This window comes from Schistocerca americana, chromosome X, assembly GCF_021461395.2.
Source record: "Schistocerca americana isolate TAMUIC-IGC-003095 chromosome X, iqSchAmer2.1, whole genome shotgun sequence".
Classification (NCBI taxonomy): domain Eukaryota; kingdom Metazoa; phylum Arthropoda; class Insecta; order Orthoptera; family Acrididae; genus Schistocerca; species Schistocerca americana.
In genome coordinates this window covers 1,002,754,785-1,002,898,963 of record NC_060130.1, presented here as the reverse complement: position 1 = coordinate 1,002,898,963, position 144,179 = coordinate 1,002,754,785, and the positions used below count along the sequence as shown (strand labels likewise).

The 144,179-nt window shown below is 40.5% G+C and overlaps 1 protein-coding gene across 7 annotated transcripts; it reads left to right on the top strand.

The window, feature by feature from the left end:
- The first annotated feature begins 51,467 nt into the window (after window positions 1-51,467).
- Window positions 51,468-142,385, top strand: LOC124556802 (mucin-19-like). Of its 7 annotated transcripts, none has more exons than XR_006968695.1 (5): window positions 51,468-51,578; window positions 51,651-51,747; window positions 65,212-65,346; window positions 71,309-71,439; window positions 113,208-115,748. XR_006968695.1 is itself a non-coding variant. In XM_047130820.1 (4 exons), exon 4 carries the CDS (start codon window positions 135,976-135,978, stop codon window positions 138,289-138,291), a length of 2,316 nt encoding a protein of 771 aa, XP_046986776.1. In that variant the 5' UTR covers window positions 51,468-51,578; window positions 51,651-51,747; window positions 65,212-65,346; window positions 135,864-135,975; the 3' UTR covers window positions 138,292-142,385. The 7 variants fall into 7 exon arrangements, 3 of the variants coding, with proteins under 3 accessions (XP_046986776.1, XP_046986777.1, XP_046986778.1); XR_006968694.1 differs by lacking the exon at window positions 113,208-115,748 and adding an exon at window positions 88,755-90,107; XR_006968697.1 differs by lacking the exon at window positions 71,309-71,439.
- Window positions 142,386-144,179: the final 1,794 nt, after the last annotated feature.

The window sequence follows — 144,179 nt, the reverse complement described above, 5'->3', positions numbered from 1 at the left end:
GTCACTTCAATAACCAATATTCAGTTTTCTTAAACATATCTTTTCAAATTAATGTGCCTATTTGGGCTGGCAACTGTTCTATTATTCATTCGTATATGAATTTTACTACTTTCATTAACCTCAAAGTTAAAACCTGTTTAGTTTTTCTGTTAATTGCACTCTATTCAAAATTATATTCTGATACCTTCGTCCATTAGACACAGTCACGGTCAAAACTCAGAATGCTCCCATAGCATTAGATTTTGTCACGGTGGGTTATTGTTATAACGTCCTTGACGTAACGTCTTCACTGGCACATAAGGTGTGATCTAAGGACAAGTGGAAGACCTTCTTCCAACGACACTTTGAGGATCGACTAGTAGGAATCACACACATTGCACAATTTCGTCACAGTGAGAAGGAGCACAGCTTAGTCATAATCTTTTCCTATTCTGCTGTTAATGAATGAGTTCTCTTACATACGCTAAGTTCCTACACATTCGTCATTAGCCCCTAATTTCTGTCATCAATGTCATTTCTTGCCCAAGATCTGATAAACACCCACTTGCTGTATCTCATAACATGTCGTTTATTAATTCCGATCGCTCACTACTGCACGAATCCGTTAGCTCTTATTTTTAACAGAGACTTTTTTCACCTTTAATGTCTTCCTTGATTCACAACACTATTCATCCAAATGCCTTCAAAGCTTCTCTTTTCCTACCATCCTACCCAGAGTTCTCTTATTATCAACACTTTCTCATTTAACCACGAGTACTGTCCATATCACTGTATCTTGACGCAGTTCCTTCCCACCACCTACTAATTCTTTAAATTCTAGAGAAGCACCAGCATCATGTTGCAAAACTAACGAAGAATTTAGTCAGTTCTGTCCCCTGTTACCATGTCTGCGTCTCTATCGCTTCCTCATCTACTAGTCTCATCTTACTACAGTTCCAGAAATCATCACCCACCTACTGTCCCAAGCATTGTCCCCATTTCTGCAAATCGTGACCAGTGGTTAACCTTCTTGCTAGGCTAAAACTTCGGAGCCGCCCCGACCCGCTGCTAGTGTGTGGACAGCTGCGTGCCGGCGGTCTGCCTGATTTAGTGACACAAACCGCGACATACCGCTACTGGCTGGAGCACCGCACCCCCACTCTGCCCTTCCCGTTCAGACAGACGCAGACGCACGTGCCGCAGGGCAGAAGGCAGCTACGTTGCCTCGTCGGACGCTTTCACAGCACTGATTGTCATACGAACAACGTCTTGCTGGTACCCGACACGATTCATTCTTCCTTGCTCCAACACGCGCGCGCCTTACAACAGTTACAAACAGAGAGAATTGGTATAACATCTAGGTAACAGTTCCTTTTTTCTTCCTTACTAGATTCTCTGGTTAACTTAGGAATGAAGAAACCTGTCTTAGACGGCCTTTACTTTTGTGCATTTTTCATTGAGTCATACATTTATTCCTAACATAATATTCTCTTACGAGTGTATAATATACTTTACATTCAATGACAGCAGTAATACGTAATTTGTTCCAGCTGATCTTTTGCAACCTGACAATTGGACATTTAAAAACAACTACCTTCAACACGTTTACTAAAATTTAGGCTTACACTATTAACAAATCGTAAATTTAGCGACTCTGTGTTTGCTTTTACATTAAGGAGTTATATTTACAACCGTTACACTAAAACTAACAGACTAACCTACCAAAAACATTTAAACACCTTCTGATTATCACAGCCTGACAATCGAGCATAGCAGATACATAACCCTCGTTTGTATATTTTCTGTCTAATTACCTATTGATTAAGAACAAATAGGACACACACAAAACAAAATTCAAGAGCTTGTTTACTTCTAATTTCATGAACACATAATTCTAGCAGTTGCAGAGAGATGACGCACAACACGTTTGTTCTGTACGGTGCAATGCGCAGCAGCGACCGGGCGCTCGCTGCAGGTATCACCGCCCACACAATGCACGCCGGGACAAGGGCAGTGATCGCCAAGCAGCGCACACGCTTCTCTGTGTTTCTCAATGTAGTCTACAAATACAGTCCACTTTTACCAATCGTGTATGTACTTAATTTTTACCGCCCTTCCTTTGCAACGAGTCATATGCATTCGTTTGGACTGTGGAAGGAGCGAGGCAGCACAGAATTTACCCCGCGTTTTGCGGCTGCCTACATTTTGGTCCTTTGGGCGCGGATATAACTAGTAGAACGTTTTCCAGTACAAAAGTTATGTGCTTTGATTTGCACGTACCACGAATTACGAGTATCCGGTTATTGTGGCTTTTTGTGTGAATACCATACACTACGCATGTCTCTCGAGCATCAGCAGTGATCGACGTCTGTGCTAGAGCTCTCCACGGTACAAACGCCGCAAGAATCGTGTTGTAAAGTGCACGTCGTAACACAGCCGAGCAGTCCGACAGCACGGCACCAGTGCACCGCACCAGCTGGCGCCGCCTCCGCCAGCAGCTGCAGCCCGGCCACGTACCGTCACCCTGCCCTGTGACCAGCCTCGCTCTGTTGTCCTCTGTGCTAATCTCCTCAAACGTGGATCCTGTGGAGAAACGAAATTTAGTTAAGAAAAGAGCAGTTATCGAATCACGAGTGACTAGGCTCTCCACATTTATTAATAGCTTTCGAGAAGGATCCAATCTGAACGACATTAGAGTAAGGCAGTCACTGCTAAATACAAGCGAGGATGAATACAACGACATCCAAACTCAGTTAGAGATGAACGATGTAGAAGAATCTCGTGATGCAGACAGGGAGTCGTTTGAAGACTTGTGCTTAGATACAGAATCGAGGATAGCGACACTACTCCAGTCAAATGTTGTGTTACCACCTAAGTTTGCAAGTTCGTGCAGTGCACGTGAAATAAAGCTCCCAGCAATTTCATTACCAAAATTCAACGGTAACGCAGCAGAATTCGTTCACTACTTCCATACTTTTAAGGCATTAGTTATTAGCAATGAAGCCTTAACTGATGTCCAGCGATATTATTATTTATTGTCATGTGTGTCTGGTGAACCTCGTAAGCTGGTTGAAAACGTGCCAGTTACAGAAAGTAACTTTAACATTGCATGGGACTTGATCGTTCAAAGGTCTAACAATCCCAAGTTAATTGTCGATTTGCATGTAAAAGAACTTCTGAATCTGCCCACCGTCAAAGTTGAATCTGCTAAGGACTTAAGGATGTTAATTAATCGGCTAATGAGAAATCTGTACGCGACTGAGGTAATGCAGGTCGGCATTTCATTTCGTGAAATACTGCTCTCGCACATTTTGTTGGATCGTGTTAGTGGGACTCTGACGAAACAGTGGGAATGTAAAACAGCTGACACCACGTTTCCGCGTCTGAAGGATCTGGTGGCATTTCTAGAAACCAGCTGTTAGACCTTAGAGCTCATTCATCCAGACAAAATGCTGCCGCAATCCCAGCAGCCGGCCGCGAAGCATACTAAGCCAGAAGGGTACATACAGTTCTCGACGTACATTTATCGCGACTGCTCCAACTGTGCATTCTGCAACTCAACACATAAGCTAAGTAGGTGTCCTAAGTTCAAAGAGAACGACACTGCTGGCAGAATAGACTTCGTGAGCAGACAAAAACTTTGTTTCAACTGTCTGGGCGCGAAGCATAGGCAGAAGGAATGCCGTGCCGGCAACCGCCGCATTTGTAACAAACACCACAACACATTATTGCACAAGGTACAAGCCAGTAGTAGTGACAGTACAAACCAAGAAACGGATGTACAATAACAGCAAACATATTGCACAGTGAAAGGAGACCACAACATGCAGAAGTATTATTATCTACTGCACTTGAAAACATCGTCGACAAAAATGAGAAGTTGTACAAATGCGGGGCACTTTTTGACAGTGCCTCACAAATGAACTTTATGTCTAGGAGCTTAGCAGATCGGATGGGACTACAGCTCAGTCAGCATACCAATAAGTGGCATCAACGACGTTCGAACGGTAGAATCGTCCCACGTCTGCAGTGTATACATTTCCTCAAGAGTTTCTGACTATAGCGCACATGCTGTCTGTGCATTACTACCGCGTATAACAGGGCCACTCCCAGCAGGAGCCCTTGAAACCTCCACCCGGCAACTTCCCAAGCACGTAAGGTTAGCAGACCCATCATTTAACACACTTGGTGAGATTGATCTTGTGCTTGCAGCATCGATCATTTTTGATATAGTACAGCGTGGACACCTCAAAAGGGATAACCACTATAATGGTCGCCCAGTCGTCGATATTGCTATAATCGCACTATTTCACTCCCATTTACGGAGCTTGTTAGCACTTGATGTTAGGTTGGCGCCAGTAAAATGCATTGTGGTAATCGCTGCTGTTTGCTGCATCGCTGCTGTGTCTCGATGCTAATGCTAGCTCTAAACCTGGTTGTCTAGGGGTAAAAAGATGATGTCCAGTGTTTTTGATGTGCTTTTGATGATAAATAATGAGCGAAACCAACAAATATTTAAACTTCAAATATTTATTACTCTGGTGGCCATCTTAATTCCACTGTCCACCAAAGATAATGACACAACACAAATTAGCACTTCTTTTACATGTTCTTTGCAATGTTTATCCACCTCGAACAATAACACACATACACTTTACCAAAGTGACATTCAGACTCCGCTCCTGACCCTTCATGCTATTGTATTTATAACCTTGTCAAAAAACTACTAAAAAGAGATATAGTTTATAAGTCACATGTACATCTGTTATCATGATTTGTGCAGAAAAGTTATTAATTTACATCGAGAGACAAAATTTAACAGGTTATTAAAACGACAGACAGATTTGTTGACTTGACAGAATAATTCTTTGTTACAAAAAGGCCGTTTTTTAGAAGTTAGTCAATTGACTTCTCTAACTTGCATAAATAAGTAAATAACATGAATTATTAAGAATTACATTGGTTTTCGTCTAAAATAGGAGTGTTTATGTGAATACTGAGTGAAAACCGTCGTAGTGAACAAATAGGTTTCAGTGGGTGATTTTTATTTAAGGAGATCCAAAATCCGTAAGTTGGCCACTATTTTTCTTACTTCATATTAATTATTTAAGATGAACTTAGTGTTTTTACATGATGACATCTGCTGTATCAGTGATCAAGTGATATTAACTTTTGTATGGGTCAGTTATTCAGTATAATTTAATGGGTTGACTGTTTATGGAGACATGTTATGCAATCATTGTTAACATACACAATAACTTTTCTATAATCATAAATACTCATTAAACTGGTTGAATTTGGAGGGTATCGCATACTTCAGTAAAGTAAAGCCTTTAATAGGTTCCATTACAATACCCCCCTCGGGTAATATCATTTACAGAATGTTAATGATATTAGCCGACTAGGACAAATGTGTCAAATGGCTAAAATCTGGAAAAGTTCTACTTTAATAAATTTTTTGTTTTACTAGGCATAATGTGTATGTATACAATGACTGTTACACCGTTTCAAAATGACTTTTTCCTGCAAATATTTTAGTTGTGTTGTTTCAAATGTACCTTGTTGTATGACTCTCATTATGACAGCATAATAAAAATATTTAGTAATATATGAAAGTAAAAAAAATTGTATAATTTTTGCTCCCAGTGAGCCACATGAAAATAATCAAAAACAGACACAAATATATCACGTACAATGTTAAGATATATAAAAAATATATATGTAAATTATTTCAAAGTCAGCTCTCATTGAGTCACAGAATAGTCAAGATAATAGAAGGAACATAAATGTATTACATAGATGGACAGGTCATATGTCCATAAGAAAATATTGCTCTTTTTGAGCCACATAATGTAAATGAAAACTAAGAACATAATTATAAGTATGGACATGATATATACACACAAACACTAGACAAGTCACATGTGTGAATATAATATACATTTGAAAAAAAAGTTTTTTAAATATTGTTTCCCATTGAGACACATAGTCAAGATAGTACAAGAACATATTAATACCAAAATTGCACACTTAAATTGGTCACAACATAACACAAACATCAAACTTGGTGAATGTCTGATTAGCTGTAGAAAATTGTACACAAATCTTATGCCTAAGAAAACAATAGTAACAAAATGATGGGTCTTGCACAACAATTTTTACATTGTCTTTTATATTTGGTGCAAGTATGTCCTGTATTCAACAATACAAAAAAAACGTAAAAAATGTTTGTCACCTCTTAGGATGCATCGTTAAATTTGCCCATTGCAAGTAAAGAAGATGTCTCAAAATTTAATATTCAATAGTGACAATAAAAATATAAAAACATTCTCTCAGAGATCTGGAACTTTTCCAGGGTCTGTAGGATGAGTGGTAGTTTGCTATTTGACACACCCAGTAAAAATCTTTGCTGGTAAAATCCTTTACGGAAAATGGGTAAGTGACTGTATTCAAAAAGGGAAATGTGCTTAGTCATGTTTAAATGGTTTCAATTCATTGATGTTTCTTAATCCAAATAACCTTCTTGATCTGGGAAAGATAAGTCTATATGCATTAGGATGTGGGCTTTCTTTTATTTCAAATGGACCAATGTAAATATCAAAAAACTTCTTAAGTTCGGCTGACAATAATTTTGATTTCTCTTGTGTCTTGACGAGTACAAGGTCCCCTGGTTTGAACTGTGTAGCTTTTCCTTTAGCTGCATGTCTCCTTTTTCTTGATTCCCCTTGATTTTTCATGGTGTCCCATACACAGTCTTCTCTTTCTTGAGGTGACATAATTTTGCAAGGTGGGCACTCTATGTTTGTTTTCAGTGAAGAAACTAGCGAGGTATTGGTTGTACATTATTTCATGTGGGGAAAATCCAATGGAAGAGTGCTGTAAGCTGTTCATTATTTCTTCAAAACTATTTATGTACTCTAACCAATTAGTGTGGTTCTGGCTACAGTAGGTTCTGCGAAGTCTTTCAACCTCTCTCATGTATCTCTCAGCTGGGTTGCTTGACAAGTGGTAAGCAGATATTAAAATGTGTTTAGTTCCTGTGTCTTCAATAAAAGTTTTCCAGTATTTAGAGGTGAACTGAGACCCATTGCCTGAAAGTATTGCCTTTGGTTTTCCCACAGTGTTGAAATAATTACTTGTAATTTTTTGAAACTATCTGTTTGCTGGTAGCTTTCCTTAAGGGATAAAGCTTTATAAATTTGGAGAAGATGTCTACCATGACATAATTATAACTGTAAACCCCCCCCTTGTCTTGGGTAATGGTCCGTAGATGTTGGTTGCAACGAGATCGAGTGTATTTGGGGGAAATATGTTCTGCGTTATTCCCCTGGTTTTTGTTTAGTCGCTTTTACCCTCTGACATCTGTCACATGTTGATAACTTTTTCTTTGCTAATGTTGTAAAAATAAATGTTCTCCTGTATTTTCTGAATACATTTAGTGGTGCCACAGCTTTCATGTACATAAGTAATGAGTGTATCTATTTGTTGCTCAGGCCAACACAGTTTCCAATAGTCAAAATCCGGTTTAGGTCTTCTAAATAGTATCCCCTTGTGTACTTTATAGTATGCTTCTACCTTTTCTCCCCCAGTTTTTCCTATGTAACTTTTGACCAGTTTCCAGTTTTCGTCATGGATCTGAAACCTCCTAATGTCGTTACAGATTTTTTTGTATTTCCTTTTCCTCTTTAATGTCCTTTAGAGACATAATTTTGAAAATTCTCTGCTCTTCCCCACTACTTCCTTCCAAATCACTTCCCAAGGTTAGTCTTGATAAAGCGTCTGCTACCACATTTTGTTTTCCCGGAATGTACCTCACTTCGTAATCAAACTGCTGGAGAAACATGGCCCATCTGGTGAGTCTGTTATGGTATAACCTGCACTCTTGGAGATACCTTAATGCTTTGTGGTCTAGCTGTACTATTACTTTATGTCCCAAGAGGTAATTTCTAAATTTTGTACAACCCCAATGTATAGCTAGTAATTCCTTTTCTGTCACTGCGTAGTGTTTTTCATGTTTTTGCAGAATTCTGCTGGCAAATGTGATTGTTCGGTATTCCATTTTTCCATTTACTTCCTTTTCTTGAAATAAATGTACTCCTAACCCTGCATTGCTGCTGTCAGTAGCTAGCCAGAAAGGACTTGACATGTCTGGTCTATGTAGAAGTTGGCTCTTACATAGTTGCGTTTTGATTGTGTTAAAACCATCTTCACAGTCTGGTGTCCAATTCCACACTACATTTTTCTTAAGCAAGTTATACAAACAAACTGCATTTAATGCTTGATTACTGACGAATTTTCTGTAAAATCCTGTGAAGCCGAAAAATGATTTGAGTTGTTTCTTGTTTCTAGGTGTTGGAAAATTTTCTATGGCTTTTATTTTGTCTTTGTCTGGCAAAATCCCTTGTTCTGTAATGATGTGTCCCACAAATTTTAACTCCTCTAGCCCAAATTTACATTTTTCTAATTTTAATGTCATTCCTCCCTTTCTGAGTTTCATAAATACCTCCCTTAATAATTCAAGGTGTTCTTCGCAAGTTTTCCCAGTGATTAAAATGTCATCTACATAAATGGTTAATTTTGAACTAGTTTCATGACCAAGTACAAAATCTAATGCTCTGATGAATTCTGCAACTGATACATTGAGACCAAATGGTACGACTGTATACTGATAACATTCACCATTATGCAGAAAGGCTGTATATTTTCTCGTATCAGGACTAAGTTCAACTTGATGAAAACCAGCGTTGAGATATAGGCTTGTCATATGTTTGACACACTCAAATTTACATGACACCTCATCTATACTTTCTGGGTGGTCGTTTTCTCTGATGAGATACTTGTTCAGATGAGTCTAATACATGTTATTGTCTCCCTTTTTTACAATGACCAGCGGGTTGTTATAGGCACTGCAACTTCTTCCTATAACTTCCCAATTTTCCATTTTTTGTATTTCTCTTTTCCACAGTATCTCTTTTTGCAAATGGTATTCCATACGGCTTTATAAAGAAAGGTTCATGAGGTTTTAACTGTAATTTACATTGATAATATTTCACTCTACCAGGTCTGTCATCGAACACATCTTGGAATTCCCATAATAACTCTTTAAATTTTTCCTTCTCTATACTGTTTAGGCTTCCAGCTTCCCCCAGTTTTTTCTCTACTAACTTATCAAACTCTTGACCCTCTGCATTTCCCTCTAAGTTCTCATCCGGGTAATAAACACCCTCATTTTCATGATACACTGATTGAATGTGGTTACAGCTGTCACCACAGTTTAAAATTAACCAATTCACTACACAGCTTTGTTGCATAACAGGTTCTATAATACATATTTGTTTTGCTGCAAAATTAAACCCAGCATTCACTTTTAATATCCAATCCATACCTAAAATGAAATTTTCATTCAGGTCATCTACTACTAAGCATCTATGTTCAAAATTTAGGTTATCAATTTTAAAAGTAAGTAACACTTGTTTCTTAACTACCTTACTGGCTCTGCCTGTAGCTCCTTTCACTTTTAATCTAACAACTGGCATCTCAGGAAAATGTTGAGAATTTCTGAGCTTATCTCTAAGTCTAGAAGTGATGGCAGAAACAGGACTTCCTGTGTCTACTAACACTCTTCCTTCCCACTTGTCAACGTTTACTTTAACATATGGACAACCTAGCTCAACATCTTTGTCTATTTCTGTATTTTCAAACAATAGATCATTTTCAATTTCTTTAGTTCCTAAGTCTAATGTCTCTTTCCTACACTTAGACACATCCCTCTCTGTTTGCAAAGCATTGACATTTAAATATAAACCTTTGCTTTCATGTGTTCCTCTTAACACTGTGTTGCCACTTAACAACACTTAACAACTTTTTTATGAAGTCCACTACGGATTCTTATCCACCATGTAGGATACAAGGCTGCACTTACCTTTGCTAATTCTTTCCAAAAGCCATCTTTGTTTATACAGTTTCCATAGTTGTTCCACAAAACTTCTAAAATCTTTTCCCCTTTTTCTTGAAAACACACATTTACATTCCATCCCTTTATATTTGCTTTAATCTTATTATTATTACCATTCTCACAGATTACTGTTTCATAGTTCCCAATAGGCAACAGCTTGTCAACAGATACACATTTCCTAGCCTGCATTTCACCTAAATTAACCCCATTATTACCCATATTTCTCACATCACTTACCTTTACCTCATCATCACTTTTCAATTCTACAAATACTTTTATTTCTTCCTCCACACTCTGATCAATAACATCACTTGACTTAGGATCATTATTTAAATGTCCCTCTATTACTTCTTCCTCCTTCTCCACAACAACCCCATCTTCAGTCCCCCCCCCCCCCACGTATCTAAATCTCAGCAATTGAGTCTTTGGCTCCATTAAACACTTCATCATCCCCCTTCTTATCAAATAAACCCCCCAAAATAGATTCTATTTGTGGTGTGTCTGACTTGTTATTAACACCAGTATCTTTTTCAGCCCAACTATGGAACTCTGCAATACCTTCAACTTCTGCACTTTCACTAACTACCTGTGCTTGAACACTGTTTTTATTAACTGTATCACTTTTATTCATAGTATCCCAAAACCTTTCATTAAATTCTAATTTATTCATTCTAACAACATCAGTATTTTCATGGTACTTATTCTTTACATTGTATCCTCTCCTTTTCCAGTTTCAGTTATGTGTTGTCCTGTCATAATATTGTCTAGCCCCAAAACTACGGACATCTAGTGGGGCTGTCCACCATTTCCCGGCTGGTTCCCTCGGTGTGTCTGTTTGTTGTTGTCGTTTTGTTCACTAGCTTCAACAAGCCCCGTTCTATCTTGTTCTCTTCCCCAGTACCTATTTATATCATTCCTGTTATCTCTCCTCCATCCTCCCTCATGTGTATTGTTTCTGAAATCATTTTCATATCTCCTGTCTCCCCTATTTGGAGCATTATTTCTAGAATTTTCAAAGCCTCTCCTCCCATAATAATCTCTATTTACATTTCTGTTCCACCCCCCCATACTGGTTGTTGCCAGAACCAAAACTTTGGTTATTTTCTCTTTCCAGGGCCCTATCTAATCTATCTACAAATTTCAGGAACTCTTTCACTGAATTGTCTGCTCCATGCACCAATTCCCACTGCATTCTCTCTGGTAACCTTCTTTTTAAAACATCAATTTGTGTCATAATATCAAAAGAGTTATTCAAGTGAGCAAGTTTTTTCAATTGATCTCTGCAAAATTTTTGCATTCTCACTACTTTCGCTCTATACACTGGTCCATTTAGAAATTCTGACTTTAATCTGACTTGTATGGATGGTGACCAAAATTTACAAATAAATTTAGCTTCAAACTCTTCAAAAGTATTTCAAGAATCATTATTCTCGTTTACCCAGGATAGGGTTTCCCCTTCTAGAAACCTTTTTACTAACTTAATTTTTATGTTATCTGACATTCCTACTACAAACATATCCTTACATTGGTGAATAAAGTCAATAGCATGCAGATTTTCACCAGAAAAGCATTTCACTTGGATGTGCCCATACATTGTATTTTGATTGTAAAACATTTGTTTGGGCATCACAGCGTCTTCCAATTGTGTATATTTAGTGTGTATATTTTCTACTTTTGTATCTAATTTGTGGTATACAGGTTGTATTCTTGTTTAAGGTTTTCTGATGTTTTGTCTATTCTCTGATCTAATCTTTCTACTTCAGTATCTACTCTGTTGTTGATGACAGCACTGCTGTCTGTGTTAGCTTGTATGTTTTCATTTAAACTTTCAACTTTAACTTGAAATTCTTTTCTGAAGTGTATCAACTGTTCTCTAGTGTCATTACTGAGGGTAGTTATAATTTCCTCACACTTCTCATTGAGATGAGAACTTAATAGATCAAAATTCAAACTTAACTTATCCAGTCTATCTCTGTTTTCTTTAAGTTTCAAATCTAATAGATCAAACCTGTCTGTGTTTTCTTTAAGTTTCAAATTTCTTCTTTACTCGATTGTTTAAGTTGCGAGCTTATTTGAGTTACATACCCTGTTAGCCACTCTGTTAAGATTAATTGTTCACCCTCCCCTGGTTCAATTTTTACATTTCCTACGATCTCATCACTCTCAGGTAGAGACATGTTAACTAAAAAACGACAACAACAACAACAAGATACCTTGCTTTTTTTCTGTAGCTCTGCTATGATGTCGTGGTCGGTGTTCCTTGTTGGCTTTCTTCTTTTTTATTCGGTTTTATCGAAGTTGAAGTCTTGTTTCATGAATTTCATTGACATAATCCAGATGTTAATCTTCTGAGTGGTCGCACTTAGACGCGTTTTGTCACTTTGAAATATTTTCACTGTTGCCACACTGCACAAATAAACTTTTTTGTAGTGCTAAGCACCATCGATGCAGTGAAAGATCCCAGACGAGCCCTCACTTTTATAATGGTCGCCTAGTCATAGATATTGCTATAATCGCACTATTTCACTCCCATTTACGGAGCTTGTTAGCACTTGACGTTAGGTTGGCGCCATTAAAATGCATTGTGGTAATCGCTGCTGTTTGCTGCATCGCTGCTGTCTCTCGATGCTAATGCTGGCTCTAAATCTGGTTGTCTAGGGGTAAAAGATGAGGTCCCATGTTTTTGATGTGCTTTTGATGATAAATAATGAGCGAAACCAACAAATATTTAAGCTTCAAATATTTATTACTCTGGTGGCCATCTTAATTCCACTGTCCACCAAAGACAATGACACAACACAAAGTAGCACTTATTTTACATGTTCTTTGCAATGTTTATCCACCTCGAACAATAACACACATACACTTTACCAAAGTGACATTCAGACTCCGCTCCTTACCCTTCTTGCTGCTTGTATTTATAACCTTGTCAAAGAACTACTAAAAAGAGATATAGTTGATAAGTCACATGTACATCTGTTATCGTAATTTGTGCAGAAAAGTTATTAATTTACATCGAGTGACATAATTTAACAGGTTATTAAAATGCAGACAGATTTGTTGACTTGACATAATAATTCTTTGTTACAAAAAGGTCGTTTTTTAGACGTTTGTCAATTGACTTCTCTAATTTGCATAAATAAGTAAATAACATGAATTATTAAGAATTACATTGGTTTTCGTCTAAAATATACTGTGAATACTGAGTGAAAATGGTCCTAGTGAACAAATAGGTTTCAGTGGGTGATTTTTATTTAAGGAGATCCAAAATCCGTAAGTTGGCCACTATTTTTCTTACTTCATATTAATTATTTAAGATGAACTTAGTTACATGATGACATTTGCTGTATCAGTAATCAAGTGATATTAACTTTTGTGTGGGTCAGTTATTCAGTATAATTTAATAGGTTGACTGTTTATGGAGACATGTTATGTAATCATTGTTAACATACACAATAACTTTTCTACAATCATAAATACTCGTTACACTGGTTGAATTTGGAGGGTATCGCATACTTCAGTAAAGTAAAGCCTTTAATAGGTTCCGTTACACCACCCAACCTTACAGGAAACATCATTTGGTTGGATTGCGTCAGGAATGATACCTCCTCATTCAGTTAAGACTAATGCTCGACGAGTACTGTCATGCCTTGCATGCAATACCAGTCTTAACATTCTTGTCGAAAGGTTCTGGCAGCAAGAAGTGAAGTCTGTTTCTGTGCACACAAAAGAAGAGCGATTGTGTGAGGAGAATTTTGCGAAAACTATTCAGAGGAATGCAAATGGTAGATCTCGGTGAAACTACCAGTGAAAGATAATCATGCATTAGATTAGATTAGATTAGATTAGATTAATACTAGTTCCATGGATCATGAATACGATATTTCGTAATGATGTGGAACGAGTCGAATTTTCCAATACATGACATAATTGGGTTAATTTAACAACATACTTAAGTTAATATAACAACTTAATTTTTTGTGTTTTTTTATTTTTTATTTTTTTTATTTTTTTAATATTTTTTTCTTAATTTATATCTAAAAATTCCTCTATGGAGTAGAAGGAGTTGTCATTCAGAAATTCTTTTAATTTATTCTTAAATACTTGTTGGTTATCTGTCAGACTTTTGATACTATTTGGTAAGTGACCAAAGACTTTAGTGCCAGTATAATTCACCCCTTTCTGTGCCAAAGTTAGATTTAATCTTGAATAGTGAAGATCGTCCTTTCTCCTAGTATTGTAGTCATGCACACTGCTATTACTTTTGAATTGGGTTTGGTTGTTAATAACAAATTTCATAAGAGAGTATATATACTGAGAAGCTACTGTGAATATCCCTAGATCCTTAAATAAATGTCTGCAGGATGATCTTGGGTGGACTCCAGCTATTATTCTGATTACACGCTTCTGTGCAATAAATACTTTATTCCTCAGTGATGAATTACCCCAAAATATGATGCCATATGAAAGCAATGAGTGAAAATAGGCGTAGTAAGCTAATTTACTAAGATGTTTATCACCAAAATTTGCAATGACCCTTATTGCATAAGTAGCTGAACTCAAACGTTTCAGCAGATCATCAATGTGTTTCTTCCAATTTCATCTCTCATCAATGGACATACCTAAAAATTTGGAATATTCTACCTTAGCTATATGCTTCTGATTAAGGTCTATATTTATTAATGGCGTCATACCATTCACTGTACGGAACTGTATGGACTGTGTCTTATCAAAATTCAGTGAGAGTCCGTTTACAAGGAACCACTTAGTAATTTTCTGAAAGACAGTATTGACAATTTCATCAGTTAATTCTTGTTTCTCAGGTGTGATTACTATACTTGTATCATCAGCAAAGAGAACTAACTTTGCCTCTTCATGAATATAGAATGGCAAGTCATTAATATATAATAAGAACAACAAAGGACCCAAGACTGACCCTTGTGGAACCCCATTCTCGATAGTTCCCCAGTTTGAGGAATGTGCTGATCTTTGCATGTTACGAGAACTACTTATTTCAACTTTCTGCACTCTTCCAGTTAGGCACAAATTAAACCATTTGTGCACTGTCCCACTCATGCCACAATACTTGAGCTTGTCTAGCAGAATTTCATGATTTACACAATCAAAAGCCTTTGAGAGATCACAAAAAATCCCAATGGGAGGTGTTCGGGTATTCAGATCATTCAAAATTTGACTGGTGAAAGCATATATGGCATTTTCTGTTGAAAAACCTTTCTGGAAACCAAACTGACATTTTGTTAGTACTTCATTTTTACAGATATGTGAAGCTACTCTTGAATACATTACTTTCTCAAAAATTTTGGATAAAGCTGTTAGAAGGGAGATTGGACGGTAATTGTTGACATCAGATCTATCCCCCTTTTTATGCAAAGGTATAACAATAGCATATTTCAGTCTATCAGGGAAAATTCCCTGTTCCAGAGAGCTATTACACAGGTGGCTGAGAATCTTACTTATCTGTTGAGAACAAGCTTTTAGTATTTTGCTGGAAATGCCATCAATTCCATGTGAGTTTTTGCTTTTAAGCAAGTTTATTATTTTCCTAATTTCAGAGGGAGAAGTGGGTGAGATTTCAATTGTATCAAATTGCATAGGTATGGCCTCTTCCATTAACAGCCTAGCATCTTCTAATGAACACCTGGATCCTACTATATCCACAACATTTAGAAAATGATTATTAAAAATATTTTCAACTTATGACTTTTTGTTCGTAAAGTTTTCATTCAATTTGATGGTAATACTGTCTTCCTCTGCTCTTGGTTGACCTGTTTCTCTTTTAATAATATTCCAAATTGTTTTAATTTTATTATCAGAGTTGCTGATTTCAGATATGATACACATACTCCTGGATTTTTTGATAACTTTTCTTAATATAACACAGTAGTTTTTGTAATTTTTGATAGTTTCTGGGTCACTACTCTTTCTTGCTGTCAGATACATTTCCCTTTTCCGGTTACAAGATATTTTTATACCCTTAGTAAGCCATGGTTTGTTACAAGGTTTCTTACGAGTATATTTAACTATTTTCTTGGGGAAGCAGTTTTCAAATGCATTTACAAAATTGTCATGAAATAAATTATATTTTAAATTGGCATCAGGTTCACGATACACCTCATCCCAGTCCAACTGCTGTAGGCTTTCCCTGAAATTTGCAATTGTCAAATCGTTGACTGAACATACTACTTTGGAGGACTGTTTAGTATTGCTGAATGGAGCTATGTCATATATTGTAACTAGCTGTGCACCATGGTCAGAAAGACCATTCTCAACAGGCTGAGCATTTATCTGGTTAAACTTATCTTGGTCTATAAAGAAGTTATCTATCAGTGAGCTGCTATCCTTTACCACCCGAGTAGGAAAATCAATAACGGGTGTCATATTGAAAGAACCGAGTAATACTTCAAGGTCATTTTTCCTATTACCCTCTTTCAGAGAATCTACATTGAAGTCCCCACAAATAATAATTTGCTTCCCCCTGTCTGACAGATAGCACACCAAGGAGTCCAAATTTTTCAGAAATAGATGAAAATTTCCTGATGGGGACCTGTATATAAATGTGACTTTATTTAATTTAAGCTCACAGGCACATGCTTCTATATGTTTCTCTACACAAAACTTTTTTGTTTCTATACTTTTTGCACAATGATAACTTTTGACATATATGGCAACTCCTCCTTTCTCCATATTTTCTCTCATTACATGTGCAGAGAGCTTATAACCACTTACATTTACCTTATCCATATCAGTAACAATGTGATGCTCAGACAGGCATAGTATATCTGTTTCATTCTCAGCTTCTAAATCTTCTAAACAAACCAGAAGCTCATCTACTTTATTCTTTAGACTCCCAATATTTTGATGAAATATACTTACATTATTTTTAATTATACTTTTATGAGAACCTTTCCTTATTCTAACATTTGCAGTACTCTCCTGTCTGACTTTCTCATTGTGCTTAGGCCTAGTTCCTATACCAGTGGTCACATGGTGTTCAGAGAGGCAGATTATGTCAACTGGGTTGGGTGACTTTAATTCACCAATGGAATTACCTAGGACTGAGATACAACTTGGTGGAGATAAAATTTCTGGTGATTGGTGAAAATTTATAATTGATAGCTGTGATTGGTGATCCAATGTGCTAGAATTGTGCTGTTTAATTTCTTTCCTAAACTGAAGATTTGTTTCAATCCTGACCTCTCGTAGAACTTGACATCTTTCTGTCTTACCTATCCTAAAAAAGGTGCTGCTCCAACACCTGTAACCACTGGTATTTTACCATTCATGGCAGTGCCTCCCCCCCTTAAATTTCCTGCTATTACCCCAGCCAGTTTCCCCTTCCCTTTCCTGTTGAGATGTAGGCCGTGCCTGGTATAGTCCCACCTACTGAGATAATCAACAGGAACCACACCAATATGAGCCCCCGCACCCGATCCAAGCAGCCGTTCCAACTCCAAATTAACTCTCCCAACAGAAGAGTTCAAATGAGGCCGGTCATGGCGTCTCAGGACAGATACAAATTCAACATTGGTGTGTCTCGATGCTGACGCAATCTTTACCAGGTCACACTCTATACTGTACCCAGGATCTCTGTCGATGCTGTTCCCTGGCCCTCCCACAATAACCATGGTGTCTTCCCTGGTAAATCCTTACAGAGTGAACCTAAATCCTCTGTCACCTGATCCAGACTAGCACTTGGTTTGAAAAAATTTGTGACCTGGTATTCTGGTCCTAATTCCTCCTGCAGAAGTTGGCCTACACCTCTGGCATGAGAACTGCCTAACAACAAAACATTCTTCCTTTTCGATGACTTTCCTACATTCTTTTTCAATTTCCTATTGAAAGTTTGTTGTGTCCTGTCTACACCTACCTCTGCTTGAGGCTCACCAGTTTCTAACTGAAGCAACAGGTCAAACTTATTTTTGACATTCACCACAAAACTGTCAGACTTAGTTCTAGGCCTATTCCTTCTGCTACCTGTTGCCACTTCTCACCTCTCTTTGCCCTTCTCCCTCCGTAACCTGTCCAGATCTTCCCTAGCCTGATCTAGCTCAGCCTGAAGGGCAGCAATTTTCCCCTCCTGTTCCACTATCTTCCTATCTCTGCTGCAAATCCTACATAACCACTGATGAGCCTGATCCACTTTCCCAACACCCACGCCACTGCAGTCCCCCCAGTGAAAAAAACTACTGCATCCATCACACCAAACCCCGGAACTAACAATTCTACGGCAAGTCAGGCACTTCTCACTCATGGCAAAAATAATACTTTAGCTAGAATAAATCAATTAAATTACCGAAAATCAAAAAAGACGTTACAAGAATTAAGCCTATTCACAAATGTATATAAGCAAGTTTCTGATTTAAAATTCCGCTGTTTTTCTGAGATCTGTATTAAAACAACGAAGGTATACGCTATTTATTATATATTTCACTCGATGGAATGCAAAAAGGACAATTAAACGAGATACTTTAACTTTGATTCTCCAAAAACGTTACGAGAATTAGGCCTATAAACAAATGTATATAGGCAAGTTTCTGATATAAAGTTACGCTGTTTTTCTGAAATCTGTATTAAAACAATGAAGTTATACGCTATTTACGGTAGTTTACTTATTTGTTACCGAGAAACTAGTTAAATTACCGTGAAACAAGAAACAAACACGTTTACAAAAATTTAAGCCTAAGCGCGACTTCGCGAAGTTACGATCTTTTCGTGTTTTCTGAAAAAATACGCAAAGAAAAGTCAAACCTTTAACGGCAAGACTAAACGATACACTAATGCACGTATTTAATTTGATGTCGGCGTTAAACTAAATTATATTCCTGTCTAAATCACTTAACTTTCTGGAAATGGTTTCTAGCGTCACTTACTCGGCGGCCATCTTGGAACGACGACATGACTAGGAGAGTCCGTAAAGAATGCTACATGCTGTTTACAACGCTTAGAGTGAAGGCTATAGCGACAGCCAGAATTAAGGGCACAGTATGTCAGTTTCATGAGAGAATATGAAGACTTGGGTCATATGGAACTGGTGACCATAGATGGGGAGAATTGCATGTATTACATGCCACATCATGCAGTGCTTAAAGAATCAAGCAGTACTACTAAACTTAGAGTACCGTTTAACGCCTCAGCAAAGAGGTCATCGAACACTTCCCTCAATGACATCTTGATGGTTGGACCAACAGTCAAAGATGACTTATATTCAGTTGTCCTGCAGTTCCGAACACATAGATATGCTTTCACTGCTGACATTACAAAAATGTACAGACAGATTGAAGTTGGAAAAGAAGATCAAGGCCTACAAAGAATTCTATGGCGTGAGTCTCCCAACGAACCAATCAAGGCTTATCGTTTAACTACAGTCACTTGTGGTACAGCAGCAGCGCCCTTTTTAGCAACAAGATGTCTATTAAAACTAGCAGAAGATGAGAGAACAACATATCCAAGAGCTGCAACCATGTTAGAAAGGGATTTCTATGTAGATGATGTTTTGAGAGGAGCTGACACCATGGAGGAGACACACAGTCTGCAGGATGAGCTTATTAGATTACTTCACAGTGGAGGGTTTCCTCTTCGTAATCAATCTCGCGTCAGGCCATCCTGATTTAGGTTTTCCGTTCAAAAATGGTTCAAATGGCTCTGAGCACTATGGGACTCAACTGCTGAGGTCATTAGTCCCCTAGAACTTAGAACTAGTTAAACCTAACTAACCTAAGGACATCACAAACATCCATGCCCGAGGCAGGATTCGAACCTGCGACCGTAGCGGTCTCGCGGTTCCAGACTGCAGCGCCTTTAACCGCACGGCCACTTCAGCTGGCTAGGTTTTCCGTGATTTCCCTAAATCGCTCCAGACAAATGCTGGGATGGTTCCTTTGAAAGGGCATGGCCGACTTCCTTCCCTTTCCTTCCCTAATCCGATGAGACCGATGACCTCGCTCTTTGGTCTCTTCCCCCAAACAACCCAACCCAACCTCTTCGTAAATGGTGTGCAAACGATTCAACATCGCTGGAAAACATCCCACCTGAACGTCGTGCAGCTCAAACACCGTGGAGTCTGGGCAATGAGCAGCAATAAACAGTGAAGACTTTGGGTCTGTTGTGGCATCCTTATAGCGATACCTTCCAATTCCTAGCCAGTGATGCAGAAAACAGTAATGCAAGATGGACTAAAAGACATATACTTTCTCGTGTTGCCTCTATATTCGATCCTTCGGGACTTCTAAGACGAGTGATAGTGACTTGCAAGGCGTTTGTACAACATCTCTGGCAAAGACAAACAGAATGGCACACACTGTTACCAGATGACCTGAAGACACAGTGGGAACAAGTGAATAATCATCTACCATCACTGAATAGCATTCATATCGAACGAACGGAGGGTGATCAGCAACAGAGCTAAGTGGTTGGAGCTACATATATTCTCAGATGTCTCCGAGCAAGCATATGGAGCCTGCATTTACCTTAGAAGTGTCTGTGAAGAAAATAAATTCCCCATCAAACTTTTCACTTCTAAATCCAGAGTAGCACCGATCAAGCAAATATCACTGACAAGACTTGAATCGTGTGCAGCCCTACTATTAGCTAGATTAATGGAGAAGGTCAAATCTGGGCTACACTCAAACATCACCAAAACTTACTTTTGGACAGAAGCATACTAGTGTTGAGTTTGTATCTGTTCTTGGGCGCCATGGCCAAACTCATATGAACTCTTCTGTCAAGGGAGTTAATTTGGAGTTGGAACAGCTGCTTATGTCGGCTGCAGGGTCACACATTGGTGTGGTTCCTGTTGATTCTCTCAATAGGTGGGATTATACTAGGTATGACCTTCACCTCAACAGGAAGGGGAAGGGTAAACTGGATGGGAAAATAGCAGGAAAGTTAAAGGGGGGAGGCACTGTCATGAGTGATAAAATAACAGTGGTTATAAGGCTCAGAAAAGACCCTTTTTTAGGGTAGCAAGGACAGAAAGAAACCAAATTTTAAGAGAGGTTAGGACTGAGACAAACCTTCAGTTTGAGAAAGAAACCAAAAAACATAGTTCTAGCTTATTACATCAGCATAAACAGCTATTGGTTAAGAATTTTCAACAGTCAGCAGATATTTTAACTCTACCCAGTTTTAACTCAGTCCATGTGAAATGTCAGCTATCTTTATTGCATCAAAATATTCGAGGACTGAGAAATAAAATTAATGAATTAATTATCTGCATAGATGAATTAGTCTTCAAACCCAGCTCATAGACATTCACAAATTTTGCATAGAACAGCATATGGAAGCATGTGCAACAGAAGTACAATTTCACAAAAAATCCTTCATAATATTAAGTGTATATCGAGCACCTGCAGGTAACTTTAATCTGTTCATAAACCACCTTGAAGCTGTACTGGCGCATTTAACAACCAAAACAAGGAAATAGTGGATGCTGGTGATTTCAATGTAGATTTCCTTAAAGACTCTCCCAATAAGAACTTATTTGAGTTAGTAACACTATCATTCAACTTAATTCCCACTGTAAGGGTTCCCCACCAGGGTAAACAATTGCTCACAAATTGCCATTGATAATATCTTTATAGAAAAGTCCAATGAACAAAATTATATTACAGAACCAATAGTCAATGGCCTCTCAGACCATGACATACAGTTCCTTCTGTTAAATGTTAATACTGAACAGGATATAAAATCTGTTAAATCTGAGTTCAAGAGGGTAACCAATTAGCCAAAAATTGATTATTTTAGGACACTCCTCAGAGACATTCACTGGACTGATGTTTACAGTGCTCATGGCTTGAATTAAAAATATAACACTCCTGCTAATAAAGTGCTTACCTTATTCGAACACTGTTTGCCCCCAAAACTTACCAAGGTTAGAGCAAAGTCTACAAGAAGCCATGAATTACTCAAGGAATAGGGATATCTTGTAAAACAAAAAGAAAACTGTATCTGTCAATCCTAAACAGTTCCGATGCTGATGCTATAGCACATTACAAGAAATACTGCAAAATATTAAAGACTGTAATACAGACATCAAAGCAAATATATTACAAGGAAAAGATAGTCATATCAGATAACAAAATAAAGACTATATGGGATATAGTTAAGGAGGAGACCGGTAGAACCAGACATGAAGAGTGACAAATAGCATTAAGAGTAAATGATTCATTGGTGACAGACGTGTATAGTGTTGCAGAACTTTTTAACAAACATTTTATAACTGTTACTGACAAGATGGGATTGTCAGGTTCTGTAGATGCGGCTATGGAATACCTCAGACCAGACATCTCAAGTAACTTCCATAATATGAATTTGACCCTCACTACCCCAGCAGAAATAATATCTATCATAAAATCTTTAAAATCAAAAACATCTGGTGGGTATGATGAAATATCAACAAAGTTAATTAAAGAATGTGATTCTGAGTTAAGTAATATATTAAGCTATCTGTGTAACCAGTCATTTATCAGTGGAACATTTCCTGAATGGTTGAAATATGCTGAAGTTAAGCGACTGTTTAAGAAGGGAGATAAAGAAATAGCATCACATTTCTGTCCAATTTCACTTTTGCCAGCGTTCTCAAAAATTTTAGTAAAAGTAATGTACAATCAGCTTTATAACAATCTTATCTCAAATAACATACTGTCAAAGTCACAGTTCGGATTTCTAAACGGTTCTGATATTGAGAAGGCTATCTACACTTACAGTGAAAATGTGCTTAATTCATTAGACAAAAAATTGCGGGCAACTGGTATGTTTTGTGATCTGTCAAAGGCATTTGACTGTATAAATCACAATATCCTTTTAAGTAAATTAGAATACTATAATGTAACAGGAAATGCTGCAAAATGGTTCAAATCTTATATCCTTGGCAGGAAACAAAAGGTGTTATTAGGAAAGAGACATGTATCAAGCTATCAGGCATCATCCAACTGGGAACTAATTACATGTGGGGTCCCACAAGGTTCCATTTTAGGGCCCTTACTTTCTCTTGTGTATATCAATGACCTTTCATCAGTAACATTACTAGAAGCCAAGTTCATTTTGTTTGCCGATGATACAAAGATTGCAATAAATAGCAAATCAAGTGTAATCTTAGAAAGGTCAGCTAATAAAATATTTGTGGACATTAATCACTGGTTCCTAGCCAATTCTTTGTCACTAAACTTTGAAAAAACAACTACATGCAGTTTAGAACGTGTAAGGGGTGTCCCACGAGTATATGCCTAACATACGATCACAAGCAGATAGAAGAAGTGGACAGTGTTAAATTCTTGGAATTACAGCTTGATAACAAATTTAACTGGGAGGAGCAAACCACAGAACTGCTGAATCATCTTAACAGTTTTCTATTTGCAATGCGAATTGTGTCAGACATAGGGGATATAAAAATGAAAAAGCTGGCATACTCTGCTTACTTTCATTCCATAATATCTATTATATGGGATTATTTTTTGGGGAAATTCATCAAGCCAAGCTAAAGTTTTCTGGGCAAAAAAATTTGCAGTATGTGGTGTGAACTCAAGAACATCCTGCAGAAGCCTGTTTAGGGAACTAGGGATACTAACTACTGCTTCCCAATATATTTATTCCTTAATGAAATTTGTCATTAAAAATATATCACTTTTGCAAACCAACAGCTCAATTCATGGAATCAATACTAGAAATAAGAGTAATCTTCACAAGGATTTAAAGTCACTTAGTCTTGTACAAAAAGGTGTGCATTATTCAGGAACACACATTTTCAATAACATGCCAGCGGCCATAAAAAGCTTAACAGCCAATGAAATTCAGTTTAAGAGAAGCCTAAAGGATTTATTGGTGGCCAGCTCCATCTACTCCATTGATGAATTTCTCAGTAGAACCAACTGATTTGTGCGTATATATGTATACCTACAATATAACTTCTCTACAATATCAGTGCACTAATGTGTTCATTGTAAATATGTGTGTGTGTGTGTGTGTGTGTGTGTGTGTGTGTGTGTAAGTACAATCTAACTTCTGCACCAGTTCAGTGCAGTAACTTGTTCATTTTAAATAAGTATTTAGTAATTGAATTACACGTTTATTACCTTATAAATAAATAAAAAACTTTTTTTACTTTAAATTCAGTGCATTAGTATTTGTAAAATGATTCTTTCATAAAATATTCATTAAAAAATGATGACCATACCACTTGGGACCTGTGGAATGGTACATCAGCGTATTTGTTTGAGTTGTAAATATTTGTCATGTATTGTTGTTTTTCTGACATGGTCTACATCCTAGAGGACCTCCTCACTATGGATCAATAGGAATGAAAGTAAATCTAATCTAATCTATACTGCTGTCTTAGCATTGTTGGTGAAGGAACCAACATCATGGAAAACGTTTGTTGGACATCGTGTCTCTGATATCCAGCAACTCTCTGCAGTAGAAGACCGGAACCACGTATCCTCTAAGAGTAACCCTGCTGACATCATTCTGAGAGGAACTGCACCACAACAGCTAGGTGACAGCAAGCTGTGGTGGACAGATCCTTGCTGGCTCCATCAGCCACCATCACCATGGACTGTTAAAACCATGAAGTATGCATACGAATCAGCTGACGCACCAGAGAAACGTGTTCAACTTGTTTGCTTACTCGCAACTACTTTCATTGTGAATGAGATAGTCCAACATCATTCTTCATGGTCAAAACTGCAAAGAGCTACGGCGTATGTGCTGAGATATATAAACAATCTTAGGCGGCAACCCACTGAGTGGCTTAGTGGAAACCTAACAGCAGGAAAACTTCACACAGCTTCGAAGGCAGTCATTAGCATGATGCAACAGCAAGACTATTACAAGGAAATTGAAGAACTACAACATGACCAACCAATCGCCAAGAAAAGCAAACTGAACTCACTTCACCCCTTTCTGGACGAGGAATGGTTGTTAAGGGTGGGTGGCAGATTGGAACAATCAAAGGTTTCTTACAGTCAGAAGCACCCCATGATTCGTCCACCTCAGCATCGTGTCACTAAATTAATAGTCATGAGCGAGCATCTTCGTTTGTTGCATGCTAGATCTCAGCTGCTGTTAGCAAGCCTCAGACAAAGGTACTGGATACCCAATGGAAAATCTGTAATCAGGCAAATAATCCACAACTGCCTTCCTTGCTACTACTTGAAGGCAACCACTGCAACACAGCTCATGGGACAACTTCCGTCCGTGCATGTAGAGCAGAGCAGACCTTTCCTTAATTATGGGGTTGCCTATGGAGGGCCACTACACGTAAGGAATGGGGGAAAGAAGGGCAAAACTAGGACAAAGGTCTACATTGCCTTGTTCGCTTGCATGGCAACAAAGGCAGTACACATCGATCTAGTCACTGATTTTGTCCTCCCAAGCTTTCATTGCTGCTCTTCGAAAATTCATTTCAAGACTAGGTGTTTGCATAAACATGTATAGTGACAATGGGAAGACGTTTGTGGGTGCAAGGAATGAGCTGAGTGAACTGCATGAACTGTTCAGCTGTCAGTTTCACACAACCTAAATCCAGAACTATGCATCGCAGAATGGTATCCACTGGCATTTTATCCCACCTCATGCCCCGCATTTTGGTGGTCTGTGGGAAGTAGGCATAAAAGTCATCAAGACACATTTGAAGAGAGTCATGGGAAACCAAGTGCTGACGTTTGAAGAATTATACACACTTCTAACACAAATTGAAGCATGTTTGAATTCCCAACCCATTACACAACTTACCTACAACCCAGATGAATTCTCATACCTTACTCCAGGCCATTTTCTTATTGGTGAACCCTTAACAACTACCCCAGAGCCAGGCTTTCTTGCAGTGCCATCATCCAGGTTGTCAAGATGGCAGCTCATCCAGCAGTGCAAGCAGCACATGTGGAAACGGTGGTCAAGGGATTATCTGTCACAACTACAACAGAGAACTAAGTGGTCATTAACAAAGGTCAATCTACAGCCAGGTACATTGGATCTACTGAAGGAAGACAATTTACAACCCCTCGTGTGGTGGTCTGGGGTCATTGTTGGTACACATCCTGATCCTGATGGTACGGTACGAGTTGTTTCAGTGTACACAGCAACGGGAACTTATAAACGACCACTGTCGAAGATCTGTGTTGTTCCACAGGAAACATAGACTCTAGTACACATCACTATCAACTAACTGAAGTGTTTCTTTTGTTTACACTGGACAGTTTCTTCAATCATTTTATTTCCTTGTTTGTTTGTGTAATTTGTGCTATATGTGATTATTTGTTTTTAGTGTAATTTAGTCCGCAGCTCGTGGTCGTGCGGTAGCGTTCTCGCTTCCCGCGCCCGGGTTCCCGGGTTCGATTCCCGGCGGGGTCAGGGATTTTCTCTGCCTCGTGATGACTGGGTGTTGTGTGATGTCCTTAGGTTAGTTAGGTTTAAGTAGTTCTAAGTTCTAGGGGACTGATGACCATAGATGTTAAGTCCTATGGTGCTCAGAGCCATTTGAACCATTTAGTGTAATTTATATAAATTAGGTGGGCAGAATGTTCTGCATTGGTGCAACGTGACACAAGGGTGCAGCAGCGACCGGACGCTTGCTGCAGGTAAGGATTTTTTCTGCCCGCCCGTCCACACAATGTACGGCCGAACTGGCCGGGACAAGGGGGACCAGACGGGCCATGACCGCCAAGCAGCGCGCACGCTTCTGTAACTGTGTTTCTCAATGCAGTCTACAAATACAGTCCACTTTTACCAATCGTATATGTACTTAATTTTTACTGCCTTTCCTTTGCAACGAGTGATATGCATTCGTTTGGAGTGTGGAAGGAGCGAGGCAGCACAATATTTACAGCGCGTTTTGCGGCTGCCTACAATGTTGGAAAAGGGAAAATCATGTTGTTGACATCCTCCTATGGATTATATCATGCAATAGGTTCAGGTAAAGGTAAAATTTAGGACTGGTTCTTTATCGAAAAGGAAACCCCCTTTTAGTAGCTGTCACCACACCTCTTCTTTACAGGCCATTAGACCTTCTCTCCTGACATGGCCATACTAGGTTATATTAGAACAATTATAATTCCAAGCACTAGACCCTTCAAAGACTGATTACTCCCTTCTCTCTAGGACTTACAATTACACTTATTTAAACACTGACAATGGCATCTTTCGAATTTCCCAAATCTTTTACATTCAAAAGTCCACTAAGGACTCCCTTTGATGACACATCTTAATGCACCAAAGAGGCAAATCTGTCAAATTACAACTTAACAATGAAGAGATTCATTAGAACGATTTCGTTACTATCATTATCCACCTTTACTCACGCACTGAGACTACTCCTTCTGAATATTCTTCTTGGGATACTGATTAACATTGAAATCCATTGTATATCTATTTTACAGTCACTTCACTAGCAGTTATTGTCATCCTGTTAGATCAAGGTTATTTTCAACTTGCCGTCGCCTCCATCACCTGTTATTAAAAGTTTACGAGAACCTGATAACAAAGAGTGCACATATACATTCACACACCACATACAAATAATCAAGAACGCCTTAGCACATCTGACGTAAATCTCACTTATAGGGCATTAGAAACTAGTTTTTACGGTACCAATTCAGGTTATCTGATCACTTTGGCATAATGCTAGGATCTTACCATTCCTTTTACCATGTTTTATCATCTGTTCACTTTTTCTTCGCTCCTGTCGTTCTTCTCTTATCCATGTTTTTGCTGCATCTGACACACACTCTTACTTCCTCTGGAACACATTACAAAGCATACTCTATTCCTGGAACTCCCTAATGAATCTCACAAAAACCTCTCATCTCCACTAGATGCTCTGGGATCCTTGAGCCATTAATATGTGCTCCTATTGGCGCAATCACCATCCTCTCTAACTCCCTGCTTCCTGAGCAGTAGCCAAGGGCAAAAAAAATTTAAAAAAAACACACCCGCACACTTACGGCGCTACTAGGACAAATCCTCATCAATAAACTCTCCTTCATTCACATACTTTAGATATCCTCAAAGAAAAGTGTGTCTATCTCCCATATCAACAGCACTCAAAATTTGACCACTACCCCTCAATTAATCTCTCTACACCCACTGAACACTCATGTGACTAGAAATTGCCCAATAAGAAATTTTTCCTTCATTCATGGAATTCTTTTATGTTTGAAACATGGTGCACACCTCATGACTTTCCTCCGCAAATAGTTTCGACTTCGACAGCATTCTCGTGGACCACTCTCCCCGCACGTAACGGCCCCACATACACATTAAAAAACTTGCTAGCAAGAAACCTGGGTTTCTTAGATAAACGATTACCTTTAACTAACACTTTGTCTTCAGTTTTCAATATTAAGAGGCGTATCTTTCCCTTATGTCTCTTCTGCCGACTTTGAGCCTCTTTCTGAATCGCTTTAATTGCTAAGTTGACAATTTCACTATGCCTTAGCTTCCCTCTTGGAAGAAAATCCACCAACTCTCTCATTCCATCAGGTGGTGCCCGATTCGGCAGCACCATGATGGGACAGAGGCCTGTACTTCCATGTGGCAACTCATTAATGATGTCCTGGAAATCACCCAAAAAGACATCCCAGGTTCTGTGATGTTGATTGCAGTAAATCCGACAGAGTTTACCCAATTCCTTAACAACCATCGTGGTCGAGTTCGAGGCCAGGTTGAATTTGCATATAAATACGTCCTAATACGTTTTCTCTTCAATGTGGAATAGCACAGTTTAGACCTGTCCATTATCAGCAATCATTTTCTATACATGTCCTACTTCTTTCAGGAATTGTTTAATAAAAGAGGTGGCTATGTTCCTCGCCTCCTTAGGGGTACAAAGGTCACATACTTCGACACTAGTTCTACCGCAACAAAAACGTACTGATATCCGTTTATTGTTCGCGGCAAAGGCTCGAACAGATCCGTGGCCTCAAATTCCCTTAACCTGGCCGGCATAATCGCAAAGAGTGGAGCCATACACGAGACTGTAGACGACTTCACTTTCTCACACACTGCACACGTGCATAATACCTTTTCTACTCTCCACTCCATACTAATAAAGTACACCGATTCCCCCAATTTCCTACTACACTTTCGGGCTCCAAGGTGATCATAGCCTAGGTGATAGTACCAAATCAATTTGTTTACCATATCTTCTGCTATACAGCTGGCCATTGTGACCAAGCGGTTGTAGGCGCTTCAGTCTGGAACCGCGCGACCGCTATGGTCGCAGGTTCGAATCCTGCCGCGGGCATGGATGTGTGTGCTGTCCTTAGGTTAGTTAGGTTTAAGTAGTTCTAAGTTCTAGGGGACTGATGACCTCAGATGTTAAGTCCCATAGTGCTCAGAGCCATTTGAACAATTTTTTCTGCTATACATACCACCCAGTCTACTTATCCAGATGTTTTCTGTAGAACTGGATTCCATCCTTCATTCTATAGAATTTTTGGAGGCCTCTCTCCTATTGATCATTTAGCTTTCCTTTAATTATTCGACAATTGGGATCTTTGTCCTGTTCGCCTCCTACCTTAGTCATGGCATTCCCTACAAAATTTCGAGGGCCACACCTCGCATATACAGTAGTTCATAAATATTCTCGTCAGGTTCAGCATCACCTTTCTGTGTAACTCCAACGGGACCTCTGGATAGAGTGTCTGCCACCACGTTTTGGGGGCCTGGTACATAGATAATCTGAAATTTAAATTCCTGAAGGAACATGACCAACCTCATTAATCTCTTGTGGGTTAACTTAGCTGTCATAAGGAATTGTAATGCCTTGTGGTCCATATATGTTTTTGTAACTCTTCCAAACAGATAGTACTGGAATTTATCGAAACCCCATACGATCGCTAATGCTTCCAGTTCAGTGACTGTATAATTTTGTTTGGCTTTATTAAGCACCCTACTCGCGAAAGCTATCGGTTTAGGCACTAATTCGCCATTTTCATCCCATTCTTGGAACAAGGCCACACCCAGACCGCTCTGGTAACTGTCTGAAGACATGCAAAAAGGCTTACTAAGATTTGAGTGTGCAAGTAAAGGTGCAGACAATAATGCCTCCTTCAAACTTTCAAACTCCCTTTGTACAACCTTATCCCATTTTCACAAACTCTTCTTTCCGGTTAGGCTACACAAACATGGGGTGGCAATCTTCTTAATCTTAACGAACCGCTCTTAAAAGTTAATTAACGCCAGATAGGCTCACAGCCATTTCTTCATCTTTGGCACTGGATATTCTCTAACTGCACTTAACTTCTCAGGATCAGGGTGTATACCTTCCGGTGTCACTATATGTCCTAGAAATTTTATCTCTCCCCTGCTGAGTTCGGACTTTTGGAGATTGAGTGTAAAACTGTACCTGCCAAATGCTTGTAGTACCGGATTCACGACTTTGTTGTGTTCTTGCCATGTCTGTTCAGCAATCAATATGTCTTCGACATAAAGTGTTATCTTCTTCCGCAATGATTTGGGAGTGACAGAGCTCAACGCTCGAATAAAAGCGGCTGAAGACTCACTAAGGCCGAATGGCTATTTGCGAAAGACATAACAATGCCCACACCAAAGGAATGCCGTATATTTTCGGCAAGATTTATCGCTCTCCACCTGCCAGTAGCTGGCCCTCATATCCAGTGAACTGAGAACAGTCACCCCACGGAACATTTGCAGTTGTTCATCAATTGTTTCAGGCCAATCGGATCGATGTCCCTGTTGATAATAGTCTTCAGTTGCCTCGAATCCAGTACAAGTCTCACTGATCCATCTTTCTTGGGAACAGATATAATGGGGTTATTATAAGAACTTACACTACGTTCAATTACTCCTTGTTCTAACATGGAATCGAACTCTCTAGATACTTTCTCTCTGTTGGCAAGTGGTGCTGTCCATGTCCACCGTTTATTCTTGTTTTCAATCTATACAATTATTCACATGCACACCCTATTATTTACCAATTAGTTAGGATGTGGAGCATTGTCTAGGTTGCTGCTTGCAACTGGGGGTTAGTCATGAACCAAGAGATCTGTGCACAAAATTTATGAATTTGCTAAAAAATTACATCACACACTTAGAGCCTGAAGTAACTCATACAAAATACCTGTATATTCTAGTAGGTTTCACACAGAATCATCATCTAAATTTCTCACCAGCATTTATGACCACGTGTTGAGCTAAGCAGTTGGGGTGAGGCCCCATGTTACCTTAGCAAGACCAGTAAGAAATTTAAAGCTGCAGAATGCTACTGCTAAAAGTGGAACTATATGATTTTTGATGGTAGTGCTGCTCTCGTGTGCTGAAGGCACTAACTGATTGCATTACTACAAATGGATAACGTGAGCCCTCCATGCTCACCTCTGGAAAAGAAACCCTAACTAAAATTCTAATTTTTTTACAGGCAAATTTCTAAAAAAGAACAATGGTCGGAACGACATGCTAACTATTTTCATCCTGAGAAGAAGCGGATTAATAACAATATAATAACTTATACCTCATCCCAAAAATACTTTGGTGGCAAAGATGGAGATCGCCCTCGATTCCAACCACTCAGTTCAACAGCTTCCCCCAGAGTGATCCTGTCATGGCGGCCATCTCCATCCGTTCTCCTCCACCCTGGAGGGGAGGGGAACGTGTTACCAACCCTCAACTACCCCTGGCAAAAAGGTACATGAAATGGTTTAAATGTCTCTAAGCACTATGGCACTTAACATCTGAGGTCATCAGTTCCCTAGACTCAGAACTACTTAAACCTAACTAACCTAAGGATGTCACACGCATCCATGCGCGAGGCAGGATTCTAACCTGTGACCATAGCACCAGAGTCGTTCCAGACTGAAGCGCTTAGAACTGCTCGGCCACAGTGGCTAGCTAGCAGGTGCATCATCGCTGCCTTTACCCCAAATTTATGTTGGCACTAACCAACCTACAGAGTGACCATATCTCTGCCTTGCTGCTACTAGCAGATGAACGCGTAATACAAACTCGAAGTCAATTAACCCAAGGCAACATAGAGGGGTTAAGGAAAAGAACACATGCAACAAATGTGTCGCCACAGTTAGTGGCACACTGCAGTTGCAAGTGCAGTTTCATGTGCAAACACCAAGTATTTAGTGGCGCAACCTAAGAGACACCATTTCTGTCAAGCTACAAAAATTTTGTCTTAGTTGTACTTTGTTGCACCACTTTCCTTCCACCACTGCTCCCCGGTGGCTGCATTTGGAAACATGAGCGTTCTGTCGCAGCTACCGTAGAATAGTCGCTGCTGTAAGCCATTCAGTTTCAGTGTGTTTTCATTTAATTACTGAAAAAAAGTGAAAACAGATACACTTAGCTTCTGGAACTACAAGTTGATTTTCTTTATCAGCGTGTGTGTGTGTGTGTGTGTGTGTGTGTGTGTGTGTGTGTGTGTGTGTGTGTGTTGCAAACCAACTATGTATCTCACAATCTAGAACACTTTCGGATGAATAGATAAATAAACTTAATATGTAACCAAAACAATAAGTCTTATAAACTTTGTAGTCAGCGAGACCAAGTACTGTATAGATTGTGAATTATATGTGGGAAATAGACTCCACGTATGATGTGGCAGCCTTTAAATTGATAATTAGTTATTCAAAATGCTTACATCATCGAATAAAACAAATTCTAATATCTTGCAAGTGTGGTGTGTCTGCAAATGATGTTTACATACCATCTGTTGCTCATTTTGCCATAGCAGACAGCATTTTCATCTCCAATACAGTAGTACAAGTTTATATGCCAACTAGCTCTGCAGATGACGAAGAAATTGAAGAAATGTATGATGAAATAAAAGAAATTATTCAGATAGTGAAGGGAGACAAAAATTTAATAGTCATGGGTGACTGGAATTCGAGTGTAGGAAAAGGGAGAGAAGGAAACGTAGTAGGTGAATATGGATTGGGGCTAAGAAATGAAAGAGGACGCTGCCTGGTAGAATTTTGCACAGAGCACAACATAATCGTAGCTAACACTTGGTTTAACAACCATGAAAGAAGGTTGTATACATGGATGAACCCTGGAGATACTAAAAGGTATCAGATAGATTATATAATGGTAAGACAGAGATTTAGGAAACAGGTTTTAAATTGTAAGACATTTCCAGGGGCAGATGTGGACTCTGACCACAATCTATTGGTTATGACCTGTAGATTAAAACTGAAAAAACTGCAAAAAGGTGGGAATTTAAGGAGATGGGACCTGGATAAACTGAAAGAACCAGAGGTTGTACAGAGTTTCAGGGAGAGCATAAGGGAACAATTGACAGGAATGGGGGAAAGAAATACAGTAGAAGAAGAATGGGTAGCTTTGAGGGATGAAGTAGTGAAGGCAGCAGAGGATCAAGTAGGTAAAAAGACGAGGACTAGTAGAAATCCTTGGGTAACAGAAGAAATATTGAATTTAATTGATGAAAGGAGAAAATATAAAAATGCAGTAAAAAGCAGGCCAAAAGGAATACAAACGTCTCAAAAATGAGATCGACAGGAAGTGCAAAATGGCTAAGCAGGGATGGCTAGCGGACAAATGTAAGGATGTAGAGACTTATCTCACTAGGGGTAAGATAGATACTGCCTACAGGAAAATTAAAGAGGCCTTTGGAGATAAGAGAACGACTTGTATGAATATCAAGAGCTCAGATGGAAACCCAGTTCTAAGCAAAGAAGGGAAAGCAGAAAGGTAGAAGGAGTATATAGAGGGTCTATACAAGGGCGATGTACTTGAGGACAATATTATGGAAATGGAAGAGGATGTAGATGAAGATGAAATGGGAGATACGATACTGCGTGAAGAGTTTGACAGAGCTCTGAAAGACATGAGTCGAAACAAGGCCCCGGGAGTAGACAACATTCCATTGGAACTACTGACGTCCTTGGGAGAGCCAGTCCTGACAAAACTCTACCATCTGGTGAGCAAGATGTATGAAACAGGCGAAATACCCTCAGACTTCAAGAAGAATATAATAATTCCAATCACAAAGAAAGCAGGTGTTGATGATGATGATGATGTTTGGTTTTTTGGGGCGCTCAACTGCGTGGTTATCAGCGCCCGTACAATTATCCAATCTTTGCTCAGTCCAATTTCGCCACTTTCCTGGATGATGATGAAATGATGAGGACAACACAAACACCCAGTCATCTCGAGGCAGGTGAAAATCCCTGACCCCGCCGGGAATCGAACCCGGGACCCCGTGCTCGGGAAGCGAGAACGCTACCGCGAGACCACGAGCGGCGGACAAAGCAGGTGTTGACAGATGTGAAAATTACCGAACAATTAGTTTAATAAGCCGCAGCTGCAAAATGCTAACACGAATTCTTTACAGACGAATGGAAAAACTAGTAGAAGCCGACCTCGGGGAAGATCAGTTTGGATTCCGTAGAAACACTGGAACACGTGAGGCAATACTGACCTTACGACTTATCTTAGAAGAAAGATTAAGGAAAGGCAAACCTACGTTTCTAGCATTTGTAGACTTAGAGAAATCTTTTGACAATGTTGACTGGAATACTCTCTTTCAAACTCTAAAGGTGGCAGGGGTAAAATACAGGGAGCGGCAGGCTATTTACAATTTGTACAGAAACCAGATGGCAGTTATAAGAGGCGAGGGACATGAAAGGGAAGCTGTGGTTGGGAAGCGAGTAAGACAGGGTTGTAGTCTCTCCCCGATGTTATTCAATCTGTATATTGAGCAAGCAGTAAAGGAAACAAAAGAAAAATTCGGAGTAGGTATTAAAATCCATGGAGAAGAAATAAAAACTTTGAGGTTCGCCGATGACATTGTAATTCTGTCAGAGACAGCAAAGGACTTGGAAGAGCAGTTGAATGGAATGGACAGTGTCTTGAAAGGAGGATATAAGATGAACATCAACAAAAGCAAAACGAGGATAATGGAATTTAGTCGAATTAAGTCGGGTGATGCTGAGGGAATTAGATTAGGAAATGAGACACTTAAAGTAGTAAAGGAGTTTTGCTATTTGGGGAGCAAAATAACTGATGATGGTCGAAGTAGAGAGGATATAAAATGTAGACTGGCAATGGCAAGGAAAGTGTTTCTGAAGAAGAGAAATTTGTTAACATCGAGTATAGATTTAAGTGTCAGGAAGTCGTTTCTGAAAGTATTTGTATGGAGTGTAGGCATGTATGGATGTGAACATAGACGATAAATAGACTGGACAAGAAGAGAATAGAAGCTTTCGAAATGTGGTGCTACAGAAGAATGCTGAAGATTAGATGGGTAGATCACATAACTAATGAGGAAGTATTGAATAGGATTGGGGAGAAGAGAAGTTTGTGGCACAACTTGACCATAAGAAGGGATCGGTTGGTAGGACATGTTCTGAGGCATCAAGGGATCATCGATTTAGTATTGGAGGGCAGCGTGGAGGGTAAAAATCGTAGAGGGAGACCAAGAGATGAATACACTAAGCAGATTCAGAAGGATGTAGGTTGCATTAGGTACTGGGAGATGAAGAGGCTTGCACAGGATAGAGTAGCATGGAGAGCTGCATCAAACCAGTCTCAGGACTGAAGACCACAACAACAACAACATAAATGTGTATGTGGACCCTGATTTATCCCAGTGTGAAACCTACTTTTGAAGCCAGTATTTCGGTTTAGTCTTACCTGCATCTAACTCATGTCACAGTTCTAATGCCATGACCTACCCTATAACAATGATTCCAACCCATATGATGTCAACTGACATCATATTGAAAGGTGTGGTACTACGCAGAATTTGTGGCATCCTGTGTCAATGGTAGCTAACGGTGCCACTACAGAAGGCCACATTAGTTGCTCTTTGAACCTGGCTTAAGCATAGCTCACAATCAGCAAACAACTTCCTGTCGATCTGAAGTTCAGAAAAAAATACGAATATCTAAAAAGGGGTACCAGAAGATATTATACCCACCAGGGGCAACAGAGACTGATGACTGTGGTGGTGTTACATGGAGCAGGAGTTTCATTTAATATTTAGTACAATATTAGAAATGATAAACTTACCAGTGAAACATCAGAGTCGATTTCATTCTGATGCAACTTTCCAAGGTAATCTAACATTATACAAATACAATGTGTGTATTAAATGTATTTTATTGCTTCTCTGTTATAATTCGAAAAGAGGCAGAAGCGATTTGTAAATATGAAGTACAGGGTGACACACGGGAGACGGACGATTTTTAATGAAATAACACTCAGCCACCTTTAAAATTAATGCATGTTTATTTACACAAAATCAAAGCTCATTATTTGCCATTTTAGCTAAAAAAGTTATTTGTGAAAAATAATGTCGTCGAGGTGGTGTCCATCATTTCAAATGCAGGACTCAAGTCTCTTCTCAAAATCCTCCATCACACGGACTAAAATCTCTGTTGGGATGGCAGCAATTTCTTGAATGATTGCATTCTTCAACTTGTCCAAATTTCGTGGTTTGTGGCTATAGACACAGTTCTTAAGGTACCCCTACAGAAAAAAGTCACATACTGACAATCCGGGAGACAAGGGAGGTCAAGGAACATTGCCAAAACGTGAGATAATCTGGCCAGGAAACATGCGTCTAAGAACTGTCATTGAAGTGTTTGCGGTGTTCGATGTTGCCCCATCCTGCTCGAACCAAACCCGTTTTAAAGGGATTCGTTGTCTTCTTAGTTCTGGTTTCAAGAATGTTTCAGGCACACAGATGTAACGAACTGAATTACCAGTAACAGTAACTGTGACCCCGTTCTCTTAAAAAAAATAAGGTCCAATAATGTCAACAGAGCCAAGAGCACACCAGACTGTTACTTTTTCTGAGTGTAGAGGACACTGGTGGATAAGGTGTGGATGCCCTGGAGCCCAGTAACGTAGGTTTTGCTTATTCACGATCCCGTTTAAATGAAAATGAGCTTCATCGTTCATCAATTAAATTTCATTTTCATTCGATCCCAAAATCACTTGCATTCTGTAAGCGAAGTCTTCTCGTACAGCAAAATCAGTTTCCTTAAGTTGTTGGACAATGAGCATTTTGTAGGGATGTAATTTTAATTCTTTATGCAAAATTTGTCTAACCGATTCACGATTGATTCGTAACTCATTAGCATGACGTGTAGCTGACCGTCCTGGGCTTCTGACTGCTCTTGCCTTACCCTTTCAACATTTTCTGGTGTCGTTACTCTGCGTCTCGGGCCAGGATGCTTCTTATCCAGTATGTTTACAGTTGGTCTGAAGTTTTCCACCCATCTGAGGATTGTGTTACGGCTCGGAACAGCTCCATGTCGACCGACATTAAAGCGTGCACGAAACAATCGCTGCATACCAATAATAGACGCCACTTTTCACGAAACTGTCATAGACAAACACTCGATGTTGCTAGTCCCACTGCTCCATAGTGACTGAGAAAATAAAATGGCGTCTTGTGTGGATCAGAACTATCCCAACCACAACCACCTCCCACCACCACGCCCTCAGTACTATGCAGTTCAAAACCATCCGTCTCCCATGTGTCACCCTGTACTTTTTGAAACATTAATGTTTGTTATTCTTTATTCCTATCCCTTTATTTTCAGCGTTTACAGCAAATTCAAATAAGTAAGCTACAGATGTCACATTGTGTAGTTTGGTTGACAGTTCTCAGGTTTGTTATTCACAGGCTAGTTTGCTGTTGTTCTGGATCATTAATTCACAGAAGTAGAACTGGGCAGTCAGAATGTTTATGATGTTCACCACCGTTTGTACATACTTTTGAAGTTATTTGCATATACAAATCCAATTTCTGCAATGTATTGGTTGTTAATAATTGAATGGCAACTGGAAACTAAAGTTTTAATGTTGACAATATTGTTTATTAACTATTTTGGTGTGTGTGTGTATGTGTGTGTGTGTGTGTGTGTGTGTGTGTGTGTGTGTGTGTGCGTGTGTGTGATTACTAGTGTACAATCATTTCAGCTTCAAACTGCCAATTTTTATTTTCAGATTCAGTTTAGTGATCCTGAAACTTGTGGAGTGAGTATACCATTAAGCACACCCATTTACTCTACAGGTAATACATAAGAACTGCTTCATAAATATTAGATTATTAACTTACAGCACTTTATGTATTTAATTTACCCAGAAAAATCTCCTAATTGTGAACATTGTAAATGTACCGGCCTCAGATTATTGCAAAGTCGTTAAAACAGAATGATAGATTTTCGAGTAATCTGATACAATTACACAGACATTCACCAGGAAACCCTGGCTGTTTCAATAAAAGAAAATAAGAGGAAAGTTGTGTTGTTAGTTAGTAGCCAGGAAAGAGGTGTGGGCTAGATCTTGTAGGAAAAATTAGGTGAGAGGTGCTAAATCACAAGTGTTTTCAAGCTCAGTGCATGTCTTAGCCAAGTGATAGAAGATGTAGGATCATTGTGTTAGGGTTTTACAAGGAGTGGAAACCAGTTGGCTCAAATGGCTCTGAGCACTATGGGACTCAACTGCTGTGGTCATCAGTCCCCTAGAACTTAGAACTACTTAAACCTAACTAACCTAAGGACATCACACACACCCATGCCCGAGGCAGGATTCGAACCTGCGACCGTAGCAGCAGCGCGGCTCCGGACTGGAGCGCCTAGAACCGCACGGCCACCGGGAAAACACTATTTACAGGGATCAGAACTATTATATTGAGTGTGACCTGTTAAAAATAGCAACTGCAATGAACCATACAAATGTTGGCTTGGTTGTTGGTTTAATGCGGTACAATCAGCTCCAATTTAACAGCTCTGTTACGAGGATCAATATGGAGTTACATAAGCTGCTTTGGGGTGTCTACTTTGTCAGGCATAGATTTGGTTCCTGTTCATACTATGATCAACTGTGATGATGGGATATTACACTATGATGATGAGACATCGAAAGGCATGACCTGCATCTCAATAGGAAAAGGAATAAAACTGGCTGGGATGATAGCAAAATCTTTAGAGGGGGGGGGGGGTACTGAAACTCATGGGAGTACCTCATTTTTAGGCTAAGATCAGTGTTCAGTGATTCAACATCGAATGAAATTAAGCTTAATGAGAAGCTCAGACAGACCAGTATAGATGTTAAAATATCACAATACTCATAAAAGTACAGTGAAAAAGAATGTTAGTGTATTGCATCAGAATATCAGGGTATTAAAAAACAAAGTAGATGAGCTACTTGTTTGTTCAGAAGATTTAGAAACGGTGGGTGGAACAGATGTACTACACCTGTCTGAACATCATATAGTCACAGATATGGAAAAAGTAAATGTAGGTGGATATAAGATTTGAGCACATGTACGTAGAGACACTATGGAGAGAGGAGGAGTTGCCATATATATATTAAAATTTATCATACTGTGAAAAATTTTGAAAACTAAAAAAATTTTGTAACATATAGAAGCATGTGTGTATGAGCTTAAACTGAATGACTGTACTTTTATAATTGTAGATGTTTATAGGTCCCCATTGGGAAATTTTCAGCTAATTTGGAAAAACTTGGATTCTTTGTTGCTTTATCTGTCAGACAGAGGTAGCCAATCATTGGTTGTGGGGATTTCAGTGTAGATTTTCTGAGAAAGTTCGATTGTAAGCGTAACCCTGAAGCATTTTTGGTTCTTTCAATTTGTTGTCAGTAACTGATTTTCCTACATGGTCAGTACAGGAAAACAGCACACAGATAATGATTTTATAGACCACAATAAATTTAATCAAATAAAAACTTTTCCTGTTAAGAATGGACTGTCTTACCACAATGCACAACTAGTTACAGTACATGACATAGATTCATGCAGAAATGAAAAACAGTCCTCCAAAGTAGTGCAAAGTCCTGCAATTAACGATTTAACAACTGGAAATTTTAGGGAAAGCCTTCAATAGTTAGACTGGGATGAGGTGTACAAGGAACCTGGTTCTAATTTAATTTTAACCTATTTCATGATACCTTTGTGAATATATTAGAAAACAATTTCCCTCAGTAAACAGTGAAACATACTTGTAAGATAAAAAGCTATGGCTTGCTAAAGGGATGAAAATATCTTCTAAAAAGAAAAGAGAAATGTAGCTTATAGTTAGAAGGAGTAATGATCCAGAATCCATCAAATATTATAAAAACTACTGCACTGTACTAAAAAAAAGTTATTAAAGAGTTCAGAAGTATGTGCATTACGTTTGAGATTAGCCCCTATGATAACAAATTCAAAAAGAATTTCGAATATTGTTAAAAGGCAAACAGGGCAGCCGAGAGCACAGGAAGGTTGAATTTCTATCACACTAAATGAAAAGTTTGCTAACAGAAAGTCAGAAATAGAAAATATTCTTAATAATCATTTTTAAGTGTTGTGGCATATAAAGTTTATTTTACAGTGATTCAATATTGAGAAAATATAGCCATAAGTGTGTAAAAGTAATGTAGATAGTATATTGATGACCACTTGGAATCCAATGACATATGAAATTGCTTTATTTCAATGAAAGCGACTTTATGTATAGCGATGCATGATAGGATTTTAGAAAGCATTCTGGAGCACAGTGTTCGGTATAAATGCTAAAAATCAAATGAAATGAGTCTCGGTCACGTTTTCAGATTTTTTTAATTTGTTTGTAGCCGGTTTCGGCCCTTTCCTCAAGCCATCTTCATCTCGCTCCATCTACCGCCATCATCAGCCAGACTTTCGGCCAAAACGCTGAAGATGGCCTGACGAAAGGGCCAAAATCGGTTGCAAACAAATTTAAAAATCAAGACTTTTTTTATCTGATTTTTAATGCATAATAGGCTTCAACAACAGACTTAATGATGAAATTAAATTATGCCTAGGTACAAAAATTGTTAAAAAGGATATAGTGAAATTCCATGATGATCAAACAATCGTAAATGGAACTTACTGTTTACTCCTTGTCATGCAGCCTGTCTAATGGTGTTCTGCAGTAAAAGTGGAGATACTGTTATTCTAATGGTTGCATACCATCATTTGTTTTCCTTGCCCTTGACAACAGAAATGAAATCTAGTGTGTCAAGACTAGAGAAAATTGCTGTAAACTATTGATTCTTTAGAAACGAGCCATTTGTGGACCCATATCTAAGGCATCACTTCATTTAATTGGAAAAACTGAAGTATTAACCACAGTAAATATGTACATTTTAAAAGAACCACTATTCATTAAAAGATAGCACTTCAACATATATTTTGATTTGCATCAGTACAACACAAGAAATACAAATATTACATCTGCAAACTTCTGTATTAAGAAGGTACACAGTATGGAGGATTAATAACTGGTCAACACACTGCCTATACCAGCTCTGATTCTTCCTGCAGTAAAGACAAAGAACTTTCCTTCGCAAAACCTGTTTTACATGCAGTCTGACAATTATTGAACTATATGAAAAAAGACATGAATTGATTACAAATTACAGTGTGCTTACACATTATTCAATATGTAAACATAACTATAGCTAATTAGATTTAGGTTATGACAAGTTCGATATGCCTGCCATCATTGGCGATGATGTGGCGCAGACGAATAGCGAAATTCTGCATGGACTGCTAAAGTGTCGGGACATCGATGGTGTCGATGACCTCCGGAAAGGCTGTTTACAGCTCAGCAGTGGTTTTGAGGTTATTGCTGTACACCTTGTCTTTAATATAGCCCCACAAAAGGGGTCGCATGTGTTCAGATTGTAATGGAACCTAATAAAAGCTTTACTTTATCGAAGTATGCGATACCCTCCAAATTCAACCAGTTTAACGAGTATCTATGATTATAGAAAAGTTATTGTGTATGTTAACAATGAGTGCATAACATGTCTCCATAAACAGTCAACCCATTAAATTATACTGAATAACTGACCCACACAAAAGTTAATATCACTTGACCACTGATACAGCAAATGTCATCATGTAAAAACACTAAATTCATCTTAAATAATTAATTTGAGGTACGAAAAATAGTGGCCAACTTACGTATTTTGGATCTCTTTAAATAAAAATCGCCCAGTGAAACCTATTTGTTCACTAGGACCATTCACGTAAACACTCCTATTTTAGATGAAAACCAATGTAATTCTTAATACTTCATGTTATTTACTTATTTATGCAAATTAGAGAAGTCAATTGACAAACTTCTAAAAAACGACCTTTTTGTAACAAAGAATTATTCTGTCAAATCAACAAATCTGTCTGTCATTTTAATAACCTGTTAAATTATGTCAGTGATATAAGTTAATAACTTTTCTGCACAAATTACGATAACAGATGTACATGTGACTTATAAACTATATCTCTTTTTGGTAGTTCTTTGACAAGGTTATAAATACAACCAGCAAGAAGGGTCGGAGTGGAGTCTGAATGTCACTTTGGTAAAGTGTATGTGTGTTATTGTTCGAGGTGGATAAACGTTGCAAAGAACATGTAATATAAGTGCTACTTTGTGTTGTGTCATTGTCTTTGGTGGGCAGTGGAATTAAGATGGCCACCAGAGTAATAAATATTTGTAGATTAAATATTTGTTGGTTTCGCTCATTATTTATCATCAAAAGCACATCAAAAACACTGGACATCATCTTTTTACCCCCAGACAACCAGATTTAGAGCCAGCATTAACATCGAGACACAGAAGTGATCCAGCAAGCAGCAGCGATTACCACAATGCATTTTAATGGCGCCAACCTAACATCAAGTGCTAACAAGCTCCACAAATGGGAGTGAAATAGTGCGATTATAGCAATATCTACGACTAGGCGACCATTATAAGATCCAGAGAATATGGCGGCCAATTGAGGCCTATGCCAGTAGTCTCTCAGTATCTCAGAGCCAGAATGTGGTCCTCAAAGTGCTCCTCTAGAACATCAAACTCTCACCTGCTTCGATGGGGTCCAGCTCAGTCTTGCATGAACCACATCTTGTCGAAATCAGGGTCACTTTGAATAATAGGAATGAAATCATCTTCTAAAACCTTTACATGTCATTCGGTAGTCACCATGCCATCAAGAAATATTGTATTGATTATTCAATGATTGGACATTACACACTACAGTCACTCGTTGAGGGTGAAGAGATTTCTCGATCGCGAAACGCGGATTCTGAATCCCCCAAATGCGCCAATTTTACTTATTGGCAAACCCATCCATTTGGAAGTGGGCTTTGTTGCTAAAGCAAACCGTACAGAGCGTACTAATTCCCATTACACCTCATGGCCAACCATGCAGTTTGAACATCATAACGCAAACCATTGAGAAGTTATGACGATTTTATTTGATACAGTTCAATAATTGCCACCGTGTATCTGAATGGTGAAATACCATTTATGCATACTTCTTGTCTAATATTACTCGCTGACAATTCTTGAGGAAGGTAGGCCGTGTTAATCTATTGCACAAGGATTGAAATTTTCTGTTTTTTCTGTATGCAGTGAATATTTGTATGTCGAATAAACGTTTACTATTATTCATAAGTCAGTGACTGAATGTTGATTAGAGGGACCTCTAAATTACAAAATAGACCTACACTAATATTTCGCATACAACGATTAAAAGTTATTATTTTGTTGCAACTGGAAGTGTTGCTAAGTCATATTTTCTGCTTGTGATATAACATGGCTGTGGGAATATTTAAAAAAAAACTACTTTTAGTTTGAGGGGAAGGGGGGGGAGGAGGAAGAGAAAAATTTGGCACCCTCTTTTTGCTACTACTAAACTCTAAATGTTCTCTAACAACTGGCAAAAATATTAACAGGAGTGCCGCCTATAATATCTGAGAGAACAGTGAGGCTTTTACTTTGATTGGGCGTATTTTCCCACAGGACAAGGATACATTGCTTTCTGATGCTGCGATAACACCACAGCAATAAATATGAGATACCTTCATGGGCATATTTTTCCAGTTTATTGTAATGAATAATAGAATTATGGAATGAGACACATTTGCAGACTTTCCTGTCAATCAGATGCTGCAGTTTCTGTTTCATAAACTCACAGTCATCATATTCTTCAAATTAATTAGGACGACGTCGCATATTCTTTTGTTTTCTCATTGTGATAAACATTTCTGCTAAAATCTCTTCATCAATAGTCTGATTCAATAATTCTTGGCTATACTCTCAAAGTGCCATCGGCTATTCTCCAAATAACATCGCTAACAAGACCAAAATCTTAGTTTATTGCAGGCTAGGCGCTGTTCCGTACTTGTGCAACATGCTTTCTGTGCTAATTCGAGAATAGAGCTGTGGTGTGCGTACTGTAAGACCTTCGGTACACACACCATCAGATTACACTGTTCTACAAAAAAAACTTTTTTTCTATTTCTGATGAAAAATATTGTGATTCTAGTTGTATTTTGAGTGCTGAATTGAAAACTGTTTTTGGTTTTTTTCTCTCAGGGATAGTTTATGAGTAATCGCAATTTTATTTCTCTTTTCAGTTTCTGATATAGTGCAGCAAACGTGAGGTGAAATTCGACAAACAAATGCACATCTTTATGATGTTATAAGTTCATCACATTAATGGAGGGTTGGATCTAACATATAACACAGTAACCTTTGTGTATACACTTTGAAACATTTATTTGACATGAGAAATTACAGAAAATTGACAAACAATGAGCATCTGCCTTGTAATGCACATCACTTTTTTCTCTTGTATTGTGAATCTTTCTTCTCTCAAATGATATTCCAGCAATAATCTGCTAACATAGAAGGTACCCACTTCCCTTCATAGCGCCTTTCTATGGTAGAAATGTCTTTATGGAATCTTTCCCCATGTTCATCCGATATGTCACTACAACTATCTGTGAAGTAGTCCAGATGAGAGTCCATCATATGTACCTTCAAAGACATATTGCATCCCAAATCCTGATATGCTTTGATAATATCCTTCACCATTGCTTTGTAGTTAGTATCTCTTCTTCTTCCGAGGAAGTTTTCTGACACCGTCTTGAAACAGTCCCATGCGGTTTTTTCTTTATCAGTTAAACATGCTTCAAAATTTGCATCTTTCTGCAGCTCCCTGATTTGTGGGCCCACAAATACACCTTCCTTTATTTTTGCAGCTGAAAGACGGGGGAATTTGGTAGCTAGATATGCAAACCCACAGCCTGTTGGATCCATGGGCTTCACAAATTGTTTCATCAGGCCAAGTTTGATGTGAAGCAGTGGAAGTAGTATATATTCAGGAGCTACCAGACTTTCACATTGTACATTCTTTTCGCCAACTTTCCATCTTCGCCTAGGCCATTTATTTTTCACGTAGTGAGAATTTCTGTCTCGACTATCCCACTCGCAAAGAAAACAGGCTTACTTTGTGTAGCCTTGTTGCATTCCCAGTACCATAGCAATTACCCTGAAATCTGCACATATTTTCCATTTGTGTTCATTGTATTTTAATGAATTTAGTTAGCATCCTTTGTACGAATTCGTAATTCTCTTTTGTCAAACTAGCGTAAGCTACTGGAATAGAGGGTATTTTATTTCTGTTATGGAGCAAAACACCCTTCTGACTTGTTTTCGATGCATCTATGAAATGTCTCCACTCCTGTGAAATATAAGTGAAGTTCAGCACTTTCATCAGGCCAGCAACGTCATTGCAAAATGCCAGTGCTTCGTCAGTTGAAAAATAAGAAATAAAGGCATGTTCTCTGTGCCTGAACACACTGATTTTAGTACTTTGGTGCAGTAGATTATACTCTTGTAACCTTGAACCAAGCAGCTGCGCCTTTTGTTTACTTAGTCCTAGATCACGTACTAAATCATTTAAATCCGCCTGTGTTAACAAATGTGGCGATGACTCACTTGTGCAGTGATATAAAGAATCATCATCTGTGATTTCTTCAGTACTACTTATTTCACTGTCACTCGGAATTTGACCTCGAGCTCTTGAAGGTAGTGGAAGGTTGTCGGAATGCTGCACTGGCATTCTCGCTGAAGGCAGATCTGGGTAAATAATGTGCCTCTTCGACTTTTTGTTTGTAAAACCTTGAATTTTTGTTAGACAGAAATAACAATCAGTAACATGGTCCTTAGGCTCCCTCCACACCATGGGAACAGCAAATAACGCCACATTATCTTTACCTTTCCACCACTGAGTTAGTTTGCAGTAACATGTAGCACAACAGAAATGTGGTGCCCATTCTTTATCTTGGTCTCCTACCTCTACTCCAAAGTAATGTTTGTATGCTTTCTTTATGACTGAAGAAATTTTCTTCCTATTTCTGGCAAAAGTGAACTTCCCACAGATGTAGCAGAAGTTGTCCGGCTTATATCGACATCCACGACGACGTGGCATTTCTGCAAATTTAAAAATACCACTTTGGTAATACACCTGTATTAAATTAATAGTAGGGAACTAGAGGAACGCTGATGTGTAAAAACAAGCAGTCGTTTTACCTTCAGCACCAGGCTCAATCAGTTTACACACAGGAACTAAAAAATTCAACCGTGCTCGGAAATATGACAGACAGTTACTTGTCAGCCAAAACACCCACTCGTTAAGACTGACACAAATTGCGGCTAACACCACTGTAAACTCGATGCACCTGCCCCTAGGAGGCGTGAAGCTTTACTGTCGAGGCAGCGATTGGCTGTCGCCGTTCGAGTTAATGAAATGTTTCAGGTGGTCTTAATGACATAGGTGTGGCGGGGGATAACCTAATGATGTCTGATTCTTCCACCTGCTGCTGCACAAGAAATTATCACGTTCTATCACTACTGGATGCGGCAACATACCCGTATTTCTCTATAACGTCTCTGTGTTTGCCATGAATTGTGAATATACATATATATATACATATTACATAAAAAGTATCCCTGACAACGATATTTTGTTTACATATTTGAATTTCCCACGGTAAAATGGTCTAGAAGCACATACTTTAATATCAGAAATAGAACCCATGTCGAACAGTGTTATTTGACTTGTCGCTCTAACGAAGTAGGCGAGTGTTAGGAATATGTCTTGTGGCCTTATTGTGGTGTGTTTATCTTCTGCCGTTAGGTCAGACAATAGAAATGCCACTTGCACGCTTAGAATAGCAGATTGACGGTGACCAACTTTAAATGGAACTTGATTAATTTTCACACACATTTATTAAAATAATAACAAGCATAAAATTTACTTGACTTGGTTCTGGATGCTATTTACAATTGACAATCTGAAGTTCCTTTGGTATTGGTACATTAATCTTATTCTCACATATATCTCTGATACTTGACAAAAGTGTCTATTCATTTATCTTCATGGCTATGTACAGGAATATGGTAATCTCATTAGGCCCAGACGTAAACTTGACTATAGACTGGTAAAGACAAATGTAGAACTCGTACAGACTGGTACAGACTGGTGCAGACAAATGCAGACTAATGCAGACTGACTAATCGGAGGTCTGTACATGCGTTATAATACCTCGCATGTTTAGGTATCACTGCGCGAGTGTGATCAGCGAGGAGAAAAGATTCTACGTTAGCAGCAGTCTCATTGGCTGCATGACATATTAATATGCGGATCGGCGGAAGCAGAATTTGGTCCGTCTCTAAGGCAGCGCCATCTCGTATTGGGGAGACGGACGAGCGCTGCGCCTGCGCTGTTGTGCTTAGCGGGGCGCGCTCTGGTGCGAAAGTTGTGTACGCGCTGACTATCCGGAACTATGTACACAACAAGACCCTAATCGGGATTTATTCGGTGTTCATTCAGTCGGCCCTAACCATGCAAATCTCCAACTTACTGAACAGCTACAGATCCAAACCCACATGGTTCACAGAAATTGACAAAGAAGTGAAAAACAGTGGAATTAGAACGGACATGATAGACAGAATACATTTTAGAGAAGCAACACAAAAGACAAGATTTCAGGAAAGAAAGAGGTCTGCAAAAGGAAGAAAATGGACCCATAAAGAAAAGGATTGACACCCTCGAAAGATGAAGGAAGTCTGGGAGCAACAAAAATTAAACATAAAGATACAAAACCAATGTTGATATTTGGTATCCTCCAAAAGGGTTATTCAAATAAATAAATAAATAAAATGAAATATTTATATCTCAAATAAAAGTGGATATTTCCACAATCCAGACGAGGTACAACACAGCAATCTTCCCCAGCCACTGTAGCCAAAACACTAGCTCTAAGCAAAGGAGTCAATCACTTTGAAATAAAACCGCGTTCACATACGCAACAAATATGTCACCACAGATGGTAGCATACTACAGTTGCATCGCAGTTCCAATGCAGTTGAATACGTGAACTCCCAGTTTTTAGTAGCGCAACTCAGGAGACGCATCATTTTCCACGCCACAAAAAGCTCAACTTGGTTGTACTTCGTTGCGCCACTTTCCTCTCCCACTGCTCCCTGGTGGCAGTATTTCCAAGCACCAGTATTCTGTCACAGTTATCGTGGCGTAATTGCTGCTGTAATCGATTCGATTTCAATGTGTTTTAGTATAAACCTCGTGATTTGTGACACAAAGCATTATATAAATTGTGGGTTACATGCAGGAAATAGTTCCCTACTATGATGTGGCAGCTGTTACACTAAAAATTAGTACTCGAAATGCCTATATCAACGAATACAATAACATTCTCAAATCTTGGAAGAGTGGCATGTCTGCAGATGTTATTTTGATGCCAGCTACTGGTTATTGCCACTCCAGACAGCATTTTCGTCTCCGAGTGTTACTTCTGTTATAAATGTGTTTGTGCCCCCTGATTTATCCCTGTGTGAAATCTATTTTCAGGTCCAATATTTGGGTTTCGGTTAGGTCTTTCGGATCACAATACACTATTAACATACATAAATTACTCTATCCCCAAGGCAGTAAATTATAAGTGGGGATACAAAAGGCACTTCTATACAGAAAAAGTAAATAGTTTCATCCAGTTGTTAGCTAATGAAACCTGGGAAGATGTCTTTGCACAAACAACAACCGAGGAATCTTTCAATGCTTTTTCTAGTACATTCATGTCCCTATTTGAGATGTGTTTCCCAAAAAAGCTCACAAAGATCAATGTCATGCCTAGGAACACAAGCCAGTGGATAACACCTGCTATTAGAGTATCTAGTCAAACACTAAAACATATCAGTCAACTCAAAAAAGGTAACAAAGATGAACACTTCACAGATTATGTTAAGACATACAAGAAAATTTACAGGAAGGTGATCAAAAAAGCCAAGACAATGCACAATGACAGTGTAATTGCTGGGTCAGCAAACAAATCAAAAGCTATATGGAATGTAGCAAAAAAAGAAATAGGCACAAGCAAAAATATTAGAAATCCAGAGGACTTTGTTTTAAAAGATGATCAAGGTGTGCTAGTCAGAAATCGTACTTTAGCAAATTACATTAATGACTACTTCATAAATAGTCCAATCAATCTGCATAAAAATTGTTCTAAGATTAGTAGAACATCAATCCCAGAAGAACAAAGTGTTAATTCATTATTGTTACCTCCCACAAACAAATTGGAAGTTAATCGAATAATAAAAACAATGAAGAATAAAATGTCCTCAGGGATTGACGAGTTACCTTGCTCAGTCATGATGAGATGTGCTAGTGTCATATCAGACCCACTCTCACACATCATAAACATATCATTTTCAGAAAGTGTCTTTCCACAACGATTAAAAATTGCAAAAGTAAAACCATTGTATAAAAAGGGCAATATACATGAAGTGGGAAACTATAGACCAATAGCTTTATTATCGGTATTTTCAAAAGTAATAGAGACAGTCATGAAAAACAGAATTACAAATTACCTCGAGAAATTCAATCTATTGTCTGTAAACCAACACGGCTTTCGCAGAGGAATGAGTACAGAGTCAGCCATCACCCAATTCATTGAAAATATTGTGACGGGGGTAGATAAGAACAACAGTACAATAGGAATAAATTTGGACCTCTCAAAGGCATTCGATACTGTCCAACATCATATCCTGCTAGACAAATTAGAATATGTCAGTATACGAGGAGTAGCTAAAAAGTGGTTTCAGTCATATCTCCATAATAGGAAACAGGTAGTAGAAATTGCAACAACAAACAGTAAAAACCAAAGTATTGTTTACAGATCGGATATTCAGACTGTGCCAATAGGGGTACCACAGGGGAGTGTTCTAGGACCTCTCCTATTTCTTCTTTACATAAATGATATCAAGATTCCAGTAAATGGTACTCATATAACCCTGTTTGCAGATGACACAAACATTGTAGTAACTGACATAAACCGGGTATTGCCAACATCTGCAACCAGAGTTATAGAATATTTGCAAAATTGGTTTGAAGTGAACAAATTAACCATAAATATCTCTAAAACTAATTATATCCATTATAGGAAAGCAAAGTCACACTCTGATCTAGATCTTAGAATACAAAATAAGGAAATTGTGAGAGTTGCTACCACAAAATTCTTAGGTGTACATATAGATGAAAATTTAGACTGGAAATCCCATATCCTGTATCTCTCGCATAAGTTAAGCTCTGCTTGCTTTGCTTTACGCGTTATTAGCTTTGTATGTAGTAGGGAATGTAGCAGAGCTGTTTACTTTGCTTATATACATTCTGCTATTACCTATGGCCTCATCTTCTGGGGTCATAGTAAGAAAAATCTCAAAACCATCTTCACTCTACAAAATCGAGCTGTTAGAATAATTACCAACAGTTCAAGGCTAACTCCTTCAAAGCAATTATTTAAACAGCTGAATATTCTACCCCTACCATGCCTCTATATACAGAAAAGCGTAATTAATGTAAAACGAAATATTAACAATTTCCAATCCAACTCGGATCTACATACTTACAACACAAGAAAGTGCAATGACATTCATATAAAAAGAGTTAACAAGGCTTTGGCGCAGAAACAAACAAACATACAAGGAAGCAGATTGTATAACAAACTACTGGTAAAGATAAAAGAAATAAAAAAATTGTCTTCATTTAAAGAAGCAGTATTCATATTTTTAATGACCAACTGCTATTATAGTGTAAAAGAATACCTGGAATAGCTTCATACTAAACAATTATATTGATGTACTCTGTGCCAATAGTAATTTTTATCTGACTGTTGCTATGATCTAAATAAATAATATGTACAAAAGTGCTAGAATTGTATGTGTTATATCTAAATGTCAACTGTGTAGTCCATGTAAAAAGTCTTTCTCATACATCAATGTAAATAATCAAAGTTGTACATGCTATTTCAATGTGGTCTGATGTTATGTAGTCCACTATGCACATATGTATTTTGTATAGTATTGTTCACCCTATATGTGTGTATATATATATATACTATGTATTTTTTGACGAAATCCATGCAATGTAAATTGTCTCTGGATGAATAAACTACTACTACTACTTGTATTTAACTCTTGTCACAGCTGTAATGCCATAGACTCCACATAACACTCGTACCCAGCCATATGATTTCAGTTGACACCATACTGAAAGGTGTGCAACTGCGTAGAATTTGTGTGAACGGTAGCTCACGATGCCGTTGCAGAATGCCACGAGCTCTGGTGGCACATTAGTTGCGTGAGTTGGGTGTGTGTACCCTTATCCGACGACCATTGGAATGTCTGTGCGTAGAAGTGCTTTGCAGATCGATTGAGTGTGGGAAGGAAGCTAGCCGGGCGTAGTTTCTGGAGAAGATCTGGAATCTGACAGTAGTGGCGAGGCGTTAGCTATTTTGGTAGTGTGATGTATTTCAGTTGTTTATATTTCGTATGTGTATTGCAATTGTTGTATATACATTGTTTTTCAGGATGCTCCATTCCAACAGGCTGGAATTTCGAGTGGTAGCAGTTTGCAGGGCATAATAGTCGCAGGAGAAGCGCCCGAGTCGGACGAGGAACGCGCGGGTAATATTCTTTGGTAAACTCATTCGCAATTTTATGCAGCTTATTGAATGTGCAATACTTTAAAGACGATGCTGTGTTGCGCCTTGTATCGATCGCACTTCATCATGTAATGGTATCTACCGTAAATTGTTTTTCCGTGTAATATGAAATATGTCAATAGCCCATTAATAAATATTGAAGTAATTGTGGAGAAATTATTTTCGAAATAAATTTATTTTATGACGAGCAATTTAAGAACTAGATTACAAACTACAATGATAAGTGTTTTCGCACAGAAATAGCGCCTAGCACTTGGGTCAAACGTAGTTACTTTCCATTCTACACAACCTAAAACTACATAGGGAGATAAAAGAAAATTGGTCTACCCTATGTTAAATTAGCAGTACACAAGCCCCAATTCATGTTTTGTGCTGTGTGTACTGAACAGCTTGTACCCATTTTATAAGTGATAGATTGGTGCACAACCAAATAGTTTTTCAGCATTGTTTAGTTTGAACAAAGAAATTGTTTGAAGTACAAAATAATATCTTAAGTGTGATTGTGTTCTGGCTACTCTTTCCATATGGGGAGATACTGTCATTTCATCTCTAAACTTCTTTGATGGGGATAAATAACATAGTGCCTTACAGTATGGACACTCTTCAGTGGGTGTCAGAATAATTGACTGCAGGCCAGATGCTTTTACAAATAGTTGAAAAGAGATGAACGGTGATTAAGTATATATTGAAGCAAATGTTAACAAAATCAATTCCATGGTAAATTTATATCATCATTTGAAAATAGCTTTCCATATAAGCTAAGCAGAAAGAACATTAAACAGTCATGTTAAAAAAAATGGATCACTAGGGGGGATTAAAGTGTCAGGTGAAAGGAAAAGGGGAATGAATGTGTTGGCAAGAACAAGTAGAGATCATGCAGTAGTTGCACACTATAGAAACTATTCGAAATTACTAAGAAAGATTATTTTAAAAAAAGTAACATGCACATAATTCAGAAATCGGTTATTACGACAATATGCATAAGGGTATGTGGAATGTAGGGGAACTAGACACGCAACGCCAGCCACAGAACAGGGTGACATCACCATTGGATTGAATGGAAGGGCTGTAAATAATGTCACAGGCAGCAAATATATTTAATAAGTTTCTTAAATATAGTATGAAGCCCAGAGAGACACAGTTAAAGAGAAAAATTGCAGCAATGTGTGGAAAAAGTAACACTTGTAAAATTCAGTTCTATGAATCTCTAAAATAAATTCTCATCTGTTTTTGATGGTGTTTCAAATTGGGTAATATAAATTTGTTACTATGTAATAAACCGTCTTATCTGGGATATGTGATGCATGAGTAACTCAAAGCATTTTTCCAGACTGAAATATGGCATTGTTTTACCCCTCTTTAAGAAAGATAAGATATGTTGATAACTACTGACCTGTTTCACTGCTGACATCAATTTCCAAAATCTTTGAGAAGGTGATTATTATATACTAGTATCTCATCTTAGCAACAATAATATCCTCAGCAAATCACACTTAGCATTTCAGAAGAGTTGCTCTACTGAGAATGCCATTCGCATGTTCACTCTCCAAATGTTACAAGTATTAAAAAAGAAAATAGTGCTGGTTGTTATTTTCTATGGAAGTTTCATGGGCTTCATGATATCCACAACCAATGTGTGATGTCATATACAACCAAAAGAATGCAGTTACTTGTTTTTAACCAACATAGTCTTTTGATGTAATTCTGGCTGGGTAGAAATCGCATAAGGGGTTTCACAATAGGTCCACAATTGTTCCTCATATATGTAAACAATCTTCTGATACTCAAGAAGCAGAATTTTTTTCTTCAGGTGAGACTAATATTGTAGTCAATCCAAGCACATCTACAGAAACAGAAGAAATGGTGAGCAACATTCTTCAAAGTGCCATTGACTGGTTTTCTGCAAACAGTCTCACCCTCAAGAGAAAAAAAAAAAAAAAAAAAAAAAAAAAAAAAAAAAAAAAAAAAAAACACAACATATTCACTTCTACACATCAAGGGGTACGTAGCCAAATAACAAGTGTAACGAATGGTGAGGAATTAGAGTAATAAACAGGGTGGAAACTTCAAAATTCTTTGGTGTCCACAATAATGAGAATTTCAACAGGAAAAGGCACATTTTGGAACTACTAAAACAACTTAATTAGCCACATTTGCACTTGGAATCATTGCAAATCTTGGGAGAGAGAAATCACTATGTTGTCATATTTTGCATATTTTCATTTACTAATGCCATAGGGAATAATGTTCTTGGATAACTCATCTTTAAGGAAGACTGTCTTTGTTGCTCAAAAACATAGTGCATTAATATGTGTTGCTCACCCACATTCATCTTGTAGACATTTGTTCAAGGACTAGGGCCTCTGCTACTTCACAGTATATATATTCTCTCATGAAGTTTGTTGTAAATAACCCTCTACAGTTCATAAGAACAATGATGTATGTAATAACCATTCCAGAAGGAAAATTGACATTCATTACTCCACATTAAGGTTGTCATTAGCACAGAAAGTGGTGCAGAATGATTCAACAAAAGTTCACTCATCCAGTGATACAAAGTGTCTGAGAGACAACAAAGTAAAATTCATTAACAAACTGAAAAAGTTTCTCCATGACAATTACTCCTAATCTGTAGAAGAATTTCTGTTATGTAAAAGTTGGTGGATAAGAATTACATCTGCATATTTCTTTAAAAAACTAAACTTCAAAATGTTCAGCATGTAGCCATATTTGCAGGCTCACTATATTCACATTTATGAATAGAAAATGTTTGTCCACGGACCATTTTAACAATAATGAGACAAATCATGAGCTGCATTACAAAAAATGCAGTTGCATAGAGATGTAGAGAAAATTATAGTTCATAAAGAAAAATGTCTATCGCCAGTCACACACTACATGTCTGTGGAAATAGTCTCTTCAAAGAAATCACCTACCTTTGCTCCAGCGATTAGGGAAAGCCATGAAAAAGCATAATTGGGTGATCAGGTACCGAAAATACAGTTTTAATAAGTGTAGATTAGAGGAAGAAAATGTCAGGAGTGCTGGATTTTTAAGAGCAAATATAACTACCAAGAAGAAAGTAAGGTTTACAAAAATAATGTGAACAATATTACTTATGGTATTACATACTACAGAATACCTAAGTAAAGCAGAAAAAGAAAGGAAACCTTGCTGTAATCACTGCCAGCTTTAAAAGCTCTACATTATGCAAAGAACTTATCTTCACATTTCTTTGATTGTTAAGTCACTTTTTACAAACAGTTTTTCTCCATGCTTTTTCTGTGAACAGCTAATTCTGTCATTTACTAGATACTCCGTTTATTACCTACACTGCGTTCATACTTTGTAGGCCATAATGTTGAAAGTAGTGTATTATTTCCTTTTCCATATTGTTCATGTGTGCACTTTATTAGGTGTGGTGAGAAGATAGATTATGTAGTTCTAGAACCATGTGTGAAATTTTATTCTGAAGTCTAGTTCGCAAAGTAATTCTTTCCTTGTAATCTCCCCCATTGGTTTTTGTTGTTCACCTGCTTGGCTATGTGACGGCATTGAACTGTCATTTCAGAGAAGTCAAATTTCCATGTGGCCATTGCAGTCTTGTTTCATCTGTAATTAGCTCATTATTGACATTACTGTGAGTAATCTTCGTGTGTTCCTATGAACATCTGTGAAATGTGCTTGTACAAATTCCTAGGTAACATTCTGTGGTTAGACCCACCTCCCCAAAATCCTCCAGGGAACAAAACTGGCTTATGCCTCTCCTGCAATAACTTTTTTCGTGTTATATTGCCTTAGATAGTCACACCTAGGTATATCTTTGCTGCAAAGAAGGTAGTAAGAGGAGTACCTTGAGGAAGTGCAATTGGTCTGTTCAATCAGAATGTTCATGAATGTTCGAAGGACAATGGAATTATGTATGGAAGTATCGCATACTTTAAGAATTGTTCAGAAAGATGGTACCTGTAGCTGATAATCTCTTGCTGTTGAAACTGACAGGTAACTGTGGAAATGAACAAAGCATTCCAAAATACTCAAAATATCCACGGGTGTACTGCCGGTCTACAGTGTCCAACACTGAAGACCGGCAGTACACCCGTGGATATTTTGATTATCAAATACGCTGGGAGAAACTCAATAACACTCCAAAATACGTTTAAAAGGTTGCTATTATTTGACCACACTATCATAAACCAATCACTAGAACAGTTAGCAAATTATCCGTTTGGAGGAATTTGGAGAACACTCACCAGCACCAATGTTTTTTCATCTAGTTTTATATCCCGATCCAACGCTCTCCCAAGTTTTATATCCTTACTTCATAATCCATGACAATGTTTACAATGAAATGTTTTTTGACAAGGCAGTGTTATTGCTGGCTGACATGCAGAATTCTTGCAGCTGGCAGTTATGCTGTTGCTGTTAAAAACAAAAAAGTGAAACTGATACGTACAACAAGTGTCATGTATTGGTGATTGCTGCAGCGTAAGTGATAGAAATGAATATGTAAATGGTAATAACATATTTGAAGGTGAAAAATGAAGTATGCTAGGGAGCAGTGAAAGTGGCAGCTGGAGGGGCAGGTGTAGAAGGCACCCCACTCCACCTTTCCTGCATAGTTTTCTCACTTGTGATCTCACTGCACACCTCAGTTGCGACAGGTCAGAAGCCTCTGCCCAGCATGTGTCTAGCCAATCCCAACAAACTGTCAGCAGGCAATGCTGTCTGCCACATGTGCGCTCAGTATGTTATGTGGTGCTGACTTGAGAATGATAGTACCTGCAATCTGCAGATAGCCCATTGTAGTATTGAATTTAGGATAAGAAGCAGACTGACTTCATTTAAACAATTTATTATTGTCATGAAGCATGTGTCAGGAAAATACTTCCGAAAATACTGTAGTGAAACATCAGCCTCTATGTGAATATATTCTCTTGCTTTTTAGAAGGTATATTGCTGCCAAATACATTATTATTGCTGATTGGTTAAATTTTAAACCTGTTTTAGATTAAGTGAACTTTTAAGTGTCTAATTTTAAATGTTGGTACAAAGCAGAAAATACTCTGCTCTCCGGAACTAACACTGACCAGCGGTATATGCTGGCAGTTATTCTTCCTTGTACTGATAATTTCTTGGGAAGGTGAGGAAAGGGATCTGAGAGAGGGAACAGAGTTCACAGCTTTCGGGATGGTAAGGAAGAAAAAGCAAAACATTTATTGCTGTTACATGCGATGCTTAAGTAACACTGTTCATTTATTCATGAAATATTCCTGCTGGATTTGCAAGGTACAAATATTAGCTTTGGTCTGTTGGTAAAGCATATTCAGATGATCCTGCATGACAATGTCTGTTTAGTTTGCCAGTCAGTTCTTACAACCTGCAATTGCCTTTTGATTGAGCTAAGTCTCATCGAGAGAGATATTCTCTTCTTTCCTACAATGTTGGATATCTCCATCAGAATGAGTCTTCCATCGTTGCACTTTCTGTACCTAAATCCCAAAGATTTTGGAATTTTACCACTCAAATGATGGCCCTTTGTGACAGCGATCATGTTGTGTGAAACATGTGCTACCTTTTGCATTGTAGAATACTTTCCACAGTGACAGAATTTGAATATAAAACAACTTCTTTCTGGAAGTCTTCCAAATTGTTGAGTTGTTCTTCCACTTATCTTTTCATGAAGACTGAAACTTCATTTCTTCACCACAGGTTTACATTGCTTGTACTTCTACAAATATTCTCTGTAAAGTTCATAGTGAAACACCACATGCCCTTGTTGTTGCTTTCTGCAGTGCCCAGAAGATTTTGTTTCTTCTGGCAGCATGAATGAAGTGCAGCATTACCACATAAATTATGTAAATGATAGGTAAGCACTGGGTAGCTGTTGCTTCTTAAGATGCTGCCTGGACAGTATCCATGATAGAAAGTATCCGTGATCGAAATGGCACAGTGGCAGAAGTGAGAGCTTAGTCACAGACTAAGCCGGACTAGGCCAAAGGTGTCCAATTGTCACTTACAAATGGAGGGAAGATGCGGGATGGGAGGAGCTGACGTACTCCCTTCAGCTGCCACTTTCACTGCTCCCTAGTGTATAGTACAAAACACCCTCACCTCCTTACAGCCCCAAATCTTTGTTAAAGTGCTACAGTTTGCTGCTGCTGCTGCTACTACTACTACTACTACTACTACTACTACTTCTTCACAGTTCCTGAAACACTTTCACTATTGATAATATTGTGATTGTGGTTAAAATAAAAATAAAAAACAGCCCATAGTCACATTGTGATGTCTGTGGTGTGTTGTATTATGCCATTTAACTGACAAAGCTACATTTATGGTGCCCCTTGCCATCATATGGGTTAACTGAAGTGTAAAATACCACTACACAAACTCTGTCAAATGGCCATCTTCCAGCCTAATCCAGACCATAGGCTGCGCTACCGATCAGTCTGTCACCACAGCCTACATTCTGAAGATGTAGATGCTAGAGAAATATTATCAGTTTTCTGTTCTCTTTTTGTTTGCAAATTGTGACGTCGCACGCTACATCGCCATTACATTATGGAACAAAGTTGAGGTCCGGTATTGGTAGGCTGAGTTGACCCAGCCATTCTGTCAACGTACCATTTTTCATTCTGTGAAGCACAATTCTTACAGGTTAGATGTGCTCTATGTTACTAAAATGACAGTGATCTAGGATGTGGGCATAAAACAGTAATTAGATCCTTCTGTCACCCACCAGACTCATCTCCCAATGTAACTGAAAATTTTTAGAGAAAACCTCAGTTTGATTGTACATAAGTTTCACAATCAATAGGGAAAATTACAGTTTTGCAATGGTGGGTGTGATAAGACATCCTGTGACGCATTTATAAATGCTGTTCTGAAAACTGCCTAGAACAGATAGTTCAGAACCCACTCATGATGGAAATATTTTGGATCGAGTGGCAGCAAATAGACCTGAGCTCTGAGGATGTCTGCATCGAAAATAGATGAGTGAAACGGGTTTAGCTGTCAAGAGAGCAATGCTTGAAGCCTTCAGTGACTACTATAGCAGAATATTGTCAAATTATCTTTCACAACAGCCAAAGAAATTCTGGTTGGATGTAAAGGCTATTGTGGCACCAAAGTTAGTATCCAGTCCCTAGCGAATGATACTAGAACTGAAGCTGAGGGAGTAAAAAGTGAAATGCCTATCTTTGTTTTCAAATATTTATTCCTTGTACCACTGTAAAGAGGAGTGAAATAAGTATTAGTGTCAGTGGTGTTCAAAAACAGCTGAAATTGTTAAAGTTGAACAAAGCTTCAGGGCACGATGGAATCCCTGTCAGGGTCTGTACTGAATTTGTAGCTGAGTTAGTACCTCTTCTAACTTTAATCTGTCGTACATTCCTCGAACAAAAAACCATGACCAGTTCTTGGACGAAAGCGCATGTCACACCAATCTACAAGAAGGATAGTAGATGTGATCCACAAAGCTACTGTCCAATATCCTTGACATAGATTTGTTGTAGTCTCAGAACATATTCCAAGCTCAAACATAATGAGGCTTCTCAAACAGCATGGATTCTGAAAACATATATTATTTGAAACTTGGCTAATACTTAACATACTGAGATCTGTGGATTAAGGCAGTCAGATAGCACTCTTGTCTTCAGACCACAAGTGGCCCATCGGGACCATCCGACCGCTGTGTCATCCTCAGGTGAGGATGCAGATAGGTGACCGCTCTCCCAGTCGTTATGATGGTTTTCTTTCATCTGAGCCGCTACTATTCGGTCGAGTAGCTCCTCAATTAGCATCACGAGGCTGAGTGCACCCCGAAAAATGGCAACAGCGCATGGCGGCCAGGATGATCACCCATCCAAGTGCTGGCCACGCCTGACGGCGCTTAACTTCGGTGATCTGACGGGAACCGGTGTGTCCTCTGTGGCAAGGCCATTGCCAAGGCAGTCAGATAGATGCAGTATTTTTTTATTTCCAAAAAGCATTTGACTCGGTACCACACCTATGCTCATTGTCAAAAGTACAATAGTGTGGTATCAAATGAAATTTGTGACTGGATTGGGGACCTTTTGTTAGGAAGGATGCAGCATGTTGTGCTGGATGGAGAGTCATCGTCAGATGTAGAAGTAACATCAGGCGTGCTCCAAGGAAATGTGTTGGTGCTCTTGTTGTCAATGTTTTATATTAATGACCTTGCAGATGATATTAATAGTAATCCCAGGATTTTTGCAGATTGTGCAGTTAACTACAATGAAGTAATGTATGAAAGAAGCTGCAGAAATAGTCAGTGAGATCTGGATAAGATTTCAGAGCGGTGCAAAGATTGACAACTTGCTTTAAATGTTCAAAAAGTAAAATTGTGAACTTCACAAAATGAAAAATATATTATGACTATAGTATCAATGAGCCACTCTTGGAAGCAGCCAACTTACACAAATATCTGAGTGTAATACTTTGTAGGGGTATGAAATGGAATAGTCACATAGACCCAGTCATGGGTATAGCAGATGGTGGACTTCTGTTTATTGGAAGAACACTGGGGAAGTACACTCCATCTACAAAGAAAATTGATTACAAATCAGTCATCTGACTCATTCTCAAATATTTCTCAAGTGTGTGGCATCTGTACCAAATAGGACTAGAAGGGGATATTGAACCTATTACAAAGAAGGGCAGCACAGATGGTCAGAGGTGTGTCACAGAGATTCTGAAGAAAGTGAACTGTCAGACTTGAAGAGAGGCATAAACTATCCCAAGAAACATCTGCTAATGAAGTTTCAAGAATCAGCTTTAAATGAAGACTCTAGGAGTATACAAATCTCTTTGAATGACTCACATAGGGATCGTTAGGACAAGACTAGAATAATTATGGCACAAACAGAGGCATTCAAACAAGCATTCTTGCTGCACTCCATACATAAATGGAACAGGAAGAAACCCTAATAAATGGCACAATGTGGCATACCCTCAGTCATGCACTTCAGTGGTTTGCAGAGTGTAGATGTAGATGTAGTGACAGCCTTAGAACTCCATTTCCATATTCACAAAACCCTACAATTTACCCATGTTGTCTAGAATCCAAATATTCTTCCATTTTAGCCAGTCAGTAATGTTATGTTTTCTAGAGAAAATTTAGTTGCAAACTGTTGACTGTTATAATGTATCATCGATAACATTAAATTTTCCAGTAGGGAATCCTCAAGCCAGTGCTGAAATATTTGAAATCACTTCCTTAGACTTCAGTAGGCATGAATGTTGCACAGCTTCATCTCCCTAAAAAGTAACAAATATTTGTTACTAGTACATGCTTGCAGTCTGCAGCTCATGGTCTCGCGGTATCATTCTTGCTTCCCAAGCACGGGGGCCCGGGTTTGATTTCCAGTGGGGTAAGGGATTTTCACCTGCCTCAAGATAACTGGGTGTTGTGTGTTGTCATCATCATCATTCATCCCCATTATTGTCAGAAGAAGGCAATGGCAAACCACATCCTCTAGGACCTTGCCTAGTACAGCGGTGCCGGTCTTGTACGTTCTGTCAAGGAGTATGGGACTACATCATCATCATCATCATCATCATCACATGCTTGCAATTAAATGCTTAGTTTTGATGGTTCTGAATCATTTTTCCTAATGGTTTTCTGTGTTATCAGAAATGTCATGTGAATATTTAGCCTGCTCATGATTCTTTCAGTATTTAATCTCATTCAGAATCTTCGTAAATATTATTGCAAGGCTGTTCTTATGCCTTGCACCATGGTTGTCAAGAAGGTAAAGTTCTTTATTTCGTGGTTGTACAGAAAAATGAGAATAATAAGAGGATTTGACTTCTTGCTCAATAAAGTAATAAGCTGAGTCTGGAAGCCTTCTACGCATTGTAAATGTAGAGTCAAAGTTAATGTTTTGAATGTCACAGCACAATGGTAGCTGTGTTTTACAATTTGCAAACGTGCTTGAGTGAGTAGTAGTAGTAGTAGTAGTAGTATTCCTCACATCTCTTGAGATGGTTAGAAAGTATCACGAATTTGGCAATTTGTATTAACATGATCAAATATTATGATTGGTGCCTATCGTGCTTGGGCTTGTGGGTCGGTCCTTCCTTCCTGATAAGATTAATGTCTTGAGAGAGAAAAGCACAGAAATCTTAAAAGATTCAATTCATAGCACTGCATAGTAGTAAAGTTGCTGTGTGGGTACCAGAGGCTTTTACTGTTCACAGAACTTTTCTTAAGAAATCTGTACAAGCTTGAGTTAATATTCACACTACAGTGATCGGGTCGAGAGGCTTGTTTGATACTGGTTGTTGGCTTTGAACAGTGGTGTTACATTAGTGGCTGCTGTGACCTCAGAGCTTTTGGTGTGTATTTTCAGTTTGGTTCTAAGTTTGCCAAGACAATACGTGTGGAAGCACAAAACCTGGTGTATGACAGACTAGTCTGTAACTAATCCCATTTGAAAAAAATCACCAGTGATACCACATTTTAGCTGTTCACAATGTTCATCCTAGGTCACTGGTCAAAGCTGACAACCAGACCAGAATCAAATATTCCCCTTTATCCCAGAAAGGGCCAGAACTAGGACTTTTGGCCAGTGGGGAGGGACGGCAATCTTAAATTTCCTCTCTCCTTGTTTCATCCCCCCCCCCCCCCCCTTAAAATTTTTTAGCTAGTTGGTGCTGTATGGAGATTATACTCAAATTTCTTAAACCTTGTGCTGAAACTTTTTTCTCCAGAGGAAACAGATGGGGATGGCAAGGAATATTTTTAAGGCTGTAGTAAGATTGGGATCATCTTTTCCCTGCCAATTTACTTTTATAAATTAAACTTAATGTGGATGATGCAGTGGTATCTTGACTGCCTTTATCTATTGCCAGTGCATGCTGCTCGAAACTTCCAATTTCAAAAATGAATTCTCCTGGTAATGATCTTCTATGTAGGAACTGCCAGTTCACACCACACAAAAAGCAAAATTACTAATTTTCTCCAGTGTCTCAAGCCTGGTACTTGGCTGCATTATCACTATGTCAGTTATTTCTAACCGGGACATACTGAACAAATTTTCCTGTGAATGTTCAAATACTTTGTCCTCAAAGAGCTTATTGGCCATTTTTTTCTTTCCGCTAACTGTTTTCTCCGAGAATTCCTTTAAAATCTCATTATTTTCTACTAATACTGTGGCCTCAGAAATAGCTTCAGAAGTCCCTAGAAGTTTTGTAAAAGCTCTAAAGGCCTCGACTATTTTGAGCAGCTTTAGCAATCTAAGGTCTTCTCTTTGCAGAAGGGGGGTGAGATGATAGATATCATACTGGAACAACAAGATAAAACAATGAATTTTTCCTCTTATTCCTTAAAACTGATTTTACCTTAGTGTTAGTTTCTTTTTTTTACAAGTTATAAGATTCAACTTCTTCAGGCGCCTTTATAACTTTATTAAAATGCATGTAAAAAACTTCAAGCACCTGTACTATTGCAGATAACTTCCACATGCCGTGTGATTTTAATGTTATGGAAACATGTTTTTTAATGTCTCGCTTCTCAAAATTGAAGCCACAAAGAATAGGTATAAATGATGGATAGCTCCAAAAAATGTTTGAGCATCAACAGATGCATCGGCTGTGGGTGCTCCTACTAAGTGTGGGCTACATTTGTTATAAAATAGACCAGTTCTTTCTTTTCATGTATTCTTAACTAGACACCTTTGTACTTTACAGCAAACGTGTGCTCCATTGTCATTGGACTGCCCTCTGTAGTAGTTCATGTTCGAACCACCCTGGTCTATTTTTTGCAGTATTTCTTGGCTAAGACCTTCATCTGTTTTCTCTATAACTATAAAAAAAGGACAACAAAACCCCCCCTCTCCTGAGCCCAGTGGCCACACACTGTTATTCCTCCAGACTAAAAGATGTGTTGAGTAATGTGCGAGTTTGGCACACAGACTACTGACCTTACAGTTTTAAATCATAGCTGTGAAAAGTGAAGTAGGAAGTTACTTTTCAGTGGACGTAGTCATGAAAATGTGTTGCTTGGGAGGTAGAACAGCAACCTGTGTTTCTTGTGTTTTTTGCTTAATATGGAAACCATTGTCCTATAACATCTGTACTGCCAATCAATATGTTTCAGTTGACAACCCTGTTAAGTACAAAGCAGTAAAATTGTTAGCCTGGTCACCTTGCATGTCATGGCTACACATTTCCCAGCTGAAAAGCCAATACAGTGAGTGTGAGTCTGAGAGAGATTTGTCATTGGGTGACAGCAATGCTCCTAACATGTGAATCTCATAAATACGTATCGGGATTATTTTAATTGAAGCATAGAAAATTTACTTGTGACTGGTTGATACAATCAAGTCTGTTACAACATTTCTCCTATTTATGTGATCTACAGTACATTCAGTTATATATAATGTTGCCTTTAGTAATGCTGAATTTGTGATAGAGATCCTTCCCAAAGCTGTGTGTGTGCTGTTCACTACTCATATTATTCGTAATTAATTTCGTAACTTATTTACCGTGTACCATTGATAACTTGCCACTGCAGTGGGCAAATGAACATGTCTTACCTAGCTTTTATTGAGAAAGCTTCCAAATTACACTAAGCATATACAAGATACGAGCTCTTTCAGGACGTCTCCCAATCCTTGCCTGATTCTTCCTCTCCTGAATAATAGCAATGATTTCTTGCCATCCTCAATTTAGTGTGATTTGCTGGAATATTGTTGCTGTTGTATTGTGTGTAGATAAAAGGTTTTGTTCCAGTGCTTCTTCTCGGAGGTATATCTGCTATTTTTCCAGCCTTCTAGCAGAAAGTTATGATTTTCAGGTATTTATATCTCGTTTTTAGTTTACCTGTACTTGTAGTTGGGGAGGGAGGATACTTCAGAGTTTCAAGTAATCAGTGTTTTTGGAGTATACGTAAAGCCACAGAATTTGCAGAACAAGCCATTTCAGTGCTCCACTTTTAGAAAACAGATAAATAGAAATTTAAAGTGTCTGTTTTAATTTTTGTTGCGATACTACGGATGTGAAAGACATTTGTAGTTACACATGTTAAGTGTCGTATTGATAGCAGCACCATCTTGAGTTCCGGCTGGTTAACTTTCATTTAATGTTGGACAGTATCAGACTATTGTACATTACTCACTTGTCTGCCTCCCACCACCGTTTATCTAATCACTTGTTGAGTGGTTATTTAATAATCTGAAAATAATTCTCTCATTCCTAATTAAACCAAGAAACTGCCTTCAGTGAATTAAAAAAAGTTGGATTTATGTCTTTAATTCTTAACAACATTCAGCAACTGGCACTTGTCTTTCCTATTCTTTAACCCCCCCCCCCCCCTCCCCCCCTCCGTCCTCTCTCTCACACACACTCATCATTTTTAGTTCAGAAATCTCAACAGTAATGTCCATTTCCCATATTTCAGAACCTGGTACTGTGAGCAGCATCAGTAGTGCAGCCAGTATTTCTTCAGAATCTTCGCTGACAGCAGATGTGAAGGAAGGATATAAGGGAAAGGAATCAGAAAGCAAATATAGCTGATTGCTGCATAAAAAATTGTGTGAGTTTATCATAGAATAAATAATGCATGAAGTAATACTATATGCATAACTGTGTGTCTGTAATTATTGCTTTTGTGTGGCTTTGGTAAGTCTGCTTTGTGTAAAGGAATGAAGTCATTGAACTTATTTAAACATGCGTTTCAAACAGTAACATGATTGAGGAGAATATTGTCCTTATAAACTTGTAATTCAGATTTCTAATTTTCATCGCAAATTATTTATTTATCCATCTGTTGATAATATAAATTGTATGGATGCTATGAACACACAAATATTTACAATACAAAGATTCATGCTAAGAGGTAAGTGGTGGCTGAATCTAGTTCAATGTTCATGTAAAGACCTGTTCTGTCAGTACTGATAGATTTCTCTGTTTGCAAAATTCACACAGAACAGTCAAGATACCCTTAGATTTAAACAACTCACGTTGAGTTTTCTTGCTACTTTGTCATGATTTGTACAAACCTTTTTTGTAGCTTAAAGATTGTTTGTATATTCTGCTCATTTCTTCCCCAGAATATTATCCCATAACAAAATAGAGACTGAACATATCCAAAAGAATAGAAAAGCAACTGGAATCACTCAATAGAGGAAAGTCCACTGGACCTGACGGGATACCAATTTGATTCTACACAGAGTACGCGAAAGAACTTGCCCCCCTTCTAACAGCCGTGTACCGCAAGTCTCTAGAGGAACGGAGGGTTCCAAATGATTGGAAAAGAGCACAGGTAGTCCCAGTCTTCAAGAAGGGTCGTCGAGCAGATGCGCAAAACTATAGACCTATATCTCTGACATCGATCTGTTGTAGAATTTTAGAACATGTTTTTTGCTCGAGTATCATGTCGTTTTTGGAAACCCAGAATCTACTATGTAGGAATCAACATGGATTCCGGAAACAGCGATCATGTGAGACCCAACTCGCTTTATTTGTTCATGAGACCCAGAAAATATTAGATACAGGCTCCCAGGTAGATGCTATTTTTCTTGACTTCTGGAAGGCGTTCGATACAGTTCCGCACTGTCGCCTGATGAACAAAGTAAGAGCCTACGGAATATCAGACCAGCTGTGTGGCTGGATTGAAGAGTTTTTAGCAAACAGAACACAGCATGTTGTTCTCAATGGAGAGACGTCTACAGACGTTAAAGTAACCTCTGGTGTGCCACAGGGGAGTGTTATGGGACCATAGCTTTTCACAATATATATAAATGACCTAGTAGATAGTGTCAGAAGTTCCATGCGGCTTTTCGTGGATGATGTTGTAGTATACAGAGAAGTTGCAGCATTAGAAAATTGTAGCGAAATGCAGGAAGATCTGCAGCGGATAGGCACTTGGTGCAGGGAGTGGCAACTGTCCCTTAACATAGACAAATGTAATGTATTACGAATACATAGAAAGAAGGATCCTTTATTGTATGATTATATGATAGCGGAACAAACACTGGTAGCAGTTACTTCTGTAAAATATCTGGGAGTATGCGTGCGGAACGATTTGAAGTGGAATGATCATATAAAATTAATTGTTGGTAAGGCGGGTACCAGGTTGAGATTCATTGGGAGAGTGCTTAGAAAATGTAGTCCATCAACAAAGGAGGTGGCTTACAAAACACTTGTTCGACCTATACTTGAGTATTGCTCATCAGTGTGGGATCCGTACCAGATCGGTTTGACGGAGGAGATAGAGAAGATCCAAAGAAGAGCGTCGCGTTTCGTCACAGGGTTATTTGGTAACCGTGATAGCGTTACGGAGATGTTTAATAAACTCAAGTGGCAGACTCTGCAAGAGAGGCGCTCTGCATCGCGGTGTAGCTTGCTCGCCAGGTTTCGAGAGGGTGCGTTTCTGGATGAGGTATCGAATATATTGCTTCCCCCTACTTATACCTCCCGAGGAGATCACGAATGTAAAATTAGAGAGATTAGAGCGCGCACGGAGGCTTTCAGACAGTCGTTCTTCCCGCGAACCATACGCGACTGGAACAGGAAAGGGAGGTAATGACAGTGGCACGTAAAGTGCCCTCCGCCACACACCGTTGGGTGGCTTGCGGAGTATAAATGTAGATGTAGATGTAGAAAATATGTTGTTCTTGTGCACGAGCTACTATATGCTGAATTTATTGTTCTAAGTGCAAAGCACGTTAAAGCTATTAGCTTCCCAATGGCAGTATTATTTTCAGTCAACTTAATTGTGCGTCAACATGAATTCCTAGAAATTTTCTATTTGATACACATTCTTTGAGCTCATCTTTCACTTTTAGAGTTACTTTTGGGTTTTCTGCTTATGCAGTAACCAATACTTTTTTTTATGTGAATTTGTTGTCTACCGACGTGGCGGTGTATCACCGATAAGAATGTTACTGTAATCGGCAACCAGTAATGTTTCACCATGTTTGACACTCTGGGGAAAATCATTGATATATATATATCAAGAAGAGTATTGGGCCAAGCACATTTCCTGGGGCGGGGGGCTGCAATATTAATGTATTCTGGGTTAGTGAGGTGTTTTATGATATGGTTGGAGTTTGTTTGAGAGATCTCTACCCGTTGCACTTTGTTTTTCATGTACAAATGAAACCATTTATTTCTTTCCTCCTTACACCTGTAGTGTCCAGTTTAACAGAATTGTGTGGTCTACTGTATCAGAGGCTTTGCTGAAGTCAAAGAAGATACCTGGTATAAAGGCTAAAGAGATACCATCAAACTAACGACCAATTTCACTTTTGCTGGCTTTCTCAAAAATATTTGAAAAGGTTGTGTTCGAGTGTCTCCTTAAGCATATGACTGCAAATGATATATTGTCCAAGTCACAGTTATGATTTCTGAAGGGTTTTGATATAGAGAAAGCTGTTCACACCTACAGTGAGAATGTACTTAATTCATTAGATAATAAATTACAGGCTACTGGCACTTTCTGTGACATGTCAAAAGCCTTTGACTGTGTGAACCACAGCATTCTCCTAAGTAAATTAGAGTATTGTGGTGTCACCGGCAATGCTGCAAAATGGTTTGAGTCTTATCTATCTAACAGGAAACAAAGGGTGTTGTTGTGAAATACCTGTGCAGTAAGCAGTCTGTCTTCATCTGATTGGGAATTAATTACATGATGTGTTCCATTTTGGGCCATTGCTTTTTCTTGTGTGTATAGTAATGACCTCTCATCTGTTACATTGCCAGATGCTAAGTTTGTTTTGTTTGCAGATGATACAAACACTGCAATAAGTAGCAAGTGAAATTTTCACTGACATTAATAAATGGTTTAAAGCTAATTCTTTGTCATTAAACTTTGAGAAGACCCACTATATGCAGTTGAGAACCTGTAAGAGATTTCCTTCCAGCATGAGTATAACATATGAAGACACGCAGGTCGAAGAAGTTGACAGTGTTAAATTTCTGGGATTACAACTTGATTATAAATTCAGTTGGGAAGGGCATACCACAGAATTGCTGAAGTGCCTGAACAAGTCTGTATTTGCCGTGAGAATTGTCAGACGTAGGAGATACAAATACAAAAAAAAATTGCATACTTTGCTTACTTTCATTCTATTATGTCATATGGGATCATATTCTGGGGCAACTCGTCAAACTGAGCAAAAGTTTTTAGGGTGCAAAAGCGTGTAATACGAATCATTTGTGGTGTAAATTCAAGAACATCTTGCAGAAACCTGTTAAAGGAACTTTGTATTCTAACCACTGCTTCTCAGTATATTTATTCCTTAATGGAATTTGTTTCAAGTAATACATCTCTACTTCCAGCCAATAGCTCAGTACACAGTATCACTACTAGGAATAAGGAGAATCGACGTAAAGGCCTAAAATCACTTACCTTGGTCCAAAAAGGGTCCAATATTCAGGAACACACATTTTCAATAAATTGCCAGCAACTATTAAAAACTTGGTTTCAGATAAAGTACGGTTTAAACAGAGTTTGAAAGACTTTTTGATGAGCAACTCCTCATACTCCATAGATGAATATCGTAACAGAGACTGTTAAGTCAGCTTAAGTAAAAATATCTGTTAGATTTCAGTTGTGACAACACTTGGTCACAACAGTCAGGATTAGATATTTTGCGTACGGTAAATTTATTAATAGTGGATAACAGTGCTACGTTCTGACAGTGTTAATTCTGTAAATATTAGCTGTCCCAGTTTACTGCATTGTATTAACTTACTTTTGACTATCTCCTGACAAATGATCAGGGTAGTAAGTACTATATTCAAATGTTTTATGCCATACTTTGGCATGTTCCACACCCACGAGAATCATCTCATTTTTTGGGTCTATGGAACGAAAACTGAATCTGATGTAATCTATACGATCTCCTTTGTTTAGTGCTTCCGGTACATTTGTAAAATGAGCTGTAGCTGATGGTCTGCTTGTGCCAGGCCTCAAAACAAACTGTCCTTTACACAGAAGATTGTACTTTGTTAGGTACCTCACGAGCCTCATTTTTATTGTTGATTGTATTACTTTTGAAAACAATGACAACAAAGAGATAGGCATATAGTTGTATATCTTTTCAGGGCCGCCTTTCTTATGTAGAGGCAGTACACTTGCATACTTTAGTGTCTCTGGGAAGCAACCTGTGGTGAATGATTCATGTAAAGCGTCTTTGATGTCTATACAGTCTTTTAGCAAGCACACATGCACTTCATCAATACCTACTGAGGTTTTATTTTTTAGGTTCCACACAACTTTGTCTAGTTCTTCTGCTGTGGTGGGTCGCAGCATCGCTACATTTGGAACATATTTCAGTGTTCTACAGGCTGTATTTTGTCAAATTTGTGTTGTAGTTTGGTAGCTATGTTGCTAAAGTATCGATTTGTGAAGCATGCTAGTTTTTGGGGTCATGTATTGTGGTACCATTGTGCTGAAACTGTATGTTTACCTGTTTAGTCATTTTTTCTATTTTTTTCTTGTTTGGTGATATTCCAGGCTGCCTTTATTTTGTTTTCTGCCTTTTCTATAAATTTGTCAATTAGCAACCTTTTTGTTGCTAGCAAAACTTTTCTGTGTATGTTTTACATGTTTGGTAGTATTTTTGAAATGCAGGATCATTTCAGTTGTTTTTTATGCTGATGAGGTGCTTGAGAGCTGGGAGGAATTCCTTATCACTGTTTTTTATGCTGCTGAGGTGCTTAAGGGTTGGGAGGATTTCCTTATCCCATTCGTCACCCAGTTGCTTTTATTTTATGCTTTAATGACTCGGAGTGCTTTTGGGAACACTTCTTTGAACTTGACTTAAATATTGATGGAACCTTTGAAATCTTCCCGTCCGCACTAGTGTCTGTGTACACTCCTCCCCATCTTTCATTGTTCATTTGTGTGGCAAATGCAACCCTTTATGGCTTAGAGAAAACGGTTTCATCTTGTACATTTATGTTTAATTTTAAGAACTGACTGGAATGGTATGAAAGTCCAAGGTTATCCATTACATCATCACAATTTTCTTTCTCAAAGTTGGTTAGTATATAGTCAGTGATTAATGCTGAATGCTCTGTTACCCTTGTGGCTGTGGTTAATCAGTGGTGATATTCAATACTTATACATAATGTTGCAGGACCCATCTAGTTTCAACGTGTTGTGTAAATCTCCGCAAATAAGCATTTTACCTTCAGATTAGAAACCATGTCCAGTACTGGGAATAGTTTTGCTGTGAAGGTACAAGGTGGTTTGGTAAGTCTGGTAAATTTCCATGTAAGAAGGGAATATTTTTGTTGAGCCTTCATAGTTGGTAAGTGTGATTATTCCAAAGATCATATAAAGAATTTAAACCATGTACAGCATACAGTTCATTGTTGACAGCCGTCTGATTTGGTCTGTGTGTCAATTGTGATTGAAAATGAAGGAAACAGTTTTTGCTGTTGCTAGATTTTTCATTTGAAGGGTTGGACTGGCGCACAAATATAGAGAGGTAGATGAAGTTCATGTGGACTGTGCACCATCATTGAAGACCATTTACTTTCAGATTAATAAATTCAGATGTGGTCGGACAAGCACTGAAGACGAAGCGTGCTCCATCTGTCCAGTTGTGGTCACTACAAAGGAAATCGACAAAATCTGTGGTAGGGTAATGCAAGACCAGAAGCTGTGTGCAAGGTAGGTGCTGCGATTGCTCATAGTTGACCAAAAATGCATCTTATCAATGTTTGAACACTGTGTCTGGTGATATTTAGTCACAATCCACAAGAATTTTTGTACTGAACTGTGACTGTTGATGAAACCTGGATCCTTCATTACACACCACAGCCGAAACGATGGATGAACCCTGGTGAAAGTGCACTGAAGAAGGTAAAAGACCATTTTGTTAACTGGTAAGGTGATGTCCACTGTCTTCTTCTTCTCCTCCTCCTCCTCCTTCTCTCTCTCTCTCTCTCTCTCTCTCTCTCTCTCTCTCTCTCTCTCTCTCTCTCTCTCTCTCTCTCCCCCCCCCCCCCCCCCCCCCTCCCTCCCCCTAGGAATAATCCTCATAGATTATTAGGAAACAGTCAGAACCGTAACTGGACTCTATTATGATTTATTATTGGATCATTTAAAACTAGCATCAGCTGAAAAGAGACCAAAGTTGGCACGCAAAAAAGTGTTCCTTCACAAAGATAATACACCATCCCACGCGTCAGCGATAACAATGGTGAATGTGCGTGAATTGGGCTTTCATGTTGTTCCTCATCCATGCTGTTCATCAGACTTACCCATTTGCCTTTTTCCTGTTCCCTTACTTGAAACTTTGGCTTGCTGGGAAGAAACTTTTATCGAATGAGGAAGTGAGTTGCAGTCGAACAATATTTTGCAGAGTTTGATAGAACCTATTTTTTGGATGGGATGGAAAAACTGGAGAATCACTGGACCAAGTGTAAATCGTTCAGAGGAGATTGTCTAGTGGTAAGGTGAAAATCAAGGTGGATTGTTTATGAAACAAACATGCTTAGTACAGTTAGTCTTTGAAGCACAGATGGCTGTCATGTCTTTATAACTGATACCTCTACATGTTTTTCCTCACTTCATGAAATGATGTCACTTCTAACTTTATACATAATCCCTTCCTTTAAAATGGTGACAGGAGCCGAGAAAGCGTATGTCGTGCTTGAAATGCACTCACATCAGTCAGTCATAACAGTGCAACGACACTTCAGGACGAAGTTCAACAAAGATCCACCAACTGCTAACTCCATTCAGCGATGGTATGCACAGTTTAAAGCTTCTGGATGCTTCTGTAAGGGGAAATAAACGGGTCGGCCTGCAGTGAGCGAAGAAACGGTTGAACGCGTGCGGGCAAGTTTCACGCGTAGCCCGCGGAAGTCGACGAATAAAGCAAGCAGGGAGCTAAACATACCACAGCCGACGGTTTGGAAAATCTTACGGAAAGGGCTAAAGCAGAAGAAGCCTTACCGTTTACAATTGCTACAAGCCCTGACACCCGATGACAAAGTCAAATGCTTTGAATTTTCCGCGCGGTTGCAACAGCTCATGGAAGAGGATGCGTTCAGTACGAAACTTGTTTTCAGTGATGAAGCAACATTTTTTCATAATGGTGAAGTGAACAGACACAATGTGCGAATCTGGGCGGTAGAGAATCCTCACGCATTCGTGCAGAAAATTCGCAATTCACCAAAAGTTAATGTGTTTTGTGCAATCTCACGGTTTAAAGTTTACGGCCCTTCTTTCTTCTGCGAAAAAAACGTTACAGGACACGTGTATCTGGACATGCTGGAAAATTAGCTCATGCCACACTTGGAGACCGACAGCGCCGACTTCATCTTTCAACAGGATGGTGCTCCACCGCACTTCCGTCATGATGTTCGGCATTTCCTAAACAGGAGATTGGAAAACCGATGGATCGGTCATGGTGGAGATCATGATCAGCAATTCATGTCATGGCCTCCACGCTCTCCCGACTTAACTCCATGCGATTTCTTTCTGTGGGGTTATGTGAAAGATTCAGTGTTTGAACCTCCTCTACCAAGAAACGTGCCAGAACTGCGAGCTCGCATCAACGATGCTTTTGAACTCATTGATGGGGACATGCTGCGCCGAGTGTGGGAGGAACTTGATTATCGGCTTTATGTCTGCCGAATCACTAAAGGGGCACATATCGAACATTTATGAACGCCTAAAAAAACTTTTTGAGTTTTTGTATGTGTGTGCAAAGCATTGTGAAAATATCTCAAATAATACAGTTATTGTAGAGCTGTGAAATCGCTTCAATCATTTGTAATAACCCTGTATATCTTCTGAGTTGGGGGGTTGGTTAAATGACCCAATTAATAGTTTAGTCAGATTGTCAAGTATAACCTCTACCCATACTATTTTGCAGGAACTATCTACTTCAATTTCACTACAAGGAAAACTACTTCTGATGGCAATAAATACTCCACCAGCAGTTGTATTTAATCTATGCTTTCTGAACACTGTTAGATCATTAGAAAAAATTTCTGCTGAACTGACTTCTGGTTGTAGCCAGCTTTCTGTACCTACAACTATCTGAGCTTCAGTGCTTTCTATTAGGGCTTGGAGCTCTGGTTCTTTCCCAACACAGCTATGACAATTTACATCTATAATACTGATCATTTCTACAACTAACATACTGTGTTTTACCTGCCCTGTTTTAGACGGACACCCTTTCTGTGGTTTCCTGAGGCCGTCTAACCTAAAAAACTGCCCAGTCCCTTCCACACAGCCCCCGCTACCAGTGTAGCCACTTCCTGTGTGTAGTGGTCTCCTGACCTATTAAGTGGAACCCGGAAACCCACCACCCAATGGTGCAAGTTAAGGAATCTGCAGCCTACACAGTCACAGAACCGCCTGGGCCTCTGATTCAGACCCTCCACTCGGCTCTGCACCAAAAGACCACAATCGGTTCTATCGATGATGCTGCAGATTGAGAGCTCCGCCTTAACCTCTCAAGCAAGACTGGTAGTTTACCATTTCTGCTAGCCACCCTAAACCAGACAATCTGCTCCAATTCAAAGCGACACATGTCATTGGTACTGACATGAGTCACCACCTGCAGTTGGCTGCACCCTGTACTCTTTGTGACATCTGGAATGACTACCCCCTAAATGCACACAGAGTGCACACTGGCTTCCTTCCCCTCCTTGGTAGCCATGTTCCTAAGGGGCCTCATTACGCACCTAACGTAGAAGCTCCCAGCTACTGGCAAACACACCCTCTGTGAATGCCCAGACCTTGTGGGCTGAGAAGCTTCCTCTGTATCCGGCTAAGAGATGTCAGCGACAGATAACGCCCAAAACCTGTTCGTCAAATGAACTGGGGAGGCCCTATGATCAGCCCTTCGGAAAATATTCATTGCCTGCCAGACTTTGGAATGATCTCCCACTTGGCCACCACAGAGACAGGCTGGACAGTGAAGGGGGAGGCATGGTTATAGCGATAAAAAGTGCAATACTATCAAAGGAAATTGACGGAGATCGGAATTGTGAAATAATTTGGGCGAAGGTCATAGTTTATAAAGCAGGCTCGAACACGGTAATTGGATGTGTGTATAGGGCCCCTGGCTCAGCAGCTGTTGTGGCAGAGCACCTGAAGGAAAATTTGGAAAATATTTAGAGTAGATTTCTTGACCATGTTACAGTTTTGGGTGGAGATCTTAATTTACCAGATATAGACTGGGAGACTCAAACATTTATAGTGGGTGGCAGGGATAAAGAATCTAGTGAAATTTTTTAAGTGCATTATCTGAAAACTACCTTGAGCAGCTAAACAGAGAATAGACTCGTGGCGATAACATATTAGACCTTCCGCTGACAAACAGACCCGAACTATTTGAAACAGTTAATGCAGAACAGGGAATCAGTGATCATAAAGCGGTTACTGCATCGATGATTTCAGCCATAAATAGAAATATTAGAAAAGTTAGAAAGATTTTTCTGTTTAGCAAAAGTGACAAAAAGCAGATTTCAGAGTACTTGACGGCTCAACACAAAAGTTTTGTCTCAAGTACATATAGTGTTGAGGATCAGTGGACAAAGTTCAAAACCATTGTACAATATGCATTAGATGAGTATGTACCAAGCAAGATCGTAAGAGATGGAAAAGAGCCACTGTGGTACAACAACAGAGTTAGGAAACTGCTGTGGAAGCAAAGAGAACTTCACAGCAAACATAAACATAGCCAAAGCCTTGCAGACAAACAAAAATTACACGAAGCGAAATGTAGTGTGAGGAGGGCTATGTGAGAGGCGTTCAATGAATTCAAAAGTAAAGTTCTATGTACTGACTTGGCAGAAAATCCTAACAAATTTTGGTCTTATGTCAAAGCGGCAGGTGTATCAAAACAAAATGTCCAGATATTCTATGACCAAAATGGTACTGAAACAGTGGATGACAGACTAAAGGCCGAAATACCAAATTTCTTTTTCCAAAGCTGTTGCACAGAGGAAGACTGCACTGTAGTTTCTTCTTTAGATTGTCGCACAGATGACAAAATGGTAGATATCGAAATATATGACAGAGGGATAGAAAAACAATTAGTCTCTCAAAACAGGAAAGGCCGCTGGACCTGGTGGGATACCAGTTCTATTTTACACAGAGTACGCAAAGGAACTTGCTCCCTTGTGTACTGTAGGTCTCTAGAAGAGCATTGCGTTCCAAAAGATTGGAAAAGAGCACAGGTCATCCTCATCCCCGTTTTCAAGAAGGGACGTCGAACAGATGTGCAGAACTATAGATCTATATCTCTAACGTCGATCAGTTGTAGAATTTTGGAACACGTATTATGTTAGAGTATAATGACTTTTCTGGAGACTAGAAATCTACTCTGTAGGAATCAGCACGGATGTTGGAAAAGACGATCGTGTGAAGCCCAGCTCGCGCTATTTGTCCACGAGACTCAGAGGGCCATAGACATGGGTTCCCAGGTAGATGCTGTGTTTCTTGACTTCTGCAAGGCATTTGATACAGTTCCCCACAGCCATTTAATGAACAAAGTAAGAGCATATGGATTATCAGACCAATTGTGTGATTGGATTGAAGAGTTCCTAGATAACAGAACACAGCATGTCATTCTCAGTGGAGAGGTCTTCCGAAGTAAGAGTGATTTCAGGTGTGCTGCAGGGGAGTGTCGTAGAACCATTGCTATTCATAATATATATATAAATGACCTTGTGGATAATATCAGAAGTTCACCGAGGCTTTTTGCAGATGATGCTGTAGTATCTTGTGAGGTTGTAACAATGGAAAGTTGTACTGAAATGCAGGAGGATCTGCAACGAATTGACGCATGGTGCAGGGAATGGCAATTGAATCCCAATGTAGACAAGTGTAATGTGCTGCGAATACATAGAAAGAAAGATTCCATATCATTTAGCTACAATATAGCAGGTCAGCAACTGGAAGCAGTTAATTCCATGCATTATCTGGGAGTAGGCATTAGGAGTGATTTAAAATGGAATGACCATACAAAATTAATCATCAGTAAAGCAGATGCCAGACTGAGGTTCTTTGGAAGAATCCTAAGGAAATGCAATCCGAAAACAAAGGAAGTAGGTTACAGTACACTTGTTCGCCCACTGCTTGAATACTGCTCACAGGTGTGGGCTCCGTACTAGATAGGGTCGATAGAAGAGATAGAGAAGATCCAATGGAGAGCAGCGTGCTTCGTTACAGGATCATTTAGTAATCGCAAAAGCGTTACGGAGATGATAGATAAACTCCAGTGGAAGACTCTGCAAGAGAGACGTTCAGTAGCTCGGTACGGGCTTTTGTTGAAGTTTCGAGAACATACCTTCACCGAGGAGTCAAGCAGTATATTGCTCCCTCCTACGTACATCTCGCGAAGAGACCATGAGGATAAAATCAGAGAGATTAGAGCCCACACAGAGGCATACCGACAATCTTTCTTTCCACGAACAATACTAGACTGGAATAGAAGGGAGAACCGATAGAGGTACTCAAAGTACCCTCCGCCGCACACCGTCAGGTGGCTTGCAGAGCATGGTTGTAGATGTAGATGAGGGGTCAACTTCAGTGCAGGCAGTATCCAGGGTGGCCACAGCAGTGGGCCGAACAGGGGACACGTGTGACATGCTCGATGTCTGTCACATCACCACATCCTACCCTCCACAGTGGTGCCCCATGGCAGCAGCCTCAAGCTGTGTGACTGAATCCAACGCAGTCTGGAGCTGTGAGCAAAGGGTCGCCAACTCGGCTCACATCTGTACACACAAATCACAGTTCCTATCCGTTACTGCAGTTGCTCCCGTTTGAAGCTCGTAAAAATATACAACAAATGAACTGTGTACTCGCCTTCTTAGCAGCAGGAACACGAGGTGCTCTGTCACTGAGGATCTATCTGACACTGAGCTATACTAACCAAAACAAACAAAAGTCTGTACAATACGAGGGTCGATAGCAGCGGCCTTCAAAACAGCCTTTGTGTAGTGAATATCTTGAACGTATTAGTTTCCCTGCAGAACTTCCCTGGACAGCTGGTGTCCGGTTACTTCACTTACGGTCATAACAGTTCAGCCTGTTTAGCTGCCGCACATTTTGGTTACCAGTGTAAATGTATCACCTCAAATGTGTCATTTATCATTGCTTGCAATAAATTACTGCCGGTGACCTCTAGGAAACACACGATGAATAATTTGCATACATTGGTACTAATAATTAGCTACGCTTCTGCTTCCCACCTCACACCCATTCAGTGTCAGTGTTCCATTCGTTTGAACTCTTGCACTGATTTTCCAGTGTGTCGCCTCCTGCATTGTCATTGAGTGGCATATGCTGTGGCTGGAAAGACTGAGACCATGCTGTCGGCTCTCTTACAAAGGTGCATTTAGATGAGCCATGTTTTATGGCAATATTTGGGGGCAATAAAATTGCCATCAATGTTGCTTCAATAGACTTCAACCTTGCAGTATGGCTGTGCAGTAATGTTGGTGTTACAGGCTGTTGCAGGTAGTTGACAACTTACTGCCGAGGGGTTGCTGGTGTCTTCTACCAACGATGGAGAATATTTCGTGTTGCGAGGCAACGTCTGTGTCTGTCCTTGTCTGTAATTACTTCCCTTTTGCTCTCATCTTTGTTTCCTAATTCTCTCTGAAAGTACTTCAGTCACATGTTTTGCTTTTGTTTGGGAGTTTGTACATGTACCCAAATGTGTTGCAGTTGTTTGTTGTGTACAGCAATGGAGAGGTGAATGAACAAAAAAACTATGAATTTTATAAGTGTGATTCATCTAAAACCTGTTTTGGGATGTCAAAATTAATGTATAATACAAAAACTGTGATCCGAAAAAGATGGAAAGCTGTTCCCGATCAGCTAGGCATCACACTCGACAAAGCATACATAAAATTCTGAAGTCCTCGAACTTAAGTCAGATGCGAGGCAAAATAGTTGCATAGGAGAGTGGAACTGTTCATTCATGTGGTTTGCATTTGATGTCATGAGTTTCATACAGTCTTAAAGCGTACCTACACTACTGGCCATTAAAATTGCTACACCAAGAAGAAATGCAGATGATAAACCGGTTTCATTGGACAAATATATTATACCAGAACTGACATGTGATTACATTTTCACGCAATTTGGGCACATAGATCCTGAGAAATCAGTACCCAGAACAACCACCTCTATCCGTAATAACGGCGTTGATACGCCTGAGCATTGAGTCAAACAGAGCTGGGATGGCGTGTACAGGTACAGCTGCCCATGCGGCTTCAACACAATACCACAGTTCGTCAAGAGTAGTGACTGGCGTATTGTGACAAGCCAGTTGCTCGGCCACCATTGACCAGACGTTTTCAATTGGTGAGAGATCTGGAGAATGTGCTGGCCAGGGCAGCAGTCGAACATTTTCTGTATCCAGAAAGGCCCGTACAGGACCTGCAGCATACGGTCATGCATTATCTTTCTGAAATGTAGGGTTTCGCAGGGATCGAATGAAAGGTAGAGCCACGGGTTATAACACACCTGAAATGTAACGTCCACTTTGCAAAGTGCCACCAATGCGAACAAGAGGTGACAGAGACGTGTAACAAATGGCACCCCATACCATCACGCCGGGTGATATGCCAGTATGGCGATGACGAATACAAGATTCCAATGTGCGTTCACCACGATGATGCCAAACACGAATGCGACCATCATGATGCTGTAAACAGAACCTGGATTCATCAGAAAAAATGACGTTTTGCCATTCTTGCACCCAGGTTCGTCGTTCAGTGCACCATCGCAGGCGCTCCTATCTGTGATGCAGTTTCAAGGGTAACCGCAGCCATGGTCCCCGAGCTGATAGTCCGTGCTGCTGCAAATGTCGTGGAACTGTTCGTGCAGATGGTTGTTGTCTTGCAAACGTCCCCATCTGTTGACTCGGGGATCGTGACGTGGCTGCACGATTCATTACGGTCATGCGGATAAGATGCCTGTCATCTCGACTGCTAGTGACATGAGGCCTTTGGGATCCAGCACAGCGTTCCATATTACCCTCCTGAACCCACCAATTCCATATTCTGCTAACAGTCATTGGACCTCGACCAACGCGAGCAGCAATGTCGCGATACGATAAACCGCAATCGTGATAGGCTACAATCCGACCTTTATCAAAGTCGGAAACGTGATGGTACGCATTTCTCCTCCTTACACGAGGCATCACGACGACGTTTCACCAGGCAACACCGGTCAACTGCTGTTTGTGCATGAGAAATCGGTTGGAAACTTTCCTCATGTCAGCACGTTTTAGGTGTCACCACCAGTGCCAACCTTGTGTGAATGCTCTGAAAAAGCTAATCATTTGCATATCACAGCATCTTCTTCCTGTCGGATAAATTTCACATCTGTAGCATGTCATCTTCGTGGTGTAGCAATTTTAATGGACATTAGTGTACATCAAATCAATAGGAAGTGGTTTAAGAAATAAAGTGTTTGACAGGACAGTGTTCGTATTCTCCCAAGAAATTTTAGGTGGTAGTTCTGAAGTGTTACAATATCACTTCCATTGTGACTGAGAATGAAGCATTATTGTGTGAACTGTTTTGTAAATTTATAAAATAGATGTAATATGATCAGTTTTTTATGTGACATTGTTTTGTAAGATGATGATTTCTGCCATTTGGAAAAAGGCATCCACTTGAGGACTCATTGCAGAAAATGATAAATAAATACCCAAAGTTAGTATCAGCTTTTACAAATTGTTGTTGTTGTTGTGGTCTTCAGTCCTGAGACTGGTTTGATGCAGCCCTCCATGCTACTCTATCCTGTGCAAGCGTTTTCATCTCCCAGTACCTACTGCAACCTACGTCCTTCTGAATCTGCTTAGTGTATTCATCTCTTGGTCTCCCTCTACGATTTTTACCCTCTACGCTGCCCTCAATATTAAATTGGTGATCCCTTGATGCCTCAGAACATGTCCTACCAACCGATCCCTTCTTCTGGTCAAGTTATGCCACAAACTTCTCTTCTCCCCAATCCTATTCAATACTTCCTCATTAGTTATGTGATCTACCCATCTAATCTTCAGCATTCTTCTGTAGCACCACATTTCGAAAGCTTCTATTCTCTTCTTGTCCAAACTATTTATCGTCCATGTTTCACTTCCATACATGGCTACACTCCATACAAATACTTTCAGAAATGACTTCCTGACACTTAAATCTATACTCGATGTTAACAAATTTCTCTTCTTCAGAAACGCTTTCCTTGCTATTGCCAGTCTACATTTTATATCCTCTCTACTTTGACCATCATCAGTTATTTTGCTCCCCAAATAGCAAAACTCCTTTACTACTTTAAGTGGTTCATTTCCTAATCTAATTCCCTAACCATCACCCGACTTTGACTACATTCCATTATCCTTGTTTTGCTTTTGTTGATGTTCATCTTATATCCTCCTTTCAAGACACTGTCCATTCCATTCAACTGCTCTTCCAAGTCCTTTGCTGTCTCTGACAGAATTACAATGTCATCGGCGAACCTCAAAGTTTTTATCTCTTCTCCATGGATTTTTATACCTACTGCGAATTTTTCTTTTGTTTCCTTTACTGCTTGCTCAATATACAGATTGAGAACAAATGTTAACCTTTTAAGTGGGCATGACTGATATATCCGTCCATGCTCTGCTATTGCACAGTGGGTTCGACGGATATATCCATCCACTGCGTTCTGTGGCTAGTAGCTAGTGGGAATGACGAGTTATCAGCCTGCTGTTGACACTGTGGTATTAGTTGAGCTTCGTCCACTAGATGGCAGCTCTTGTCACGCAACACAGTGTGTTCTAGGCTAGTTATAACATTGTCCACCCGAGCGCGCGTCGAGAAAATGCGTCCTGTGAAGCAGCCACAAAAGCGCACCTTTTTCGTCTGTATTTACCGCAGCGTTAGTGAGTGAGCTTTTGCAATGGCGAAAAGAAGTCGTTCACCAGATTCGGCGATTGAGAAGCTGTTTTTAGAAAGTGACGAAAATTTCAGTGACAGCTATGAAAGTTTTCAAGATACAGATGTTGAGGCTAGTGAAAGTGACTTCGATTCGGAAACATCTGATGACGAGACACTACTGCAGCAGACGGTACCTAGTGAATTTGTGCGTGCTAGTTCAGTTCGTATTCAATATTTGTTCAGTGGTAATAGTGGTACAGTTGTGCCTTTAAAACAAAATTATGTGACGAGTTGTTTTATGTGTTTTGTGGATGATGCTTTGTGCACAATGATAGCTGAACAGACGAACTTATATGCAGAACAGTTCATAGCTTCTCATCCCAATTTAGCAGCACACTCCAGGGTACACAGTTGGCAGAATACTACACACAATGAGGTAAAAACACTTATTGGAATTCTTTTACTTCAAGGAATTCTTCACAAACCAGACCACAAAATGTACTTTTCAAAGAGGGAATCAGTTGACACACCTTTCTTCAGGAAAGTGATGAGTGAAAAGCAGTTTCATCTTCTATTGAAATTCCTCCACTTTGCTGACAATACCTCATATGATCCACTAGGCACTATCAGCAGAAAACTATTCAAAATTCACCCCATTATGGGGCGTCTGTGGTGTAAATTCAGATCATTGTACATGCCAGAAAGGAACATCACCGTTGACGAATCGTTGTTGCTCTGGAAAGGACAGCTTGGATGGAAGCAATATATTCCATCAAAGCATAGCAGATTTGGCATCAAATTGTACGAACTCTGTGAAAGCAGTTCTGGGTATGTATGGGACTTTATTGTTTACACTGGAAAGGACACTAATTATGGTAGCCACTATCCAGACCAAAAAATAACCTCTCGGAATTGTTTTGGAGCTTGCACACGATCTACTCGGGAAAGGCCACTGTATTTACCCTGACAACTGGTACACCAGTACAGATTTGGTGGACAAACTAACCAGCAATAACACGGATGTTGTCAGCACAATGCTGCAAGACAGGAAGGGGTTCCCTGACTTCATAAAAAAGGAAAAACTGAAGAAAGGGGAGTACATAACAGGGTACAAAGGCAAGCAGATGGTAATGAAATGGGATGACAAAAGAGACGTTTTTATGGTCAGCACCTTCCATGACGGTACATTTGTTAATGTAAACTTGAATAAGGGAATCGTTCAAAAGCCACAAGTTGTTGTTGACTACAACAAGAACAAGAATATGGGGGGGGGGGGGGGGATAGGTGCGATTCTCAGTTAGAGAGCTACCAGATGGCCAGAAGCAGGCTGAAAAAATTCTTCAGAAGCTTTTCCACCACTTGTTGGACATTGCATGCTACAATGCATACATTCTGTACAAGAAGCATGGTGGCGAACAAAGTAGAATGAGCTTCCTGATTAGTCTTGGTGAACAGTTGACCATATCTTCACCACATCAAGGTACATCAGTAGGACGACGACCTTGAACACCAAAAGCAACACACCTTACTGCCAGGCGTTTCCCAAACCTTCTGCCACCCACAACGAAGAAAAGACCAACAAGTAGGTGTTTGGTGTGTACGAGAAAAGGCCTTTGCAAAGACACTTCATACTGGTACGCAGAATGCGAATTTTCCTTGTGTGCAGCACCTTATTTTAAAATGTTTCACACTGAAAACGATATGTAATATTGTGAAAATACAGTTTTGTTAACTTCCGCAATATATTTTATTCATTTCAACCTAATATCAATTTAAATTCAACAATGAAAACGTGAAGGAAAACCTGAGAACAGTGCGCAGCACCACCGCGAACGGGCGCGCGGATGTATATTACCCACTGTGGAATAGGCGCGCGCTTGCGCAAACTACCCACTTAACAGGTTAATGGGAAACATCCCTGGATTGTAATACAATGATTACTACTAGACAGTCTGTAATACATGCTATAAGTACATTTGATTCACGATTGTGTGGTTATCTTTGGAATAATTATAAACAATGTAGGTAAAATAGTCCAGTCAATGAAGGAAAATTAAGGGAAAAATTCATATGACTACAGATTTTTGTACAGTGTTTGGAGGGAGTGCCATGAACAACTTACTAAAAATCCTGACTGATGGGTGGACGGTATTCAGAGGTCACTTTTTACGTTTTTTGTTGAATAACTCGAAAACTGCCGTTTTCTAGTGAAAATGTTTCCCAGCACAAAATTAAACTACAGGAAAGTTCCTATTCATAGGACTGCATTGTAGGGGATGGAAAAATCACAGATTATTAAAAATATTTTTAATGGTGTAAAATTAATGTTTATTTTTAAATGAAGTAGGTTAAAAACAAACACTCAATGTGTGCCACATATAAGTGCAGTAGGACCAGATCAACAGATAAATTGTGTTCTTGGGATGTAACAGGATGGAGGTTAGAAGTGTGAGGGAAGGTTGCCAGATTGTGGTCACACACTTCCATCCTGGATAGGCTTGCAAACTGAACAGTGAGCAGGCCCTTCCCCACTCTTATCTATCCCACTATACCACAAGAAGTAATTACAGGTTGTTTCATGAAGTCATACCAATCCTTCTGCAGTGCATCTTATGAATCACTGGCAACACAGTGCACATACATACCTGGTGAGCGTTTATTTTCTGCAATGTTTGTTAACACTACATGGAATACAGATAGAGAGTTACTAATAATACTAATGCAAAAACCACACATGATCTACGTCTATGTAAATCTGTGCTCTGTTCCACACTGCTAGAGGGAAAGTTGGTTCTTAGTGATTCTGTGCAGCAGCAGCATTTTTCTGGGATAGACAACTTCCTCTACCACGATTGCTGCTCGCTTTTCAGTTTACAAGCAGGCTATATTTCTCCTGCATTTCCTGTCCTGTTCTTCGATGTGAGTTGACAAAATAACTTCACTGAGCTGGTTTTGATATAATGGAATTACTTTCATTTTATTGAGTTCTTATTTACAGTTGTTGGATGAGCTTTTTTATATAAAAGTTCACCAGCTGGAGCTGTCTTATCACACTGAAGAGCACCTGCATCAAGCGTAACATGCTGTCAATATATATTTGACAATGTAGATTTCATTGTCTCTACTATCACTTGATGGAATAATTTTCATGGAATGAGAGATACCAAATGAATCACTGCAGCCCTAGCCCTCCCAATCTCTGAAGAGACTCAAACGCCTCAGTTGGCTTGCTCTGCAACAGAACCAGGTTATGTAGATGTTACGTGACTTAATATATTTCAGTACATGTCAAGCAATGCATTAAAATAGATTACTGTTCTAGATTTGAACATAATCACTCCGTTCCATCAGACCACATCCACTTTCCGAGAAACACTGTGGATGTGTGGCAAGTTACTGTATCACACTCTAAAAGTGACAGCAATTCCTGAATGGAAGAGATTGATGCAATCTACCCATAACACAATTAATGCTGAGAGAAGTGCAGAAACTTTCTGGTCATTCATTAATTCACCGCCAAGTGACTACGGCACAGTTCGACAATACGCTGTCACTGATAGGTAGCAGCAAGGTGTCGCATCCATGAATTCAATCTGTTTTCCACCACCACCACATAGGTAGCTGACATCACCACACTTACAAATTATGTGCTTCTCAGCCATTGTTTATAGTGATGTATGTTACATAATAGCTAATTTAGCAACTACAAATCAGTACTTATATAATAAACTGAAAATAATTCCACTATATAAACATGAAATCAATGAAGTTATTTTGCCTACTCACATAAAAGGACTACACAGGAAATGCTGGCAAGGTACAGTCTGTAAACTGAAAAGCAAGCAGCGCATGTGGCAAGGAATTCACTTTTCCTGGGAAAACACTGCTGCTGCCATACAAGATGACTAAGGGTGAATTTATGCTCATGCAGAGAACAGTGTGAAGAGATTTAAGTGATTTCTGTCCATATGTGTTTCTTGCATCAGTGTTGTTGGTAACTCATGTCTGCATTCCAAGTAGTGTTAACACACTTTGTGGAAAATAGTACCCTTACGCATGTCTGTGCACTGTATCCCCAGTGGTCCATAAATTGCACTATGGAAGGGTCAGTATAACTTTGTGAAACAACCTGTAGTTACTTATTGTGATCTGATAGAGTAGAATCTCTCTCTCTAGTCTGTTACATCCCCAGAGCACTATTTATTCCTCAGTCGAGTCCTACTGCACTTCGATGTGGTACAAACATTTAATATTTGTTCTTAACCCACTTCATTTGAAAATAAACATTTATTTTATGCCATGTGACACAGAAACTGTTATTCCTAGAGAAAATATGAATAGGCTCTTTTTTGTAGGATATTTAATGCAGTTTAACCCTAAACTGGGACCCCTATGTTCAATCTTGGTTTAAAAGACAAAACTCATTTGAAATTTTTAATTTATGCTGTATAACATCTGTTTTTACAATTATTTAAGTGGTGTTTAAATACTTCTAGTTTATTTTATTGCACTAAACAAAGCCTGCAGCATTTTACTATTTATCACACAAAAGCACATAATTTTGTGTGGTTCGTTTAAATAGTACACATAAATAGACTGTTAGAATACTGAATTTTACACTCTGAAAAATTATACAATCTCTGTAGCAAATTAATTTCCAAATAAAACTAAATTCCATGGTTTAAATTTGTGCATAAAAATTCCACCCAATAAGTACAAAAAGAAAGTCCGTCAAATTGACATTCATTGCTGGGAACTACATTTTTCTTATCACCACTCAAAACATGTTAGATTTTAACAGACACTTTAAGTATCTCATTGAAGAAACAGACAGATCCCCATCACAACTGTCCTGAAGTCCGTCCTCTGGATGATACTCTTGTTAGACAGCAGAATTGTGATCACTGGCTAATGTAAAATCGTTGTCTTTTTCGGTTATTTCTCAATCTATATCACTGACACCTTCCTTCATAGACCAACTAACAATTCATCAAGCCCGGGAAAGTTAAAAATGACGCATCCGTGCCAACACATTTTGAGCTACTGTACTGAACAAACCAGGTACCTAGTTCACGAGGTGCGGTCTGAGAGACCCCAACATGTATCAGTAACATGTGGCAACAATAAACACAGAATGCGATAATGCAGCCGACAACAAAACATCGTAGGCTTGGCAGTTTAAGCAGGGTAGGAGGAGTATAGAAGTATTCCACAACTGGCCTTGGAGAGCGAGTTAGAAAATTTTCGTGCGGTCCGAGAGACCACACCTCATGAGTTATGGGTTAATTTCATCCTGGCGAATATTTTCTCTAGAAGCAACAGTTGTAGAATTATTCTAGGGAAAACATCAGAGAAATTTCAATTACAAAAATATTGTCATTCGGAAGTATAATCCCTTTCCTTTAGGCTGCATTCATGTTCTGTAGTCATTTAAAAAGTCAGTTATACATCATCATTTGCTCTTAGCTTCAAATTTACTATTCTGAAAAAGAAAGCTTTTTGCACATGCTGTTGCTGGTACTGCTGCTGCTAATAATGATCCTTCTCCCCAAGAAAGCTCTATGTAGGCTTGTTTGTTATGACCTTGATTCATTAAGAAAGTAGCTGTTGTGAAAAGGATTTTGCTGGATAACCCCAATATTTTAGTACAGCTGTTTATATTTGGCAAACATTTGATTTTTCAGTAACTGCCAGTGTTATCTCACTCTCCTTTTGAGTGATTGTCAAAAAGTGTAAGAAGAACCTTAATGATGATGCTCAAATCTCCGTGACTAAGAACTGAAGCAATTATTATGTACTGATAATCAATATTTAACATTTCAGTTTTCATCAGTGGTTGATCTATATAGTTGGTAGTTAAGTGACAGTTTCACAGCGGAAATATTCATTTGCTGTAGTGGCCTTTTTGATATACAGAAGCACTTTGTTTGATGAAACTTCCTGGCAGAATAAAACTGTGTGCCGGACCGAGACTCGAACTCGGGACCTTTGCCTTTCGCGGGCAAGTGCTCTACCAACTGAGCTACCCAAGCACGACTCGCGCCCCTTCCTCACAGCTTTACTTCAGCCAGTACCTCGTCTCCTACCTTCCAAACTTAACAGAAGCTCTCCTGCGAATCTGGCAGAAGTAAAGCTGTGAGGATGGGGCGTGAGTCGTGCTTGGGTAGATCAGTTGGTAGAGCACTTGCCCGCGAAAGGCAAAGGTCCTGAGTTCGAGTCTCGGTCCGGCACGCAGTTTTAATCTGCCAGGAAGTTTCATATCAGCGCACACTCCGCTGCAGAGTGAAAATCTCATTCTGGCACTTTGTTTGATGTTTGTAGTGGTGTTAGCATTCAAGTAAATATATCCATTCTTTTGACCGAAAATAGTGAGGAAAGTAAAGTAATGTTTCTGACAAATTATACAACAGAATGTACATATTTTGAGAATGAACAGAAGGAAAGGAAAGCAAAACGTTTTCCAAGCAAACCACCATTTTATGAGAAAAGTAAAATTTATTCTGAACTTAACCTGGCTTCTATTTTTGTTTATTTTTTGATCTTTGTTCTGTATTTTAAAATGTCTAGATGGAAACTCTTAATTGTAAAATGCTTTCCCCATGGGCGACAGTTTTTATCTCTTAAAATGTATTGGTTATCCTTCAACATTTTTAAAATGATGTGTGAGTTGTGAATAGGGTCCACTTCCAGTGTACTTATTTATTCTCATCATGTAACAACATTTAAATGACACCATCTGCGTTCGTAAAGAAACTTGGTACAGATGTAAAATGCCATTTTTCTCAAATATTCTATAATTTCATGTTAACCATTGCAATGGTATATTCGATAAATTTTATTACTATGACTGTAGACTCACAAGATTGTGCAAAATACCAGTTGTAACAAAAACAATTTTGTGAATGTAGAATATTTCAGTTGAATATTTGATTTCAGGTTGAAGGAAATGCGGCCAGTAATATTATAATTACGTAAAGATGAATTCTGAAGAGTCAAATATTGATTGATTGTAAAAAAAATTAATTTTGTGAAATTGAGTGGAATACAGTTTGCAGCACATTACGTGAAAATTTGCTGTTTCAGGTGAACGTAACATTTCATTCCATAATAATATATCGGAGTTTGCATACAGCACCCTCACAAGTGTAAGTAGAGATTTGAACTTGACAAACCAACAGCTTCTCAGATATCAGGCACAACTTCAAGAAGCAGCTACATTTCTTCACATATTACAGTTACATCTCACTCAGCTGCATATTAAAATAGCAGCAGTAAGCACTTCTGCTTTCATACCTCAAATTTATGTGCACCAATGTGAAGAGGAATAACTATGATGAAACAACAAATGTGAAACACAGACTCTGTCATCCTAATACACATTTTACAATTATAGTTCACTAAGTGTTTTGCTAAAACATTCAGTAAAAATTTTTTTCTCCCCAAAGGCATTGTGTTCTGCATTGCCAATCAAAGATCCTAGTACCTGATGTGACACATAAGTGACACAGATGTGATTTCTTTTTGCTGGGAGCTAATATCTTGACACCATGAAAATGATTGTAGGATTTTCTCAGTAGGATGAGACTTCTGAAAAGAGGTGGACTTAATATTGTTCTTGTGTTAGGCAGAAAAGGGCTGTAGAAAAAAGATTATAATTCTAAAAAATTATTTACTTTATAGTACCTACCCCCAAATTTGTTGTTTGATGTGGAAAGAATCCATTCGGCCACACAAGGACAACTTCAAGGGCACTCAATAGAGAACTGAAGTGGATATTGGATAATTACTCCCACAATGGTGGAACCATATGCTTTTTAACCAACTTTTAAGAAAATGCAGTGAATTTTCTTAAATGCAGTGGCAAGAAATCAAGGGTACCATTATTCTGCTGAGGTATATAAAAATAAAGAGGTGAACTGTGGTTTATAAAAGGCAAAACAATTCAGTTTTCACTGAAATTATTTAATGTATTTCTGAGAAACATCCACACTTCTGTAGAGGCATACATGAAAGGCATGTACATCATTTACCACTTCATTACAAAGCAGACTGCTTGCATACAAAATGTATGGATTATTAAGATTGGGGAAGTACATACATCAGATAATCATGCTACTGAAGGAGTAATATTTGTGAAAGACACAAATAAAGGGAATTACGAGTGAGTATTCTCAATAGTGGATATTCTCAATAGAGATCTGAAAGTGGAGCAAGTGGGAGAGGTGCATTCTTCACTGCAACAAAATTTGTTATAAATTATGATATATTACCTAAATCATACAGTGAGCTCTGGGATAAGCAGATGGGAGAAGTGGAAAAATCAAGCAGACTGTAAATAATGGTTTAAATAGTATTTATAGTGTAATTTCCTTAATCTTGGCTTTTGAATATTTACTTTGTAAGATTTGGACACAATGGAATTGTTGCTATGATGAGAATTTGTGGGTAAATAAAAAAAATTAAATGAACAATGGTCATTGTATAGCAAGAACAGCATACATCTGACTTCTTAGCTCTGTTTTAAAATGTAGTGACCACCACTTAAGAGCCATAAAAACTCACTAATGAAATGTGCTGGACAGGCAAGTTCATAGAAGGCACTGCCACGTACTAGGGACGGGGACAATAGAAAGCAAATTTCTGGGATCATATGTGTAGTAAAATCAGGGCTGAATTGAAAACATCCTGATTATATCAGATGGATACAAACAGAAATAAAACGTTGATAGTTCATCCAGCAGGAATCCTACAGCAGAAGCAATATTGTTAACTTTCGGCACAACCAATTATTGTACCTTATGAAACAGAAATTGTAGGTAGAAAATGCCAGACAATGGTGGTGGGGCAAATACAGATTCATATTCTAGAGGAAAAACCTTTTTTCACAAAGCACCTAGCATCCAGCGCACGCTGGTATATTGATTATTCATATGATTTTGAAATGCATCCCTGTTGGGTTTTGAACATTTTTGAACACATTATAAGTTGATATCTGAATGTATTATAAATTGAGTTTTGAATGCGTGCATATTGTACATGAGGTTTCTGCCAGGAGAATCCCTGTTGCATCCAGAGATAAACTTTCCTGCAAACAAAAGGGGACGGGGCTATACGAGCTGAGCGGAATAAAGCCGAATGGGTGAACGCCAATCACTGTTTATTTACGTTGTTTGCGAATGATCAACATTCTTATAATTACTAGTGAAAGCCATACATTAAAACTACCAGAGTGGAAATAAATGACTAACAGGTAAAAAAGATTACGTTATCTTCTCGGTGTATCAAAGCAAATGAAATTTTGGCAAAGTTTTTGGCCAGACCGCAACACCAGCAAGGGCCAGTTGTACAGTCACTGGCTAGCAGGTGCATAAGTTCTGTTGTGGGAATACTGCTGAAAACACATTGGACGAACACGTAATAATGCCTAACCAGAGAATAAGTGCGGTATAACTAAACTGGTGATTGTGGCAGGGTTAGTTGACCGGAGAATAAGTTTTGTCACTGGCAGGAATAGCTACAGAATTAGTGATGACAAGATTGTTCGTTAGAATGAGGAAGGAAAAGAAATTGGGACATCACACAAATTACGGAAGAATATGACAATTTGAAATTTTTACAAAAATTTTGTAAAGCTGGTGCCTATGAATATAATGTGAAACTATTTCCTAACATAAAGCTTTTTGCTTGTAGTAGGCCTTGGCATGTGATATTGGTACTTCGTGAATTATATGACCACTTGTTCCAAAACAGTCTCGTTTATGTGGTGTGTGTTACAATTGCTGCAATATTAGACAGTATTTCATTTTATCTGGCAGATAGTGACAAAATACACGTAATCAACTTGACAAACCACACCAGTCTTGGTTACTATTTGTATTAACAGCTTTTTTGGTATTAGACAATGACATTTCGTTTTTTCATGTAGCAAAATGTTTGATGAGCTTTGATGAGGTATTAGATTCTTTCCCAGAAAGAAAAGCACGCCATGTAAAACTGTTGCAAGTTTAGAGAGGAAAAAATGCTAGGACTTACGGATTGAAGAAACATGCACTGTCTTGCATGTCTCTTGTCTTTACTGGTTTTATGTATTCTATATTTAATATTTCATACAAAAGTGAAAGTTATTAGCTAATAGGCAATAAATAGTGTTAATTTTCTGAGGAGTTCTTGTTCTCTTGGTTACAAATAATCCCATCCGGAATTAATTGAGAGTTTTATAACGAGGGGCAGCATGTCAAACTGGCCAACTGGAAACAGGAGAGGCACCACGGGACATTCTAATTTCCACTGACCTAGGTGTAGTTTGATGGCATCCATTACAAAATAAACACGTTTGAATTTTACAGAACGAAATACAGTGATGTGCTATAGAAGAATGCTGTGTGAAGAGGCGTAGCACTGCACTTTGGGACACTTAAGACCAAATAACGTGGCTTACATTTCTTCAAAGACATAAGTTTTCTGTTTGAGACTCTTCAGAAAGATGTGCGCTACAAAATGAACACTTTTTGAAAAGTTGTTCTAGTATTTGGCGTCCTGACTCAAACGCTGGAGGGAGGGGGGGGGGGGGGGGCACTATCTAGTATTGCCACGGTTTGGAAATACCATAGATTCGGGACTGATAAACAGCGCAGTCTGAGTTGTTGTGGGTAGCCTCCACATGACTCATGTTTACGTTTAAGTTATTTTGCTGTTTCTTCTTCATTTATTGGTCTCGCATCAAATGAAAACAAGATGGAGCTATCAAGTGAATTAAAATACATTCACGTAATTACGGAAGGCTAAAATAAGTTATTAGTTTCAGATTTTATTTTATTTCCATCTTTCTGACAATCCAGCATTATTCGTCTTGCACAACAATGAAATTACTTTTGTCAGTTTGCTAAAGAAATTTTGCTTTTATTAACCTTTCTCGCTGAGGGCAGTACATTTATTTGAAGCAAAGTGTTTCATTCCACACTATTGGCTAGTTTCAATTGTCTGCTGAGTTTAAAGTGCATGTTTTCATCTTCTGGCACATATGGCATTATGCCATACTAAAGAATCAAACATTAGGTAATAAAGTACTGGTACTCAAAGAAAATTTTGCATCTGAATCTGGACATAAAAGTGTACACTTTAAGCCGAATCATGCATTTTGGTACAGTTCATGAAATTCCGATGCTCTTGGGGTGTCCTCTGATGTCTTGTTTCTTTTATGGCATAATGTAAGATATTTTAATGTTTTACATGTACGAACATATGGGCTCCCTGCGTCATTGTAGTTGCACAGGTGCGGTGACGTGCAATATCTGGCGCTCTCTGGCTATTACTAAAACTAACCTATTTCTAATACGTTGCAGGAAAATATTGCAAAACCTCTTTGAGGACGACCATTTAGAAAAATTTCGAGCCCAGAAGATCAGACATTTGTGTAGTCATTAAAAATTGTACTGTCACATTTGTGTGATGTATCTTAAAGTGTAACATGCATAAAAGATCAAATTTATGTGTGAAACCTTACATTCTCTTAAAGCTTATTAATCTTTGAGGCCAATATTATATGTAAAAGCTTTGCTTTTCTTCTAGCAATGCCATGTGTAGTAATTTAAACCATTAACTTTCCCTGTTTGTGGCCGTGTTACTTGACTAATGTTGCTATTGGCGGACTACATCACGTGTCCTATGTTCTGAATATCTGCCGTCATTGGCTGGCGAGATCACAAGACATGACCTATCACTTTCTTACACAAGCACCTCGCAGTCTAGATTTCAATGCTTTGGAAAGTAACACGTGGTGTTTGGTGGAATTGGTAATACGAAAATATGCAGCATACATGTTACTGCAAATCGTAGATCTTTCCAAAAAGTGATTTTTCTCCCGTCTAAGTTTCATTTGGTAATGTGCCGGGAAATTCTATGCTGGCATATAAAACCATAATGATTCAACGGATCGACAAGTTTTACAGTTCCGAAGAAAAGTATACTGTCACTTTTTAAGTGTATTTTCACCCGGGAGAAAGTTTATTTTGAGCTGGGAAATCTGGGAAAAATTCGGGAATTTTTTTCCTTGTCTGTGTATACACCCTGTATTAGTGCACAATTATTAATAAAACATCCAGAAATGAAGAATTTCTAACTGATGACACAAAGGGGCTTCAGTGCGAATGGCAGAAATTGGGCTGCCATGAGTTACTCCAATATCTCTGAGGCGAAAGAAATAAATTGCCTTTTCCACCAGCATATTCCCATGAGTACATAGCCAGTGAAGCTGCTAAGCATAACTTATGCTTCGATGTCTGAATTCTATGCTCCACATGTGTTATAAAGAGTGGCCCTATGACATAGTTGAGGGGATGCAAGGCCTGCTGCCTAAGGGATGAATTTTGAAGAAGTTAATCTTCTTGAGGACTACTTACATTTTCTAGTAGGTTCTTTGGATTAGAGTGTGCATCAATTGTGGCTACATGTCATTCTATGCATATGCATGTTATGTGTCTTGCATCGAGTGCATACACTATAGTTGTACAACCAGAGAAGAGCCTCGACAGATAAATTGGGCTTAGCAAGGCTGCTTCATGGGCCTGCCGCAACCAGTCATATTTGTTTCTATGTGGCAATGTCTCTTTGATATGGTAGTCGTTCGCCCTTCACAGTTAAAAACTGCTGTAGTGGGCAACAGCATTAATGGGGCTCCTGGCTCTGTGGCTCACAAGGAATGTTGCATTGTCAACTTGACTGAAAGTGCACAGGCAACAACTATGTTATGTTCCTGCACATTGGCAACATCACGGACCAGCCCACCAGAAACTGTTCCCCCAACTGAAGAACAAGAACACTTGAGAAATAGGTTTCCTTGCCTGGTTGGGAAATATTTGGATCCTTCTAGATGTTTCAGCCATTTTGACAAAACTCGCAGAATACACAGAATACCACAGAAATCAGTCACTCATAGTTTCATGCACAAAAACCAAAATAGAATGCTCAAATATAACAGGATTTCACACAGTACAGAACACAGAAATAGACCAAGCACTGATTAGCCAGCTGTCCTGCACGTTCCCGGCCCAGAGGCCACTGTTGTGGACTATAATAGTGCTGTTACATGTCAGGAATCTTCTTTCACCATTCAGAGTACAGGTATTCCAGTTTTTCTTCCAAAACTTCTGTTTGTCAAAATTAATCTTTAACTCATTGTCTTAACATGGATTGTAAATTTTTGAAATGCCATACTTTGTTCTGGCCAGTAAAAATGATCTTGTTGAATTACTTGGTGGGGCTTACAGCATTTGTTCCAAGTTGCAGTAAGTAACCTAGAAATATTGAAGTGTTTGGAACACCAATTGGGAGAGGTAGATACTTTATAATATTCCTCCTAATAATCTGGACAGCTCTGCCAGTATAAAAATTGGATATGAATTTATGATGAAGTGCATGTTTATTGTAGACTTTGCCCCATATAATGGAAGTGTTCTACTCAGCTCCTTAATGACAACTATTTGCGTCCCCCCTGCGGGTCCGGGGTAAGAATAGGCCCGAGGTATTCCTGCCTGTCGTAAGAGGCGACTAAAAGGAGTTTCAACCGTTTCGGCCTTCCATGTGATGGTCCCCCTTGGGGTTTGTCCTCCATTTTTCAAAATTCTACAGAAGTACGAGCCTTTTGGAGAAGGACGCCTTCCGTGGTGTCTCACTGGTCCTCAGTGCACTAAGACCTTGGCACTCAGCACTGTAACGGCATTGTAACCACACCCACTATTCCTCAAATTGGGCCTAAACGCCTGATGGGTTGCACAAGTTCCGCCCATAGTGCGTCCCCATCTGTACCTACGATCATGATGGACTTTCCATGGCACCCGAAATCCAGCACGGTAGCCAGCCCGTTGTGGTGGGGTCGTCATGTACCCTCTAGGTTGTAGCCCCCTGACAACACAGGGATCGTACTGCCGATACCTGAGCTGCATCCTCCCCACGTCGACCAAGGAGTAGATGCCCGTCTCCTTGGGGCATCAGGACTCCCGGCAACGGTCATCCTGCCAGGTGGCCCTTGCTGAGGCTGGGTGGCGCCCGTGGGGAGAGCCCCTGGTCGGAGTGGGTGGTATCGGGGCGGACGTTTCGCACATGAAATGTCAACATGTATCGGGTCGCTCTGCGGCCGAGTCTTTTAAAAAGAAAGGTACTGTCTCGGGTTCTGGTTCTCCTGCCCTTTCCCCCTTGGCCACTCCCTGGGAGGAAGGACAGGCCCGCCGGCTTGGGGCGAAGTACTTCCCCCACTATTTAGTCTGTTTTTGGACCGATGGGGGGACGTTCGCCACCTCCAAGCCCATGTTCTTTGTCTGGCACATTGAGGACATCTTCGGGGAAATCGAGGCTCTCAGTACAATGCGTTCGGGGTCCGTTCTTACAAAGACCACCTCCGCCACTCAGTCGGCGGCGCTCCAGTGTCCATTGTCCCGCATCTGGCACTGAAAAGGACACAAGGGGTTATTTTTCATCGGGACCTCCTGCTGCAATCTGATGAGGAGCTCGGGGCCAACCTGGAGCGCCGAGGCGTGCATTTCGTCTGGCGAGTCCAGCGCGGCCCCAAAGACCGTCTCATCGACACCGGGGCCTTTATCCTCGCCTTCGAGGGGGACGTTCTCCCGGAGAAGGTAAAGGTGATGTGCTACCGGTGCGACGTGCGACCTTACGCCCCGCCTCCTATGCGCTGCTTTCAGTGTTTGCACTTTGGGCACATGTCGTCACGGTGTGAGGCTGAGCCCCTTTGTGGCGATTGTGGACGTCCTCTTCGTGAGGAACATACATGCACCCCACCACCTCGGTGCGTCAATTGTCCTGGCATCCACTCGTCTAGATCTTTAGACTGTCCCGCTTATCAGATGGAGAAGAAGATTCAAGAATTAAAAACTTTGGATCGCCTCTCTTATTCTGAGGCCAGGAAGAAGTATGACCGCCTCCATCCCGTGATGTTGACAACTTCGTTTGCCTCAGTCGTGTCCACTCCTTCCACAGTATCCTCACCCCTATCCTGTCCCCGCTCCACCTCCTCACCCCATCCGGGGTCTATGCCTCCGCCTCCCAAATCCCTCCCTTCCAAATCCTCCTCCCTCGTGGCCCCTGCTCCCTCTGCCCCAGGGGCCACCCTTCCTCCTCCTCCTCCTCCTCCTCCTCCTCCTCCTCCTCCTCCCCCTCCCCCTCCGCCACCTGAGAAGCGATCCTCTTCTCAGGCGTCCATCGGGGAAACGTTCCGGACCCCGGCTTCCGAGGTCCGGCGTTCCAAAACGGACCCTGCGCGTGAGGACCTTCTTCGGGTCCAGCCCACCATCTCCGTGCCACATCGGACTTCCCAGAAGGCCTCCAAGAAGAAGTCTTTATCCCCCTGTCCACCCCGGCACGTTTCATCTGACGCTCCATCCGTGAGTCGCTGCTCCCGGCCGTCCTCAGTTTCGCCGGGACGCTCTGCTGCCAGGCGCTCAGCTGGCCTCTCGTCGACGAATGCTGCTGCCCCTCCTACGCAACCCGGGAAAGCGGCCGCAGCTGGTGACGACTCGATGGAACAGGATCCGCCTCCCGCTGGTTGTAGCGTTGTTCCCTCGAAACCTGGCCCTCCGCGGCCGTCGAGGTGACCAGCTCTTCACCCGTTTCATTCCCCCTTTTTTCCGACTAGCGATGGCTTTGTTACATTGGAACATAAGAGGTATTCGATCTAATCGGGAGGAATTACAACTGCTCCTCCGCCTGCACTGTCGGCTCATCCTTGGTCTCCAGGAAACCAAGTTGCGCCCAACTCACCGTATTGCTTTTCCCCACTATACCTCAGAGCAGTCTGACCTCATCCCTGTGGACGGTATTCCAGCTCATGGTGGTGTCATGTTGCTCGTTCGGGACGATGTCTATTACCATCCCATCCCATTGACCACCCCACTCCAAGCAATAGCTGTCCGTGTTACTCTTTCTGCCTTTACTTTTTCCGTTTGTACCGTCTACACTCCATCGTCATTCGCAGTTAGTCGGGCTGACATGATGCACCTGATTGTTCAGCTTCCTCTGCCGTTTTTATTGTTTGGCGACTTCAATGCCCATCAATGGTCTCCTGCATCCTGTCAGAGAGGCTCCCTCTTGTCGGATGTCTTCAACCATCTCAATCTTGTCTGCCTCAATACTGGCGCCCCGACTTTCCTCTTGGACTCTACTCATACCTACTCCCACTTGGACCTCTCGATCTGTTCTACCACTCTTGCCCGTCGGTTCGAGTGGTATGTCGTTTCTGACACCTATTCGAGCGACCACTTCCCCTGTGTCGTTCGTCTCCTGCACCACACCCCATCCCCACGTCCTTCGAGCTGGATCATACCGAAAGCTGACTGGGGACTTTACTCCTCCCTGGCGACCTTTCCGGACCACGATTTTCTCAGTTGTGACTGTCAGGTCGAATACCTCACGGCTGTTATCATCAATGCTGCCGAACGTTCCATTCTTCGTACTACCTCTTCTTCAAGTCGCATTTCCGTCCCCTGGTGGAACGAGTCTTGTAGAGACACTATCCGTGCTTGACGACGTGCTTTACGCACCTTTCGCCGCCATCCTACGTTGGCGAATTGTATTGGATACAAACGACTCCGAGCGCAATGTCGTAGAGTCATCAAAGACAGCAAAAAAGCTTGTTGGGCCTCTTTCACCAGCTCCTTCAACAGTTTTACTACCTCTTCTGTCGTCTGGGGTGGCATGCGCCGGCTGGCACTCCTCGGTACCTGGCCTGACTTCAGGTAATGAGGTCCTTGTTGATCCTGTGGATGTCTCCAACGCCTTCGGCCGCTTTTTCGTGGAGGTTTCAAGCTCCGCCCATTACCACCCTGCCTTCCTTCCCAGGAAAGAGGCAGAAGAGGCTCGGCGACCTTCCTTCCACTCGCTGAATCTGGAAAATTATAATGCCCCCTTTACTATGCGGGAACTCGAACGTGCACTTGCACTGTCCCGGTCCTCCGCTCCGGGGCCAGATGTCATTCACGTTCAGATGCTGGCCAACCTTTCTCCGGCAGGCAAAAGTTTTCTTCTTCGTACCTACAATCGCGTCTGGACCAAAGGTCAAGTCCCCATGCGTTGGTGTGACGCCGTCGTTGTTCCTATACCCAAACCCGGGAAGGATAGACACCTTCCTTCTAGTTACCGCCCCATTTCTCTTACAAGCTGTGTCTGTAAGGTGATGGAGCGCATGGTTAACGCTCGGTTAGTTTGGATTCTTGAATCTCGACGGCTACTTACCAATGTTCAATGCGGCTTTCTTCGCCGCCGCTCCGCTGTTGACCACCTTGTGACCTTGTCGACATTCATCATGAACAACTTTTTGCGAAAGCGCCAAACGGTAGCCGTGTTCTTCGATTTGGAGAAGGCTTATGATACCTGTTGGAGAGGAGGTATCCTCCGCACTATGCACAGGTGGGGTCTACGCGGTCGCCTGCCCCTTTTTATTGATTCCTTTTTAACAGATCGAAAGTTTAGGGTACGTGTGGGTTCCGTATTGTCCGACGCCTTCCTCCAGGAGAACGGAGTGCCTCAGGGCTCCGTCTTGAGTGTAGCCCTCTTTGCCATAGCGATCAATCCAATTATGGATTGCATTCCACCTAATGTCTCAGGCTCTCTTTTTGTAGATGACTTTGCAATCTACTGCAGTGCCCAGAGAACATGCCTCCTGGAGCGCTGCCTTCAGCGTTGTCTAGACAGCCTATACTCATGGAGTGTGGCAAATGGCTTCCGGTTCTGTGAAGAGAAGACGGTTTGTATCAACTTTTGGCAATATAAAGCGTTCCTTCCGCCATCCTTACATCTCGGTCCCGTTGTTCTCCCATTCGTGGAAACAACTAAGTTTCTAGGGCTCACACTGGACAGGAAACTTTGTTGGTCTCCGCACATCTCCTATTTGTCTGCCCGTTGTACACGTTCCCTTAATGTCCTCAGAGTTCTTAGTGGTTCCTCTTGGGGAGCGGATCGCACTGTCCTGCTTCGCTTGTATTGGTCCATAGTCCGATCAAAGCTGGATTATGGGAGCCTCGTCTGCTCGGCCATCCCTCTTACGCCGTCTCAACTCCATCCACCATTGGGGGTTACGTCTTGCGACCGGAGCAATCTACACTAGTCCCGTCGAGAGTCTTTATGCTGAAGCTGCCGAATTACCATTGACCTACCGGCGCGACGTACTGCTTTGTCGATATGCCTGCCGGCTGTTGTCAATGCCCGACCACCCCTCTTATCAGTCCTTCTTCGCCGATTCTCTCGACCGTCAGTATGGGTTGTATGTGTCTGCCCTGCTGCCCCCTGGAGTCCGCTTTCATCGTCTGCTTCGACAATTGGATTTTGCCCTCCCTACCACCTTCAGAGAGGGTGAGAGCCCGACACCACCGTGGCTCCAGGCTCCGGTTCATATTTATCTCGACCTCAGCTCGCTCATGAAGGAGGGTACTCCGGCTGCAGTGTATTGCTCACGGTTTGTCGAACTTCGTGTGCGACTTGCCAGTCACACCTTTATTTACACTGATGGCTCCAAAACTGACGATGGTGTCGGCTGTGCCTTTGTCGTCGGGGCCGGCACCTTTAAATACCGGCTCCTCGACCAGTGTTCCAGCTTTACGGCCGAGCTTTTTGCTCTCCATCAGGCCATTCAGTATGCCCGCCGCCACCGCCATTCATCGTATGTCCTCTGCTCTGATTAACTCAGTGCTCTTCAGAGCCTTGGAGCTCCATATCCGGTCCTTCTCTTGGTGCAACTGATCCAGCAGTCCCTCCATTCTTCTGCTGCTGATGGCTCTCCTGTCAGTTTTCTGTGGGTCTCCGGCCATGTAGGAGTGCCTGGGAATGAGGCTGCTGATGCTGCAGCCAAGGCTGCAGTCCTCCTGCCTCGGCCAGCCTCCCATTGTGTCCCGTCATCTGATATTAGTTGGGTTGTTTGTAAGAGGCTTGTGTCCTTGTGGTGGGATACTTGGTCATCACTTCAAGGAAACAAGCTCCGGGCAGTAAAACCGTTAAAACCGTTCCCAACTGCTTGGACAATCTCCTCCTGACCATCTCGGCGAGAAGAGATCCTTCTGACCAGGTTGCGGATTGGGCATTGCCGGTTTAGCCACTGCTACCTGCTCTCTGGTGACCCAGCCCCGCAGTGCCCTTGTGGTCATGCATTAACAGTGCGCCATGTTTTATTGTCGTGTCCCCATTTTAGTCAATCTCGTGTTGTCCTGTCCGTGCCATCTACATTACAGGATATTTTAGCCGATGACGCTCGAGCAGCTGCTCGTGTTCTTCGTTTCATTACTTTGACTGGCTTGTCCAAAGACATCTAACTCCTTCACTTATTTTATCTGCATCTTTGTAAGAACTTTCTGGGTACTAGATTCTATGTGCTCTAACAATTGTGACTGGGTGCTATTCAGAATGTCAAATCTCGTGAAGCACCATGATAAATGTTGAACTGTGCTACTGTCTCTTAACCCGTATGCAAATCAATGTACTGTTGCTGCAAGAATTACTCCATTATAGGAGTGATGCTATCAGGTTAAGACTTAATATGCATAGAGACCTTTAGTTAAGCTGTGCATAGACAAGCCGCGATTGTGTGCAAAATGCAGTTACGTACATCAGTATGTGACTTTAAATGTCGCCATTTGTAATTGACCTGCTTTAACCTCTTAATTACTATGGAAATAAGTTTATTTGTAAGAAGAAATGACATAAAACTAAAACCAGTTTTGATGTTATTCAGGAAAAAATGCAATTTGTCTATTAAATGAAGTTGTATTTGCTCTTCAGTTTTACTTTCTCTGTGATTAATGTTTGTTTTAAACTTTGTATTAAAAGAATCAATATTAAATTGAAAAACAATGCAAAGGTGACCAGAATGTTTATTATTACATGGTTAGTTAGATATAATACAAGAAAATATTTTATTCAGCTCTAAATGAAAGCAATAATGTTTTTTTCCATTTCAGTGATATTCAGTTTGTTCATATGTGCACTTGCTGTTAAATATTCCAACAAAGCAGTGGCACTAAAAAATATTGCCATTAATTCTATTATGTGGTTCCTCTGTAACACTCAAAAACAACATTTTACACTTAGTGTACATGTTGTAACATCAGTGCCCTGCATACAACCACCAATAAATGTTGACTGGCACTTTGGATTGTATTCTTCAGATACTATTACTTTGGCAGCGTTTATTCACAGAGTAACGTGTGTGAATCCATGTTTTGTCTAAATAAACTACTGGGCTCCTCATGCATAATGTTTCTGTAAAAATTGTATGTAGTTAGTCTTTTTTGAAACCGTCAACTCATTTGTAATGATAACTCGTTTCTGTAGGCAAGATTTAAAAACAAATTTCATGTACAGATACTTTTTCCACAACTGGAGATGAATGGCAGTGCCCTGTAAGGTGCCAGCTATCTGCCATATGGCTGCTGCATATTAAATATGAAATAAGTTGTATTTTATTTCTATGTTCTTTATCTTGTAAGAAACACAATCAAAGCTGTAATCAGAAGGGAAAGTAGAGCAACAATAAACAGAGATAGAAGAAAAAAATGGTTTTACGTTAGGCTCAAAACAACAACAACATACTAGATGGTGACCTTACATGCTATGGACTTTCGCAGAATGTGGCCATTTCATCTGGTAGTCATCTCATGAATGAAAGGCCACCAAGATGAACAGTTTACGGGTAAGGTACTACGTACCTTAAAACACTGAACCATTCAGTCCAATCCCACACCTTCCGCTCTACTCTGAATCTACATCAGTACTCCGCAATCTACCTGTCTGTGTGTGACGGAAGGTACTTCCGGTACCACTAAGTGATCTCCCCCCTCCCTCCCACCCCTCCTGTTTCCACTCATAAATGGCACATGGGAAGAGTGATTACCTCCAATTTCTTGAATTTTGTCCTTATTGTCACTTTTAGAGATGGGTGTAGAAGAACTTCTACATTATCTGACTTGTCGCAGAAAGAACTCTCTCAAAATGTCAGCAGTAAACGTCTCGTGCTCAGTGCCTCTCTTGTAGCATCTGCCATTGGAGATTTTAGAGCATTTCTGTAATAGTCTTGCACAGACTAAACAATCCTGTGACAAAACGCATCACTCTTCTCTTTCCCTCCCTCCCTTCCACCCGAGTCCTACTGGGTAGAGGTCCCAATTTGATGAACAGTACTAAAGAATCAATCGAACAAGTGCCTTGTAAGCCATGTCTTCAGTTTATGCATGAAGTTTCCATTAGATTCTTCCTGTGAATATGCCTGGCATCTATTTTTCCTACTATTTGTTTTATGTGGTCATTCCACTTAAGGTCGCTCTGGGTAGTTAATCCTAGACATTTTACTGTAGACACTGCTTGCAGCCATTTGTCATCAATAGCGTAGTTGTACAGCAGTGGATTTCCATTCATATGTATTCGCAATATGTTACATTATTTATGTTCAGGGTCAACTGCTAGAGCCTGCACCATTCATCTATCCTATATAGGTAAGTCTGCAAATCTGTATGAACTTATTATGGTCTTGTTACTTTCTTGTAGAAAACCATATCATCAGCGAACAGTCTTAAAGGGCTTCTGACACTTTCTACTAGATCATTTATGTACATTATCGCACTTCCTTGGGATACCATGGAAAGTACTTTTACATATGTCAATTTTCTTCCATTAAGAGTGATTTTTGTGTTCTATCTGCAAGGAAATCTTGAATCTGGTTGCAAATCTGGTCTGATACCCCCCCTCTTCCCCACTGAACAGCAGTGCAAGAGGGTGTCAAATGCTTTTCTGCAGTAGAGGAATGGATCAACCCTAGCCCCATTGTCTACAGCTCTATGGAGGAACAGAGTGAGCCGAGTTTCACAAGGTCTCCATTTGCAAAATCCATTGTTGTTTTTATAGAGGACATGTTCGTTCTCCAGAAAGTCGTAAAAAATATTCCATAATTCAACAGATGAATATCAACAGTTTTGGCCTATAATTACATGCATCTGTCCTATGACCTGAGCTTTTTTGCAGTCCCTTTGTTGCTCCAGTGATGGATGATAAACTGCTGCTAGAAGAGGTGCGAGTTCCTTCAGATAATCTTTGTTGAATCTTACAGGTATCTCATCTATTCCTGATGTCTTTCCACTGCTAAGTGATTGTAGTTGCTTTTCTATTCTGCGATTGTTTGTCAAGATCTGCCATTTCAACATTCATACGATGATTGAAAGAAGGGTCCGTATTATGATATTCCACAGTGAAACCATTTTGGAAGGCCAAATTCAGTATTTCGCCCTCCCTGTTCTCTTCCTTTTCAATGTCTGCATGGCCGCTGAGTGACGGGATTGATTATTGTGAACTGCTTAATAATTTTACGTAAGACCAAAACCTTTTATGGTTTTAGTCAGATCAGTGGACAAAATTTCACTTTCCAGGCCACTGATCAGTTCTCTCATTGCTCTCCTTAACCTCATTTTTTTCCCTTCAGCTTTTGATTGTCTGCTAGGTATTTACTTCTCTTGGATCTGTAATGCTCTCTTCGTGTACGTAGCAGTTTTCTAACTCTTGCTATTAAATCATTGTGGGTCTCTCCTGCCCCTTAAGACCTTGCTCAGAACATATTTGTGTGAGGCATGTTGAACGATGCTTTTTAATTTTTCCAATTTTTATGTTGACTACTCAGGTACTGTGCTGTTTGTATGCTTTCACTCTTCCTACCCTTCTTAACATTTCTTGTAAAACCCGTAGTCGTAGTTGCTATCACAGTTTTCCTGTGCATTAACTGATTCGGTAAGTTCAGTTCTGTTTCTGGCTAGGTGGTCTAAGATAACATATTCGTGGGTTAACTATCTGCTTGAAGCAATTTTTGGACCTAACAGTCACAATAATGCCACACGAATGCCTGTCTCTGGTACTAGCTTTGATAATCTGACTGTCTCCCAATCCGTGGATGGCAAGTTTAAGTCGCCCAGTATTACAATAGCTTGATCCGGAAACATATTCACAGAATTTTCAGTATCTCTCTGGAACGCCAGAGGGAATTGAGAATGGCCTACGAATCTAAACAGGACATGTCATTCGTACCATCACGTGCTACTATTTGTAGCTGGTTGCACCCAGTGCACTCGATAGCCGACAGCAGGGCCTCCTCCATAGTTTGGAAAAAGACCGCTTAGTTACATACAGGGTGCAGACGCATTTTTTCCCCACACTGCCTTTTATTTCTGTGAGGAGATTTAATTACCTGCCTAACGTTGGAGCTCACAGTGACTAGCATTCCCATTGTTTGCACTGACACAGACTGGGCAGGAAAATCGGCTGCTGGCCTACCAGGAGAAACATCCCATGCTTTCTCAGAAGTGTTATGAACACTGGCTAACACCTCTTACCTGTTTCTGTGGTTTAAGGAGCCAGACGTGTGGCCTGTTCCTCTTTTGCCTTCCATCCAGACACGTGCGGACTCACCACTGTCCGCCACACACACTCGAGTGGAGACATAACAGTCAGATGTTGTGTATCACAAGACGCAGTGACAACCTGGTCACTAGAGGATTCCGACGGCACCAGAGGTGTCACAGGTCACAACACCAGCATCCTGATGTTGCCAAGTCTTTGAGAATCAGCCAGAATGCTGTTGACATGGTCAATGCAGATTCCATCTGTTTACGGTCAGCAGCCAAGTTTCCTTGTGTCCGCTCACAACTAGCACTGCCCCTATGCCTATTGTGCTGTGTAAAAACTGAATAAGACAAAAAATGTAAAGAAAAGAGTCAGGAGTAACTGAGAAAGTACAGACAGACTTCTGCAAGAGAGAGAATTACTCAACAATGGTGCTGCTGAAGTTCGTATGTTCACAAAATATAATGAGAACAAACACTAGAATATGCTCTGCAGAGTTCTCACTGTAGGCTAAGGTCAGAAGCTGTACAGGCTCTTAAAATACACATTTCTCTACTAAAACTGGATTTGCCGACAGTTACTTTTTAGTAGAAACACTGATCAAACTCTACGGTGTGTATTAACACAGATTTAAATGGACTTACATGATGTGCCGCTTCTGGCAGCAGGGAGCTACCTGAGAAACTTGCCTCACACCAAGATATACACCAAAATTAACAAAAGAAAACTTGAGAATGAATTCGTAAACACTAGTCTTCTCAGAAGTCCATTAGAATACCACTAATCTAAACCTCCCCGATGTCAGTTTCTTTGTAGCTTTCAATTTTGTACGACATAAGCCGTAAAGGTTTTGTGAAGTTACTATTTCTTTGTATTAATAATATTCCAAAAACTGCCACCAAATAGCACAGTCACTCATGCTGTCAGGGCATATTTATTGCGAGAACTCGATCACTTTTTCTGTGGATTAAATACTTCCAATTCTGCTTGTCCCAGCATCTTTTCCCTTCTACCATAATTTGTGCACCATTTACTTGCTTAGTTTCCACATTTTGTCACGTTTTCCATCGTCTGCATTGTCACAGCATTCTCCTTCTGTTCATAAATTAATTCAATTTTATTAACAGCAAGCTTCCACTATAGGCTAACAACGTGCACTGCTTTAATTTGAGCATGGCGGAACCTAGTCATGTTACCAATTAGTATTCACTACTGCCAGGTATATGGTTCACCTGCTGAGTAATATTGTACTTACGGTGACTCACTCGAAAAAGTTTATCCCTCATGTAAATATATAAATAAAAAGAACTTACATCCACAGAAAATAAGTTAACATTCTGTCAATAGTTGTCACAGCTACATTAGTAACGTACAAAAAAGGAGTGACTATTGGTGCCCAACTGCCTTGAAATATTTCACAGTTCTTCAAATGGCAGATCATGCCCATTGTATTTTGGCTTTTGAAACTAATATACAAGGAATAAATAAGACGCTGCACTGAATTTGCTGGGACATACATAAAATACTCTCAAATCCAGGATTCAAGCTTCCCTGTCAACAGCACATGTTAAAAGTAATGAGTTTAGTACAGATTTCTTCTACTCTTGCCAAATGCGTGACTTATCTCAAATAAAATGGTCAGATTTTCCTTTTACTCTTAATGTTGCAGGCCTACCAGGGTGCATACATGCTATTCCCTGAGAAGAGAGGACTACACCCCCTTTTATGGCTCAGCCCATCAACCTGTTCTGCGAGAGTCTGATCCTTTTGTTCTCTGTCTCAGAGCGCCAAGAAACCGTGACCTCAAAAATGTGTTTACACTCTCGACAGTCCCATGAAGCACGCTTTAGAAGTAGTGCATTGGGAAGGTCCCGAGTATTCTAAAACTTATGCTCTTATATTTCCTATCCGTTCTCCCTGTTATGGGTTAGTTGACACTCAAACCTTGGAGTTGATCAATCTCTTGTACAACTTGATGACTGCCATGAGGCCTCCAGCAGCCACAGCAGAGCATCGCATCTGGTGCCGAGTGTCTGCCGGTAATCACGCAATCGCAAAAGAGCCTTCCCCCCCCTCCCTCCATGCTGTGAACCTAACATCCAGTTGTGTAGAGTCTTAGAATATATTCTGAGCTCAAACCTAATGAGACATTGAGACATCTCTAACAGAATGACTTACTCCATGTCAACCAGCACGGGTCCCGAAAACATCAAACGTGTAGAGATTGCCATCTTGATTTAAATGTCCAGAAATGGAAATTTGTACACTTCACAAAGTGAATAAACGTAATGTCCTGTGACTAGAATATTATAGAGTCACATGTGGAATTGCATAACTCATACAATTTGTAGAGATATGAAATGGAGTAGTTACATAGGCTCAGTCATAGGTAAAGTAGGTGACAAACCTCACCAGATGGGACTGACAGGGTAAACTGAATGTATACAAAGGATAGCACAAATGGTGACTTTTTTTTCTGTGAGAGGGTGTCATAGAGAAGCTGAAAAACCTGAATTGGCAAATGTTAAAAAGATAGATGGAAGTTACATTGTGAGAGCCTACTTACAAAGTTTAAAGACCCAACTTTGTGTTGAATAGGAATATACTACAACCTCCTAAGTATTACTGCCATAAGGATAGTGAAGACAAGATTTGACTAACTGCAGCATGCTCAGAGGTGTTAAAAACATGGAATGCTGCCAGCAGACACAGCAGCGGCTCACGCTTGCCAGCAGCCACATGCTCCACTTTGTTTAGTACAGAATATCTTGTGGTGGTGTGTAAAGTTACAAAAAATAAGTTCAAAATGTTGAACAAGATATTGTACCTAGTTTCCTGTGCACCAGTATAAACTCAATCAAGAAATACAAATTAATGCACAGTGCTGCACTATGTACTCCACTAAACATAGTGAACTGTATGGCTGGTGGTTGGCTTAGGGTGACGAGTGTAAACCTCTGCTGTGTCTCCTCTCAGCCTTGCAGCAGTTGGTGTGCTAGCAATCATTCTTCCTGCACGCTATATGTAAATGGAACAGGAAGAAGTCATAAAATACTACTAATAATTTTTGACAGTTCCTGTTTCTGCATTTGAGCAATTTAAAAATGTGGACTGTATAAATTACTATGAGAAGAGCAGCCATGAACAGCTTGAAGAGTTGCAGAGTGTTTAACTGCAACCTGTACCATTCACGTCCTAAAGAAATTCAGCAATTCTGTAGGCCAAATGTGAACAGTGGTTCAGATTTTCTAGATTTTCTACACATTTCTTAGTGTTGTGGCAGGAATGCTTTCTTTTCTCTGACTTATTGAGTCTTGGATGGTGATACTGTATGTTGTAAAATATTCAGTGTGCCTTGTAACACTTTCAGGACAAACATCTAGACCGTGGGTGGGCAACAGGTGGACCGTGGTCCAGACTGAACCATGATTGGTTTCAATCATACAGTGCTAATGACATAAGATTCAGCCTATTATCTGCAGTGTTAGAAAGTCGCACAGAACAGGGGCCCTCATACATTCAGTATTATTATCAGTATGTCAATATAGTGACTGTCTGAGAGTGAATATTGTCATATTTGCAATACTAGAAATATTGATGAACAGTACTGAAGCCGACCAAAATATTCTCAGTATTACCAATGTGTATTGAGTGTGTGAGTGTGTTTTGTGTGTTTAACAACTTGGCATTCTGTTCACACTTTTCCAGTTTGATTTCTGTATAATAGAGCCAATATACGAAGTGTTCAAGTGATTTAGACTTCCAAACTTTTTAGAATGAACAAAGAAATGATGTCATGATTTACTTAGTGTACTAGAAACAACCTGTGTGTATACGATCAGTCATCAAAAGTATTTTTGGACAAATATTTAAAAAATGCATGCTAATAGTACTTGTGGATAACGCACACTATACAGGGTGTCCCACTCAAACCTCCCTGATTTCAAAGACCCAGGGAAAAAACCACAGTAGATAAGACAATGAAAAATGCACCACATTGTAGAACATATCAAAGAATTTATTTATTTATCGTCAATCCACCTCTACGTGTGAACCATTTGTAGTGCAAAGAATATAGAGTCCATATACAATTTCTTGCCAAGTTCTTTGTAACATTTCCTCTGTTATTGTTGCAATCGTATTAGTGATACAATGTCACAACATAGGAATATCGTCCACTTTGGTCGCATACACGCGGTCCTCCATGAATCCCCACATGAAGAAATCTAGCAGCGTAATGTCAGGCGAACGTGGTGGCCAGGCAGTGGGTCCTCCACATCCAATCCAACGATTGGGAAATTTCCTATACAGGAACTTGCAAACAGCCGTTGACCAATGCAGCGGAGCTTCATCTTGTTGAAAAAATGATGTTTGGTTGAAAGTCTTGTATCCGAGGGTACACAAACTGCTCTAACATGCCCAGATACTGACCCATTCACTGTTTGTTCCACAAAGAATGGTCCAACAATCCTGTCGTGCATTAGCTTGCGCCAGACATTTAGTTTAGAGCTATCATGAACATGTTCAGTGATGACGTGCGGATTTTGCGAACCCCAAATCCGAACATTATGCGTATTAACCCTTCCTGATATATGAAAGGTTGCCTCATCTGAGAATAAACATCTTTCCAGGAAGCTGGCATCCATATCAATATACTGCAGCATATCCGCAGCAAATTGCTGTCGGTGTGGTTTGTCCTTCAGCGTCAGATGTTGCAGAATTTGCACTTTGTAAGCACACATACGGAGATGCTGGTGAACTACACGATGCAGTGTTGATAAAGGTACATCAGGTTGCCTAGATGCTTGACGAATTGACCTATGTGGGCTCCTGAGAAATGTTTGTATGATATCCTCCACTGTCTCTTCTGAAACTTCGTAACGTGCCACCGCCAGAATGTTTCAGAACACTTCCTGTTGCCAGAAACTTCTTGTACCATTCCTTAATTGTTTTCACATCAGGTGGATCACATTCATACACACGACAATAATTTATTTGCACAGTAATCGGCGATTTTATTTCTGAAAACCACACTACTGCTTGCGCATGCTACTATGGAGTTGCCATTTTCACTTCATGTGACCATGCTGCACTCTGACAATGATACTTAACACTTTTGATGCAGGAATATAAATTCTTTGAGAAGCTCTACAATGTGGTGCATTTTCCATTGTCGTATCTACTGTGGTTTTTCTCTCCTGGGTCCTTGAAATCGGGGAGGTTTGAGTGGGAGACCCTGTATTTTAAACACTCGAATGACCTGCATATCGCCAAAACTCACAAAGTTATTCCTAATTGGTTGCCAACTGGGATTTCCTATCTATCTTGTTGCCGCATTTTTTGTTTCTATTCTTTCTCGTATTAACATGAGTAAATAATTCCTGTCCATTGTGGACATATTAGAATACTACAACTGTTGAAACTGAAAGTAATTTATAACAAATTAGTGGCAACCAGGTGCCTTTATTGACATGTACTTTTCCATAACATTTCAGAATGCCTGGCATCCCATTTTAAGATGTTTGCATTTATTTATGTAACATGAACATAGTTTCTCTACTAACGGCATTGCAGAATTTTGCACCGGAAGTTTTTAAAACAGTTATTTTGAAATGTTGTATGTAAATAAACAATACTGACACACACATAAATGTAAACATCTGAAGATGGGGTGAACTTTGTCCGATAAATGTTAATGATACAGGCACAAGGAGTGATGCTGTTGCATCATGGGATGAGGCAGCGTGCGAGCTTAAGTAAGTGTGTGAATCAGGCCCGCAGGTCACAAATGGTTGCCAATTCCCGATTGAGACTATAGTTATGAAACGCATCCCTTCCTTTACTGAGCATGTCTCGAGTCGGAGCATTCACTGCTGGTGTTGTATACAGTGTCACAGTTCATCCAGAGATACTGGAAAGGGGGGGCGGCATGAACGGAGAGATTCTGACAAACCACCACACGAAAAAAAGAATCCGATACCATGAGATCACGATACCTTGGAGGCCAGTGGTGCAATGAGAGATCCATATGCCTGTTTAAGGTGTACAGGCAGCAGTGTTGTACTCTTGACAAAACTCATGTCACTCAGTTGTAACTGCATTGCACCTGTTGAAATGGAGACACAAAACGCCATTTGTTTTGTGATGTGTGCCATCTCAATTTGGCCTATATGGGATAATGAATGAGCTAGCTGCACCAGGGAGACCCCTGTGGGCATGCAAATGAACCTGCAACTTACTATTAGCTCCTGGTGATAATAGTGAACAGTCTGCTGAAAATTTCCATGTTATTAACTGCTGCATGGGTATTAAACTGAAAACAAAGTGGTTGTGTATCAGAACATGAGTAACACAGGATTTCTAACACATGGATGTTCATTTCAGCAGATCATTCCTCAGAGTATGACTGTACCGGCACTAAGTGTCTTATTTTACTATGGCACTGGCAGACTGTTGCAGAAATGGCTGTTACGTTGGTTATGTGAAACAGAACATAGTGGGCATGGAGGAACTGCATGCGGCTGATGTGGACTGCCTGTTCTTGACTGCCACAGAAGCAGGGTAATTCTTGTTATGTCAAACTGTGTGGTGGTGGTGGTGGTGGTGGTGGTGGTGGTGGCGGTGGCTTGTTGAATGATTCAAATGCTTGTTCCATTTACAGAATTTGTTCTGATGTTGAATCAGTTTTGCCATTCTTGATGTACAAATGAGCACTTGCAGTGTAAAACACAGAGGTCTACCAGATACCACGCGTTTATTTAGAGGTCATTCAATAAGTAATGGAGCACTTTTTTTTCCCCTTCTGAAAGCAGGTTGGTTTGGGTTTTGTTCAGGATTCCAATACACCATATTACTATCCACTCTTTGTGTATAAAACCCTATTTTTCAACAATCGCCGTTCAATGCAGTGGCCTTATGGCACCTTATTGGGAGCGCCTGTATGCTCTCATGGTACCACTGATTGGCTCTGACACCAATGTCTTGCTGCATCATCCATGTACTGCTTCCCAGGAAGTGCATTCTTCATTGGGCCAAACAGAGGAAGTCGGAAGGTGAGATACTTGGGCTGTAGGATAGATGAGGAACAGTCCAATGAAGTTTTGTTGGAGTGATGACAGACACCTCACCCAATGACTCACCATGCTTTTCTTTACTGCCGGGTCTCTGTAGACATTCTGCAAGTGCCTATGAATATTTGCAATGTTCTGGTTCTCCACCAAAACAAACTTGGTAACAGCTCTCTGTTTGGAACATGCTTTTGATACAGGTGCCATTTTTTGAAGGTTATGTATAGCACCACCACCACCTATCAAATGTTAATGAAACTATGGGGGCAGAAGTGAGAATATCCCACAATGCCAACAGCAAATTTCACAACCAAAATTGTCCAAGGAAAAAAGTGTATCATTACTTATTGAACACCCATCTTACAGTAGTTGGCTGTTGGCATATCATACATTTCTACAAATGACAGTAAATCATCAGCATCTGGTGTCATCATGTCTGACTCTGATGAGGGAGGAAAAAGAAGCCTTCTGGCTGTATGTTTCATCTACATTAAACACTGAGAATTGTTGGTGTAATTGTCATTCAGTGTGATTCCTAGTCCTGTTGGTCACTCTCGAGTTATAGGGAAGCTGGAGGCAACACAGCAGGTGGAGAAGGTAATGGTAGAAGATCTTTGTTGGGTAATGGAGAGCACGTGGTGTGTAATCCCAGACTTCTTTTTGCTGTTTGTGGTATTGTGTTTCTTGCTGTGTTAGTTTTTGTTGCTGTTTTTTCACTGTTGCTGGTGCTGTCACTGCTGCTTCTGTTCCTGAAGCTACCGGAGCTGTTTTCTCGCAACATCATTTGTTGTCACTGCTAACTTATCATTTTTCTCTTTATTGGTTCACTTGTAAAATTTTAACTACTGTGTCAATTTTGTCAAATCCAGGCCAAATTTTATTGAAGTTAAACACTATACAAAAACATTCATGCCACAAGGCATAGTTTGTAAATCAGTAGGCAAATAATAATAATTTCTGCATTCTGCTCCCCACTCTCAAATGAATCCATAGCAATAGTTGTTGTAGCTTGACTGATAAGGGTTTCAGGTGAGCCCAGAAGCTAAGTCCTTGAGCAGCAGTTTTGGTAGATGAATTTGTGTGGTGAATGTTGCAGGTGAATAGCTTGTTTGGAGTCATTAACCACAAGTGACCATGAGCTCTTCTGCAACAATCACTGGCCATGCCAACGTGGATGCAGTTACATCCCCACTGCACAATATGCTGCCCCATGATGTATCAGCACTCCCAGATGCTTAAATTCTCTGGAGAGCTTGTATTGTTAGTGCTGCTGGAAATGAAAACTCATATCATGTTTCACAGAATCTAAATTAAAATCATATTTCCTAATATGTTCAGTGATGAGAATTTTCCTATAAAATTATGCATCAGTGTAAATGTAACACAGCACTCAGCAACAGCTGTTCCAATGCTGTAGCACTCAGTATAACTTTGGCTGGCAGCACTAAAATATAAAACACCAACAGCCCAGTGTCTGCTGAAATCTACAGATTCAGGTAGTCAAGGTAGGAAAAATGTTACACACTATAAAATACTTAAATAGCTTGAAGCTAGCACACATCTTGGTTTGTTTGCATGCAAATCTTCATATCATTAACTCATCATGTGGAAGGTTGGTCAACACTTTCTCAAATCCTCTTGTTCTGCCATGATTCTTGCATCGTGTCCATTCAAGTAGCATCTACAGGATCAGTTCTTATTTGCTTTACTCTAGTGCACACTGACAATGTCAACTGCTAAAGAGCATATATGCAAAAAGTTGAACCTTGTTATAACTGAAAATCTTCAAATACATACAGGCTGTGGCGTTGAAGGAAAGATCTGTCAGTGCTTTCTAGTGATTGTTCGTAACTAAATGAAGTGCTCATAACATGCGAAATGTATAAAATATATCATTGCAAACAAACTTCAAGTTATTATTTTGTGACCTTTAACAAAACAAATATTTCATAAAATATGAAGAGCTATATTTCATTAAAGTCACAATTTTTGAATGATGTACAGATTTTGTTCAGTCAGTCAGTTTCTTGGCTTTTGTCGTAGCATCATATAACAGTTAAGAGATTTTTAATAGCACAAAAATGTGCTTTGTAATGCTACATAAATTAATTGGAAAGAGAATACTGCTAATCACTAACCAACTAGAAAACTGGTGTTGCTATTAAAAGGGTTACATGATAAAATCACATCAACTTTGATCCCTCTCCCATTTTCTATAAAGCAGAAAATTAATTTGACATTGCAACCACCTGCTCAGTACAACATTGGTGTCCACCTTAGGAATGCTTTGCGAAAATAATTGTGCTGACATGAACTCCACAAGTGCTTGATATAGGTTTCTGGATGTATGTGACACCAGATGTTTTATCACAGGTAATGCAATTATTATCAATTATGGGCCAGTCGTTAGTGACCAAGGAGCGAGTGCATGATAGTGTAGCATGTGTGTTCCGTGCAGTTCAGATCAGTCGAATTTGGTGGTTAAGGACATCAACATGAATTCGCTATTGTGCTCCTCAAAGTACTGTAACATTCGACATAAGTTTTCTGGGTATGGTACCATGTCATAATGTATAAAACTACTGCTGCTGGAGAAAAACCAACATTTCGGCCACGGTTGCAGCGGCCTCCTTCCGGGTATACTGGTGCACATATAGGCCCAGAAGAAGGCTGCTGCAACTGTGGCTGAAACGTTGGTTTGTCTCCAGCAGCAGTTGTTTTATACATTATGACACGGTACCATACCCAGAAAACTTATGTCAACTGACTCAGGCTGCGGAAGCCTACACAATTATATTACTGTAGCATTGTTCTGTCTTGTAACGTGGACAGTTATCGTGTGCTGGTAGATGTGATTGCTGTCAGGCCAGACACCAATTCTGAAGGGATGCAAGTAGTCTGCAACAATGTTCAAGAGGTCCACAGCCACCATGGTATCTTCGATTACTAGCACACTTCCCTTTAAAGCTGAGCCAAATGTGCACCACAGCATAATACTGCCCCCCACCAGCTTGTGTCCATGCAGTGTGTGTTTCGAGCAGCTGGTTACCTAGATACCAATATTTCTGAAAGTGGCCATCTACATGGTGTAACAAGAAATGTGATTTCTCTGGCTATGTGACATGTTTCTGTTGGTCCATTTTAAACCTCCATGACCTAGTGCCCACTGCAGTCGTAATTGACTATTTCATTGGGTCAGCATGGCAACATGTAAAGGTTGTCTGCTGTGGAGACCCATGATCAACAATGTGCTGTGATTGGTGAGTTCGGAAACACTTGTCTGCAGCAGCAGCAGTATTGTACTCTGTTGTCATCTGTTGCCAGATATGCCACCTGTCATGCTGTTAAGATTGTGTGTTGAGTTATGATGTGTTTATGTGGTACAACTTCTCAGCTACTTGTGATTTCACTGTCCTTAGACTTGTTCACAGATGCTCAGAAAAGTAGCATGCAGACAGCCTTTCAGCTTCGTTATTTTCTAAATGCTCATTCCCAGGCACCAGGTGAGAACTGGACTACTCCAGTTGGGACTGTATGTGTACATGTGGTTTTAATGTTTTTACTTATATTTACTGTACTGAAGATGGCCACACAGTGACTGAAATCTGAATTTGCAATAAATGTTGTTTGTGACTGATCGCTGTACCCTTTACTTCTTGAAACCCCTAGTTCTGCAATTTTGTGTCGTGCGATGCACTATTCCTTGTAGCCTGAAAGAGGAGATGCTATTGAACTCAATGAACAATTGATTGTTAGTAGTACATAACTACACCAAACTCCATAGCACTGCTGTCCTGCAGGACAATGGTGCACTGCTGAACATATTGACAGCTACAAGGCCACTGCCAGTGCAACAAAGCTGCCTGCTGTGGCTGCTGGCAGCCAGACGACAGTCAACATTTAAAGGGGTTACTGGATGGCAGTATTAAGTCTTAAAGATAAGAGCATATTGTTCCAACTCAGACCACAAGAAAAGACATGGTTGTGAGAAACCACCAACTATTTATTAGGTAACAGCATGAGAGCGTAACATAAGTAGAACAATACAGACTAGTGACATGTACAAAAGAGCAGTCGGTTATCAGGAGCCAGTTGCTGTCGGCCTCTGGTTGACTATCGGTGCAATAGCCATATATGTGATGTGTGCCATGATAGTGTCAGTGGAGGTGTAGTAATGGGTGGATTACTTCTCTTTCGACGGCTGGGTGGCCGAGCGGTTCTAGGCGCTACAGGCTGGAGCCGCGTGACCGCTGCGGTCGCAGGTTCGAATCCTGCCTCGGTCATGGATGTGTGTGATGTCCTTAGATTAGTTAGGTTTAAGTAGTTCTAAGTTCTAGGGGACTGATGACCTCAGCAGTTAAGTCCCATAGTGCTCAGAGCCGTTTGATTACTATTCTTTCCTTGGGAGGGGGGGTGAGGGGAGAGTGATCACATGCCAGCTCCTCGATGACACGCTGATGGTGACATATCCATAGTGTCTGAAGCAGTTGTCCTGGGCCCAAACCAGTGAGTAGGGGCAGAAGTGTAGACACATGCGGGTTCCTCCCCCATGTTACGTTACAGGGCCCAGATCAGATTTGGGGGCGCGAACCGTGAAGACATTGGTGCCACTGCAGGCAGCAGCAGGAGAAGGTATACTGGCCGTGCAAGATTTCGCCCAAGCTCCTGCCCCTGGTTGGAGTCATTTTTTAAGAACTGAGAAAGGATGTAATGTCCTCTTCTGCCAGAAATTCTGCAACATATTTATGCATTTGCATTTTGAAAGTCCACACGATATGTTTGACCTTGCCATTGGATGCGGATGAAAAGGAAGTACCGTAATGTGGTGGATGCCATTGCACTAGTAGAAATTTTGAAAGTATTGAGCCAAAAATAGAAGACCATTGTTTAAAACCATTGTGTAAGGTATGCCTTAAATAGAAAAAAATGCTTAACAGCACCTTGACTGTCGCACCTGCTGTAGTAGAGGGACAACAAACAACAGAAGGAAATTTGGAAAACAACCAAAAAGTGTCTAAAAAAGGTCCAAACTCTATATGGATTTTTTCCTAGGGTAGTATGGGCCCTGGCCAGAGGGTAAAAAATAGTGTGCAGTGCTGCCTGTTGATTTGAATCGTTGCAGCAGGCATTCCACCTCGCAATCAATACCAGGCCAGAAGACATGCTGATGTCTCAATTTTTTATTGTGAGAGGCAACCCAGTGATGTTGATGTAACAAGTTGAGAACCTCCCTATGCAGTGTTGCTGTAATCACAACATGGAGAGTACCGCTTTCCGTTGACAACAGAATGACACCACGGAACACAGAAGACATTACAGAAGGCACAGAAGTTCCACAACCACAACAGGCCGGGTGCCCAGCCAGGTGGACCGTCAGGCCACCCTTGTCGTATCGTGCCAACTTGTTAAAGCACTGGATCCGCAGCTAATGCAGATGCAGTCCTGGAGCTGTTAATAGGGAAAGCATCGACAGTCTATCCCTCTTTTGTTCAAAGTTGAAACCACAATTTCTCCCCAATGAAACATGGATCAGCACTGGTGGGCAGCTGAGATGGAACATCCACGTTTGGGTGCTGTAATGTTATGGTTGGTCAAATACTGCTGTGACTCTGAATGTATTATATTAATAAGAATCAACATTGCCTTTTTCTCCTGAAAATATCAAGTAACGTAACAAATGTGTTTGATTCTGCTTCCAATATGACAGTTTTGGTTAATACTCCACATGCCTACAGGGCTTTGCAATGTTAACACAGCAGAACTCGGACATCTGTATAAGTGTAGAGAAATGAACAGTCATACGAATGCCTCACTTTTGTTCCGACACAGTTCAAGACTCGGGAGAAAAGTTTTACACCTGGTGTTCTACATGGCAACTTCACACACAAGAACTTTTTGCCGACACTACTACCACCTACATAAGTAAGCTTTTCCTGTGTCACTTTCAAGTAATGCACTTAAGCTATTCCTGATTTAACTGGAAGATCTGTACTTCCCACTTTCATATCAACAGCCTCAAAATGCATATTTTAGACTTCGGGATATGTTACAGGTCAGTGTCACACCAAGATTGTGGAGAAAGGGGGGGGGGGGGGGGGGCACGTCGGTATCCAACAAGTGTTTACCAATAAATAAGTGGCGGAAAATTACGGGTATAGGACGGCTTAACATGTGGAAAATGAGATTTTTATTATTCACTCAATGTATTTAACATTTATTATTCCTTTAAAATCGCACAACAACTTCAATAAAACACTTCAATCAGTCACACACTTATTTCATAATTATTTCACTTTTAAACTGCAAATCCTCTAAGAGCTGTCTTGAATCTTCACGAACGAGTCTCTCTCAACAGCCTTGATGTGGATAGATATGTACAACCAGTAATCAGTCAGAACTGCGTCTGCAAAAACACAAGGATTATTAAACAATTTTTGCTGTCACTAATTACTAGCAATATAATTGACAGAGTAGATTGCTAATATTTGCTATATCACATTCGCAGGAACGATCTCACTGAAGTAATTAAGTCCATCAAAACGCTTAGAAACTAACCTCTCGTCTGACGAAAACGGTCTAAAGACTGGCAATTTCTTCAGATCTGTTGACAATGATATTTTGAATTATCACTTTACTGAGTGACTGAAATGTAGTTCAGGTACCTATGAACATAATATGTTAGAATTCATTTTCTAAACACGAACTATTACGGTACTGTGCGGCTACTTACATATTAATTACACTATTAATATTTTCACAGTTGTTTCTTTAATACAAAATTAAAGCCAACGGAAGAATAAACGTAAAACATAGTTACCAATGACAGGTTTGTTGAGATGCAATTTTCTGTGTGGACAGATGTAACTTTTTCATACGGTGGTACGTCGCAGAAGTCACAGAAATAGCAGTGGCGGAGGGATACGCGACTTAGGTTCCTTAACTGCGACAAATCACAGTTAAGAATAACAGATACTGAAAAGTAGCATTCACAGAAATCACTGATTTCGGAAAATCGCAGTTTAGTCCATCACTACTGTGGTGTTATACGTAAGCTCACAGAAGTCAAGGACACACTCTGACACAAGTGCTGCTGCCATCTGTTGGAATTCTACAGATTAGAGATGGGCAAACTGAAACACGTAACTGTTTCAAAACAAATGAAACAGTACAATGTAATGTTTCGATACGCTGTTTCGAAACAGTGAAACAGTTTGTTTTGTAATTTAATAAACCTACACATTTTAGCATCTTGAATGTCTACTGTATAAGTATGTCCATATAAACACGAATGAGGTGCGAGAGCGCTAATCATATCGCAGAAAGTATGAAACTATCACTTAGGCGTCCTGGCAGTTTCGTATTTCATGCAGCAAATGCGCTGCTTTCGTGTCGTGTGACTTTCATACTTTTCAATTGGCTGAGGACAGCCATAGCTGAAGACAGAAGAACCACCACGAACGGAACTGGAGGTGGGAGCAAACTGCAGAAACAACGGATATGCTACTGGGATTCCCACATTCCGTTAGTATGGGTAATATACCCATCCTGCTAATTTCCATGCACACAAAGGGAATCATTGTGGATAATAGGCACAGTGACTATAGCCTTACAAATAATGCCAAATAGTTCGAATAAATAACAAAATATAACAGAAAAAATTTTGTCTTTCAAGGTGTTTCGAACCGTTACTATAAATTCACCATGCTTCCCAGCCCTTCCCGTTCACCATTACACTATCAGTGATATGTCAAACAGATTGCTTGCAATTATACCTACATCAAATTTGTATATATGTCTTAATAACTGTCACTCTACGCCTTTTTTTTTATTCACAATGTTGTAGGCTTACTTGCGTTTCTTAATATGATTACTGTACATGAACAGAGAAGCGTATGTTATAAAAAATAGCGTAATTGAACTGAATGATTTTCACATATTTATTATTTTGAATGTGAATAGTATGCGTTGTTTTATTGTTTGGTTAGTGTTTATAAAGCAGATGATACGCCATTTCGGGATAGGACCGTCAGCTAGAAACGAAGCTTTATTTTCGGATATCTTAAGCTTCATGCTATTGCTTGCCAAAAAGATTTCGACACTCTTGAAAGTGTTTCACGAAGTGGTATATTGTGTTTCAGTACCTGTACCGAGCCCGAATCTCGTCCGACACAGAGCGGAATGAAACATCACTGTTTCGATACAATTAGTCCGTTCCAAGCACAGGTGGACTGAAACAGCAAGATTTTGAAACAACGATACAGTTTCTGTGTCTGGCTCGAGATCGAATCTGGTCCGGTTATCCGAGACAGGGGCGGAATGAAACACCACTCGAAACAGTGAACCACAGCCGTTCCGAAACACTGAAACAGTTCCACGTATCGATACACTGTATCGAAACAGTGGCCAAGTCTACTACAGATTTACGAGCGAATAACTTACATGTAGCAAAAATGCTACAGTATGCAGTGTAGGGTTAAGTTGTTGCTGCTCGAGAAGCTGTCTAGATGGGGAAGTTACACGAAAAAACAGTCACTGAATGTGAGCACATGAAAGTTCTACTCGTCACCCCTTTGTGTTCTACCTCTGAAGACAACAAAAGACATTATCATGATAAACCAACAACTATTTATTGAGTCACAGAGTGACAGCATAATGTAAGGTAGAATGCTTGACGCTATATGAGAATAAGAATAAATTTTCAGGCAAGTTTGCAGATTATATTAGTTCCCGGGGGGGGGGGGGGGGGGGGGGTGTTGCTGTATATTATTTTTGTACCTCACAGAACATATGGTTTGGTGCAGAAAGTTCAGTCCAGTAATTAGTGTTGCACACAGGTCTCCTGTTTTTACCTCTTGTTGAGCTGCTTGATGTAACTGAAGAGGATTTTCAGAACTTTAATGCCAGTCGTTCTGTGAGTTCACCAGTGGCTTAGCGTGAGGGGAGACTTTGAGACGTAGTCTCCCCTGTATTCCTGCGTTAAAAAGATATAATAGTAATTCATAACATAAACTATAAACAACTTTCTACTAAGAGCACTAAATGTGTGGAGACATCAATTTTGTAGCCGCACCCTGAGTATTGGTGTATCTGCCTGCTTGAGACTCGACTGCTATGTCTCTGCCTCCCTTCCCTTCCCTTCCCTTCCCATCCCTTACCTGACTGTGTGCGCCTGAGTGTTAGTGGCATTCTCGGCTCCCCTCCACTTTTCTCTCTTCCACTAAGGCCGGTGCGCTGCACTGGCTAGCAGGTATCCAGACTAGTCTCTGCTGCTTCTATGCTGGCTTTTAACACGGAAGTGATCAGTCGCGCAGTTTGTGTTCATAGTCATTCTTGTGTGATTTTTGTGCATATTTTCGTTGTGTCGCCAACCTTACAGAATATTTATTAAAACGCCTTTTTCTACATTAACGTACGAAGAAAAGTACGAACTGAAGGACAAACGAGCTACTCCTACAATCAGTGTAGTTTTACGTGAAGCCAAACAAAAACGCACTTTTTAGACAGCCTGGTACGAAAAGTATGCTTGGCTGACTGCGAATGCAGTTAATAACAGATTATATTGTTATATATGTTTTCTGTTCGGTGGTGAAAAGGAATGATGCAATGAGGGCATTTGTACAATAAAAAAACTTTGACAGGAAAGCACAAAAGCATCGGATATCAAAACGTCACCTGCAGAACAAAGAATCATTTCAGTTATTGGGTAAAAGTAGAATTGAGCACGCCCATTCTGAAGCTGCTCGTCTGACAGCAATAAAATACAACAAACAAGTTGCATCCAGCAGGAGAGTATTGGCTCGTCTTTTTCAGGCAATTGTATTTCTTTGTAAACAAGAACTAGCCTTTCGCGGCCATCGAGAAGATGAATCCTCCAGCAACAAAACTATCTGGAATTGTTGGATTTACTACCTCAAGGAGATCAGTTAATCCGAGACCATCTGGCATCATCTTCAACCTTTAAAGGAACTTCTCCAGATATACAGAATTATGTAATAGAAATGATAACTGGTAGTTAATGAGAAAATAAAATATGAAATTCAGAACTGCAATTTCATTTCGATTCAGGCTGATGAAACATTAGGCGTGTCATGCAAGAGTCAAATGAGTATAATATTCAGGTACTGTAATGCAGACAAAATTAAGGAAAGATTCGTTGGATTTTACGATGATTCTGGAGATAGAACTGCTGAAGGTTTGTCAATCATTATCCATGCAGTATTGAAAGAATGGAGGGTGGAAGGAAAAGAAAAACATATGATGGCGCTTCAGTAATGGCGGGCAGAGAAAGAGGACAATAATTGGTGAAGCAGTTCTGTCCCTATGCGCTGTTTATTCATTGTTACGCACACCAACTGAATTTGGTACTGTTACACGCCTCCAAAATCGTACGACAAGTACGCATGTTTGTAAGTGACCTTACTGCATTCCATTAGTTTTTCAGCAAATCATCAAAACGAACTGTATTGCTAACTGGGAAAGGATTTGAACTGCGACATGCAAGCAACACTAGCTGGAACTTTCGTTCCAGGGCAGTTTCAAGAACATCTAGTCATTTCTCAGGGCTATATAGTGTTTTTAATTATATATTTGATGATACACACTGTCAGTGGGATCCAGAATCTTTGAGCTGTGCTGTGGGAATGAAACGACGGATGGATGATCCTACGTTTATCTACTTGCTTTGCTTCCACCGAGGGTGCTTTGATCATCTCTATAATGTTCTTCAGTCAAAATCTGTCAGTATAACTGCTTGCCACGACGAAATAAGAACTGTTTTGAGAAACTTACGACAATTAAGAACGGAAACATTCGTTGATGAATGCATTAAATTCAGCTTGTGTTTGAATTGCAAATTATCATTCAGTGACAGTCAAGACATCTCTCAGGGCACTAACTTACGAGATACTGGATTTGCAAATTGTTCAGATGGAAAGGTGGTTCAAGATTTTCCCCAAATTCAGTTTGTTGAACTTTTGAACGAAAACTGTTTCCCGAATTATCGAAAAGAATTCCCAAAGTTGAAACTGCTTCATTTATTAGAAAAGTACCCTTTTTTCAGACAAGATCAACTTGAAAATGAACTATGTAACATAAACGCTGATGAGAAAGAACACTTGTCTCCAAGAATCCTCTTAAAGTACATTGCCAACAATGATTTGGACACCGTTTATGAAGAAACAACAAAGTTCCTGCGTTTGGTTTTGACCCTATCCGCAACTACAGCAAGCAGTGAACGAAGCATGAGTGCTCTTAAACGAGTGAAGAATTATTTAAAGAATTCAATGTCCAACTTCCGACTGTCGTGTTTGAGCACGTTAGCAATAGAAAAGACACTACTTGGAGAGCTATCCAGTGATGAGATCTTTGTAGACCGAGTTATGGACTTATTCGTGGAAAGAAAAGACAGGCGCATTGCACTTGTGTACAAGAAAATATTAAGTATTTCTTCTCTTGCTGCTGGAATTCTACAAATTTGTCATCGTTTCTTGACCAAGTTAGTTATTATTATTTTATTAGTATTATTATTTCATTAGTATTATTATCATCAGTGGCGGTGGTAGTTTTAGTAGTAGCTGTTGTTGTTTTATTTGATGCATTTTGTTTCATTTGTTTAAATTATTGTTTATTGTACTATTTTGTCTCCCTATAATAACTCCAGAGTCTCCCCAACCTTTACAACCACGCTACGCCACTGGAGTTCACATACCCTAATAAATGCAGCAACACTTCGTCAGAAAAAAAAGAACATTTCAACTTCTCCATCTTACACAGACAGAAAAAGCCAGTTGCAGTACTGGAGTGAAGCAGAAATATCTCAGATTGTCAGTTGATGAACTTCTCCTACTTTTCAAGCTTCCAATTTGTGCAGCTGCTTTATTAGTAGATGCTACAGACACACCAGTCAGAAGTGCTATTTTCTCGAACTTATTTCCAAGGCCATTCATAATTATGCTAGTTCATACTAGTTTAAAACCAATTCGTCACGTGCCACACTGTCTGAGCAACGAACTGGAGTGTTTTATGGTGATCACAACATGCCTGCAGGTATGCTGGTTCCTTTGCAGAGCTAGAAACATTGTTTGTGTACGTATGGAACACCCAATATTTTCAGTAATTTAGTGATACCAAAATGTCTGTGGCCTTTCTGTTCTGCCTTTTGTAATATGGAGAATATTTAAACCCATTAGTCGGCTGTATATACTTAGAATTTTTCCCGTGCATAAAGCAAATTCTGTCGTATTGTTGCAAAGAAATGCATTTAATAAACATTAATTTTCAGGTGGAATTGTTTGGCAGAAATGAAGTTCAATACCTAGTTCGCATTGTTGTCGTTATGGACTCTTCATTTTTCCTGCAAAAGATTTATTACTTATAGATGGCGACACCAGTGAGGTCAACGCATTTGCCCAAGCAATACGTAGCATGCATCCAAAAGTATCTTTTACTACTGAAGTTGAAAAAGAAACCTACATTAACTACCTTGACCTTACTATTAGGAAAGTTCACAACAAATAATTTTTCGATTATCAGAAAACCTTCTTGTAAAGATAATATCATCAGTGCCAGTTTCTACTATCCTCACAGGTACAAAAAGGCCTCCTCCACCTCCATGATACACCGGCTCCTTCGTCTACCTTTGGCCAAAAGTAAAATATGTGAAGAACTCAGCGCCCTTACAGTCGGCTAAAGAAACGCATAAGGGCGGGTCCACAATGAACGCGCCGCGCCGCGCTGCGCAAAACGGCTGTGCACGCTCAGTGTGGACGGCGAACCGCGCTGCGCCGCGTCGTCCCGCGCAGTTTTCCGGCTGTTGTCGGTACATCAAAGGACACACACACAGAGTCGGTAAAGAAGGAACGAAACCAGTCCTATGAAATTAATGGCAGAATGTCCCTGCAAATAGAAAAATGTTTTAGGAAAACTGATGTGAGATGTGGCTTTCAGGTTAACACCATCCTACAACTGCAAGTAAAACGTAAACTCAAAAGGACGTATGACAAATTTTATAGATGCAGAGTACATAGGATTGGTTGTGGTAACTGTGACAAGTATTATATCGCTCAAACAGGCCGCTCTTTGAACATGAGGTTTAAAGAACATTCACAGCCACGGAATAAAACTGCTTTGGGTCAGCATTTATCTGAATCTGACATTCCTTAGGGAACACTGAGAATAGTATGCGTGTTCTTCATTTATTAGAAGAGCTTGTAATTTTTAAAGTGTAAAAATAAGCGCCAACAAAAGTGCTAAATTGGCTGGGCGATTTCATGCCCAGCATCTAATTTGCTTTGTCTAGAATGTTCAACGCTAATCAGATGACGCCTCTGTTTTATTTATCTTCCTGGTAGTTTCAGGTAGGACAGAGTGCCTTATGTATTTACTTCATTTTCTTACGTTGTGCGCGTAATTCTAGTGTTTTCTTGTTCTTCTCTGTTTATATAATATACTTCATTAACTAGGTAATCTTGCTCATGCACTGGACAGGGTTTTATCATTCTTTTCTTGGAAGGGCATGCTGCGGGGTACGAGGGGCCCTCTAGCGGTCACATTCCTCTAACCATTTTTTGCCTATGCGGTGTTCGGCGTTCTGGCGTTAGCGCCAACAGAGGGTGCTGATTACGTGGAGCACTGTGTTTTCATTCATCGGGTTTCTTTAGCTATTTGTTTTGTTATTTTTATATTACTCTGTGTACTCGGAAAGCTGTTTATTATTTATGTCATTATCTATAAAATCGCCCCATGAGCGTATGTCAATTGCTGTCTCTTAACTTTTTCCTTGTAAAGAATTAACTATGGGTGTGTTTTATTTCATTGCATTTTGTTACTGTAATGCCTCACCTTATAAGCCCGTTACAGACTTCACTGATTGTTCCCCCCCACCCTCTGGTTTCCTCCTTCCTCTCCACCCCCGGCCCGTTGCCGCGCCTCTATCGCTGTATCCCTCCCTCTCTCCACCTCCACACCCTCCATCTCCTTCATCAGGGCAATTTCCAACGCCTCCCCCTCCCAGATGACGAACTTCGCCGTGACATATACCCTTCCTTTCAACTATAACCCGGCCTTGTTCCCCCCCCCCCCCCCCTCCCCAGGGCCCCCTTCTCCTCTTTCCTCCTTGTCCCGGAGCGGATTTTCCTCCATCCTCCCCTCCCCTGAGACCCTGCACCCCATACTTGCCTCTCTCCTTCCCACATCCCTCCCTACCTGGCCCTCTTCCGCGCGCCCCCCATTCCCCTCCCCCATCTCTTCCCCTCCCTCCCTTCTTCAGGTCTCCCTCATCTCCTTGAACCTGGCAGATCCTCTGTATTGATCATCATCAGTGTGCCACATCAGTGTTGTGCTTAGTGCTGTTTCTCGTGTGCGTCAAGAGGTGTGATTTTAATTGTGTACTGCCTTGGGGTTCGCCGTCAGTGTTACGTTGTGTGCTATGCCATCTGTCAACACCTTTATGCTCCAGTCATACTGTGCCTTGTGTTCTTTTAATCGTCGCAGTGTGAGGCTCTTTGTGTGTGCTACTTTTAAACAGTTTTTTCTATCCATTTTACAGTCACCCCGATTTTTTTTTTTTTTTTTTTTTTTGCCTTCCATGATGTTCTCCCTTTTTTATATCTATGTTCGCCTTCTTCTCTCCTTTGCTGTTTTTAAATGTCTTCTATTGTTTTGTTCTATGTCTTTCGGCTGAAGAGCAGCGCATATGCTGCTGCCAGCCCGCCCCGATGGGGAATTGAAATACAATAAAGGAAAAAAAAAAATTCACTGATTGTATCCCCCCTTTATTTTACATCGCACAATTATCATTTAAGAATATGTGTACGCTTACATTACCGACATGTGGCGAATTTTCAACACAAACAGGCCGGCCGAAGTGGCTGAGTGGTTCTAGGCGCTACAGTATGGAACTGCGCGACCGCTACTGTCGCAGGTTCGAATCCTGCCTCAGGCATGGATGTGTGTGATGTCCTTAGGTTAGTAGGTTTAAGTAGTTCTAAGTTCTAGGGGACTGATGACCTCAGAAGTTAAGTCCCATAGTGCTCAGAGCCATTTGAACCACATTTGCAACACAAACATTTTGTGGCTACTGTATGGCAAAAGTTTGTTTTGAACAGTATTGCTGCTGACGAGATGACTATTATGTATACTATTATTGATATATGTTTGACAATGCTGACGCTGATTTGTTTTGCATTTGACGATGCCACTATGGCTCCAGTATATTAGGGCATGCCTCATCATAATTAAAGCGCGCAAATGCGCATGTATGTCAATAATACTTTTCATCACGGTCTATTTTATTGTTTTAAGCTGTAGACAATCTGCTTGTTGTATTTATGTTTTTCCCATGTTTTACTGCAGATCTGAAAATGGTCGTTATACAACAAAACCGGTAGTCTGATGACATAAAAATTTGTGACCATAGGCGTGAAGTAAAGGAAATTTATAAATTTGTATCCTGTATTTATTCTGCAGTGCCATTTGTTGTTGGTAAAATATTCAATAATAAAATTGCTCCAACTGCTTTTTGTTGACTTCTCACAATTTTTGTTGTGTACCTGATTGCATTCAGATTGAATTTCGTTGCTGTTCATCAAGTACTGCCTGTGGCACCTTGTAACTTTGAGGAGGAAAAACGAGATCTTCCATTGTTTTAGCCTTGGTGGGATTTTAATCGCTCTCAGTGTATTTGGTCTGATGCAGAACATGCGTGTGAGGGAGATAATTCTCAGTGCCTAATTACTAAGCTCTGCTTGTTCTCCTGGATGGTCACAGTTGAATTCAGGTTTGGCAAACTTGGGATTTGTGAGCAAGGGATGATCAACTGACACCATTAAGAGGCACACTGGAATGTTATAAAAGACATCTCTGGGAATTAAGACACAGTTGGAAAAAAAACTGATAAAAACGTTTTTTTCGAACAAAATGTATTTTTACAAGAAAAGCATTTCTTAAACTGTTTTTCTAAATAGTTGCCACTACTGTTCAGTTATTTGTCATAGTGGTAAACCAATTTTCCTACGCTCTATTCATAGAAAGATGACACCAGTCGTGAGTCACGACAGTGAGTGGCGTGGTCGTGCCCTGAAGGGGGGTAGAAGGAGGCTCGACATGAACAGGCTTAAGTCTGTTGAGAGAGACTGTGACAGCTGAATCTTTCATCTGGATGTCATGGGTGTTGGCTGAGTGCCAGAGAACTGGGTACGGGCCGGGATATGGAGGTTGGAGGGGAGCACGGACAGTGTTATCTCGGAGCATGACGTACTCGCAATTGTCCAGAGATTTCGGGACGTGAACCTTAGGGCAGGAATGGTTGGCAGGACGAAGTAGCGTCTGACGCGGTCCACAAAGGAAATTAAATCAGACTGAGGGAGAGAAGCGGAAGGGCTCACAAGTTCGCCAGGGAGAACAATGTTCTAGCTGTATACGAACTCGGCTATTGTGCTTTTGAGGTCTTCCTTATAGATCGCACGAATGCCAAGTAGCACAAGGGGAAGGGCCTCCGTCCATAGAGAATTGTTGCATCAGAGAGCCGCCTTGAGAATGAGCCCATTACTTTGCGGATGATATGCTGTGGTATGGATGCACCAGATGCCGCAAATGTTACAAATCCCGTTGAACAGGGTCAACTCAAATTGTCTGCCTTGGTCAGTCGTGATGATAGCTGGACATCCGAAACGCGATACCTATGACTCGACGAAAGCTTGAACAACAGTTTCTGCCGTAATATTGGGGAGGGGCAACCTCGACCCAGCGAGTTGTTCGGTCGATAGATGAGAGAATATAATGATTGCCGTCAGAGGAGGAGAGAGCGCCAACAATGTCAATATGAATATGCTGGAAGCGCCCAGGAGGGATCAAAAAGGAGCCGGGGGGGGGGGGGGGGGTGAAGGGTGCTTGTGTACTTTGCAGCGTTGGCACGCGACGCAGGAGCGTGCCCATTGCTGGCAGTCCTTGTTGACATTTCTCCACACAAAGCGCTCTGCTACAAGGTGGGCGGACGCACGAACACTGGGGTGGGCTAAATTATGCAGTGTGTTGAAGACAGCTCGACTCAGCTTGGTTGGGATGAGGGGTGTAACACGCCCGTACTGTCGTCACACCAGATCTCACCAAAGATGCCAGGGAAGGTGCTGCGGATGAAGTGTAGTGAAAAAGTAGAGTCTGAAATCAGGTTTTGTGTTTTCTCGTCGGCGGGTTGGAGGTTAGGCAGTTCAGAGAGGTCTAACAGCGAATGGACGGCGTCGACTTGTGAAAGGAAATCAGCAACTACATTGTCAGCACCCTTTATGTGTCTGACATTGGTGGTGAACTGAGATATGAAGCCCATGTATCTGAAGTGGTGAGGAGGCGGGTCAGCTGGCGGGTTTGTAATGGCCGCAGCCAGGGGTTTGTGGTCCTTTAAAACGTGGAAAGGGTGTCCCTCAACATCTGTTTTAAAATGCTTAATCACTTCGTAGACCGCAAGCAACTCCTTGTCAAACGCGAAATATTTCCGTTGTGCATTGGTGAGATTGCGCGAGAAGAACTGCAGAGGCGAAGTTTGGCCATTGATTGTCTGGCTAAGGACCACGCCAATGGCAGTATTGCTCGCGTCTGTGGTGATGAAAAGCTGCGCATTGGTATGAGGATGCACAATGGTGCAGGCCTCGGCAAGAAGATTTCTGAGGGCAGTGAAAGAGTCAGTCATAGCAGGGGTCTATGGAACGGGCCGAGATCCAGAAGTCTTGGTGCCTGCCAAGGCATCTGTCAGTGGAGCCTGAATCTCCGCAGCCTGAGGTGATAATAATTAACAGTCCCCAGAAAGCACTGGAGCTCTTTGAATGACGAAGGTCTGGGTAGGTTCAGTATTGTTTGTACTTTCTCAGGGGGGGCAGCGAAATACTGTCGGCAGAGACCCAAAAACCAAGAAAAGTGACAGTGCGTTGATGTAGCTGCAATTTGTCCTGGTTGCTCTCGATGCCTGCTGCCGCGAGAGTGTTCATAACAGTTTGCACATGTCGAATGTTGTCCTCGATGGAGGAGCTGAACACAAGAATGTCATCAAGATATGCAAAGCAGAATTTTAGGTCGAATATCACTTCGTTGATGAAGCGTTGCCAGGTCCGGGTTGTGTTTTTCAAACCGAAGGGCATGAATCGAAACTGAAATAACCCGACTGGGGTTGTGATTGCTGTCTTCTTGATGTCTTCAGGTGCCATGGGGATCTGGTGGTAGGCCCGTTTGCAATCAATGACAGAGAACATGATCACACATGCGAGGGAACAGGTAAAGTCGGCAATGTTGGGTATGGTGTAGGTGTCCATAATTGTTCTAGCATTTAGTCGACAGTAGTCTCCGCACATGCGCCAGGACCCGTCTTTCTTGGGTGTCATATGTATGGGCGTAGACCAGCTATTGGCAGAGGGTTCAGTGACACCGGAGCTTAGTAGTTCAGAGATCTGATTTTTAAGGTCAGAGAGGCGCTCGGGATAAAGTCGACATGGTTTACTAGAGATCGGGGGACATGGCGTGAGGCGAAGCTTGTGAACCGTGCCAGTGGTGATGACAGAAATGTTGCTGGCAGCGCGGGAGGCGGTTTGTTTAGAAAGTGTGGTGGGCGGTGCAGGCGAAGCGTGGTCGTGGTGTTCAGAGCCACTCAGCGGATCCAACAGGAGCCGAGGCGGAAAAGTGTCCCAGGAGTTAACGCAACAAGACGGCCGCCGGCCCGAAGCAGTGGCATTATGGTCAAGTGAGCTCGGTAGAGTTCGTGAGCCGTTAGTGAGTCCATTGTCTAAGAGCACGGTCATGGGGGAAGCGCTTGGCGTGAGTGCACTGTTTGTATTTTCAGTGGCAGTTGCACAGCGGCGCGCAGGAGCCAAGGTTGCGTAGTTTGAGATGCTGTCCACAAGAGGCGGGATAGGAGCAGTCAGTTCGGGAACACGTGACACTCGTTGTGCATGCGCACTTGTGTCCGGCTGAGTGTCAAACACTGCCGTGTTTAGGGGGTGTGGCCCTGCGGAACTGTCAGTGCACGTTATAGCAGACTTGATAGCACAGTTGCGAGGGGTAGCGGGAGGTAAGCACACGGAGGCTCGATTTCTGGGACTGCAAGCAGATTCGGCGCATTTACTGACCTTGCTTTGTCCTTGCTGTAGTGTCTGTAATTCCTTTGCTGCATCGGAGAGCTGGAGCTGAGTTTCGTGGAGCCGGAGGGAGAGCTCAAAGTTTTCCTTGTGTAGGCGAGCGACGTTTTCAAGCTCGACAAGGCACTTTTGCATTGTTTCTTGTAACGTCGTCGGCAGAGACGAGCATGTACAGATGAGATGAGCTCGGACTGATGTGTCACGTGGGGGTTTGCTCGACGGAGCACAGGGGAAGTGAGTCTTGAACGGGTGATGAAACATGGTGTTTCGCACTAGGTCCGCTGAGAGTTTGTGGTGTCACAAGAAGTCAATGCCCAGTATAGGTTCGTCAATTTCGTACACTAAAAAAGTCCACTTGAGTTTGCAGTTTGCGGAGAGTGAAACGACATGGCAAATTGAACCTGAGCATGTAGTTTAGTTGAATTCACGGCTTGCAGTGAAGTATGATGAGGGCGGATGTTCAACGACACTAAGGACGTAGGCAGCAGTGAAACATCAGCGCCTGTGTCCACTAGGAAAAAGTGTCCCGACGAAATGTCTTTAATATAAAGTCGTCTGCAATTATCCGGCCGTTCCTGGACAGAATGGAGCACTGGGGGGTGGCTGTCATGTTGTGCACAGGAGACGGCACCCGGACCTACCTGCGATTTGCGTTTGGGAAGCAGCAGGGTGGTCTGCAGTTCCATGCCGCCTCACCAAACCGTGTGTGGAAGTAACAGTATGGATAGTGCGGTTGCATTTCCTGCGGAAAGTTTGTAGCCAGAGGCGGTGGCCGAGGTTGAGTGGCTGCAGCAGGTTCGGCTGCAGGAGGGGGTGTGACCGTAGGCGGAGCCGGTGATGTCCCAGTTGCTTGTTTACTGCTTCCTGGAGCGAGCAGAACAATCGGTACAGTGCGGCCCCAGCCACAGGACGATCAGCCTGAACCTGAGACTTGTCAGGTAGGCAGTGGCTGGTGAAATAAAGCAGTGATGCATCATGTAGCTTGTCAGCAATTGTCATTCTTTGCTCGACAGGTTCGGAAGACCTCTGAGCCAGAGCAAAGCTGATATGAGGAGATAGTTTATCTGACCAGATGGCGAGGAGAGCTGTGTCAGAGAGTAGATCGTCACTGACCAGGGCACGTAGCCGTCTCCAAAGCTGGGAAGGTTTGTCGTTGCCTAGTTGCTCGACGTGGAGCACTTGCCGTATTGCTGCCTCACTTGAGCGTGCAAGCTGACATAGAACTGTCTTCTTGGCTAAAGAGTACTGGATTGTTGCTCTGTCGGGATTAAATGGCGGCAGCGTCGGTAAGTGTTATAGAATGTTCGGAAGAACAGGCTGAGTTGAGTTCGTCGGGGCACTGCCTGAAACGAGCTGTTGTTGCTGTAGTATTCGAGGAGAGTGTGCCTCCAGGGAATGTGGCGATGACGGCTGTTCGGGTGGCAGCGTGAAGGTGACGCTTTGTGGTTGAGCACAATCCATTGCGGCGCAAATGGCTGGCACGGGTGAGACACCGTAATGTGTCGCTTGCGGTTGTGGAAGCTCAACATATTGCGGGTGTGTTCAGATTGACACATCGCGGAAGACTGACGTGGATGAGGCACCAAGATGCGCCGAGAATGGTAGCGGAAGCTTGACTGGAGCCGGCGCGAGGGTGGCAGGTGAGAATAACTTCAAAGTTTGAGAACGCATGTTAGTCTGCGGAAAGCTCGACGAATGATCAGAGCCGGGGCCACCTGTGTTGCAGGGAGGCTGCGGAGGTGTGGGCTGTCCAGAAGCACAGTGTGGGAAATGATGTCGAACTTGGGATGGAATGTGTGAATGTTCACTGTTCATAGTCTCTCCACTCAAAATGGTGTGCGGATAAGGTGAATGTCGTGGCACAAAACACTGAGGCGTAGCAGTGGGCCGGAGATGGAGGTCAGGCACAGATAACAAGTTATTGTTCCTGTTGCAGGCCGAGGTATCGAAGTAGGAAGGCATGTGCTGATGCTGAACCGAGGCAGGCACGGGCGTGGTCGGATGCTGAGGAGGTTGACCTGTGAATGAAGCAGTTCCAGCCACGTGGCAGGAATCTGCGTGGTACTGCACGGATTGCGGCATGGCAAATTGTTGTCCTGGTGGTGATAGGTTGTCCAACGAAGCATTTGCAGAAATCGGCATTGGTCCCGCACTGCACGGAGATCCGTAAGAGGTAACTGCACCGTCAATGAGGGATGGCACATGTGGCAGGACCAAAGGCGTCTGATAGCCAGAGTCATGCACACTCCTAACCACACATACTGTTGCAGGCTCGAAAACGTCCAGTGAAATCGGCGTAATCGTGGAGCGAGAGGCATCATGTTGCAGTCCTGGCGGGTGTACATCGCCCGCAACACGACGCATGTCGATCACAAAATCCGGCATTATGCGCTGGGCCAAAGTCATTGTGCGAATGCTGTGTCAATGTAATACACAACAGTGCTAAGCCTTTTCATCCTACAAATCAGATATAGGTCACTTTAGGAGTCTCGTTTCCATATTGGCTATTTAAGTATGAGTGACAGTTTGAATTTTTCATGCAGTTTATCGATAAGTTGGAAGTGTCAGTACAAACTATGAGTCCTTGCTACTGACATTTACAGGCATGCATAACCTTACAGCTGAAATTATATTCTACATGCTGTCTACTTCTTCCGAGCCTCAGGTACATTATTTCAAACAGTTTCAGCAATACGAGTACTTCTAATCCTTAGTACCGAAACTGCACCTTTGGCAAAAAATCGCACCATCACACTTAGAAAAAACTGAACAAATCTCAAATATTTATACAAGAAAGTCAGTTGAAACGTACATGTGAAAGAATGGATTGCCATTATATGAGATGTTTACTATTATGCATAATGGTGCAGCATTCAAGTAGAACATGGGGTTTATGGAACAATTTTTTTTAATTTGTGCACTGCGTTGGTATATGTACCCTGTTCTGGCAATGGACAGGAGGTGACTTGCTGGCACGTGTGCGCAACTTCTACCACTGTATTAACAAATTCTGTGGAAGCATAATAAACCTTTTATCTGCCCTTTCACTCCCCAACAATCATGACTTGGAAATATCGATCAATAATATGACCTTTCTCATTGTTGTGGATACAACTTCTTTTGGAGTATTTTTCTTATTTAACTTTACTGCCCCGGGGCAATGCATTTTTAGACTCAAAAAGGCTTTGGCTACCAAACAGATGTAACAATTTGCTACAGAAATATGATGCATCCATTTTTATAATACGCTGAAGAGCCAAGCCAAAGAAACTGGTACACCCGCCTAATATCATGTAGGGCCCTGGCAATCATGCAGAAGTGCTGCAACATGACGTGGCATGGACACGACCGTGAAGTAGTGCTGGAGGGAATTGACACCATTAATCCTGCAGAGCTCTCCATAAATCTGTAAGAGTAGAAGGGAGTGAACATCTCTTCTGAACAACACTTTGCAAGGCATCAAAGATATGCTCAATAATGTTCATGTCTGGCAAGTTTGGTGGCCAGTGGAAGTGTTTAAACTCAGAAGTGTGTTCCTGGAGCATCTCTGTAGCAATTCTGGACATGTGGAGTGTCGTATTGTCCTACTGGAATTGCCAGAGTCTGTCGGAATGCACAATGGACATGAATGGATGCAGGTGATCAGAAAGGATCCCTATGTATGTGTCACCCGTCAGAATCATATCCAAACATATCAGGGGTCTCACATCATTCCAACTGCACATGCCACACACCATTACAGAGCCTCCACCAGCTTGACAAGTCCAGGCGAGGTATAAAGCTTTGTGTCGAGTAGTCATCAAGGGTACACAAGTGGGCCGTCAGCTCTGAAAGCTCATATCGATGATGTTTCAATGAATGGTTCACACTTGGACATTTTTTGATGGCCCAGCATTGAAACCTGCAGCAATTTGCGGAAGGGTTTCACTTCTGTCACATTGAATGATTCCCTTCAGTTGTTGTTGGTCCTGTTCTTGCAGGATCTTTTTCCGCCCACAGCAATGTTGGAGATTTTATGCCTTACCAGATTCCTGATATTCACAGTATACTTGTGAAATGGTCGTACGGGAAAATCTCAACTTCATCACTGCCTGGGAGATGCTGTGGCTCATTGCGGGTGCGCTGACTACAACACCACGTTCAAACTCGCTTAAATGTTGATAACCTGCCATTGTAGCAGCAGTAACCGACCTAACAACTGCGCCAGACACTTGTTGTCTTATATAGACGTCGTCAACCACAGCGCCATATTCTGCCTGTTTACATATCTCTGTATTTGAATATGCATGCCTGTAGGAGTTTCTTTGGTGCTTCAGTGTATATGGCATACAGATTTAGCCACGGACATTATAATATATTACATGGTGTTTTTGCAGTATAATGGCTTCATTAAATTGGAAATGAGATACCATTACTATCACTGAGTTTGTAGACTTGATAATGATGTGACAATCAACTTTTTATGTGGCATGAGTTACAAATTAAAACATTTCTAGAAAAAAAATCTTAAGTTACTCCTCCACGGTGGTGGTAGATGTAAATAAATATAGACTGATCTATACATTTGAGAACTTTTCCTGGAAATGATCATAAAGCTTGCTTCAACTAATTAATGTTATCTTTGGCATTTGTTTCAGGTTAAAAATTGCCAGATTTCACTCTAAGAACATCAACGAGAGAAACGTATAAGGGGACTGCAGTCATGAGATTGGTGGAACACTGAAACCGTGCGGTCAGCCGACTCCGATCATGGTTGTACGTGTACGTGGTTATCCTGTCGGAACACCGCCTCGAACTAGAGCGCCGCTAGATGAAAGCTGCAATGGAACCATCCATTGGATGACTACTTTTAATGTATGGCACTTCCCAGTTTGGCAGTACTCTAGAAAATGCGTTAAAGAATGTCCTATTTACAACTCTATGCTCCGTGATTCCAAAGGAGAACATAAAATTGTCTACGAGCAACAGTTTTTTATTCCTGTGTGCGATGAAGGTGGTAGAGAACAACTGATAAGGACTGCTCCGAATGGTGATAGTGAACAGGAAGAGATTCATATAACAAATAATGGATATGTAGGGCCTGGTGGGTATGTAGTAGATGATAGGTTTGCAGGACCTTGTGAAACTGATGGAGAAGAGGAATATGTATGGGTTGAAGTATCTCTTGAGGATGATGAGGAAGATGGTTCTGTAGAAGCTGATGGAGCTGCAGAAGCTAGGGGCACTGCAAGAGCAGGACAAGGTCGACCTAGTGGTGATGCAGGTGGCACGGCAGCAGGAACAAGTTCAAGAGGGTACAAGTCAGAAGGAAGAGGCGGAGGAGCAGGAACAGCAGCAGCACGTCGTCCACCAGAAGCCAACAGATCCCCAAAAGTAGAACGTAGGGGATCCTGCATGCGCATAGCTACCCATCCTCCTGTCGCTAACCAGTTTGCAAATGCTACAAGTTCACCAGACACAGCACTGTCCCAGTCGAATACTTCTTCACCTGAAGAACTGTCAGAAGCTAAACCTATTCCACTTGGTCCACAGCCGTCTACAGGAAATAGACCACTGGCAGTAGTTGCCCCTGTGAATGCCGATTATAATCTTGCAGTGCCACACGCAGGTTATCATCACTGTCGTCACCATCGTCGCTGTCATCGTCGTAACAGTGCAGTAGGCAATGGTAATTTAACAACCACTGATAACTCACGTGGGAGAACCGATGTCAATGCCACTGCCACCAGAGACAACAGTCAGTGGATTGAGATTATCACCATCCGGGCAGCTAAGGAAGAAGTCGTAGGAAACGCCAGTGGCCCGAGTGCCACTGTCCCCGGGAGCACCAGTGGCCGGAGCGCCAGTGGCCCGAGCACCACAGTGCCCGGGAGCGCCAGTGGCCCGAGCGCCACAGTCCCCGGGAGCACCAGTGGCCCGAGCGCCACAGTCCCCGGGAGCGCCAGTGGCCGGAGCGCCACAGTCCCCGGGAGCGCCAGTGGCCCGAGCGCCACAGTCCCCGGGAGCGCCAGTGGCCCGAGCGCCACAGTCCCCGGGAGCGCCAGTGGCCCGAGCGCCACCGTCCCCGGGAGCGCCAGTGGCCCGAGCGCCACAGTCCCCGGGAGCGCCAGTGGCCGGAACCCCACAGTCCCCGGGAGCGCCAGTGGCCCGAGAGCCACAGTCCCCGGGAGCGCCAGTGGCCCGAGAGCCACAGTCCCCGGGAGCGCCAGTGACCCGAGCGCCACCGTCCCCGGGAGCGCCAGTGGCCCGAGCGCCACAGTCCCTGGGAGTGCCAGTGGGCCTAGTGCCACCATCCCCAGAAACACCAATGTCCCACATGTCACCCTTGCTGGAAATGCTAGTGGAGCAGGCACCAACACTGTCATCAGAAATGCAAATCCGACCACTGTCATCAGAAAAGCAAATACGACAACGGTCATCAGAAAAGCAAGTGGCACCACCGCTGGAAATACAAGTGGCCAGAGTGCAGCCACTTCTGAAGACAGCATCGCTGAAGACAGCAGTGCTGAAGACAGCAGTGCTGAAGACAGCAGTGCTGAAGACAGCAGTGCTGAAGACAGCAGTGCTGAAGACAGCAGTGCTGAAGACAGCAGTGCTGAAGACAGTAGCACCGAAGACAGCGCCGAAGACAGCGCCGAAGACAGTAGCGCCGAAGACGGCGCCGAAGACTGTAGCGCCAAAGACAGTAGCGCTGAGGACAGTATCACTGAAGACAGTAGCAAAGAAATCATTCTTTGCCCAAAATGTTTTAATTTAGAGACATTTAACAAATATTTTTATTTTATTGGTCCTGGCACTGTTACACTTCGACCTGGCAAAAGAATTATTGAGGCAGACGATACTAAAGAGTCCAAGTGCGAAAGAGGAAATATGAGAGGTGACAATTCCAAACGTAGCAATGTCACTCCCACTAACACTAGTTACAAGAAAGGCAAGGTTATCTATACCAGCGTCATAGTTTCTCCTAAGGGGGAATCTTCCAGACGGGAGTCCATTTCCCGTGAGAGAAATAAAAGGGATAATTTATGTCTTGAGGATAGGGTTGCAAAACGCAAGAAGATGTAATGCGCTGCAGTTTTCATTTTGACTGTATGGAAAATAAAAGCAATTAATTCAATTAGTTTGTATTAATCTATCTAGAGAATAAGTGATTGAATGTGCTCACAAGTGGTGCAATATGTTAGATATTACCTTAACTGTCTGTTCTATCAGTTCTTGGAGGAATATTTTATGTATTATGAGTGTAGACACACACAACATTTATGTAATATTCTACAGTATTTATTTCATAAACCAGTTTTTGTGTGTTATATTATCATTGGCTACAAAGATAAAATTGTGAGGCAGTGAAATTTTATCTAAAACAAATTAAAATAGTATGAGTAAGAGGAGTAATTTACAACATGGCCTGGGTGGGATTATGAGTATCAGCAGTTAAAGTGGCAAATCAGGGAGCTGTGTCTGTTCATTCAGTATTAAGCTTGGGCAGATGAGCATATGTATATTAATTTCCATTGTTTCAATGTAGTTCATCTTCCTTCCTTTATGGATGTGATGTAATACTTCATGTTGCACTTTGTAACTAGGGCCTTCTTTAAGCAGGTGGTCTGCACAAGTGGAATCTCCTGTTTCAAGTTTCCAGCTCCTGTGGTATTTCTTCAAACGAGTGCACATTGCCCTGTCAGATTGACCTACGTAGAATTTGCTACAATCACAAGTAATTTTATATTTTCCGCACTCTTTTGCAAACCTGAAGTGTTGTCGTTCTGTCTTTACCAGGAAGTGTTGTCGTGCTGTCTTTACCATTGGCAAAAAGTGTCTAAGTGTTGTGTGCATAAAATGACTCTTTAAGTTCCTGGATTTAAGCTTTATGACTACATTCAGTGAGACTTTCCCTAAATATAGAATCGTGCACCATTTGTTGTGTTCTTGAGGTGGTGGGTTGAGAACAGGGTAAAGAAGATACTGTGCCGTGTCACAAGGCTGCGAGTGTGATGGAGTGGTTCAAGGAACATGGTGCTGGGTTCCAGTTGATGTGCTGGACCTCTAACTGGCCAGATATGAACGTGATCGAACACATCTGGGTTGTGATTGAACAATGTGGCGTGAGAGCTCATTGTGCTGCCTCCCCCCTCCCTCCCCAGAATTTATGGAAATTAGGTCTACCATGGCCTCATTGCTCCCATGCCATGATGCTTCATCATTGTTATCTGTGCTAAAGGAGCGTATGTCTGGTCTTGTAGCTGTCATTATATACATCAAACAATCTGCTAATTCTCTGTGCAGTTTGTTTCCAACTATGTCACCACAAGCATTTTCACTGGGTTTGATTTCCATCGGTCTTTTACAGTAAATTCTTCCCATGTGAATTCTTTTCAGTAAGTTTTCAAGGTAAACATGTTGACTAAAACATTTTGTCATGGTTCCTCTGTATATTGCTAAGGAATAATTTTGGTCCCCCAAGTTCTCACATTCAAAAGCTTTACTTCTTCTCAATATTGGTGATTTACCTTCTATGATTCCCAGCAATTACATCATCTAGATACAGTATCAAGTAATTAGTATAATAATCAGTGCTTTCAACATAGAGATATCTATCAACTTAGGATTGTTGAAATCCAATTTCCATCATAAATTGTCAAATGTGGAGTTATAAGTTCGTGGTGCCTGCCTCAGTCCATATAAAGTTTTATTTAGTTTGCACACAAGTCCTTCCTTAATCTATATATCATGAGGAAATTCCATATAAATTTCTTCAGTCAGTTCTCCATGCAGGAATTCATTGTGTACATTCATTTGTTCCATAAACATGTTCGTATGCTACACTAAGAAAAATTCTCATCCTGTGGAGCATATGTCCTCTCATAGTCACATCCTTTTACCTGAGCACACCCTTTGATAACTAAATGTCCTTATAGTCTACATTTTGATATTTCCAGATGCAAGTCTTTTTACTCTGAAAACCCACTTACTGTCAATGTCTCTTATTTGCTGGAATTGGTATCTAAGTCCAAGTTCCAATGGTGTCCAGTTGTTTCTTTCAAGAAAAAGAAAAATTAATTTTACAGTACTTGGGGCCCAGACAACTTTGGTCAGTGGTTCAATGCTGCCTTTTTGCAGCCTCTGATCTTGTTCCTGCTTTTGCCACACAAAACTTATAGTTTCATGTTTCAGTCTTCCTTTATTATTTTTGTCCATTCTTCTTCTTCATATTGACATTGCACACATTAAACTGGGAAATCCTACCCCACCCACCGTATTCCTCCGATTACAATTGTTTTCGATCAGTGGCACACGACCTGGCTGACCACTCTTCTGGTCACATAAACAAGGAGAAAATTCAGTCTAGGTGCACATGTGTCATTGTCAATCTAGAACCTATATGCTCAAAAACTTGAGCTATTACATATTTTTTGTGTAGATCTGTGCACCACAAATCAGTTATCTACAGATGAATAGCTGCTTGTCTTCAGTGTTTGTTTTTAATGTCAGATTCTAGTAATTTGTTACACATTTAGATGACAGACAAATCTAGCAACCCACACATGTGTGAGGAAGAATAAGGATGATTTAGTGGCAAGTGCGAGTAGAGATGACACAGACACGATGTTTGCTTTCAAATACTTGGGGTCACTATGTTTTCTATTTAAGTGAGGCACCACTTGATAGCACATTCACATGTAGAAAAAAAAATCCATGGAATCAAACCTGATTAAGATTCACATGTGTAAGAAGGTGTATGCAGCTGCAAGATTTCATGCAATTGTAGATAGGCTAGCAGCACTTTACCTAGTTATGTTTGGTTGATCCCATGTGGCTTCACAAAGATTCATGTAATATGTAGTTGTTTTGTCAGATTTGAAATGGAAAGCATTCTAACTGTAGTTAAAATATTCTACCAGAAGTCAGAAATTGATGACACACAGTGTTACAGTGGCTAAAGATCCTGCCATTTAAACATTACTTTAGAAGCAACAATAAACCTCTACTAGATTCCAAAGCCTGATGGCCACTGTTTTAGACCATAAAGTATGAACTCATACTATGTTTGATGTTTAGTATGGTCATACTGTTCTTTTGAAAGTACCCTACTACCTAAAAGAAAGTCTTTATATATTGAAGTGTAGGTTTTTGCTTGTAGTTAGTATGTTGCAGTATATCTGTGTTGTGGGAACAAATCTTAAACTGGTGGCAATTTACACAGATACAATTTGTCCTCAATATATAGTTCTGATTAAAAAACAAATACTATAATGCTCTCTCACATAAACTTGAAATCATGATCTCTACATGCAAAAGTGTGCTTAGAGTATTAATTGTGGTACCACTTGTGTATTTTACATATGTAGTCAGTCAAATTTTATGAAATATTGCATTTTGATGGTAGGCAATGAAAACCTCGTAACTCTGTTATCAGAGAGAGTTTTGAAAGTGCATGGATTTCTCTGATCTGTCAGTAGCTAGGCTCCTACTATATAGTTACACATGTTGCAACATTATGTGTATGACTAAATATATAAAGAAACCCTTTTTGCTTCTCCTGTAAAGTTTAACAAAATGGAGTTAAAGAGATTTTCATTGCCTACCATAAATTTGTTACTGAGATGGAGGGCTAGGTATAAATTTTGTCCAGGTCTCTGCAAATAATTATGGTTCCTTACTGCACTGAAACCATCGAAACAGAAAGGAACAGCAGAAAAATGCTTCTTATGAAGGATATACAAAATATGGCATATTCTTTAACAAACTAGCTGACTTGGGCCAATGCGAGCAAATGATTTCTCTGTTCTACAAAAAAAGTGTTATATATTAAAAACTTTTTGTATTGGTTATTGGTAATATATACAAATCTTTTAAGTCTACGAAACCTTATGTCTTGGTGTTCATTTGTACAGGCAGTGCAATGAAGAGAATTTAGTGTGATGCAACACACTTTTCAGATGTAGCACAATACATATTTCTCTATGAAAAATAACGTAGTTTTAGTTAATAATTGTGAATTCTGCTGTTTCATGTGCAAAATCAACTGTAATGTCAAGTAACAGATATATTCAAGAGTGGAAGGATTGTAATTTCAAATTATATAAACATATTACTGTGCAATTTCATAGTTGTAACCCCTCTCATGATCTTGATTAAATGTTTAGTGAAACTTTAAATTTCTCCAGAACAGTTCGTCAAATAGTAACATGCTCTGTATAGTAAACACCTACTGTTAATTAAATAATTGAGCAGTTCTGAAACATTCTTTGTATATAAAATACACTCAACTGTTTATTAAATAGTTCATGTTTTTCCCATCCTAAACAACAATGCAACCATACTTTGACACTTTTTGCAAGATGTTTATTCAGTTACAGCCCTCAATTTACACACAGCGTATTGTGTTGTCAACTCCAGTAAGAACAGCAGTTTGATTTTTCAAGTGCATATGAGCAGCTTTCATAAATTTATTCTATAGTAAAATCTAATAATTCTTTAGCAAGTCATAAGGCATCACTAAAGCTTTTTAGGACTTAATGGCATTATTATTTTTATATTTCAGTATACTGCAAGTATATGAAGACTAACAAGCACCATTCACTATTACAAATGGATCAACATTGATTTTTGCAAAATGTTTTTATTGGATACACATTATCGGTGGAACATTATTCCCCCACGTTTACTACAACACCCGGATCAACTCTCACCAAGACACTCTCACCATCACACACCAGAACACCTGTACCACCAAAACAATCATGTTCAACAATGTTTTTGGGTGCATTATGTGTTCCCATTTCTTGTCATGTGAGGCCACACACAACACACCCAGGAACACCATCGAACATGATTGTTTTGCTGGTCCAGGTGTGGGGAGGAATACTGTTGCATGGAGGTACTACCTCCAAGTCTTTGAACACAGTACACTCACCAGTCAACATCATTGTGACACTCTACTGCTTCCTGACATGTGTCTTTCCAAGAGTACATTCGGCTCGGCCCAAACTTCACTTTTGTGAATGTCAATGCACAACTGTATTGAACACCACAGGTGCAGGAGCTTCCAGAATGAGAGGATATTTGGGGAATGGACTGGAATGCCCATTCTCCTGCCTGAATTGCTATCTGTTATCTGTGGGATGTGTTGCGAAGACATGTTGCAGCAGATCCACAAATGACCATCCTGCAATTGTAAACTGTGCTGGGAGGAAATTTTTATTTATTTACTTGGCATCCTTGTATCTCATCATTATAAAAATGATATAGGATTTGTCGTACATTGCCTTACATAGAAAATAGGACATGAAAAGATTTACAATTATATGTCCATAAATATAATGTTATTACATATAACATGAAACCATATGCATAACAACATTCATAATATGCTAGATTAGAATAATAAATGAATACAATTTAGTTTTCAATGAGCATTTTGGGTCATTATGGCAAAGGAAATAAGCTACTGTATATTGAATGCTGGTGATTTTAAGTATTCCTAATTTCCTTTGCTCGTGCACTAAATAAAATTTTTGGCTGATAAAGAAGACTTTTTTGATATATAGCTTTTGCGTGAATTTCTCGATGAAAGTTGTCTCTATTTCTCGTTTTGTAGTTATGGACTTGACTGTTTAACAAAGAATGTTCCTGGTGTGCCTTCATAAAACATATACTTTCATAAATATAGATACATGGTAGAGTCATGATTTGTAGTTCCTTGAAAACTTTTTTACGTGATTCTGTGTGTGTCATACCTCTGATTATCCTTATAGCCCTCTTTTGGAGCACAAATGAGTGTTTGGCCAAAGTGGTTATAAAGTGCTGTGCCGGTTGACCTATTTTTCCTAAAACCATTTTGCCCCTTAACTACAATTTGATTTTTATTGAGAAAATGAGACAGTCTTTCATGCATTACTCTTTCAATTACTTTTGAAAATCCAGATAACAATGATACAGGCTGGTAATTG

What these genes read in the sequence shown, in the direction of transcription:
- LOC124556802 (XM_047130820.1), top strand. Translation starts at nt 135,976, where the DNA reads ATGGTTGTACGTGTACGTGGTTATCCTGTCGGAACACCGCCTCGAACT.